The 114,976-nt window shown below is 49.8% G+C and overlaps 3 protein-coding genes and 3 non-coding genes across 9 annotated transcripts; all 6 read right to left on the minus strand.

The window, feature by feature from the left end:
• Positions 1 to 20,425: 20,425 nt before the first annotated feature.
• Positions 20,426 to 78,010, minus strand: Plxdc1 (plexin domain containing 1). The gene is made up of 17 exons (XM_035448150.1): positions 77,932 to 78,010; positions 77,678 to 77,888; positions 77,246 to 77,357; positions 76,841 to 77,108; positions 65,968 to 66,146; positions 50,855 to 50,998; positions 50,514 to 50,583; positions 49,823 to 49,945; positions 49,179 to 49,297; positions 47,958 to 48,057; positions 39,167 to 39,262; positions 36,952 to 37,033; positions 32,584 to 32,644; positions 30,942 to 31,074; positions 26,257 to 26,292; positions 23,407 to 23,567; positions 20,426 to 21,669 (listed from the first exon to the last, which is right to left on the minus strand). Exons 1-17 carry the CDS (start codon positions 78,008 to 78,010, stop codon positions 21,550 to 21,552), a joined length of 2,094 nt encoding a protein of 697 aa, XP_035304041.1. The 3' UTR covers positions 20,426 to 21,549.
• Positions 67,044 to 67,256, minus strand: LOC113836575. Its single transcript, XR_003486920.1, has one exon. It is a non-coding gene; the product is annotated as a small nucleolar RNA U3 (small nucleolar RNA).
• Trnac-gca lies at positions 77,450 to 77,521 on the minus strand. The gene has a single exon. It is a non-coding gene; the product is annotated as a tRNA-Cys (tRNA).
• Positions 78,011 to 78,164: 154 nt separating the features above from the next.
• On the minus strand, positions 78,165 to 78,236 carry Trnac-gca. The gene has a single exon. It is a non-coding gene; the product is annotated as a tRNA-Cys (tRNA).
• A 1,417-nt stretch (positions 78,237 to 79,653) lies between these two features.
• Arl5c (ADP ribosylation factor like GTPase 5C) lies at positions 79,654 to 84,839 on the minus strand. The gene is made up of 6 exons (XM_027424080.2): positions 84,794 to 84,839; positions 84,022 to 84,082; positions 82,385 to 82,529; positions 81,772 to 81,855; positions 81,071 to 81,222; positions 79,654 to 79,699 (listed from the first exon to the last, which is right to left on the minus strand). Exons 1-6 carry the CDS (start codon positions 84,837 to 84,839, stop codon positions 79,654 to 79,656), a joined length of 534 nt encoding a protein of 177 aa, XP_027279881.1.
• Positions 84,840 to 92,140: 7,301 nt separating this feature from the next.
• On the minus strand, positions 92,141 to 113,429 carry Cacnb1 (calcium voltage-gated channel auxiliary subunit beta 1). 4 transcript variants are annotated; one of them, XM_027424056.2, is made up of 14 exons: positions 113,346 to 113,429; positions 110,748 to 110,834; positions 107,558 to 107,677; positions 103,635 to 103,757; positions 102,970 to 103,106; positions 102,716 to 102,792; positions 101,551 to 101,570; positions 101,217 to 101,297; positions 100,803 to 100,861; positions 100,544 to 100,653; positions 100,256 to 100,407; positions 95,143 to 95,238; positions 94,575 to 94,760; positions 92,141 to 92,911 (listed from the first exon to the last, which is right to left on the minus strand). In XM_027424056.2, exons 1-14 carry the CDS (start codon positions 113,427 to 113,429, stop codon positions 92,450 to 92,452), a joined length of 1,794 nt encoding a protein of 597 aa, XP_027279857.1. In that variant the 3' UTR covers positions 92,141 to 92,449. The 4 variants fall into 4 exon arrangements, with proteins under 4 accessions (XP_027279857.1, XP_027279858.1, XP_035303881.1 ...); XM_027424057.2 differs by lacking the exon at positions 101,551 to 101,570 and adding an exon at positions 102,215 to 102,369; XM_035447990.1 differs by lacking the exons at positions 92,141 to 92,911; positions 101,551 to 101,570 and having other exon boundaries at positions 94,431 to 94,760; positions 101,217 to 101,293.
• Between the last annotated feature and the right edge of the window lie 1,547 nt (positions 113,430 to 114,976).

Consider the following 114,976-nt stretch of genomic DNA (forward strand, 5'->3'; position numbering starts at 1 on the left):
CTCTCCGCTCAATACAAAAGCACACCTAGGGCCAAGCTCTAACAAGCCAAACTGCCTCCAGATATTGGCAGAAGTCCTTTGCCCCTGATTGAGACAACCAGCGGGTTGGTAATTTTCTGCCTTAGGTTTAAGAAATCCTCCTTTCCTCCAAGGTCATGAAAGTATTCTATTCTAAAATCCTTACAGGCTGGGGCGATGGCTCAGGGGTCCCAGTGCACACTTCTCTTCCAGAGGACCCAGGCTTGGTTCCTGGTGCTCACAACCACCTGTAACTTCAGGAGATCCAACACCTTCTTCTGGTCTCATTGGATGCCCACATACAGGTGACATACATACCACACATGGACCCCCACATACAGGTGACATACATACCACACATGGACCCCCACACACAGGTGGCATACACACCACACATGGACCCCCCCCACACAGATGACATACACACCACACATGGACACACACACATACCTATAAATAAAAGCGAATCTTTAAAATCCTTCTAGTTATTCCTTTCACCTTTGAGTCTCTTGGAACAGGATGGTGAAAAGCAGGGTACCAGTTTTATTTTCCTGTGCCCTATCTGCCCAGCTCATCTGCAAAATTCCTCAAGTGGGCTTGGAGCACTGTATGTAATTGCTCTGTTTTTCTGTCCTTGTTCCAGTGTCACACTGCTTTAAGCCCTGTAGTCTCTGAAAAGGCTGGATCTGGAAGGGAAGCCTTTTTAAAAATTTTATTTATTTATTTTTGGTCTTGGCCATTATATCTATTATGTTTTTGAATAAGCTACTCAAATTCTTTACAATTTTTTTTCTTTTACTGAGATAGCATTAATTGAGAGAAGTGGCATTTTTACAAACGTGAGTCTTGGTGTATGTAAACATTCCATAATCCTCTGTTAATTTTAGTATTCATAGGTTGGTTGGTTGGTTTGTTTTAATGTGCATTGGTGTTTTGCCTGCATGTATGTCTGTGTGAGGGTGTCAGATCCTCTGGAACAGGAGTTACAGACAGGAATGAGCAGCATGTGGGGTCTGGGAACTGAACCTGAGTCCTCTGGAAAAGCAGTCAGTGCTCTTAACTGCTGAGCCTTCTCTCCAGTCCCTTTGTAGTATTTTTTTTTAATAAAAAAAAAATGGGGTTTTTTGTTTTGTTTTGTTTGTTCGAGACAGGGTTTCCCTGTATTGTTTTGGAGCTTGTTCTGGAACTCACTCTGTAGACCAGGCTGGTCTTGAACTCACAGAGATCCACGTGCCTCTGCCTCCTGAGAGCTGTGGTTAAAGACGTGTACCACCAACATCAACACCCGCCCATCCCCCACTTTTTAAAAAGATTTTATTTATTTTTTATGTATACAACATTCTGCTTCCATGTCTATCTGCACACCAGAAGAGGGCACCAGATCTCATTACAGATGCCTGTGAGCCACCATGTGGTTGCTGGGAATTGAACTCAGGACCTCTGGAAGAACAGTCAGTGCTCTTAACCTCTGAGCCAGCCCCCCCCCCACACACACACACACTTTTTTTTAAAGACTGGGTTTCCCTGTGTAGCTCTGGTCCTCCTGGAACTCACAGAGATCCTCCTGCCTCTGCCTCCCGAGTGCTGGGAGTAAAGGTGTGCGCCACCATTGTTATGATAAAGCTAGAGGGGAATCTTGGCGGATTATATGGCTGGCAAGGGTGACAGAGGTGACAAACATGCCAGGCAGACAGAACTTAGTGAGAAATTTTATTAGAAAGTGGGAGGAGGGGAGAGAAAAGAGACACAGGGAGGACAGAAGAGAAGAGGGAGACAGAAGTCCTGTCTGCCCCCGGGGAACAGCGGGAAAGAGAGGGGGAAAGAGAATATAAGTGGGCAGGGGTCTGTCTTTTAAAGGGGTCCTTTGCATCTGCGTGCAGACTAGTAGGCATGGAACCCTGGGCTCACCAGGGCACTGCCTGAGTGCATCCTGCCAGGTGACAGGGGCAGGCCAGCAGAACGCCTGATCCTTATAACCATCACCTGGCTGTATTCTTTTTTTTTTTTTTTCCTTCAATATTCTGTCCCTTAAGTATGACACATACACTGTGAATTTTAGCATCTGACACTGATATCTGATGAAGAATTATGTAACGTCAGCTAGAGAAAAACCCTCAAGGGCAGCTGAGGTCTGCAATGTTCACTCAGTTAATTTTTTTTTTCTTTCTGTTCTTGTTTTCTCTTACGGTTTGAACTTCAATTTTGAAATTCTCCTAAATGGCCCTGTTGTTTATTTTCCTTGTGAACATTTCTGGTAAACAGAACAGTTTAATGATTATCAAAGGGACGTTTTTAAGGACAGCGTGATCATATTGGATGATCTCCATTTGTAGCCTGTCTAGTTTTGAAGTACACAATGGAAACATTTGGAACGTCTGACTCAAAGCCTTTGTTAAACACCAAGCTTTATTTTCTGTGAATTCACTGCCTATTGCAGACTGAGTCAAGCAAACAGGGCAGAGAGGAGACAAGGGAGGGGAAGAGAGGGGAGGAGAGGGAGGGGAGGGGAGGGGAGGGGAGAGAGACTCCATTATTCTTCCTCCATTCTTACCCATAAATGGCCTCCTTTCTCCCATTTCCTAGGAAAACTGTTCTTCCCACAGGAAGCAAGAGAGCGCCGGCTCCCCTCGTCTCGGTAGCACCTTTTCATGAGACTCTGAGTCTCTGTGTGGTTGATGGAGGACTTCCTTTTCTTTTTTCCCTCTCCCACCTGTCAGCTTCCCCTTCTCACATCTCTGCTCTTCCACCCACTCCAGAACTGCCACCACTGCTCAGAAGAGGGCGGGGCTTTGCTGTCTTCACCCTGCCCTCACCCTTCACTCCAGTCACCAGCTCGGGCAGCTCCGCCCCCCCCCCCGGGGGGTTCCAGACCCTCACATCCGCAGGCTTCTCAACCAAAAGCATCCCCAACTCCCCATCCTGTAGTATCCACTTCCCCATTCTGTTTCTGTTCAAGCCAGACATGGGAATCATGCTGTCTGTCAGTCTGTCTGTTTTGAAACAGGATCTCATTCTGCAGTCTGTTCTAGCCTTGAACTAGTGTAATCCGTTTGCTTCAGCTCAAAAGTGCTGAGCTGACAGGAGTAAACTGCCATCCGTATCAGCTTAGATGCCTCTGAGGCTATCAATACTTTCGTCATGTATGTATGCATGTACACGCATATACATATATACGTATATATGTGCACACATATGCACATATATGTACACATATATACTTCTCATATATATGTACACATATATGTGTGTTTATATAGGTGAGTATCTGTGCTCATTAGTTACTTTTCTTTTGCTGTGTTAAAACACCATAGCCAAGGCAAGGGTTTAGGCTTGCAGTTCTGGAGGCTAAGAGTGGGAACCCCGTGACTAAGCCAGGAAGCTGAGGGCTCACATCTTGAGCCCCAAACAGGAAGCAGAGTGAAATGGGAATGGCACAAGGATTTGAAACCTTAATCCTCTTCCTCCTCCTGCCCCTGTGACATCCTTCCTGCAGCAAGGCGACACCTTCTAAACCTACCCAAATAATGCCATCAATTGGGATCCAAGTAATTCAAATGCCTAAGAAACAATGGGGACATCTCATTCAAAACACCACACTGTGTATATGTGTACACACACATACTTACTGTGTGCGCACATAAACATATATGAATGTGTACACATACATATAAATCCACTCTCTATTTATTACAAATGCCATTGCCTCAGTCCACCCTTTCTTGCCTAGGCTACTGTACTGTCACTGGCTCCTCGACTTCCTGTAATTCTCCTCTCATCCATCCTCCATGTTGCCCCCAGGAGACCTGCAAGGCTGCTACCCTAGAATGCAAATCTGATACTTTCCCCTTGATCAGGGGAAAACTTTATTATTCTGCAGCACAGGGTGCCATTTTCCTCCACTCCTGTCTTGGCACACTGCTCTCCTGTACCTAGCCACACCTTCCCTGTGTTCAGGAACAGCGGGCTGGTCATAGTTCTCAGAGTCTCAGGCTTGTGCGTACGAGTTCTATTTGTTGGGAATGGTACTCACTTGTCAGCCAACTTTTTCCTTTTGGTCTTTTCAGACTCAGGGCAAACGTCATCTCCTCTTGGACTCCTGCTCTTACATCCTCTCCCTTTCTCTGGCTGAACTTGGGTATATCTCTGAGCAACTCTGTCTTGGAGCATATTTGTTAGTAGGGTGGAGTTCAGGCTACTGATAATGGCTGTGAGCCTGTGAGGGCAAGAGCCCACTTCCTGCTCTCTTTGAGTCTTCAGTACCTAACTAGACTCTCTCTTTTTCAGACAGGTCTTACGTAGCTCAGGCTAGGCTCTAACTCATTATGTAGCTAAGGATAACCTTGAATTTCTAATCCTCTTGCCTCTATCTCTCAAGTGTTGGGATTTTGAGCCACCATGCCCAGGTCATGCAGCGCTGGGGTTCGAACCCAGGGCTTCATGCTTGCTAGACCAGCACTCTACCAGAGGAACCATATCTCTCTAGCCTAAGGGCTTCTCTTAATTGATTCTTTGATAAGCTGTGTGATCTCAGGTGATCCTCTTTACTTGCTTGCGTTTTAGTAGAAACAATGTGCCCGTAATGAAGATGAAATGAAATACACGCAGCAATGCTCTGTAGCTTGCCTTCCACAGCTTCTCAAATATAAGGACTGAGTACGTTCACTATGAAGTATTCCCGTGGTCTACATGTTTTTACTCTACTATCGCAGTTCTGGGGATGAAACCCAGGTTCTGACACAAGGCAGGTGGCTGAGCTATCATAAGCCTGACTCTGCCCTCTCGTGCCTTTCAGATCCCTTGGGATCGTCTCTGCACCATCAGATGTCCCTCTCCTCCTTCCAGCTTGTCACCTCTCCCTCTTCTGCTTACAAACCCCTTCTTGTCTCTCCCGCTCTGGACACAGGCTTCCCCAGCCCCACCTCCATCTGAAGTGGGACTTTCTTGTCGTCTCTCCATCCTGCCAGCGCCCTTCCCTGAGTGCTCCTTGGCTCCTTCAGCCCTCACACCCACTCCTTTGTTAACAAGCACAATCTGGATCCTGCCCTCCCACAGCCTAATCACTGCGTCCTCTGAGAACTCTCTTGTTGCTGCTGGGTGGTAGGCCAGGTTTGCTCACTGGGGCATCCTGGGGTCATCTCCTGACCTAAACCACCCCTCCCTGTCTGCTCTGACTCTGCACTTGACAACTCTCCTTTTCTTTCCCCAACAGTGAGATGTTTGTTCTTTTCTCATCAGTGCTGGCTCAAGGCTCTACCCAGGGCTCTTGTCTTTTCTCTCCCTCCCTGCGTGGCCTCACCCTCTCCCAAAACTCTTTGCATAGGCCTCCTGCTCTGGTTTTAACTATCAACATGACAGAACCTTGACCCATCTCAGAATGAATCTTTTTTTAACTTTACTTATTTATATTTTATGTTTGAGTGCTCTGCATGTATACCTGAACACCAGAAGAGGGCATCATATCCGACTATAGATGGTTGTGAGCCACCATGTGATTGCTGGGAATTGAACTCAGAACCTCTGGAAGGGCAGCTAGTGCTCTTAACTGCTGAGCCATGTCTCCAGCCCCTAGAATGAACCTTTTTAAACATTTCTTTTTAAAGACATAGGTGCTGGGAACATAACTCAGCCTTCTGTAAGAGTAATACAGGCTCTTCACCAACAAGCCAGCTCTCCAGCCCCTCTGGAAAGAGATGATCTTATTGGAGGATTATCTAGATCAGATTGGCCTATAGGCCTGTCTGTGGAGGTTGCCTTGAGTAGTTGAGGTTGGAAGACCCAGCCCACTGTGGGAGACATCATTCCCTATGAAGGGGCCCTGATCTACATAAGACAGAATGAAGGTAGATGACAGCAAACTTACTCTTTCTTTGCTGACTATGGATGTGATACTTTAAGTTCCTGCCTTGATTTCCCTGAAATAATGGACTATAACCTGCAAATATAAGTAGAATAACCCTTTTCTTTCTTAAATTGATTGTTGTCAGAGCCTTTTATTACAACAGAAATGAAGCTAAGACCCCTCCCAGGCCATAAGGTTAGCAGAGCTAGAGTTCTGTGTGTCCAGCTGCTGGACAGATATTTTTAGTGGCCTTGTCCCAACCTAGAAGCATGATCTCACTGCTTTTTCCCACGCATCCAGCTTCTGTTACTTCATTAATGGCTCCATCATTCTTTTGCTAGCAGATGCTCTTGTTCTATTCAGTCTTTTGCCAAGTAGGTGGTCGCATTAAAGCACCCCAGGCTGCCCATTGTAACTTCCCAACGTTCTTCAGAGGGGCTTCATTCTCTAAACCACCTTCACAGCCCTCCATCAACAAACATGTATTGAGCACATACTCTGTGCCAAAGCTCTGGGAAATAAGAAACCAGTGTACTGCATGACTGTTCCCAGGATGCAGGGAACAGGAAGGGGCTTATGTAGAGACTCACTCTCCAACTACAATGCTCTAACAAGTACAGTAGAGGATACTCAGGGCCTCCTGCCTGCTCTCCCTGGCCCCCACTATTCCTCTGTCCTGATCCATGCTCTCTGCTGTGCTAGGGAGACATTCCTTAGATCCTGCTACAGTTCTGCTAGGCTCCTTCTTCAGAGCAAGCCCTCAGCATGCTTGTTCAAGTCTTCACACAGTGCCCTGGCCTGCTTCTGCAGAGCCCACACCTAGTCTCTCCCCTTCCTCCCCATCATAGCCTGCCCTCCACCGCAGCCCACCCAACCTTCACCACAGCCCACCCGCCACTACAGCCCACCTTCCAGAGCTCTGAAAACACCTTGTTCCTGTCCCTGCACCTTTCTTCTTAGAGCTCTGCAGCTGTTAACAGCCTAACTGTGGGTCTGTCCCTGGCAGATGTGACCCTTGTGTCCAACAGGACTCCCCTTATCTTCTCAACAACAGAAAACCCATGATGGGCAAACCCTCTGCTAGAGGCACAGAGAGCTGCAGCATGCCCCACCCCCCACATTTCTTCACTACCAACAAGAGCGCCACCCAATGAGACAGATGGCCCAGAGCACTTGTGAACACTCTAATAACCAGTGTGACAGTCAGGAACTGGATTGCAGTCCAGTGTGTGATATCAAGATCTGTGCATGCCTATGAGTAAATGCATAGTCCTGGGAAATACCCTGTGTCCCTTGCCACCCTCTCCAGTGTGCTCATAGTTCCTGCCTCCCACACCACCACTGTTGCTCATCCTCTTGCCCCCCTTGACTAGATAATCCACATTTGCCATGCCAGTTGTTACCCTATGCTTTGAAGACCTACTCTTTCCTACCTACCTTCCTTTTTTTTTTTTTTTTTTTTTTAGACAGGGTCTCTTGGTGTAGCCCTGGCTGGCCTAGAACTCATGTAGACCAGGCTAGCCTTCAACTCATAGAGATCTGCCTGCCTCTGCCTCCCTAGTGCTGGGATTAAAGGCTTGTGCCACCAATGCCCGGCTTCACATCCTTTTTTAAAAGCTTTTAATAAGAGATTTATTTGTATGTGAATGTTTTGCCTGCTTGCAGGTATGTACACCATGCGTGTGCCTGGTGCTGTTGGAGGCCAGAAGAGGGTGTCAGATCCCCTAGAACTGGAGTTAAGAATGGTTATGAGCTGCCATGTGGGTGTTGGGAATCGAACCCTGGTCTTCTAGAAGAGCTGTAAGTGCATTTAACCACTGAGCCATCTCTCCAACCACTCCATGATCAAACCAACTGCAATCATTAAAAGACATGTGCCTGCATTGAACATGCACGAACTTTTCTTTCTTGCCATAATTCCCTAAAAAGTATAAAACTAAAGGACATTTATGCTGTGTTGGGTGTTACAGAGTAAGCTAGCAACGGCAGGGTAGGCCTGGGCTGTACATGGCAGGGTTTGCCTGGGGTACTCTGCCGTTCTATACGAGAGATTTGTGTATGCTCAGACTTTGGCACTTGCTTGGGTCCTGTTGCCTGTGGATGAGATCTGCATGGAAGCCTGGAGATGGAAAGTGACTGTGAACTTGAATTTGGGATACTTTCTACCATGGTGAGGTAGGGAAATACAGGAACTGCATCCTAGACCTGATGGGATCTCTCTGTCCAGGATGACTCTCAGAGCGGTTAGAAGCATATAAATCTGCACCCACACTTTCTTTAACACTGACTGAGGGTTTTAGCCCCAAAGTGGTTTATTGCCTTCTGTGGCATTTCAATGTAGGATAAAATTCCTACTCCCATGGAAAATCAAACCACAGAAAAAATTCAATCAGCATTTAAATCCTAAGTGTTATGTTGCTGGCACATATGGAAATGCCTAGCTCAGTATCTGACACATAGTAGGTGTGTTCAGTCAACGACACTGTTATTCCATGTACATCTAAGATATTGTCACAGCCGTCAGTGTAAAAGATTCCCTCTGAGCTGGAACGAGCTGGATGACATCTGTTCTTCGATTTCCTGTGTGGGTGGGTCACTATTGCTTGGGGATAACGTGAAGAATACAGAGCTGTTGTTCATGGCTAGGTGGACAGGGCTGCAGGATGTGGGGCTGCCAGACGGCCGTTCCTGAACTTGGCAGACACTGACTGTGCCACCACATTGTGCTAACATGCCAACACTGAGCTGAGGAATTGCTTTACTCCCTAGTGGGACGACATAAATTGTGCAATCTTTCTGTTTCAGAGAACAATAGGACCTTTTCTTGGTGAACTTTCATGCCTGGTCATAATTCTGAGAGGTTGAAGAGTGTTCTTAGCCTTTGGCGATGAGCCCTGAGCTATTTACAGATGAAACAGCATGATGTCTAATACGTGTGCCAGCCTAGTAACAGAGGGTAGGTGGGTAGAGCGGCAACAGGAGCAGCCCCTGTTGATGGTTACTGCCCTTGGTGGTGGGTGTGTAATCATTCATGGCACCAGCTCGTGGGCCTTTGTGTGTGGTAGAAAATTAAATTTTAGAAAGTTAAAAATTTTTTTTGAAGCACAATTTTTTTTTTTTTTTAAGAGCAGGACAGAATTGGATTTAAATTCCATCTCTCAGGTCTGGGGGTGTGGTAAACTAGTCTCATACTCATACCCTGGGTTCAATCTCCAGGACCACAGAAAGGAAAATGAGGACCAGGAAGATGGCTTAGTCTGGAAAACATTTGCCTTGCAAGCATGAGGACCTGAGTTCAATTCACCAGAATGCACATAAAAGCTCTGTGTGTTTGTGATGGCAAGGATGGCAAGATGGGAGGTGGGAACAGCAGGCCCCAGGAAGCTTGCTGGCTGGCTAGTCTAGACTACTTGGCAAAATTCCAGGCCAGTCAAACATACATACACACACACACACACACACACACACACACACACACACACACACACACACACGAGGTGGGGAATAGACAGACAAAAGGAACAGAGAAGGAGGGATGAAAGGAATACAAATTCCTCCCGTTATTTTTGTCTGGGAGATCTTGTTATATAAGTTTTCTAAACCCACTTTTAATGGTAATAAGAATTTTGGTGCACGTATACACAGCACCTGCACAGGGCTGGCACACAGTTCTCAATCTGCAATGCTCCTGTGGCTATGTGTGAGCCTAACTCCTGTGGCTTTGTCTGAGCCTAAACACACTGGTTATCCTGACCTCAAGCTTATCTGCTATTGTAATTCCCAGCAAATGGCTACCTGTGTTCTGACTGGATACATGGCCTGCCACGCCTACTGTAGCTGAGGCAGAACAATGGACCAACTGGTAAGCTTTGGGCTCTCAGATAAAACTCCTAGAAAACATTCCTTTATGTGCTTGCTTTGTTTGGCTTTTTTGAGACAGCGTCTCATGTAGCCCAGGTTGGCCTCTCGATCATCATATAGCCGATGAAGCTAGCCTTGAATTCCTGATCCTTTTGCCTCCACTTGTCAATTTCTAAAATGCAGTGGAGAGCCAGAACGCCTAGCTTCCTTTCATTTCCTTTGATGGAGATGCAGAGGAGACATTGAGAGGAGGCAAGGGGCGACGGTAGGGTTGGTGCCGGCGCTGGCACTTGGGGGTGGACTGCAGCTGCAGCTGTTCTGGAGTCTACAGATTAATTGTCATGGTGAGGGACTGCAGAGGTGGAGGGGACAGCCCAGGAAAGCAGAACCCTGAAGTGAAATCTCTAGCAGGGTCCTGACGGTAGACACCTTTTTGTTTTCTGCCAGCAGATACTCCCAGGAGCAGGCAGTGGGGGTTCCGAGGCTGTCTTGGGACTCCTGGTTCTGTCTTTCAGGGCAGATTTTCAGGGTCCAGCTGGCAAGGCAGTCCTACCAATTTTTGCAGAGGAGAAAGTGCTAGAATAAGAGAGTGAGTCTTCTCCTCCCCCACAGCCATCTCAGCACTCTCCCCCTCCTAGAGTAGCTAAGGGGGATCTGTCAAAGGCGGGCCAGAAGCTTGCCTTTTCTGGTTGTTTTTTTCTCTTTCTTTCTAAAGACACAGCATTCAGCCCCTGCCAGATGGGAACCTGTCAGCTCAGCAGGCAGCTAATTACCCTTTCTGCTGTGGGAGGCCTTTCCATGAATGGAACTTCAGGTATTTGCTTCAGCTGTGGCCCCAATGCCACACCAGGCAGGCAAGAGTTCCCTAAACAGGTTTGCAGAACATGAGGAGGGAGGGTGACCATGAGGGTAGATTAGGCTCCCACCAGGGGAGTCTCTTCCTAGAAGATGGTGTGACCCAACTCATCCATCACCTTGCTCGGGAGTGCCCCACCCTCACCCCCGTTCTCCATGGGAACCCTGAGCTCCAAAGCATTTATTAGGATGAATAGATTTTCCTCATTTGATGGAGAAAAAAAACAATCTAATAACCAGTTGGACAACAGTGGGAAATGTTGCCCCAGAACATAATGAACCCCCATTGCTGGAGGGATCTAAGCAATGCACTGCCTTCCAGGGACACCGAAGAGAGAAGCTCTGACATGGCCAAGGTTTGCCTCCTATGTCTTTCAAAGACTACCTCAGTGAGTTTCCAGGGGTGAAGGCATGAACCTGAAGTCACCATAGGTCCAGGGTTCTAGTCCTGCCTTCCCAGGCAGCTAGCTAGATGTCGTTAGGCAAGAATGTCTCTTTTAGATCGTTATTACCATTTTACCTTTTGCTGTTACTATGTGTGTGTGAGTACACACGTGGAGGTCAGAGGACAACTTTGTAGAACTAGTTCTCTCCTTCCACCGTGTGAGTCCCAGAGATCAAAAGCAGGCCTTCAGGCCTCGCAACAAGAGCCTTTGTCTTTGAGCATCTCATTGGCCCTACTGTATTATATTGTTTTTGGAAAAGACTCACAATATAGTCCAGTGTGCTCTGGAATTCAAGGTATTCTTCCTGTCTCAACCACCTATGTGCTCAGACTACAGGCGTGCATCACTATGCCCTGCAATGTCTGTTGTTGTTTGAGACAGTCTTGGGTAGTCCACAATGAATTCAATATGTACTTGAGGCTGGCCTTTACCTCCTTAGTGCTTGGATGACAGGTACGTGCCTTTCTCTCTCTTTTCTTATAAAGATATCTCTCTCTCTCTCTCCCTCCCCTCCCCTCTCTGTGTGTGTGTATGCCACACATATGTGTGTGCCCACAGAGGTCAGAACCCGGCATTCGATGTTCTGGAGCTAGAGTTATGGGTTATGTCCTGCCCAATGAAGATTCTGTGAACTGAACTCAGGTCCTCTGGAAGAACAGCAAGTGTTCTTAACGGCTGAATCATCTCTCCAACTCCTGGCAATGTTTTTGTTTTATTTTATTTTTCATAAATTGTATAGCATATTCAAAGCCCTTGTTTGACTTCAGCGCTGCCCATCTTAAAAAGTAGGATGCTGGGGTTGGAGAGATGGCTCAGAGGTTAAGAGCACCGACTGCTCTTCCAGAGGTCCTGAGTTCAATTCCCAGTAACCACATGGTGGCTCACAACCATCTGTTATGAGATCTGGTGCCCTCTTCTGGTGTGCAGATGTACATGGGAGCAGAATGTTGTATACATAATAAATAAATAAATAAATAAATAAAAAGTAGGATGCTGGGCAGGCAAGGTGGCTCAGTGGGTAAAGGTGCCTGCTGCCAATCCTGAAGACTTACATTCATTCCCTGTGACCTACATGTAGAAGGCGATGGCTGACTCTGCAAGTTGTCCTTTGACTGCCACACATACTATGGCATATGTGCACTTATATGCGTACCCACAGGCACACAGAATAGGTAAGATGGAAAAAAAAGCAGATGCCAATCCCTACCCTGCCAACTTCAAAAGAGACCTGTGATGATCGGATGAGACACTGCGATAAGCAAGTGCTTTCAAAACGATGCCAACATAAAGTATGATTGTATTTGTGTTGGATTCTGTGGCATGCTTGGGTTCAAGCTGGAGAGGACCCGCAGTGAGGCTTCCCGGGGACCTCATCTGAGCATGCGCCCCGTGATCACACCTGAGCATGCGCTCCACTCCCACTCGCCCTGTCTTTCAGACGAGAATGTGTGGAAGTGTTTTGAGAGCTGTAAGTGCTACAAAGGAATCCTTTGATTAAGCGTGGGGGCAGAGGCAGGAGTGGGGGCACCGCCTTGCCAAACTGATGAGCTAGCTGCAAAGAGAGTGTGGAAAACAAGTGGCTGGAGAGACACACCTAATTGTTGGGTCTCTAGTTGTCACTCCTACCCAGCTGGGTGAAATGAAGACAAGATGGAAGTGACATGGGACAGGTCTTCCTTTAGCTGACAGAGATAAGCAAGAATGTGAGGAACCTTGGGGGACCTGCAGAGATCTCCTGCTTTTTCTTGTTGTTAAAGGTTTATTTATTATGTACACAGTGTTCCGCCTGCATTATTGCCTGCAGACCAGAAGAGGGCACCAGATCTCATTATAGATGGTTGTGAGCCACCATGTGGTTGCTGGGAATTGAACTCAGAACCTGTGGAACAGCCGGGGCTCTTAACCTCTGAACCATCTCTCCAGCCCCTCTCCAATTTTTTTGAGGCCAGACTCACAGGGCCTGCTTGGTAGCTGTCTTAGTCAGGCTTTTTATTGCTATGAAGAGACACCATGACCACAGCAACTCTTATAAGGAAAACAGTTAATTGCGGGGTGGCTCGCTTAGAGGTTCAGTTCATTGTCATTATGGTGGAGAGCATGACGGCATACAGGCAGACATGGTGCTGGCTACACCTTGATCAGAAGGCAACAGGGAGTGACTGTGACACTGAGGGACACTTAAGAAAGAGACCTCAAAGCCTGCCTCCACAGTGGCACACATCCTTCAACAAGGCCACACCTCCCAATAGTGTCACTCCTTATGAGCTTATGGGGGCCAATTACATTCAAGCCACCACAGTAGCCTTTGGGTGTCTGGTTCTCAGTGACAGGACAAGAACTCCTCCAGTTCCCTGTTCCTCTATGTCTGTATCGTAGCAGGTGATTTTCCCCAGAAACTGGGACCTGGATAGAAAGAAGGTTCTGGGAAGCGGTTTGTTCACCGCGGTGCTCTGCCTGTCTTGGTTTTTTGCCCATTCTCTGTGAAGCACACTGCCTATGAGTCATGTATTTGGGTGCTGAGGACTGAAACTCAGTTTTCTGTTCAAGAACAAGAAAACTGGCAGAGCCAGGCCTGTGGCCTCTGTATGTGGGAAGGGCCTCCATGGCCCGTGCTCCCTTGTCCCGCTGGGAGCTGCCAGGGTCATCGACTTCCTGTGCCCCTGAAGAATAGGAGGCAGGCAAGAGGAGAGGCGGGTCCTAGGCTTAGTTTCTACATCCACCTAAGAGTAAGCGGCTCCAGCGGCCAGGCCCCTTCAAACTCACTGCAGGTGAGCATCAACCGAGCTCACAGTGTCTCCTCCCATGACCTTGAAAGAGCACGAAGGCTTTCCAGCCTGTTTCTTCCCTTTATAATATCCATGGGGGTGGGTGGGGGTGGGGACTGCTCTGACAAGGAGAAGAGATGTCAGGCCCACATTCATTTACCATCCCTACTGAAGCATCTGCCATTGCAGAGTGTCGTTTAGGCACAGTGTTAGGTTCATATATTCTTTTTTTTTTTTTTTTTACTGGTATTTTTATTTAAGAGTCTTTTATTTAAGAGTCTCACAATACTAGGGAAGTCTCTACCACTGAGCCACACCTCAGTCCAAACTGTTTCTTTTTTGCAGGGGTGGTGGTTCAAAAACAGAGTTTCTCTGTGTAGCCATGGTTGTCCTGGAACTCATTCTGTAGATCAGGCTGGCCTCAAACTGGCCTTGAACTCAGAAATCCACCTGCCTCTGCCTCTTGAATGCTAGGGTTAAAAGCATGTGCCATTACTGATAGGGCCTGTCTAACCTGTTTCTGAAAAGAATTTATAATGGTTAATGTAATTAAAATTTAAAAGGAAAGAGAAAAATCAGCTCAGTGCCTCATCTGAGTTACAAAGAGGACATCCTGGGTTCTCAGGCCTCTCTCCTCCACATCTGAAGAAGGAGAAGGAGAGGGAGAGGGAGAGAGAGAGAGAGAGAGAGAGAGAGAGAGAGAGAGAGAGAGAGAGATTTATTTCAGATATAGAAGCTCACTATTGTCTCCGTGTGGCCCGGGTTTGCTTTGATCCTCATGTTTCAGCCTTCAAGGTGATTGGATTACAGATGTGGTTTGAAGATATCTATCTATCTATCTATCTATCTATCTACCTATCTATCAATCATCTGTCTGCCTATATATCTATCATCTATCTGTCTATCAATCATTTATCTATCACTATCTATTATCTATCTATCACTATCATCTATCAATCATCTATCATCTATCTATCTATCTATCATCTATCTGTCTATCATCTATCTCTCTATCTAGGAAGGCAAGAATCAGTGGTGACTAAATGCTTAAATGCCCTTCTCCCCAGAGTAGTGAGAGTAGAGAGCCATCCCTGGTAGGATGGAGTTGTCTTTCATAACCCTGCATTAGCAGGTGGTGTCTCAGAAAAAGATGTAGGCAGCCAGCCAAGCAGAACCCCTTCTTCTGGGAGAAGTAGCCAAAAGCACTAGAAAAATACCTTCTCCATCCTGGGTCAATGGATGAGTGTGGTCAGCCATTAACAAATAATAAAAACGTCAGCTAGTGCTTTTATGAGGGTGATGGGTACCAAACACTGGAGGGGTTGACCATCCCAGAAGCCTGGTGTAGCAGGTGCTGTCATCCTACCATTTCCATTAAACTGATGTGACAGTGAGACAGAGATACTGAGAGACCAGAAACGGGGTCAGGCCCTGTAGCTTTCGGAGGCCAGGTGCTCACTCTCCCATCACTCTGCTCTGGTGCCAGCCGTTGGCTTTCCCACATGCTCTGAGGTCCTGGACAAGTTGCTTCATCAAGCTTCCATTTCCCTTGTGTAAAACTGCAAGGTTGAAGGACTAGATAGGAAAGCCATCCTATAGCCTGGAAAATAACAGGTGCTGGTCTAAGCTATGTGTCCCAAATGACGGAGAGTTCTTTCCTGGAAGGCCAGAGCCTAGCCACGCAGGGGCACCCAGTAGTGGGGCCTCAAGACTCTTGGAGATGAGGCAGATTCCCTTTCCTGGATGGGAAGTTAAGCTTCTGTGGAAGACAGGCTCATGGAACCCTTGACTGAGGGAGAGTTGACAGTGACAGCATGAGAAAACTCATACTCTTTACCACCGAGCCATCTCTTCAGCCTCCAGAGTGAATAGTTTATTCATTTATGTTTTGGAATCTCCAGCTGGCTGTGATCCCATCAGTAGAACTGCTTCCTATGAACCCCTGAAGCTGCTCAAATGTATGTTCTGACTTGGTGTCTGGAGTGGGTGGGCTGTGTTTCCACGGTGTCTCTCACTGCTCACACTGCCTGAACTTATGTGGACCAGCAAACTCCTGACTACAGGCCCGAAGTGCTTGACTTTGTGTCTCCGGTGTGTGGGATTAAAGAGCCTCCTGGGAAGCAGAAGGTTCAGGACTGGAGCCAAGAGAGTCTGGATCAACTAGAACAATGTGGTCATCCTGTCAGGGTGATGGAAAAGAAAGGGATGCTTTGGCTGTGTGAACTGAAAATTAGTGAGGGCGAGCGCTGAGGCCTCTCCTTGAACCAACTGTACCAGCCCCTCCTATTTCAAACAAGTGGAAATAGGCCCAGAGAAGTTCAGTGATTTGGGTCATGTCACACAGCTACTCAGGGTACTGCGGAGGCCCCAGATTCCACCTTCTGACTCCATGCAACTCCCTACTTTCTTGAACAGCGGCCACAGCTTTTCCCAGCATGCTCCTCTTCGTTTGTCGATCAGGGCATGTTTATTTATAAATTGGCTTGCTTGGAGCCTAAAATTTGGCATCAGTAGTTTTGGCTGTGAGGAGTTTGAATTTTTTCCTGTTTGTTTGGTTTGTTAACCCATGTTTTGTGAGGGAAAATGGGGGGGATGATAAAAACATGAGGCTGCTGTAGTTGCTCGAATGTGAAGCATCGGGAAATGTGACAGTATCAACTGGCTTTCTAGACAGTAGATTAAAAATGCATGAAGTTGGCTCTCAAGGATTTACAGACTCAACACAAGTCCACTGCATGCTCCAGTTGCTCCTGGATGATTCTGTTGGTGGGCAGGAGAGTAGGAAGGGACACCTGCTGGGCCAGTGGCTGGAGGCTTTTTCTCCACAGCCAGGTTCAGAGCCTAAGCCATGAGATAAGAGAGGGGCAAGCTAATCTGACCAAGGGTGTGGCCTCAACATCCTGTATGTCATGCTTTGCACAAAACCAGGATTGTAAAAGATGGCTTCTTTTTACTCCCCTCACCCCGCAAGACAGGGTTTCTTTGTAGCTTTGGAGCCTGTCCTAGAACTTGCTCTGTAGACCAGGCTGGTCTTGAACTCACAGAAATTTACCTACCTCTACCCCACTGAGTGCTGGGATTAAAGGCATGCACCAACCACCACCCGGCTTCTTTTTACTCTTAACACTGGGAATTGATACAAGAAGCACAAATCTATTGTTTGTAGGATAACCAGAGTCCCTGGAACCCAGGTGATAAGTATTTTAAAATATCCCAGTGGTGAGTAACTCCACCGATGCAATAAGCCAAGTCAAACTGAATTAAAAGTCCAGATTTAATGAGCCAAGCATACCCGGGTGATCCCAGGGGAAGAAGAAAAAACCACATGGAAGGTCTGTGGGCCAGACCTTATTAAATACCCTGTAGGGTGGTCTTGAGGAGCTCTAGGGGAGGAACTGCTGCTTTGTGGGCTTTCTGAGGGCAGGGTTTGGAATGGGACTCAGCCAAACATCTAGGTGGGGTTTGGAATGGGGCCCAAGCTGGAGATTCCCAGCATCAGGTCCTTTTAGATATATTGAAATTCCAGTAACTTCTTGGAGAAAGACAGACTATTTTAATTAGTGACATCGATTCTTCTGCTGTGGGTTCTCATAGCCAAGGAATCTGGGCTGAGTCTCTGAGTGCTACTCCATGCCTACCTGTCCCCACAACCAGGAAAACTCAGTCATGCTCACAGACTGGGTCAGCTCACTCTCACTCTCAAGGGGTGGACACTCTGCTTCTGGAAGAGTGTCTGGCTAGCAGCTTTTGCCACCATCCCAACAAATAATGCTAACTGCTGAGGTAGCTCTAGCCTTGTCCAGCATATTGTTATTTGTTTTATTAGGATAGGAACTTATGTAGCCAAGGATGGCCTCAAACTCCTGATCCAACTATCATTACCTCCCAATGCTTTTAGCAATAAGTGTGTGTGGGGGTGGGGTGGGGTGGGGATGACACAGTGAGCCTGATGATAAAATGTACCAGTTTTAAAAACTGTTTTCATAGGTTCACCAAGAACCTTTCATGGTGACCAAAGGACACTTTGAACCTCAGGTTCCAGGCTTCCGGTAGCTTGAATGTAATTGGCCCCATAAGCCCAAAAGGAGTGGCACTATTAGGGGATGTGGCTTTTTTTGGAGTAGGTATGGCCTTGTTGGAAGAAGTGCGTCACTGTGGAGGTAGTCTCTGAGGTCTCTTATATGCTGAAGCCACTCCTAGTATCTCAGACCACTTCCTGTTGCCTGTGGGATCAAGATGTAGCTCCTTCTCCGTTATCAGCTCCAGTACCGTGTCTGCCTGCACGCTGCCATGTCCCACCGTGATAATAATGGACTAAACCTCTGAAACTGTGAGTCACCCAATTAAATGTTTTCTTTATAAGAGTTGCTGTGGTCATGGTGTCTCTTCATAGCAATAGAAACCCTAAGACAGGGCTAAAATGTAGCCCCCAGAGACCCAGGGTCCACTGGGCTGGGTGGGGGTCATGGCTAGAGAGTGATTTCCAGCTACACTTGGAAAGACTGTGGTACTGAATGGGAGTCTCCTGGGTGTTGGGGTTCACAGTAGGCTCATATGACTTGTGTTCTAGAATCAGAAACCCCAGGAGATAAGCTTACAAATCTAGGAGCGGCTGAATGAAGGAGGCAGCAATACCCCCTTGGACCCAGACTCTGCATTCTCCTCCTATCCCCATTTTCTTTGGCTAACCCTCTTTTAAGCTGTATTTATTGTTTGTATGTGTGTGCGCACACATGTTCTATGGTGTCTGTGTAGATGTCAGAGGGCAACTTGTGGGAGTCAGTTCTCTCTCGCCACTCTGTAGGTCCTGGGGATCCAACTCAGGTCTTCAGGTTTGGCAGCAAACACCTTTACCCACTGAGTCATCTTTCTGGCTCTTTGGCTGGCTTAAGGATACAAAATACAGCCCTCCTAGGACCTGCCGGGCTCTTTGAACTACAGGAAAAATCCCCCGGTCCAGTTTCACCGAGTGAAGCTTCCTGTTGCGTGATGGACTTCTACAGAGCCCCACACACTTTCCCTAGGATGCTCACAGCCACTGACTGTGGAGAAGGCACTGTCAGACACCTGAATGTGCCATGGGGTAGAAAGTCTGGTTGATGGTACACAGTACAGGAGGCAGGGCCTTGCCTTGCTAGACTCCGCCAGATGTGGAGGGGAGACCCTAAGACCTGCATCTCCATTTGTTTACTCGCTTGCAGTCACTATCCACCTTGACAGCTTGCTCTCATTTTGGGGTCAAATTCCCTGGAAGTAGAAATGCTTCTTTGGACAGGAAACAGGCATATGCAGTAAGAGCCATAGCTCTGGTAACTCTATGGGGTGCTTAGCCGTTCTTGGGAGCCTGGGCTTCAGTGTTTCTTTTTGAGGAATTCAAGGCTCTTCAGGTCCTTTTGGTGTCACCAAACAGGTCTGACTGTTTTCAAATGTCTCTAAGTCCCTCCAGAAGTGACACCCCTGGGCTCAGCCCAGGCCAACACCTCCTGACTTTGTTTCCCCATCTGCAGTGGGTAGTAGTAAGATGTCCCTGCCTCCCTCTCTGTTTCTCCATTTCAGGAACCCAGAATGGTTACCCAGGTTCCAAGTGGAGGAAGTGTGATGGAGTTTGGGTGCGGGCAGAGGGTGGCTGTCCCCTGCATAAACTTACGTCATGAGATTCCCCACTGGTTAGGTTTTTGTCAACTTGACACAAGCTAGAGTTTTCTGGGAAGAGGAACTACAGCTGAGAAAATGCCTCTATCAGATTGTATCGGCAGCTCTATGGGACATTTTCTTCATTAATGACTGATGTGGGAGGGCCCAGCTCACTGTGCATGGTAGCAGGGTACCACCCCTGGCTCTGGGTGGTACAATACAGTAGTCTGGCTGGGCTGGGCGGTGGGGGCGCATGCCTTTAATCTCAGCACCCAGGAGGCAGACTGGGCTGTTACACAAACAACAAGAGGGGGGGGAGGAGGGGGAGAGAGAGAGTGAGAGAGAAGTATCATGGGGAGCAAGTCACTAAGCAGCACTCCCCATGATCTCTGCATCAGCTCCTGCCTCCAGGTTCCTGCCCCGACTTCCCTTCATAATGGACTCTGAGCCTTTCCAAATTGCTTCTAGTCTTTGGTGCTTTTTTTTTTTTCTTTTTTTGAGACAGGGTTTCTCTATAGCTTTGGAACCTGCCCTGGAACTTGCTCTGTCCTTGAACTCACAGAGATCTGCCTGCCTCTGCATCCTGAGGGCTGGGATTAAAGGCATGTGCCACCAACCGCCTGGCCTGGTCCTGGTGTTTTTATCACAGCAACAGAAACCTAAGTACAACACCATTTCAGACCCAATGGTCCTTGGTGTTTTGCTGGTTGACAGCCACAGGGTTGGTTACCTAGGTCACAGACTTGGCTGTCTAGAGAAGTCTGCGAAGCACTCTATCCTGCTTGGGTGACATTTGTTCAGGTCCCTCCCACAGCCCCTGTCCCCATAGCCTTCTCTCCTTTGGATTATGAAGCAAAGCAGACATAAGCATATTTCCAGTTCTGCTTGTCACTGGTGTCCTTTCATGGGCCAGTTGTGGAGTGGCTGGGATTTTCCAGACCAGGTGTGTCCAGATATCTGCAGACACCCTTCCCTCCTCCCACTGACCCACAAAAGTCGTGACAGAGTGGGGGCTGTGACATATTTATTTGCTGATGTGATGGTACTTATTTGGAGGAGGGTGAGCTCTAGATTTCCTTTACCCTTCGGAAGCAGTCCTGCCCACCACAGGGACAGAAGTCCCTTAAAGCCAGGCTAAGTAGGGGAGCAGCAGCTCCCTGCCCCCAAAGCTCTTTGCAGAGCCAGAAAGATGGCAGCCGATCTCCAGGTCAAGGTCCCTCCCTCCCATGCCAGGTTTCTCTGCCCTACCTTCATGGCAGCTGTGTTTCAACAGGATCCAACTGGAGCTCCCTGCTGAGGCAGGGGTATCTCAAGGAAACCTCCAGCCACCTGTTTGTTTCTAATGGTTACAAAAACCTCACCCAGGTCAGCAAGGAAAAATATGAGCCAGGTGAGTTGTTCCTCTCTTTGAAGGAAACTACTGGCATCGACAACAGAACAGGCCAGCGAGTAAAGCGGCCACCAGCCACATGGTGGAGTAAGCACCCCACTCAGTACTGGCAGCCATGCAAGACCGGCTTGCAAGGTGGAGGCTGAGGGGCAGGGCAGGGTGCAGCCTGGCTGCAGCGTTCTGATGTCGGCTCCGGGTCTCTGCAGAAATGATGAAGCAAAGGACCAAGGCTAGAAAACACAAGTTCCCCAAGGTTCTCTCTCCTCTCATTTGGTTTGTCTCAAGGGATAAAAGCTCCCGGATGGAGGGGATCTCTTCTTCAGGCTTCCAGAGCCACAGAGTTTGGAGCCAGGTGCACTGACTCCATAGCTAGGAAGACCAGCCCTTGAGTCTATTTGCCCTAGAATGTAGTAGCCCCAGTAGGGGCTTCAGTGATCAGGCTGTCTCCAGTAGGGAGGGGCTCTTCAATAGCTACAGTGCAGACCATTGAGAGATCCCAAAAAGGGGCCTCCTCCCATCCAAACAGGGAACTCTGAGGTTAGTGTTCCTTTAAGAAACCCTCATGGTTGCATTACTGCACCCCTTTTTTCTGGGGTGTGAGGACCAAACTATGGTTTGGGCACCATAAGCTGTTGTCTTCCTGGCCCACACATGGCTAGCTCAGAGGAGGGCAGGAAAAAATCACTTCTCTTTGCTGTGACTTGCTTTCACACCATCCCCAAGGTCAGTGGCCTGGTGCTCTCAGCACTGCTCGGCCTCCATGAAGCCCTCCTTCTCATGGCCCGAGGGCTCGACCTCTGTGTAGGTAGAGTGGTTGGGGTGGTTGCGGAACTTCATGGCTGGCCAGTGGTGAGGTCTCCGCTGCAGAGACACAGAGGCAAAATCAGTGAATGCCACCTCCTCACGGGACCCCATCCCTGAGGGCTGGTGCAAGGCTTTCTCCTACAAGGGTTCTGAAGGAATGAGGGCTCACTGTGGAGAAACAGTTGGTGGTTGGGGCTACTCTCTCAGCAAGATTCCTCAAGTAAACCCTCAGCGACCAGAAAGCCAATATAGGCCTGGCTGGACCAGAACTCTCTATGTAGACCAGATGGCCTTGAACTTGCATCAATCCTTCTGCTTCTGCCTCCCAAGTATTGGGATTATAGGTACTACCCCACCTTACATTTTTAGAAGCCAGTTTGGAAGGAGCACATTTTATCCATCACTGTGTGGTTTGCAGAACTGATTTAGAATCTTCAACAGCAGACTGGAGACGTGAGACGGTAGGAGGTGATGAAGCAGGCCACATATGCCTAAATGAGCTAGGGGACTGGAAATAACAAGATAGCCCAAGACAGCACAGGTCCCTCAGCAGAGTCTGTGGGAAACTTACTGAAATGCAGATTCCTTATCCTCCCGGGACCCCTCTCATGGAAGTCCTTGTGGCCTGGGAACCAATAGTCCTTGGTGATACCCAGGTAGGCTAAGAATCCAGAACATGGGGCTCAGGTTAAGAGCACTGACTGCTCTTCCAGAGGTCTTGAGTTCAATTCCCAGCAGCCACATGGTGGCTCACAACCATCTGTAATGAGATCTTCTGGGCTGTAGGCATACATGCAGACAGAACACTGTATACATAATAAATAATCTTTAAGAGCTGGAGAGATGGCTCAGAGGTTAAAGTACTGACGGCTCTTCCAGAGGTCCTGAGTGCAATTCCCAGAAACCACACGGTAGCTAACAACCATCTATAATAATCTTTTAAAGAGGAATTCAGAACAACTGAAAAAACCCTGTTTCATTAAAAAAAAAAAAAAAAAAAAAGCGGGGAACACCTGGGCCTCTGAGAATAAGGTCAGTGGGCTTTCGACCCAGAGGTGCCCTCTGGAACCTTCCTTCTCAAATAGCCCTTCTTAATAAGAGCTTTAGGGAAGCTTGCTCCCATGTGCTACTGAAGCACCGTTGAGTTCACTGAGGGTACCATTTGCTTGTGACCTACTAGAGGGCAGGGCCGGTGTCTCATTGGTTTTCACGCCCTCAGAAACTATGGGGTGAGTACCACGTTTCTCTGGAAGCATCTTCAGCAGTGGGATAGGAGCCAGACGTCTCTGAGCTCTGTGGCTTGCTGAGCCTCACTTCCCATGATATACTACTCTTCCCTCTGCATTCTGGAACATGAAAACTGCAGCGTCCCCAGCTAAAGCTCCCTGAGAGCACAGCCCTTGTTAACATTTTGGCTTGTCAGCTGTCACCTAAAAAGCCCACAGCAGCAGTGAAATATGATGGCTCTTTCATGACTCGGAACAAGAAATCGCAAGCCATGAGGGGGCAGCCCCCTGCCACTAATATGGCATTTCTGACTGCCCTCCTCTGGGGGCCTTTTCCTGACCTCACAAGCAGGGAAAGCAGACAGACCATGTCCTAGGGAGGGAAAGCCTAGGTGCTGGGTCCTGGGGATGATGGACTTCAAGAGCACCAGCCACCGAAGTTGTGATGGCGTGGAGGAAAGTTTCTCAGGGAGGTGCGGGAGGGGTGGGAGGGGATGGGGCGAGGCAGGTTCTAAATGACCAGGGAAATCCTGGTGTGGAAGCAGATGCAGGTAGATCCCACACTGACCTCGATGAAGAAGAGCGCAGCATTGGAGTTAGGGTGGCCGCTGATGTAAATCCCAGCCAGGATGATGGCCGCTACCAGGAGCACAGCCAGCACAATGCCCACGATGGTGCCCAGGTGTACAGGAGGCCCCTTGGTCTTTGGGGTCAAGTTGTCTTGAAGTCCTATGGAGGACAGAGGAAAATTTCATGGAGCAAAGAAAAGCTGGGCCTCCCAGCCTTGTGTTCTGACAAGGTCCCAGAGATGAGCACCCACATTTTCCAACCCACAGAGGGGTGTGGCTGGAGTTGGCAGGATGATTATAACAACATGAATGTTCTGGCACCTTAAAGATGTTTTCTAGAATCATTTAGAAGTTGATCTTAAGCCGGGCGGTGGTGGCGCATGCCTTTAATCCCAGCACTGGGGAGGCAAAGGCAGGCGGATCTCTGTGAGTTCGAGACCAGCCTGGTCTACAAGAGCTAGTTCCAGGATAGCCTCCAAAGCCACACAGAAACCCTGTCTCGAAAAACAAAACAAACGAACAAACAAACATTCTGCTTCCATGTATATTTGCACACCAGAAGAGGGCACCAGATCTCATAAGGGGTGGTTGTGAGCTGGGAATTGAACTCAGTACCTCTCTGGAAAAGCAGTCGGTGCTCTTAACCTCTGAGCCATCTCTCCAGCCCTGAAGTTGATCTTAAGACGTTATAAGGAAGCTGTCTGAGACACCTGGGCCACATCAGCACTTCTGAGGAATCCCCAAAAGGCATGCGATAGTTAAGACTTTGGGGTCAGGAGCTAACAAGATGGCTCAGTGGGTAAAGGTGCTTGCTGCCAAGCCTTATAACTTAAGTTCGATCCCTGGGCACCACATGGTGGAAAGGACAGAGCCAACGACTGTGAATTGTCCCCTGACCTCTGCAGGAAGGGTAGCTGGTGTTCACAGATTCTACACACCCCAAATAAATGTAATTAAAAAAAAAAATTGGGATCTTAGATCTGAGTGTGCTCTCGAAGGCCTGTAATCTTAGCACTTGGGAGAAAGCAGGAGGGTCAAGAGTTCAAGGTCACATCCTCACCTACACAGTGAGTTTGAACCCAGCCTGCGTTACATGAGACCTTGCCTCAAAAAATCTAGGGGTGCCAGGTGTGGTGGCACACGCCTTTAATCCTAGCACTCAGGAGGCAGAGGCAGGTGGATCTCTGTGAGTTCTGAGTCAGTCAGGTCTACAGAGTGAGTGCCAGGACAGCCAGAGCTACACAGAGAAACCCTGTCTCAAAAAAACAAAACAAAAACAAAAAATAGCAAAACAAAAAACCTCGCAAATCAATACTCTGCCACTTATTAGCTGTGTGATTTTGGGCAAATCAGCCTCTGTGAGCCTCTGTTATAACCTTTGAAGGACAAGGACAATAGCTATCTAGCTGGGGTTATGGTGCTAATGGACAAATGGCAGAGCTCATGCCAAGCCCTGAGAACCTCGCCCAGCATCTTGGAAGTCCTGAGCTAGTATTAAGTGTTCTGATAGCAAACAACCACAGTTATCCTTGTTTCTGTCTCTTGCCAGATTGAGACCTGCTGGATGGCAGGGTTACTCTCTAGCTCTTAAAGACAATGGGGTCTACTGTGAATTGGGGTCCCATTTCACCTGCATTCAGTGGGATGAACTAGATCCTCTGGAGGCACCTACAAACCACTGTGAGAGAACATCCCAGGGATCTGAAATACATCCCAAGGATAAGAGGGCTCATCCAAGCCCACCCTTTCTTTATGACTAAGGTAATGGAAACACTAAGGTAATGGAGACGTTGCGACATTTGCCTAAGGACACACAGTGTCAGCTGCTAAGAAGCCAGGTTCCCTAACATTACCTGGGTGGGTATTTGCTGCTTCCCCTACCTAACGTGCAGGAATGAGCTAAAAAGACAGATGTGGGTGTCAGCCATGGAAACGCCTAGTCCTTCTCACATGGCTCTTGGGTGGGAAGGGAGGCAGTGGAGTGTGAGGACGTCAAAAGGATGTTGACTGCATCGGGATTCTTGCTGTCCCCATTTGTCGCTGCTGGGCATTGCGTACACAGAAGAAACCCAGGACAGAAACCATCCAGGCCATCTCATGTATGCTAGGGCCTCTAATTGCCATGAAGTGGGAACAATGAAAGAACACACCTCAAGCTAGCCTCTGCTGATTTGGTGGTTGGTCATTAGCCTCTAGCTTGCTGTGATCTGGGTTGTGGCTCCTCCCCCACCACACACCCAGTCTCTCAAACTCATGGAGGGGAACAATGGTGTCATCTCTGAGATAGGGAGGTTTGTCAGACTGCTCGACTCCCAAGGACTACCCCCAGCCTGGAGCTGCAAAGGCATTCCCACATTCATCCATCCTTGCAGTGGCTGCAGCAACTGTGGGAGGGCTTCCCACCACCAGAGAACATTTTCCCTGAGGCTGGTAGTAGTCCACCTTCTGGTACCCCTACAGGCCAGGCAGGCAGTGGACACGCCTGCATGCTCTTCACATGCGAGGCAAATTGGATGCTGGAGAAACTGCTCTCCCCATACAGCTGAGGCCTAAAGGGAAGCAGGTCCCCCTGTCACAAGTCCCCCTGCCAAGTGGCACTGGTTCAGCCACTTCCTCGAATACTTTTCAGGGAAGTAGACACAGGAGGCTCCTAGCTTGAGACAGAAGTGTCTAGAATAGACATGTTTCATCAGCCTAGGGTCTGCGGCCTCAGCCCTCAGCCCTCCCATTTAGCCACAGGCTTGGGACCCCGGTTACTTTGCTCTTTTCCCTCCCCCACCATTAGGACTCCTCGTGGTGAACCCACAGCCATTCGTCTGGTAAAGAGGGACAGGCAGCTCCGTACTCACCATCTCCTCCTGCGTAGGGATTCAATTTGGTGTCATCTTCAAAGAGGACAGAAGGAGCAAAATTAGTGGAATCATTCAGACTTCTGCCACCCCAGGTCTGGATGGAACTTGAAGGAGGTGTCCTTTCCAAACTTTCCATTTAGACATCCTACTGTCATGTCATTCATTATACGAGTTACTATGGGCTGAGCACTGGGGGCAGGGTTGGGTAGACTACAGATAATGGATGGACTTGGTCCCCACCTACATTGGGTAGGGAATGGAGAGGCAATTAAATACCCACAATGCCAGGCTGTAGCTCAGTCATTGAGCACATGCCAAGCATGGGACTTGAGGGACGCTCTGGATTTAGCTCTAACATACACACACACACACACACACACACACACACACACACACAAATAAACAAGCAACCCCCCCAAAAAAAACTATAAATAGACCTCACAAGATGAAGCTGTCTCTGCAGGCCTCACTCAGATCATGGGAATCAACAAAAGTTTCCCAGAGGGAGGAAGTGAGTTCTAAGCTGGAAGTGGAGAAGACATGCTAGCCCAGAGTCAAAGAATTAGCCAGCTGTGTATACTAACAGATGGAGAGATGGACCGGGCCAGGCAGCTCTCTGGAATGCTGTATGGAACTCTTGCACAGCCTTCTAAGGGGCAGCCGGATGCTGTGGAAGGCTGCAAACCCCTGGTTTGTTTGCAGACTCCAGGGTCTGCAGCAGGTTCAATGCCCTCTCTACACCTCCATGTATACAGCAGTGGCTTTCTCAGTCTGTTCTGAGGTCGACATCCTTCCTGGGGTTTTGCCCCACGAGGCAAAGGAAGCCAGGAGTCCAGTGTCTGGAAGCCCTATAGCACTACAGGCTGTTGTTCTAATCACTTCAACTTGAAACAGTCTTAGCTGCCCCACGATTTACAGCATTCTGTTCATCCTCCCTGCTGGACCCCTAACATCCTGGCTGCTAGAGACTCTTAGTGGGTCCCATGTTTGTTCTCAGGGCTTTGAGACCCTAGTAATCTCTTAAGTGTCACAGCTCCACACTGCGGGGGAAGCTGCTGGAAAGAAAGAAGCTGAAGACACTGCTCAAGGTCCTCCAGATGCCCTAGCCTTCCACACATCTGAGCTGCAGAGGAGTGTATTGTCACCCTCCATGCCCTCCTTCCCCAATCCTCCCCACTTCTTCCTCCAGTGTCTCCCCACCGAAAACTCTGCAGAGCTGACCTGGGAGTCCCATCCTCTGCTGAAAACTGGTATTTGGTACATCATGGGATTTTTAGATTAATTTTGATCTTTATAAACACCACATTGAACTATTATCACTTTTGGGTTTTTTGGAACCTCCTTTAAATTCTCATGCAGGTTGAATGTCCTACTTGCCTCTCACTAGTCCTGGTACTGCCACCTCTCAGGGGACAGTTTGCCGTGTTCTTGGCACCTGCTTGTCTGCAGCACTGGGATCCCCAAGGCTTCCCCATCTACTCTGTCTGCTCTCTCAGGGTCTTGAAGTATCAAAATGTAGGTAATGGAAGAAAACTATAATAAAAAATTTAAGTTGGGAGCTGGAGAGAAGGCTCAGCAGTTGAGTGCTTGCTGTTCTTCCAGAGGACCCGAGTTCAGTTCCCAGCACCCACATGGCAGCTCACAGTTCCAGAGGATCTGACACCCTCTTCTGGCCAACTTCACATGAGCTCCAGGAATCAAACTCGGGTCCTTAGACTTGTGTAGCAATCACCTCTACCACTGAGCCATCTCACTGACCCATGGGATGGGCTTCTTAGATTTATAATCATTTAATTTATAATCATTTAATAATTGAAGGATAATTGTTAGGATTTCAAAATAAAATCTACAGAATCAGATATATTCAACAAATTTTTGTTTCTTGTTCTCTCCCTTCTCATAAAAATCAACTATAGCCCAGCCCACACCTATCCTGGCAGACAAATGGACATGAGTGCCTGTTCTGACTGGAACAGAGCCACAGAAGGTGAGCTGCAAAATAGCCTCTCCTGCTCAACGGGACTGGGTCCCAGAGGCCATCTTGCCAGGGCTCTGTGAAGTATAAGGTGGTTTTTTAATCAATGGAAAGAGGATGCAGCAGCTATTAAACTGCTAAGCACAGATACCACCACCTGCCTCTGCCACCCTAGTGCTGGGATTAAAGGCGCACACGACCACTGCCCGGCCTCAAAGTCCATTTCTTATGGATGCAACTTGACAATGTCGCCATGTCCTCTGTGACAGATCTTGTGTCTTGGGGACCATGCAGTTGAACTTCCAGTCCCAGGTCTTCTGCTCTACCACACAGCTGCCCTCTGAAGTGTGTGTGTGTGTGGGGCTTGCTCCAAGCCCAGTACAGAAGCAGACACGACCCTACACATAGGTCAAGCTGAGGGCAGCTCATTAGGTTCACTGTAAACATCACCTAGAGGACTAGAGAGCAACAGCAGACCTTGGCCTTGACTGGAGGAGAATGAGCCATTGATGAAGAGACCTGACACCTTTGGGGGGACTGACTATGGGGGAGGATGTAGAGCCATGCATTAATGACACCCCATTCCTATGATCCTGGATGCTGATATTGGAAGGTAAATGGAGGTCACCCTGCCCTTGGATACTAACTCCCCGAGAACAAGTTCCTTTCGTGCTCTATCTCCACTGAGTCCCATCGAATTCTGAGGCAGCAATATGTGCTCTGCTTTAATGTCACAGTCCGGCTGCCTTGTCATTCCTGGCTATAACAGTAAGGCCAGCTTTCAGAATTGTGTCCACCCTTTGCTATTTTCCCACTTTCATTTCTCATAGCACAGAGGAGGGCTGGGGAGCCTAGAATTCTTGGAGTCCGATGAGACCTGTCTCCATGGCTTCCTGTCTGTGTGACCCTGGGCAAGTCATTCACCTCTCTGAGTTGTAGTGTCTTTTCTACAAAACGGGGGTGGGGTAGGGGGATGCAATAATATAACATCCAGGACTGTGGGGACAGGGTGTTAATGCATGACTGTGCATTCTCCCCGAACATGGCCCCCATGGCGTCAGGTCTGAGGTTGGCTGTCTCTCTAGTCTTCTAGGTGATCTTTAGAAAGACAGGAGGCTCTCATTGCCCTGAGTGACCCATTTGGCCTCTTATAAGCCTCTTACTCTCAAGCAAGGCTGCATTGTATTTTTGGATACTAGTTTTTCCTTCTCTCCTTCCCTCCTCTCCAGGGACGCTATTAACCTCTCACAAGCCCTTCAGCCCTCCCAAGGGAAAAAGGCTCAGGTCAAGGACTGAATCCTAAAAGGGTCTGAGGAACAGGAAATACTCAAAGCCCTTAGGACCGGAGGCCACAGGGGCTGCCAGAGACACTCACACTGTGTGTGTCCCAGGGATCCTGATCTCTGGCAACATCAGTCAAGATCCCTAGGCTTTGAGGCAGCAAAGAAGCCCTGTGGACAGTCAGTCAGGCCTCAGTAGGCAGTGGATGGGTACCAACCCAAGGAGGAAGCTGAGTCAGAAGTAAAAGTGGGATGGGCATTGTGGCAAATGTCTTTAATCCCGGCACTCGGGAGGCAGAGGCAGGCAGATTTCTGTGAGTTCCAGGCCAGCCTGGTCTACATAGTGAGTTCCAGAACATATAGAGAGATGCTGTCTTACTGCCCTGCCCCCCCCCCAAGAAATCCCAGCACTTGAGAGATTAAGGCAGGAAGATCATGAGTTCAATGTCACAGTGAGTTCCAGGCCAGCCTGAGCTACATGGGACCTTTGTCTCAAAAAAAGCTAAAACAGTGGCTCACATCTGTGATTCCAGAACTTGGAAGGTTGAGACAGGAAGATTGCTTATAAGTTCAAGACCAGGTTGGGAGAGTGAGACCCTGTGTGGTGATTTGGATGAGAGCACCCCCACGACTCCCCCCACCTGCCATTAGGCTGGTATGTTTGAATACTTGTCCCTACTTTGGGAAGAAATAGGAGGTGTGGCTTTGTTGGAGGAGGTGTGGCACTGAGGGCAGCCTTTGAGGTTTCAAAAGACCTTTGCCATTCCCATCGTGCTCTCTGCCTCTGGATTGTGGGTAGATGTGAGCACTCAACTGTTCCTGCCACCATGCCTTTGCTCTGCTGTCATGGACTCTCACCCTCTGAAACCAGAAGCCCAATTAAAGGCTTTCTTTTAAAAGTTGCCTTGGTCATGGTGTTTCATCACAGCAATAGAAAAGTAACTAATATACCTTCTCTCAGTAAACAAGAGGGCTGGGCATGTAGTATAGTGGCAGGTTGTTTGCTTAGCATCACACAAGGCCCTGGGCTCAATCTCAGTATAGGAAGGAGGAAAAAAATAAAGGTAGGTTCTAGAAAAAAAAATCAGACAATCGTCTCTCACCACTGACTGCACGGGCAGTTATCATTCTACAGTCCAAGTAGCCTCACAGGCTCTGACAGGTTAATATTAAGGGTGCTCTATCAACCGTTTCCCCTTCTCTGAAGGGATCTCCATCTCATGGTCCCACAGTCAGGCTTCCCCGTGGTCAGAGCTTCTCCTGTATCGGCTTCTGCTTCTCACAGCAAGATAACTAAGTTTCCTGAATCTCAGTTCATGGTCAGTGAAAGACCAGGGCAACCCCTGTCCTGTGAGGCAGCTCCTGTCCTGTCAGGAAAGGGCAGGCTCTTCCCGAGGCGTCTCTCTGCCCCAGGACTCATGTCTTACCTTCTGTGGTGAGGTTGTCGATGAAGAGGGAAGAAGACGTGGTTTGGTCACCATCAAAGGGGCCGAAGGAGCTGTCAGGGGAGGCTGAGTAGTGGCCCTCATCCTGGAAGTCCTCACATGTCCTGCCCTCTGCCTGCAAGAGACCCCAGTGCTGCTTCCGGACACAGCCAGCCCTGAATGCACCCACATTTTGTACTTATGCTCAACTACTTGGGAGGTGGAGCATGGGGGTAGGGTGGGGGGATTGATTGAGTTCAGGAGTTCAAGACCACCCTGGTCATCAGAGTGAGACCCTGTTTCACAAAATAACTAAGATGGAATCTTCCACTTTATCTTGAACGTGTCTTATCTTACAGGGTAATTTATCTGTCAGCAGCTTCAAATCATTCCCTAAGGAGGGGGCTGAGATGTCAATCTTAAATAGATAGATAAAATCCTAACAGTCACTGGCTGGGTGCTCTCCTTTAATACCAGCACTCAGAGGCAGAGGCAAGGAATCTCTGTGAGGTTTGGGGCATCCTGGTATAAATGGTGAGTTCCAGTACAGCCAGGACTACATAGACCTTATCTCAAAACCAAAACAAAATAAATTAATTATAATAGCATAACAGTCACTAATAGCCAGGGTCAGATGTGGCTACCCCCCCCCCCCGCCGTTTATCTATTTGGCGTATGTGTGTATCTATTTAAAGTGTGTGACCACTACAGCAAGCACACGGGAGTCAGAGAACCAACTGCAGCAGTCAGCTCTTACCTTCCATCATGTGGGTTCCAGGAATCAAACTCAAGCTGTGAGGCATGGCAGCAGGCACCTTAACTCACTGAGCCATTTTGCTGCCCCAGTTATTTTTTTCTTAAGACCAGAGAAAGATGAGAGCATGGCAGGAAGCCTGGAGGATTCATGTTTAAACACCGAGCCTGGCATCTTGTGGTGGTGAATGTCAGGCCAACTCTTTAAACTTCTCTGTGCCTCAGTTTCCTCTCTGGTCAGGGAGGGCCCTGGTCCCCAGGTTTTTGGGTCATGTTAAATGAGAGGAAGTATAAAGCAGTGAAGTGTGCCTGGCTTGCAAGAAGACATAGAGACCACGAAGCTGTGTGAGTTCGAGGCTAGCCTAGACTACAAACGGAGGCCCCATGTGAGAGGGAGTGGGAAGGGAATGGCGCCTGGATGAAATCACCCGTTCTTGCCCATGTGAGAAGACGTTTCAAGAGAGTCTAAAGCAGCCGTTCTCAACCCGTGGGTCGAAACCTCTTTTATAGACCTCTAGCTCCAAAAATACTTACACTATGACCCATAATGGTAGCAAAATTACAGTTATGAAGTAGCAACGAAATAATGGGGGTCACTACAACATGAGGGACTATATGAAAGGGTCGCAGCATTAGGAAGGTTGAGAGCCACTGTTCTAGAGTGTTCTGGAGATGGCACCTGGATGGGATTCTAAGTAGGAGGTGCCCGGAACAACCCCCCTCACTCCCAGACCGATCCAGAGGAATAGGGCTTCATTAACATCATAAAGAGTACAGGGGCCCAGAGGAGTCAGCTGTGGCTAAGGCCACCTTGAGCAGTGTTATCAGGGGCAGTCCTCTGGCAGCACCCTTCTCCAAGAGGGGACTACAGCAGATCACTCACAAGTCTTACCTCCTGGGCACAGCCGTAGGCCAGCCACTCCTGGCGGTAGCGGTCAAAGCCGCTGGAACATCTGTAGGGGACCAAATATGGCAGATATGAGAGGGGCTCGGCAGAGAACAAATTGCTCCCTCTCATTTACCCCTCTACTCAGTAACAGCCCTGTGAGGGGAGGGCAGGGGGGGCTCAGCTCTAGGCGGCAGAGAGGCCCCTGCACAGGTGCCCCGGCAGGAGGTGATTATGGGATTTGCAGTCAGACCCTCATGTCCTCTACTTTATCCCAGCTGCCCAGGTCAAGGCTTTCTCTGCCCAGCAGTGTCTGTGTGTGTGCAGGACCCTGGAAACTCTCAGGGTCCCTTCGACTCTCTACCAAGGCGTTGCTGGGAATCTGGGATGTCCTGCCTATGATGTTTTCCTTCGGAAAAAGACTTGCTCAGTCAGGGCTCTCCATCACTATTGAGGGGTCTCCCTTTGGCAGCAGAGGCTGGGCAGAGGGTGGCATCAGGTGATGTAATGTAGTCAACTCCCTCTGTGTAATCACAAGGGGACAGCAATAAGAATGGTGTCAGAGACTGGCATGGGTCTCTGGAGAGGACCGAAGACATCAAGGGCTTTCCTAGGGAGAGGGCAGGGCACAAGCATGAACTGGAGAGTGTTCTTTCCAGCATCCTGCTTAAATTTCCATTCTTCCTTTTTGGTGCCAGAGGAAGTCACTAAGCTCTACGCCACCCAAGCATGTCGCAATGGAAGAATAACATCCCAAGCCACTAGCACAGAGAAAGAATTCTCAGCAAGTTAACTCAGCCCCAGCAGTGGCCATGTGCCCACACCCAGTGAGATCAAGGCAAAGTTTCCCAAGGGCTGTCTGGTGAGGCCTCCAGGGGCTGAGCGGGGCCAGCCATGGTTCTTTTCTCGCTTCTTAGGGGATGGAGGACAAAGAGTAGTTTGGAGGTTGGAACTCAGGCTTCTTTGATAATACTGCTAGATTCTTTTAAGACTAGGTTGAGCCCAGTGGTGGTGGTGGCACACACCTTTGATCACATCTCTCCGGAGGCAGAGGTAGGCAGATCTCTGAGTTCAAGAGCAGCCTGGTCTACAGAATAAGTTCTAGGACAGCCAGGACTATACAGAGAAACCTTGTCTCAGAAAACAAAAGGACAAAACACAAAGGACTGAATCTTCAGTATGAATGCCAAAGAAGCAGTTCAAGGCCAGCCTAGTCTACATAGCAAGTTTCAGACAAGAGGACCCAGGGTCCATCCCCAGTAACCACATGGAGGCCCACAACCGTCTGTAACTCCACATCCAGGGAATCCAATACCCTCTTCTGGCCTCCAAGGGCTCCAGGCATGAACATGGTTCACAGACATACATTCAGGGAAAATACCCATATACATATACATAAACAAAGCAAAACAAATAAAACAAAAATCAAGAAGCATCACAACCCTGAGTCTTCAGTTTGGGTTTAGTCTCAAGCTAGCCAACATTGACTCAGAGAAGAATATGAGAATTGGCCATTTACTGAGTATCTCTTGACTGTCTGGTGTAGTCACAATGACATGGTAAGGTGAGACTTATGACCATTATTTCCTGGGCAATTCCAAGACTGAGGCTGCCCATGGACTCAAGGGGACAAATGGTAGGACCAGTGTAGAATGTTTCCCCCTTTGGAGAAACTGTTCTTTATAGTGCATAAAGGGGGCCCTGAGTGGCTACAAAGGGCAGAGTTCGTGGGAGAGGGGAGAAGAGACCCATCGGTGTCCCCAGGGCACTGGCCCTGGCCCTCTGGCTTTTCAGGGAACTGGGATCAATGCTTATTTGGAATTGAGGCTCCAGAGAGCTGGCTGGTGGAAGCATGGGCTGGAGTGAGCCCAGTGCCGTGGGTGTCTGGCTGTAGAAGCATGGGCTGGAGGGAGCCCAGTGATCTGGGTGTCTGGTTGGGGTAGGTGGTTTCAGCTCCCTTGTACCCTCTGCTGGGGCATCCCTGTTTTGTTGTAGAGGTAGAGCCCACCAGCAGAGTCCCTACATTTCCCATCCTGGCCAGCATCTTCACATTCAGGGACTCCAGCTTTCATTCCACTGTCTTGTCTCTAAGTTTGGGTGTGGCTGCTAACTGGGGGTGGTGGTGAAGGGAAGGTTTGCTTTGTTTGACCCATTTTCCTATGGCTCAGCACGGGTTGGATCCTGAGTCATGCTTGGCAGCAGCCCCCAGATCCCAGGGATCATGTGAGGTCATCTCACGTACCACCCCAAGGCTCAGAAAATGCTGCTCGGCTTTGAAAATGCATGAGATGAAGCACTCCAAAATTCAGGCTCTGAGATCTTGGACCCTGGGGACCACATTTTTTTAGATTGCTAGTCTCACACTCACTACATAACTGGAGATGACCTTGAACTCCTGATGTTCCCACCTCAATCTCTCAAGTGTTGGGATTATAGACATGTGCCACCATACCCAGATGGCTTTTTTAAAGATGTGTTTTATTTTTATTTTACATACATGGGTGTTTTGCCTATGTGTATGTCTGTGTAGCACATGTGTGCAGTGCCTACAGAGGTCAGAAGAGGGCATCAGAACCCGGGAACTGAAATTGTAGATAGTTGTAAACTACTGAGTACTGAGATTTAAATCCTGGGTCCCTTTGGAAGAGCAGCTAGTGCTCTTAACAGCTGAGTTATCTCTCCAGCCCTGGGATTGCTTTTTTTGGTTTTGGTTTTGAGACAGGGTCTTAATATGTAGCCTTGTCTGTCCTAGAATTCACTATGTAGACCAGGATGGCCTTAAATATCACCTACCTCTGTCTTTTTTTTTTTTTTTTAAGACAGGGTTTCTGGGTTTCTCTGTATAACAGCCCTAGCTGTCCTGGAATTCACCCTATAGACCAGTTTGACTTCAAATTCACAGAGACCCGTCTGCCTCTGCCTTCTAAGTGCTGGGATTAATGTGTGCACTACCACATGCAGCCTGGCTGCTTTTGCCAAGCCTTCAGGGTGGTTCTCACAGTCCACAGGCAGGAAAGCTTCACTCCCAGAATACAAGGGTCTATGTCACCAACTTCCCCTGGGGCTCTGTGCCTCGCCTGCCAAGGGTCCCGGATGCATTTGGTAACATGCTATCTAGCATTACAAGAGCAGCGGTAACGGTGTGTGCCCCGCCCATGTCTCTCTGAGTCACATCCTCTAGGCCACTTCATAGGGTAAAGGAACCAAGGTCCCCCCAAAGAGAAGAAGGACAGAGCTGAGGGGAGAACACCCCAGAGGCTGTGGCCCCTGGGCATCCCATCGCAGCTGCTCTCTGATGGGTGGCTCAGGGTCCCGTGTGCCAGGCTGGCAGTCTGTAGGATGCAGAGCTTCTATTTCTGCTCGGAGACGTGGGAGAGGAGCAAAGGAAATGCTGACCGCTGCACAACAGCTGCACACAGCAGCTTAGAGACTGTAATTTTGCAATTTTCAAGATGGCCTTAAAGGCTCTTGGAATTTGTAGGGCTTCCCATTCTCAGGAGAGCCAGCATCCTCAAAGGAGTCCTTTCCCCCATCTGTCATTTATTTATCTTGGCTAGAAGAACCAAGGTTGAATTACAAGTCTAATTGGTGAGGAGATGATTCTAGAACAAGGACTGGAAGATGCATTGGGTTGAAGAACTTCATCCCCAAAACTGCATCTCATCCAGAATGTCCTGAGCTTCCAGTAACTGCAACATCCATGCCTGGTTCTCAGGAAACCTGTTGCAGCCCAAGAGGACCTGGGGCAGTTTGGGGGGGGGCATGGAACTCACCCAGCAGTGACAAGTCTTTGTGTTACAGTCTGTCACTTGCTTATAAATGAGGTGCCATGTTAAGACGCAGGCCAACCTTTAATCCCAGCACTTGGGAGGCAGAGGTAGGTGGATCTCTGTGAGTTCCAGGTCAGTCTGTTCTACAGAGTGAGTTCTGGGACAGCCAGAGCTGTTACACAGAGAAACTCAGTCTCAAAAATCGAAACAAACAAACAAAAAGATGCAGACCTGGGGTATCCCTGGAAATCATAACAGAAGGGGCAGTGATTCTGGAGTGACCACAGAATGGCCTACTCTTTGTGAAGCTCTGGCCTAGAATGAGCCAGCTTTCCTGGGAGATCTACAGTCTCCGGAGTCTCCAGATGATCTTCCCGAAGCCTGGCCACACCAGGCCTTACTCTGCCACACACCCGCCTTGCTCAGGTACAAGCCTTGAGAGAAACTTACTTGCCACACTCTTGTCTTAAGAGCCAGAGTGGCACTGGACAGAGACCCTAATGCTCTCAAGCAGTAGGCAGTGAGGCCTGAGGCTGTCAGTGGGTCCTGGCTACCCCCACCCAGCCTCACCCTCACCTCTGTGGTTGGTCACCTGGACACAAACCTCTGCAGGACATGGCACCAGCTACAGTTGAACGTCAGGTTTGAGGACATGCAGGTGTCGCAGCTCCGATGCTGGAGGCAGGCTGCAAGAGAGGAGGCTGCGGCTGTCAGCATTGTGTCACTGATTCTCAGGACAAAGCTCCTGAATGCTGGGTCCTTCCTGAACTGTGGTCTCTGACTTTGGGGACAATTTAAGGCCATTATTGCCGCTCTCACTTTTGTTGTGTTTTGAGACAGTGTCTCTCTATGTAGTTCTGACTGTCCTGGAACTTGTTATGCAGACCAGCCTGCCCTCAAACTCACAGAAATCCTCCTGCCTCTGCCTCCTAGGTGTGCTGGGATTCTTTTGTTTGTTTGTTTATCGAGACAGGGTTTCTCTGTGGCTTTGGAGGCTGTCCTGGAACTCGCTCTGTAGACCAGGCTGGCCTTGAGCCCAAGGCATCTGCCTGCCTCTGCCTCCCGAGTGCTGAGATTAAAGGCATGCACCACCACTGCCGACTACTTTATTTTTAAATTATTTATTTATTTTTATTTTATGTGTGTTGGTGCTTTGCTTATATGTATGTCTATGTGTGAGGTTGCTGGGTTCCCTGTAACTGGGGTTGTAGACAGTTGGGCACTGCCATATGGATTCTGGGAATTGAACCTGGGTCCTCTGGAAGAGCAGCCAGTGTTCTTAACCACTGAGCCATCTCTCCAGTCCCCACCCTTCCTTTTTTTAAAAGATTTTATTTATTTATTATGTATACAACATTCTGCTTCCATGTATATCTGCACACCAGAAGAGGGCACAAGATCTCATAATGGATGGTTGTGAGCCACCATGTGGTTGCTGGGACCTCTGGAAGAGTAGCCAGAGCTCTTAACCTCTGAGCCATCTCTCCAGCACCCCCCCTTCCTTTCTTAAGTTTGTTTGTCATATCAGCAGAAAAATAACCAATACAGGCCATTCATATGTCCTGGGAGTCTAGAATATATGGAAACCACGGGTACCCTATTCCACAGTGGGGAGCTGAGGTTTGGCGGGTCTTGGAGCTAAGGATGGCAGGTCTGGGTTTGAATCAGGGCCTGTCTGAGCCTGGAGTCAGAATGTTCAGTCTTGATGTTCCACTGCGGATGCCCCTGTCTGCTCCCAGCAGCCCTCCAGGCTTAGACATACACTCCCAGGACGGCTCAGTACTGCTGAGCCTGGATATTCTTGCTCCTGATTTCCAGGACTCAAGGTTTGGTTCCCCCCAGAGACAGAATCTCCCTATATAGCCCAAGCCAGCCTTGAACTCAGTGTCCTCCTGCCTTAACATCTCAAAGGGAATTACAGGTCTGCATCCCTGTGAGCCCAAGATCTACTCTTACAGTGGCCTTTGGGAAACCCCTACTTACCAGGCCTTTGGGCTTCTTGCCTCAGTGGTGGGTGACTGTGACCTGGGCTGTGTCCTTAGCTTCTGGTTGCCTCAGGATCTGGGGCCTTTTCCAGTCTGGGGTCCAGGACTCATGACAAAACTTTCTTTTTCTTTCTCTGCTATCTATTCCCAGAACTTCCAGGGTGTGTGTGTGTGTGTGTGTGTGTGTGTGTGTGTGTGTGTGTGTGTGTGTAGGGGGGAGATTGTATGAGACACAAGAGATGTCACAGCTGTAGCCAGGAAATGGCTACAGCTTTCTCAGTTGGCAGCAGGGAGACCCTGAGACAAGAGAAGGAACAAGACCCTCTGGAGAAATACTATTCTGAACCTGGTGCAATAGCACATGCCTATAGTCTCAGCTCGTGGGAGGCAGAGGCAGGAGGATCACTGCAAAGGAGAAATCAGCTTTGTCTACATAGCAAGCTCCATCTCAACCAAGGCTGCCCAGTGAGGCAGCTCCAGGGACACCTTCTCTAGGGGAAAGATGGTGAGTGACCAAAGACCAGAACTATTTTTGGATCCCTGTCCAAGCAGTCTCCAGGCTCAGCTCTCTGGGGTTTCAGATAAGTATTTCTAGCAGTAGATGACAACGATTAGACACAAACCACATCCCAGGCCTGGGGTGAGCTGGTCCATTTCTGTACTCAACTTGGCCTATATGGTTCCAGCTCTGACCACAACTTTGCAGGGCGGTGACATTAGGCCCAGAGAAGTTAGGTGACTGTGTTCCCACGGATCAGAGGTTGGACCTGAGATCAGAACCCAGAATTTTTGAGTCTAAAGAATGTTCTAGAACAGCAGACTGCCCCTACTCACTTGGCAATGGGGTGAACTCCACGGCCGATGTGTTGGTGATCTTGCCGGAGTCCAGTTCCACACGGTGGTATTCGAAAATGGTCCGCCTCCGAGACTCTGAGAAAGAAGTGGAGTTTGTCACCTCAAAGCACTCCCAGGCCTGTGCCCAGGACCCCAACAGAGGTTAGTATGCAGCCAGTGAAGGAGGAAGTGAGCCTGGGGGCCTGGGATAGTAATGCTGAAGCTACAGGGAGACTAAATGGGAGTGGCTTGGGAGGAGAGCCTTATGTAAAAAGCAGGCTGAACCTGGCGGCCTGTATGCTCCTGGAGTCAGGACCTAAGGCATCCTCCTCAGGCCCGGGGAATGTCACAGCTGTTCCTTACAAACCCACAGCATTTGTCCATGCTGTCTCTTTGTGTCTAGCTCAGCAATGCAGATGCAAGACTGCTTCCCTGGACAGCACTCTTAGGCTGTGCTGTTCCACTCAGGCCGAGGGCCTTCCCCCTAACAGAGAGGCTACCCTGTCTGACCACGCCCCGGCTCTCCCCTCTTGGTAGAGGCTTAGCAAAGTTCAGAACCCAGAACCAAGCCTACATCCAACAGCAGCTGCCGTGGCCCCCAAACATTGGAAATCACAGAACCTGAACATCATTCCTGCCTTTGTACTCCTAGCCTCTGCCATCCCCACCGCTGCCTGGCACTCTGTTGGTCCCCCACCAGAAAGCAAGGCAACAGAAAACACGGGGCTGTCAGAGCTCAGGTGGCAAGTGGGTCTTGGGGTTTAGGCAAATACTCTCTAAGGACAGTTGAGAGAGCACTGATCTCAGATCTCCCTCCCCACCACACTTGTCCCAAGCTTAGACATTCTACCGGCCTTCTGAGGCTGTTGGGAGACCTTGACCTTCCATTCCTGCCAGGGGAGATGACCACCCCAGGCCTGAGGTGCCTGCCTTCCGTGGGGACTCCTGCTTTGGAGGCAGATGGCTTGTAATGAGATCAAGGCTCTGCTTCTTCCTTCCTTCCCTCCATCCCAGGTGGATCCTCAGATAAACACTGGGTGGGAGGAAGGGTCCAGAGCTCCAGGGCATTACTGCCCAGTGTAGGTTCTGTCAGAAGTGACACTCAGATGCCTCAAGCTGAGCTGCGAAGGAGCCAAGACATATTGTCTCGCCATGCATTTCACAGTGGGGAAACTGAGGTGCAGACAGGCTAATCTATAGGCAAATGCGTTTTTGTGACACATTACCAACCAAGCCTATCCACAGCTTTAAATAGAAAACACCTTCTGCAGTTGAAAGGGAAAATTGCACAAGAGCACAGCACCACTGGGAATGTCTTCAGTCAACTCATTCAGTACGTAGGTGTGGGCACCTGCTAAATCCTGAGCCCCCAGCATTTGACAGCCATCCCAGAGCCAGCTGTAGCCAGCTCATGTCAGAGCTCCCAGATCTGACCATCTCATTTACCCTGGCATCTTTCTGGAGTTCACGGACAGATGTCACTGCCCGCTGCATCTTAAGGAAGAATGTATCATTTGCTCAAAGCCATGTAGCCTTTTTTTTTTTTTTTAATCCAAAGGCCAGACCTAAAACTCAGGTTTCAGCTAGACATCCCGACACATGCCTGTAATCAAAGCACTCAGGGAGCTATGCCAGGAGGACTGCTATGAATTGGAGGGAGCCTAGACTACATCATGAATACTAGACCAGCAAGGGCTACATAGCAAGACCTTGTCTCAAAAAAATGCACAAATAGCACCAAGTCCTCACAGTAGGATCCTGGAGGCAGGAACTGATGCAGAGGCCATGGAGGAGAGCTGCTTACTGGCTTGCTTTCCCTGACTTCTTCAACCTGCTCTCTTATAGAACCCAGGACCACCTGCCCGGAGTGGCTCTACATACATCAATCACTAATTAAGAAAATGCAGCCAGGTATGCCTTTAATCTCAGCATTCAGGAAGCAGAGGCAGGCGGATCTCTGTGAGTTCAAGACCAGGCTGGTCTACAGAGTTCCAGGACAGCCAGGGCTACACAGTGAGACACCACCTCAGAAAAAAAAGAGAAAGGACAGAAGGAAGGAAGGAGGGTAGGAAGGAAGGAAGGGGAAAAGAAGGAAGGAGAGACAAAGGATGGGAGAGAGAGAGAGAGAGAGAGAGAGAGAGAGAGAGAGAGAGAGAGAGAAAGAGAGAGAAAGAAAGAAAGAAAGAAAGAAAGAAAGAAAGAAAGAAAGAGTGAGCCAGAGTTGCCTGCAGGCTTGCTTTCCCAATTAAGAGTCCCTCTTCCCAGATATGTCTGTCTAGGTTTGAATCAAGTTGACAAGAACTAACCAGCACATCTACTAAACAGCCTTCAGTCTGAGAGGAGAGGCTGTGGAGACAAGCTTCAGGAGTGACAGGCAGTAGAATGAGGTATGGTGTCAAATGACTGCAATATCAGCAGTCAGGAGGCTGAAGCTGGGGGATACTGACTTTGAGGCTAGACTAGGTTACAAAAAAGACCCTATTCCAATGAAGAAAAAGTCACTTAGCAACAGCCAAGTGTCTACATGGTCCTAAGAGGCTGTGTCCTATCAGGGACTGGGAGTGGGCTAGAGAACTAGCCCAGCAGCTAAGAGGACTTGTTGTTCTCACAGGGGACCCAAGTTCAATTCCCAGCACCCACACGAAGGCTAGTGACTATCTGCAACTCCACTCCCAGGGAATCTGATGCCCTCTTCTGGCCTTTGAGAGCACCAGGCACTTACGTGATACACACACACACATTCATACAAAACACTCAAACACATAAGATAATAAAAATTTCAAAATCCAATTTTTCAAAGAACTATGGGAATGAGTCTGGTGTGATGGTGCATATCTTTACTCCCAGAACTTGGGAAACAAAGGGCAGGTGGATCTCTGTGAGTCTGAGGCCAGCCTGGTCTACATAGTAAGTTCCAGGAGAGCCAGGGCTATGTAGAGAGATCTTGTCTCTCAAAAACAAAACAAACAACAACAAAATCAAACCATAGGAATAAGACCTTGCACATGGGAATGAACCTCTCACCCCCTACCAGCCCACAGTGTACACACTTATGCACACACATACACAGGCATGCAAATAGCCACCTCCATAGACAAATACATATGCACATAAATACATGCACACAGAATTTTGTTTTAGTGAAGGGGATTGAACCGAGGCTCCATTCATACTAGGTAAGCACTCTACCCCTGGGCTACATCCCCAAACCCACTCAGACTAAAGTTTGTTTGAGGCAGTGTCTCACATTATACCTGGCTGCCCTTGAACTCGGGATTCTGAGTGATGAGCTTATAGGCCTATATCATCATGCTCAACTTTCCCCATACACACTTTTTTTGATAGAAGACCCCTAGCCATGGGAAAATGAGATGTTATGGGCAATAAGGTGAAGAAGGGCAACTTTCTTGTCATTCATGTACCCAGAGTGACACTGAGGCCCAGAAGGTGGCCTGGGGGCCTGGGAACTTTTAAGTAGAGGATGGAAAATTCTAATGAGGCTTTGAAAGCTCCATCCCTGTCCATTCTTTCCAGAAACCATCCTAAAGCCACCCTTGGAATTAGGAGGCCTCAAGTCTAATGCCAACCTCCCTCTCCTCTTCTGACCCCACCCTCGGGGCACAGCTGATTGGTTCCCTCTCTCAAGCTGAATCATTGGTGCCATCTCACCTGGCACACATCTCAGTCAACATCTAGATTCCTGTCTTACCAGCCCCTGCCCCTAGACTTCAAGATCCCTGAGGACAGCATTAGCCTGGCATTTGTCTTTGCCAGTCCCCTGCCAAAGGGCTTCTACATAACAGGGTTTAGGAAATGGGTGTGAAGAAATGAACATATTACAGATGGCCCTGAAAAACCTCATCTACCTATTATAGTCAGCCACAGCCCATAGAAAAACCCTTTCTGTCTGCTCACCATAGATAGGGGTGGAAAGCTTCAGAAAAGGAGTCTTCAGATGGCCACAGTCAGACAGATCCAGGCTGGAGCTCAAAGAAGGCACAAGGATGAATTTGAGGAACTCCCTACCTACAAAGGTGTAGGCCAGAGCTCAAACACACAGTCAGAAGGAAGGTGACATGGGACCCAGGCACAGATGGAGACAGGCACTTACAAAGGAAACCAAATCCAAGGACAGAGACATCCAATCCATAGCCATGAAAAAGCAGAACACTGCAAGGCCCCCACCAGACTGACAGAGGTAGAACTGACCCCTGGACTTGGATACGCCCAGGGGAAGGTGAGATGTCTTTGGGAAGCAAGTACAGCCATACCAGTGGGCAGGCAGATGAATGGCAGTGTGGAGGAGGGTGTGGGTTGATGTTCAAAATCTCTCTTAAGTGACAAAGACTGGCCATTTTGGCTGCCACCTTGTACCCATTTGAGTATACGATTGACTTAGGTACATCTTTATTTTTATAAACAGAATCCTGAATCTCCATACTGGAGTCATTTGCCTTTGGATTATTACACCAACATGTGGGCTCACGCAGTGACAATGGCATCCATCTGCATGGCCATCTTTCTGGAGCCAAAATGGGGGCAGTCTCCAAGCCACATTTCTGGCAGTTTGAGATGCTCTGTTTTGTCTGCTTCATCTTTCCAAGATACAGAAACACTGAGGTCCACAGGAAGCTTGTTGCCCCATCCAGACCTGACAATGGCTCAGAGGAGAGGGTCACATGACCCGTTTTGTCCTCCTCACACTGGCCACCAGCAGGCCAGCATTGCTCTGGTTAAGAGTCCATGGTAGTGCACACCTGTAATTCTAGGACTGGGGAAGTGGAGGCAGGAGGGTCAAGAGCTCAGGGTCACCTTCCTGGGCTGCATATGATTCTGTCTCAGAAGGACAAAAAGGAAGAGGAGTGGGCAGTAGAGAGAGGGGGAGAGAGAAATTGGGAAGAGGGAAAAGGAAGACGAGGAGATGGACCGTCACTAGTAGATACTGAAAGGTCCATCCACAAAAGACCCCAGAATGTTGTAGCTACTGTTTGGAAATGTGCAATGGTGGGTCTCCATCCATCCATCCCTCTACCTACCCATCCATCATCCATTCCTCTGTCTATCCATTCCTCTATCCATCCATTCATCCATCTATCATCCATCTTTCTATCCACCCATCTCTCTATCCATCCATCCCTCTCTCTACCCATCCATCATCCATTCATCTATCTATCCATCCCTCTATCCATCCATTCACCCATCCGTTCCTTTGCTCATTTGGTTATTTAGTCAGTAATAAAGATTAGAACCCTGGCAGAAAACCCTGAGGAACTCTCATCTCAGGGCAGGAAGCAAATCAGGTCTTCATCATTGAAGCAAAGAAAGGGCAGAAAATGAAAAAAACAAGACTCCAGAGCCAAGTGCTGGGAACGCAAAATAAAAGTGGAAGAGTGGACAAAGGGGCCTCAGTGGAGAAAACTCTCCAAGGAAGAGCACTATAAAATTCTTTAAATAAACTTTAAATGTGGTGGCACTTGCCTTTAATCCCAGCACTCAGGAGGCAGAGGCAGGTGGATCGCTGTGAGTTCCAGGCTAGCTTGGTCTACAGAGTGAGCTCCAAGACAGCCAGGGCTGTTACCCTGTCTCAAAAAACAAAACAACAAAAATAGACATTTTTCTCTATCTTCCTCATCCTCCTTTTTGAGACAGAAGCTCACATACCCCAGAGGGGCCTCGGACTCACAGTGGATCTGAGGATGACCCTAAACTAATCATCCTCCTGCCTCTACCTCCTGAGTGCTGGGACTACAGGAGCATAGCATCACATAAGGCTTTCTCTATGAGGAATCCTTTATCAGGAGAGTAAGAAGTCAGAACGGGCCAGATTTGGTGGCCAGCCCTCCTCCCACATCCTCTTTGGCTGGTTCCTCTCCCTCCTACAGCCAGCTCTGGGGCCTCCACTTTCTTCACAGCTGCCTGGTGCAGAGATATGACACTGTTTCTGATACACATCTGGCCTCAAGTCAGCTTTAGAAAGGAAATTCTAGGAGAGGAGGACCAGTGCTCTTAGGGCCATCTGAGGCCAGTCAGGTGCCATCCAGAGTTCACATTACAATCTGGAGCCCTTGATAATCTGGCCTTGAGTAACTGATTCCACTAATTTGTAATCTATCAGTTTTGACAGTTACATAAAATACTGTTTTGTTTTGTTTTCCAAGACAGGGTTTCTCTGTGTAGCCCTGGCTGTCCTGGAACTTGCTCTGTAGACCAGGCTGGCCTCAAACTCAAGAGATCCTCCTGCCTCTGCCTCCTGAGTTCTAGGATTAAAGGTGTGCTCCACCACTGCCTGGCAAAATAAAGTTTCTTAAGACAAATGAAGGGGCCAGGTGTGGAGGCAACACTGAGGAGGCAGAGGCAGGAAGATCTCTGACTTTAAGGCCAGCCTGGTCTACAGAGCAAGCTCTAGGACATCAAGAGCTGTTGCACAGAGAAACCCTGTCTTGGAAAAACAAACAAAAACAGCAAAAACAAAAGACAAGTGAAGGGAATGAGTTTTGGTGCTTTCTCCAGCCAAATGGAGAGCACCGAGGCCACCATGGAGGATTTGAGCTGCAAGCAGATGCTGCTGACAGACACAGCTGTCCTCTGCATCACAGTGCTCTGTGGGCTCCGATCACAGTGTGAGCAAGAGTTTACATAAGGGAGTAATGGTAAGAAACCTGACTGTGTTCAGCAAATCTCCCCTGGTCCCTCCTAAGACCTCGCCCATCCTACTTGGCAGGGCAAAAAGGCGATTGATTCCCTGAGATAGGACTCAGGGGCTGGCACCTCCTTATCCTGTTTGCTTTGCTTTATTATAATCCATTTGTAGGGATAGGGTTGGGGGAGGTGCATGTCTTTATGTGGATGAGTAGGCCAGAGGTCGATGCCAGCATCTTCCTCTATTGCTCTCCATCTCGTTTTTTTTTTTTAATTTTTCAAAAAGAGTTATTTATTTATTATGCATACAGTATTCTGCCTGTAGGACAGAAGAGGGAACCAGCTCTCATTATAGATGCCTGTGAGCCACCATGTGGTTGCTGGGAATTGACCTCTGGGAGAGCAGCCACTGCTCTTAACCTCTGAACCACTTCTTCAGTCCCCTCTGCCCCATTTTTTGAGACAGTTTCTCGATGAACCAGGAGCTCAATGATTGGGCAAGACCAGACGTCCATTAAGTTCAAAGGGGTCTGCCTCCTCAGTGGTACAATTACAGGCATGTGCCATCATGAGGGGGTGGAGGCTGCGGGGATGGGAGTGGGGGGGGATGTAGGCATCGGAAGGCAGATTCTTATGCTAGTTATTAGGAAAACATTTTACCTACTGAGTCATCACCCTAGACTACTTGGTTTTGTTTGTTTGCTTGCTTGCTTGTTTTGATTTGTTTTTTTATAGATAGCATCTCCTGTAACACAGCCTGGCTTTGAACTCCTGCCTCCACTGCCAGGTTGCTGACATCGCAGACATATGTCATGGCACCCAGATGGCTGTGGAATCTTCACGATCAGGAAAACTGAATTCTACTCTATCAGTCCCAGGCAGCAAAGGGCTGAACATGCGCACAGGACAGAAGAGGCCTCCCATTCTGGGCTCGGACAGTGGGATATTCATGGAAACAACACTCTGTAGGCCAGAAGCATTTCAACCAGTCATCTTGGGGTCACTGCTACTCAAGGCTCAACCTAATCCATGCGAATTCCCTGCTTGCAAAATGAATTTAAAGGATCCTAACACTTTAAAGAGCTGTCACTCCTGAACGCAGGGGCTGTGATATTATTTATTTATTTTTGTGGTACAAGAGAGTGAGCCCAAGGCCTTGCACATGTTATGTAGCCCACTTTAAAACTCAGTGAAGAGTGCTGGGCAGTGGTGGCATACACCTTTGATCCCAGCACTTGGGAGGCAGAGGCAGGCGGATCTCTGTGAGTTTGAGGCAAGCCCGGTCTCCAGAGTGAGTTCCAGGGCAGCCAGGATTGTTACACTGAGAAACCCTGTCCTGAAAAATCAAAACCTTAGTGAAGGCTAGAATACTGTCTGAGAAAAATGCACCAATGCCTCTCGCTGTTGCACTGACAGTGGATGGAACCTGGGGCTCTGCACGTGCTATGCAAGGGCTCTGCCACCGAGCCACATGCCAAGTCCCCTTCCAATTGCTCCAACAACAGACACACTATAGTGAGTTGCACTCACTGGACACCAGTCCTGAATCTAGTATTTAGAATTAGAGTTGGGACTTAAATGACAATGGGATCTGAACAGAGCCACACAGCATGGAGCAAGGGGAGCCACAAACTTGAGTTTTTAGGATGCTCCCTACACATTCAGCCAAGACAAGAGACAGTCTGTCCTCCATGAAAAATACAAAGATCCTAGGATATTATAACTTGATTAAGGGACAGGGGCTTGGAAGTGAGTGCTTTTGAGCAGCCCAGGGACACTGGGAACTCTAAAGTGTCCTAGGACCAATCGCCCATGGATGCTGAAGGCATGGTGGTTAGTCTCCGTCATCAACCTAATTAGATTCAGGATCACCCGGGACACATCTTCAAAAGGGTTTTCCAGAGAGGTTCAGCCGAGGAAGGGAGGGTGGCCTGGGATACCGGTGGTGTTATCATGGGCTAGGCACCAGGACCGAATGCCAGCATCCGCCTCTCTGCTTCCTGACTCCTGACCAGCACCTCACACTCACTGACTCTCCTTCTCGACCATGTGAGCCAGAACAAACTCACATTCCTCAAATGGTCTTTGTGAGGCATTTTGTCATAGGAAAGAGAAAAGTGGCTACTACAGAGGTCTCTGTATGCGGACTCACCTGGCACCTCTGGGGATGAATTGAGGATCATGAAGGCATCTGACAGGCCAGCCTTGACAGGGTGCTGGGCAGAGCTGATTTCCGGGACAGCCATGGGGATCTGCAGCAGGGAAAAGGGGGGCACCTGCCATCCACCCAGAACCTCCATGGCCACGAAGTCCCCACTCAGATCTCCGTACCCAGCTGTCTGCTCAGGACTTAAACACCCAGAACCATGTTCTAGGAAAGCCGCAATTCCTCACACATAGACCCTCTAGCTCCACACAGGCTGGAAGCCGCCCTCAGACTCTCCCCTTCTCTTCTCTCCTCTCTCTCTCTTCTCACCCATCTACAAATACTGAGTTAACGCAGTGGTTCTTATGTCTGTTTGGTTCTCTCATCTTCCTTCTCCCAACATTCCCTTAGTCTCCAATAGTCTGTTCCCCACTCTGGAGTCAGAGTGGCTTTTTCCAAAGGTACAGCTGGTTGTTCCCTGTCCCATCCTGTCTGCCCACTCTCCACTTCTTCTAGTGCGTTGTATAAGCCATGCTCTGTCCTGCCACAGGACCTCTGTGCATGCCACTCTCTGCCCTCGATGCACTTGTGTGGTTTGAAAGAAAATGGCCCCCAAAGAGGTGTGGCCTTGTTGGAGTAGGTGTGGTCCTGTTGGAGAAAGTGTGTCACTGTGGAGGTAGGCTTTGAGGTCATATATGCTCAAGCCATGCTCAGTAAGGCAGACCATTTCCTGTTGCCTGTGAGTCAAGATATAAGAACTCCTAGGTACCTCTCCAGCACCATGTCTGCCTGCACACTGTCACGTCATGACATGATGATAATGGACTGAACCTCTGAACTGCAAGCCACCCCAATTAAATGTTTTCCTTTATATGAGTTGTTATGGTCATGGTGTCTCTAAGAGAGCCTTTCTTCTTTTCCTTATTTCCTTCACTCCTGTTCATCCTGCCATTTTCAATGCTTTTCCTCAGGGAAGCTTCCCCTGGCTCTGACAATGTGAAGATCCCCACAGCAGGCTTTTAGCCCTGGAAGCCTTTATGTAGGTGCACTAGTCCTAGTGGCATTTCCATACTGGTCTCTGCAATCATCTCTCCCGATGAGATCTGCAGCTGTGTAAGCACCAAGTGCCAGTCCAGAGCTGTCCTGACAACAAGCCCCATGCCCAGCACACTGCAGTTTACCTATACAGACTTTCTGGATAAACAAGGGGCTCTAGAGCTCGCTCACCTCTTTGTAGCCAAAGACAATGCGGCCATCTTGGTGAAGGGCTGCCTGGAAGGTGAAGCTGCCCCTGTCCTCCCGGCCCTGGAGGTAAACATGGTCCCACTGAACCACAAAGACCGTCCCTGGGGAGAAGAACAGAGACCTAGCTGAACAGGGAGATAGTGCAGTGGGACCCAGCAGACATGATAGTCAGATTTGGGGGCTATTTGTGAATCTGAGAAGCAGGACTTGGCGACCCACACCACCAGCCTGGCTTCTGAGCTACAGAGGCCCCCAAAGATCCTGTCTATGTTCCAGAACCCCAAGTTGCTCATTTCTTACTCTGTGTGTGTGTGTGTACCCCTTCTTTCTTATCCATCCTGACCCCTGGAGACAAAAGGAAACATGAGAATGTCTGTCTCCTGGGGGGTGGGGGCAGATAAGAATGAGAAGGAATGGAAGTTCCTGAGAAAGCTCTCATGTCTTCACTGGCTCAGCAATGCTAGGCAACGGTGCTTCAGTGCCCTTCTTACAGGTGAGAAAACACCGTAGGGTAGGATGGAAAGGCAGCTGTCTGTCTCTGTAACTGTGGGTCTAGGGCTCTCATGAAGGGGTTAGGCCAGGACCTCCCAGTGCTAGGTGAACCGTACTCTGGGATCAGACCTCACCATTGTCAAAGTAAGCAACTGTGGAGTTGTCAGAGTAGCCAGGGTTGAAGTTGGCCATCAGGGGTGCCACGTACTGAGTAGCCGTGAGCATCCGGTGGAGCACATCACCCACAAAGATGAAGCCTAAGGAAGGAAGAGAGGCTTGGAGGTATCACTAGAAATGGCTCAAGGGGCTGCCTCTAAGGTCCCACACACACAAACTGGCAGGGGCTAGAAGTGAGCCTTGTAGCCTCATCCCCCACCCTACCCAGTGGGCTCTGGACTTGGTGAAACAGAAAAATGGCCCAGACTAGAGAATTCTTGTCCCTGTCTCCACGTAGGAAAAGGAAGAGGAAGTAACTCCCATCTCCCCCAGTTTCAGGGGAATCAGGAAACAGAATGAAAGTGACAGGAATCAAAGAGATGCCTCATATCAACAGGGACCCTAGTCCTTGCTTCCTTGGGCTCAGACTCAGAAATGGAGAGCCCAGAGCTGTGCTCACTGACTGTGTTGGTCCAGCAGGATGGATGTATGCACACACATGCAGGTAAACACACAGAGGTCACCTGATTTGAGCGGAACATTCAAGACATTCCCTGGCTGCCTCCCTAGCCCACCCATCTTCCTGTCTCTATGAGTCCCTCAACAGCCTTCCTGAGTCATGCTGAGACCTCCAAGTCCCCCCCCCCAACCTCACTGGTTTTTCCTTACCTCCAGTTGCTATGGTGATCTGCCGCAGAGGATGCCCATAGAAAGGGAAATCAAAGGACAAGACCACTCTCTGCAGGGACAGGAGAGAGTCCCCATGGGTAGAGCTGCCAGCCAAACTCTGGTCACCCTCCCTGACCCAGACTTGCCTGAACAATGTGGGCACAGCACATCCAGGGTAGGCCCCCTAGCACTACAGGTAGGTCCTGCACTTTGCATCCTCTGTCTGTACCTACCCCTGGATCACAAACCTCAGGCCAGAACCATGTCCACTTCCAGGCAGCCACTGTGGCCTAGCCCCCAGCCTCCCAGCGCAGGCTGTCCTGCGAGGCCTAGGCACTCACTGAAGCCTGTCGGTGAGAGCTTGAGAGGATCCTGTGGACTTTCACATGGCTCCGGTTGGCCATGGCCATGTCCACCCACAGATCCCGGCTGCGACGCTCACCAGGGCCATAGATTCGGGACACATAGTAGTTGTGGTTGTCCTCCTGCAGGGACAGAGATAGAACCCGTACGAGGTGTGATGAGCAAGGTAAGCTGGGCACCAGCTCTGTCCTTCCCTACCTAGACTTCCCCAGATCCTCCTGGCCCAGAGCACTGGACCCACTGGGAGCTCCTGGAACACCCCTGAAGAGCACGGTCCTGTGCCATTCCTCAACAGGTCTGGCCCTAGCCAAATCCACACTAGCTCTATTTGGGTTCAGCTCTGTCCTGCCCAGACAAGCAATTCCTGTAACCCTGAATGTTTCAGAGCATAACAAAGGCCAAGTTCAGCACTGGGGACATGATGGAGAAACCCCAGATAAAGCCTTTGTCTAAAAGGAGTGTGCCTGGACCACAGGGGACACACAATCTCTGACCTGCACTAAGAAAAAAGTGAAAAGAAAAAAAAAAAATCTACAACTATGTCTTAGACATTTAAAGGAGAAGGCGGTTGCTGATCTTGGGGAGTTGCTAGTCTGTTGGAGGAGACAGGACACAGGCAATGGAACACTCTGATGTGGTCACCAGATGGATTGAAAGAAGAGAGAAGCAAGGAGTTCCTCAAAGGATAATTTTGCATCTCCCTATGTGGCTGGTGGGGATACCACAGTGGCCTGGGTTCATTCCACGGTCTCCCTCTGGGGCCAGGGCTTGTAGGAGGCCAGGGAAGTGGCTGGCAGAAAGAATGGGAAAACCATCGAGCTGGGCTGTGTCTCAACGCTTCCTGGAGCTGGACCAAGAACACCTCATAGAAGGCTAGTGCAGCAGCAGGGAGGTCAGAGGCTCCCAAGGCTGCCTCGGGTACTGTGATGCCCTGCATCCTGGATCATTAATCAGTCTGCAGACACAGCAGAGCAAACCATGTTCTTCCTGTAGAACTGCCAACTACCCAGCCAGCCCCTGGCCTGAGCCCAGTGGAAGCAGGGAGCTGGGGCCCTGGCCACCCCCCTGTCTGCAGAGCAGCAGACCTGACAAGCCACACCCTCTGAACACATTTTGGAGACTCAGGGTTGGGATGGTCTTGGAGAGATAAGTAAAGGAATATGGGGGGGGGTCTGCTGGGACCACCCGATATTGCAAGTCTGTAGCTTGTCTCTACATTCCTGTTTCAAACAAAATAGCAGTTTAATAAAAGCCAGCTTTGGGTTGGAGTGACGGCTCACTCTTAACTAGGGGGCTTGCTGCTCCTGCAGAAGACCCGAGTTCCCTTCCCAACACCCACACTGCAGGGCTCACAACTGCCTATCACTCCAGCTCCAGGGGATCTGGTCTCTGAAAAAAAGGAAATGAAGTTTAGATGCAAGTCTTGCTGTGTATGTGAGGACCACGCCCAGCTGCATATGTGTTTTAGGGTTCCCAGACCCCATCCAAGAACATCTGCTTCATCTCAGGCCACACCTGCCATGTTCTCCAACTTGGTGCTTCCTCAACCAGACTGGCTGGAATGGGTGACTGAAGGCAGGTTTAAAGAAGTCCACAAAACCCAGATAAATGATTAACAGTATTTATTAGGGGAGCACTCACACAATGGCGGGAAATAACTGCATCTGACTCCTGAAGATGCAATCTCTGCCCTTCTGGATGCTCCACCACGACCCAAGAGATCAAGCCAGCCCCTCTTCTTCCTTATTTTTTTTTTTAAAGATTTTATTTATTTATTAAGTATACAGTCTTCTGCCAGCATGCCAGCAGAGGGCACCGGATCTCATTCAAGGTGGTTGTGAGCCACCATGTGGTTGCCCGGAATTGAACTCAGGACCTCTGGAAGAACAGTTAGTGCTCTTAACTGCTGAGCCATCTCTCTAGCCCCCTCCTCTTCCTTATAAGGGGTCATGTCTGCACACCTAGGATACAGCCACCACCCCAAGTCCACTGGCAGAACAAGATGCCACAACAGGTGGTCACATGATTCAACACACCCACAGGTGCACACACACACACACACACACACACACACACACACACACACACAGACACACACACACACACAGACACACACACTCTGTGCAATGGAAGCTCATCATTTTCATCTATCGCTCTACAGTCTAAGCTAACCTCATCCTTCCAGAGGGAGAGTAAAATTGAATAGGTGAGAGGCTAGTGGCTGAAGAGCTGAGCTAAAACTGCTACCTTGCCTTGTCCACAGGAGACACTGGTCCCCAGACAGGAGAAGGAATAGCTCCTGGCTTCTTGCTCCAACTATGAAGAATGGAATCAGGCAGGAAGAGGTGTGCCTGGAGAGACAGGCTAAGCAGCTCTGATTCCCATAGTTGTCTAGGGTCCTCAGAGTCTAGACCTTATCTGTGACACTGCTAAGATGGTTGCTGGAAATTGAAGGGACCTTACATGGAACAGTCTTCTCTATGGGGTGGCTGGAAGTCCAGGAAGACCCCAGGCAGCTCTTCATTAAACAGCACAAATCTGAACAGCAAGAGAGAAGCAGAAAACCAAGTTTCTGGACAGCTGTTTCCTGGCCACCATATTTGTTTGTTTGTTTCTTACACAAAGTCAACCACAGCTGGTTTCTTGACTGAACACTACAGCAGAGTCCTATAGCTTGGAATAAACCTTGAGGACACTTCCTGGTGTCACTATAGGCCCCCAGTCATGTTGCCACCTGCCCTAGTAGTCCTGGTGGAGGATATCCACTATGGCAGAGAGAGATAATGGCCTGGAAGTAACCACTGTCCCCATCTTCCTGCAGCAGCAGACCCTCCACTTTATCTGGGCAGGGGCCACCTAACTTGACTGGATCTCCCCAGTCCTCCCAGCCACATGGCTGTGTATGACCAATGGGACATTAGCAGAATTATGTGCCCTCCCCTCCTCTCACCCTGAGCCAAAATGGGATGCAGGTGTGACGGCTAGAACAGAAACAGCCATTTTAGATTACAAACATGGAAGGCACGTTTGCACAGTGCAGAGCAACAGGACAGAGGGAAACTTCCTACATCACGGAGACTCTTTAACAGCCCTTGTTCATACTATTCCCTGTGAGAAAAGAGATTTATTGTGTATCTTAAGGCCCAGTCACAGAGGTATTTACTACAAGGGCTGAAAGTGCATTCTAATTAATACATAAGCAGGGCATAGTGATGTATGTTTGAGGTCCCAGTGCTTGGGAGGTAAAGGCTGGAGGATCAGGAGCTCAAGACCAGAGTTGGCTACATTGCAAGTCTGAGGCCAGCCTAGGCTGTATGAGACTCTATCTCAAATAAATAGATAAATAAAAACAAAGAAAGGGGGTGTGTGGGGAAGCAAGCCCTAGTTGATCTCTCCAGCCAGTTAACACTGTACAATGTACAGTTAATACATGTACAAGGTATCAATATTGTGTGTGTCTTGTTCAGGATGTACAGGCCGAGGAACTCACCATCCACAGACCATCACTGCATACAACCTGCTGCTTATCACCCCAGAGGATGGCCCCTAGGTGCTGGGGCAGTGCTGGCTTGACATTTCAAAGAGGGTCAGGAAGTCTAGTGAAGGAGGCAGTATCCGTGAAATGTCACAAAGCCCTGGTCAATAATTTCCCTGTTTCACAGGCAATGGGGTGAGCTCAGACCTTTTTTCTTTCTTCCTCGGCAGCTCAGCAGCTACATCACATTACAGCCAAGCCACTCTGTACCTTCTGGAGCCTTCTCCATCACCCTCCATCCCATAGCAGCCCGTGGGGCATCTCCAGGAACTCTTAGGATTCCATGGGGCATCATTTGAAAAACCACAGCTTCAGGATCAAGTGTGCGGGCTTTGATGTCAGCCTGATCCGAGTTCAAAACCCAGACATGATGATGTTGATGATGGTCTCTTCTCTGCAGTCTTGAAAGGATTCCCTTGTACAGGACAACCAAAAGCTCTTGGCCCGGTGCCCACAGCAGGTATCCTGTAAGTGCTAGCTCTCAGATGATTCTGTTGGGCCTTTCCATGAAATGTCTTGACAGCACAGGCTACCTCCTCAAACACTCCATCCTAGTTCACATAGCAAGGGCTCTTCTCTCTCCATTACTCACGCTGCCCTGAGACCCTCCAGGCACTCCACTCTGACGGTGACACTGTATTTACTTTGGCTGAGCTGAAGATGTTTCTGGAAAGGAACTCCAGCTAAGCTGTCACAATTATCCCATCACCTGCCAGCCGGCTGGCTGTTCCGGATGCTGGGCAAGCCACCAAGGGCACTGCAGGGCTGGCAGGAGAACTTGGCTAGCCAGGCTTGTCAGGATAGCACCGAGGCAGCTGGAGCCAAGCAAGGAAGTACTACTGAGAAGGGGGCTTTGCCGTCAGCCCAGTCCATTAGGGTTTACAAAGCCACCCACCCAGAAAGTGTTCTAGATCCCAGCTACTCAAAATAACCTGAGGTCAGCAACAACAGAGCCCCTTAGGAGCCCGTCAGAAATGCAGAGTTCTGGGCCAGTTGTAGCAGTCATACCTTCACTCCCCACACGTGGGAAGCTGAGACAGGAGGACCTCTGGGAGTTCGAGATCAGCCTGGTCTACATAGTTAGTTCCAGGACTCAAAAAGAAAGAAAGGCAGAAAAAAGAAAGAAAGAAAGAAAGAAAGAAAGAAAGAAAGAAAGAAAGAAAGAAAGAAAGAAAGAAAAGGAAAGGAAAGAAAAAGCCAGATGTGGGGACTCATTGAGTAATCTTAGTACTTGGAAAACTGAGGCAGAGGTATTGCTACCAGTTAAAGGCCAGCCTAAGCTACAGAGTGAGTTCCAGGCCAGACAGAGCTAAAAGGGGTTAAAAACTCTTAAATAAACAAGAAAGGAAGGAAGGAAAGGAGGGAGAGAGGGAAGAGGAGGAGAGGGAAGGGAGGGGAAGAGAGGGCACTGTTCCTGGCCAACCCCAAACCTGCAGATCAGAGCTGACATCTGCATAAGGAAAATTTAAAAATTTGCAGAGAAAAAATTTAAAAATTAAAAATGCAAATTTAAAAACATAAAAAGGTTTTCCCTACACCATTCCTCCTAAAGGAGATGGCGGCTAAGATCTAGATTGTGAACAGAACTGGCTCTGCCACTCATTGGATGTGTGACCATGGGCAGGTGACTTCAGCCATCCCTTCGGGATCAAGAGAAAATAGAGCATCCGAAACACCTGTCCTGAGCTGGGAGGGCCCAGTGGGTAAGGTAGCCCAGTGGATAGGACAGCTCAGTGGGTAGGGTGGCTGAGTGGGTAGGATTGCCCAATGGCCACTGGCCCAGGCCGGAGTCATTTGGCACTTCCTGTAAAGTTACTGTATATATTAAGGTTGGTTGTTTGGAAAACTTAGGCTGTTCCTCTCTAACCTTAAAATGCAATGTTTTATGCAGGGTGGAGTCAGCAGGCCCCACCCTGCTGACTAGGTTTTTCTTTCCTCTCTCCTGGTAGGCTGTCCTGGGACATCCTTCTTGGGCTACTGCCAAAGTAGGTAGCTGCCATCAGCCTCACTCCTTCATCGTCATCCTTGGCAGATTTGGTGAGAAAACAGGGAATTCTTAAAGGAAGGAATTAGTTAAAAGAGAGAGTATTTTCCCCACATTAAAAATGGGAAACACTATCACAATGGAGAGAGTTAAATCTCTCTATGATTATGCAATGCATGATTTAAAAATGGAACAATTAAATAAAGGGATAATCAACCAGGATTGACATAACTTTTAAATATCATTTTGATAATCCTTGTTGTCATTTTGATAATTATTAGTTTATCTCTAAAAAAGTTGGTTGATATGAATGCCAAGATGCAGGGCTTACAAAAACTTATTAAAGTAGATCATTGAGATTTTCAAACCCAGACAGAGGAATTTAATGGAGAACCAAGTTAAACATTGCATTTTAAGGTTAGAGAGGAACAGCCTAAGTTTTCCAAACAACCAACCTTAATATATCCAGTAACTTTACAGGAAGTGCCAAATGAAAAAGGTTCTGTAAGAGTTACTTGGAAGCCTGTGCCAATGCTAGATTTAAGGAGACTCAAGGAAGCCATAGTCTCATGTATCATCCATTCATCATTTGTGAAGCAGATGTTAACTCGTCATCAGCTTGCAGTAGAATTATCCCTATAGACTGGAGAGACTTGGTTAAAGCCATTTTAGAGCCTGGTCCTCAATTACAATGGAGGACCTGGTTCAAAGAAGGGGCTAAGACTATTGAACAAAGGTGCGGATGTAGCGGTATGGAAACCTCCCAAGATCAACTTCTTGGAGAGGAGATTATGCCACTTTAGAAAGGCAATGTCCGTATGATGACCACCTCTTGGGTTTATGCTGTACAGCAACTTTGAACACTTGGAATAGAATTAAAGAAGTAGGAAAGAAAACTGAATCATTTACAAAAGTTATATAAGGAAGCCTTCACGGATTTCTTACAAAGACTGTCATTAGCAGTAAATAGAATACCACCAAATTTCAAAAGCTAGACAAATAATAATTGAATCGCTGGCTTTTAAAAATGCTAATTCTCAATGCGAAAGGATGATTAGGCCTTCAAAGCACCCTTGGAGGAAAGGATCCCAGATATAATCAATATTAAAGTTCATGACCATGGTGATGCATGGCTAGAACAGGTGATTTCCAGACGTTTGAAGAAAAATCAAAATGTCAAGTGTTTCAATTGTGGCAAACAAGGTCACTTTAAATGAGATTGTAAACAGGGCATTCATAGGAACAATGTTTTTCCTAAACACAATCCAAACAGAACATCCCTCCCTTCTGGATAACGCAGAAGGCGTGGCAAGGACAGGCATTGGACTAATGAATGTAGATCAACAAAGGACATTCAAGGTAACCCTGTGTCATCAGGAAACTTCTTGAGGGGCCTCTCACAGGCCCTCATGCCAAATTTGCTTTAGTCATTTCTGTCATTGTAGAGGAAGCCCCTTCCCAGAGCAATTAAAGAACCTAATGCCTATATAAGAAATCATACCTCTGGAAGATAGAACAACTATAGAAGAGAGAACAAAAAATTCAGGAAAAACCATAAGGTGAGTATTTTTGCAAACCTCCATAAATGAACAAAGACCAAAACTAAAACTATGAATAAATAATGCTGTCAATGAAGGTCTGGTTAACACAGGTGTGGATGTAACAATAATTTCACCAGAACCTTGGCATCCAAATTGGCCCTTTCAGGAGGTAAATGTTCAACTTTTAGGGGCTGGAACTTTATCTCAGGTAAAACAGAGTGTGAGTCAAATGTGTAGGGCCAGAAGGACAGAGGGGAAAATTAAAGCCATATGTTGCTAATATTGCAATAAATTTGTGAGGATGTGATTTGTTACAGCAATGGAATACTCAGATTAGCATTTCCCCAATCTTAGAAACAAATGGAGAATGGTAACAGATCTAAGAGCTATTAATAAGGTGATTCAGCCAATGGGTTCTCTACAGTCTGGAATTCCCTGGCCTTCTCCATTGCCTAAAGGATGGCCTCTTATAGTTATTGATTTAAAAGATGGTTTCTTCACGAACCCTTTGCAAGAAAAAGATAGAGAAAACTTGGCCTTCACAGTACCTACTTATAACAATTCTTAGCCTGCTAACAGATATCAGTGGAAGGTTCTCCCACAGGGAATGTTAAACAGCCCCACCCTGTGCCAATATTTTGTAGTTCAGCCGTTGGGAATGATAGGTAAGCAATTTCCTCAATCTATAGTCTACCATTACATGGGTGACATCTTAATGCAGAGGGAAGATATAATCTTAGAATGGATGTTTTTTTAAAGGTTTTATTTATCATGTATACAGTCTTCTGCCTGCAGGCCAGCAGAGGGTACCAGATCTCATTCAAGGTGGTTGTGAGCCACCATGTGGTTGCCGGGAATTGAACTCAGGACCTCTGGAAGTGCTGGTCAGTGCTCTTAACCACTGAGCCATCTCTCCAGCCCCGAATGGATCTTTTTACCACATAAACTGAGTAAAAAAAAAATTTAAAACTTATGTGGAAAAGGTCTCTGAGTGAATTCTTTTTTCTTTAAATTTATTTATTATATATGCAGTGTTCTGCCTACATGTACACCTGCAGGCCAGAAGAGGGCACCAGATCTCATTACAGAGGGTTGTGAGCCACCATGTGGTTGCTGGGAATTGAACTCAGGACCTCTGGAAGAGCAGCCAGTGCTCTTAACCTCTGAGCCATCTCTCCAGCCCTTGAGTTAATTCGAAAAAGAAATTGAGATTTTGTCAAATAGCAGGAATAGACCCAGCAGAAATTAAATTATAGTACCTTTTAATAATGATGAAATTGATAAATTATGGGCAGAAAGTGAACTTTGGCAAAGAACTTGCAGTAATGTTTTGGGGAGAGATTAACAACAAATATCCAAAAAGCAAGAGAATTCAACTTATAAAGAGAACTAACTGGAACCTTCCTTGCTTTGTATGGAAAATACCATGGAAAACACCAATATCTGGAGTCCCTACTTTCTCTCTCTCTCTCTCTCTCTCTCTCTCTCTCTCTTTCTCTCTCTCCCTCCCTCCCCCTCTTTCTTTCTTCCTTTCTTTCTTTCTTCCTTTCTCTTTCTTTCTTTCTTTCTTTCTTTCTTTCTTTCTTTCTTTCTTTTCAGTTCTTTGAGACAGGGTTTCTCTGTGTAACAGCCCTTGCTGTCCTGGAACTTGCTCTGTAGACCAGGCTGGCCTTGAACTCACAGAGATCCACCTGCCTCCCCCCACAGTGCCAAGATTAAAGGCATGTGTTGCCATCACCCAGCAAGTCTCAGGAAAAGACCATCTCAGGAAAACCAGTCTGGCTGGCCACTGTGGACCACAGACCATTTCACACCCAGTACACACCCTCTGCAGCCCGGTTAGGGTCAGCCTTCGTGGACCAGGGTACACCCTCTGCAACCCTGTCAGGTCAGCCTTCGTGGACCTGACTGAATCCTCTTTGCAGTCACACTGAGCCAACATCATCCGCAGCACAATGAAAACATGGGCTTGAGGGCTCAAGGATTTTCCCAAGACAAAAACAGACAACCTGATTTAAAAACTGAGTGAAGTTGTCAGTAGACTCTCCTCCAAGGAAGATACACAAATAGCCAATAAAAACACAGAAAAACTTTTAGTGTCGTTAGTCATCGGGGAAATTCAAATCAAAACTGCAATGTGAGTTGGGTGTCCAGATACCTGTAATCGAGGCACTCAGGAGACTCATGCAGGAGGACAACAAATTTCACTGTAGGTTACACAGTAAGTTCCAGCCTTGGCTACAGGATGAGACTCTAAGCAAGCAGACACGGGGCTGGGGAGATGGCCCGTGGGAAAGAGTGCTTGCTATGAAAGCAAGAGGACCTGAGTTCGAGTCCCTAGCAACCATGGAAAAGCAGGGCATGGCCATGCATGCTCGTGTCAGTGCTGAAGAGATGGGTGGATCCTGACCCTGAAGCGCAATGAGAAGCTCCAGGGTTAGTGAGAGACCTTGCCTCACAGGCAGGCAGTCAGCAGCCCTAGTTGAAACCTGCTTAGGGCAGAGCCGAGTGTGAAATGGACACAGACTCCCTAATGACCCTGGCAACCCCTTCCTCACAAAGTGCTGTGAGTGAGCACCAGGTACATGGAACAGAGGGCCTTGGAGGACCCTGGGTCCACTCTCTCTAACACCATTGGAGACTCTAGCCCCTCCTTCCTTTGCTCCCTCAGAGGAGGAGTACCTGCCGCGGACAGGCACTGATCACAAAAGACGAGACAGCCTGGTTCTAAGGTGCCAGAGGGAGGCATACAATACAAACACACACAGGTTCTGCGGTGCGGGTGCCAAGCAACATGAGGCAAAAATAAGACCGTTCTTCTGCTCCCCAGCTCCCCGGCTGTCGAACACAGCCCCAGCTAGAGCTTTCTCTGCACCAGGAAGCACCCTAAGGGTCTCCCCCTCCACGCCTCCAGGGATCAGGACTCAAGTCTCTTCACTGTACTGTCTACGGTCTCCTGGACTCCTCTGTGTTCTAGAGGACCACCTGAAAAGGACGCAAGCCAGAAGACAGCCTGCAAGATCCCCAGAGCCCTGGCTCTGGTCCCTGGCTGTCATGGGTTTCCTTTAGCACAGCTGCTTGCCCGCCTCCGTCCTTGGCAGAGGCCCCCTGTGCCTGACTCAACCCAGCCCACAGCAGGCCCACAGTGCTGAGAAACCATTTCCTAAGCCATTTCCGCGGGGCTCGCAGCTGAATCGCTGATTCACTGCAGCCTTGAGACCCGGGATCTACATTTGTCCCGGCAGCTGCACCTGGCCTGAGGCAGGTCCCACTCCCGCCCACTAAGGATGAGAGGACTCTTTTCCTGATGTGGCCTCTGAACCCTCTTCCAGATAGCGGCCATCCTAAGCCTTCACCTCCTGTTTCTTAGACAGAGCTGGGGACAACCAGATAGAGGTGTCTTCTCTCAGGTGGCCTTGTTCTTCAGTGTGGCCACTTTTTTAAAAAAATTAATTCGTTTGTTTTTTGAGACAGTTTCTTTGTGTAGCCCTGGCTGTCATGGAACTCACTCTGTAGACCAGCCTGGCCTCAATCTACCTACTTCTGCCTTCCTAGTGCTGGGACTAAAGGTGTGTGCCACCATGCCTAGCTGCAGTGTGGCCTCTTGGTGAGTGGTTGTCAAGGGGTCATGAACCCTCTTGATGTTAGAAGTCATGTGCTCAAGTATTGATACGAGGTACATCTGAAAAGCCTGGTGTCCTTGCTGTCAGGTTGGCCACTACTACTGACTTATTTCTTTCAGGAACTTTGAGACAAGATCCTATTCTTTGTTCTAGAAGTGACTAAGTACTTCTAGACTGTCTTTGAACTAGTGGTAATCCTCCTGCCACACCTCACTTTTTTTTTTTTTTTTTTTTTAGTATTAAGTACTGGACTTTGGGCCTCGAACCCTAGGCAAATGCTAGGCCACCTGGCTCTCTTTTTACCATTTTATTTTATTTTTTGAGACAGAGTCTCTCTACACAGCCCTGGTTGCCCTGGAACTCACTATATAGATCAGGCTAGCCTCGAATTGATAGAGATCCTCCTGCCTCTGTCTTCGGAGTTCTGGGATCAAAGGCATGCCCCACCACACCTGTCCTGTTCATTTTATTTTTGAAACAGGTTTTCACTAAGTTGCCCAAGCTAGCCTTGAAATCACTCTGTAACCCATGTAGGCCTTGAATTTGTGACCTTCCTATCTCAGCCTTCCTGGCCTGCTCTGGCCACCATTATAAAACTGGCTGGAGGGACTGGAGAGAAATGCACATAGAATTCTTCCAGAGGACCCAAGTGGGGCTCCTACATTCACTGACTCATAACTTCCTGTAATCCCAGCTCCAGGGGATGTGACACTCTCTTCTGGCCTTTGGGGGTACTGCACACTCGGGCCATACACTCTCACAGACACACTCACATACACATAAATACAAAGTAAATTAAAACAAATCTCCTTTAAAAACCTCAAAATCACCTGGGCATCTTAGATCCCAGAAGCTCTTACTTGAAGATGTCCAGCAGAACCATGTCCATGCAGAGTTTTGTTATTTATTTCCTTTTTCACAGGAGCAAGGATGGAACCCTGGGCCTCACACTTGCTAGGCAAATGCTCCATTGAGCTACACCCCTGCCCCAAGTAGGGATTTATTTATTTATTTATTTATTTATTTATTATGTATGCAGTGTTCTGTCTGCATGTATCCCTATATGCCAGAAGAGAGCACCAGATCTCACTATAGATGGTTGTGAGCCACCATGTGGTTGCTGGGAATTGAACTCAGGACCTCTGGAAGAGCAGTCAGTGCTCTTAGCCTCTAGCCATCTCTCCAGACCTTTTATTTTTGAAATCACTTTATTCTAATGTATTTCATGTGTACAGATATTCTGCCTGCACATATGTGTGTGCCACATGTGTGCCTGGTGAGCAAGGAGACCAGAAGAGTGTCCAATCCCCTGAAACTGGAGTTACAGATAGTTGTGACAGGTAGATGCTTGGAAGAGCAGCCAGGCCCTCTGAAAAAGCAGCTGGTACTCTTAATCCCTGAGCCATCTCTCCAGCCCCATGTGAGGATACTGTGAAGAAATGAATCCCAGGCTTCAAGGCTACTGAACTAATCTGTCCAGAGCGTAGCCCAAGACTGTGTGGTTTTTTATTTGTTTGTTTTTTTAGCCCCAGTGTTATTGAGTCCCCCTGGGTTCACGGAATGCACTGCTCCTACTAAACACCCACAGACAATTGCTTCCAGGAGTCCTCTTTGTGCAGACTGGGACATGGCCCTTCTGACCATCGTGTCCGGCCCCTGAGCAGGTATCAGTTATTTAACCCAGAGTCTGAGAAAGCGTCGAGGAATGGGTAAGCCAACAGGAGCCCCTTTCTTAGGGACATCTCATGGTCTGACTGTCCACTCTTCCCTTCTTCCAAACCTACCCTACTCCTCAGTTCTGAATGTTCCAGAAGGCAAGACAGAATGGGAAGTGAGTGGGCTTTGTCCTTTGAGAGGTCACCTTGGGGCTGGGATGAGAGTCTGTTGAGGGAGTCATTTGCCTCAGGCACACTGATAAGGGAACCAAAAGAGTTCAGGAGTTGAGAAGAGCATCTTAATACGGCATTTTATGAATCAACATTTGAGCCAGACAGTTGTGGTTCACGCCTTTAATCCCAGCACTCTGGAGGAAGAGGCAGACAGATCTCTGTGAGGCCAGCCTGGTCTACAGATCAACTACCAGGATTCCCAGGACTACACAGAGAAACCCTGTCAAAAAAACAAAACAATCAAAAGCAACACTAGTGCCAAACACTAGTGATATTTTGATGAATGAAATCTCAAAATGTTAAATAATGACAGAATCAGTCATGGTGCCAAACTACTCCAGAGACTGAGGTAAGCATAGTATCACAAACGATACAGAGGATACAAAAAACAAAAAACAAAAAAAAACACTCAAAGCTTATGAAATACCCTTAGAGAGAAAAGATGTTTCATCCATAACATAGGAACAAGAAAGAGGATTTTCAAAAAACATGCAATAAAGAAGTCTTGGAAATGCAGAGCATGGCCAGGTGTGTGTAACAGGGTCCAAGGCCTTAGCACTACTGACTCCATGATGGAAGTACCATTCAGGCCAACTCATCACATAAATAGTACCACTTGTCAAAGTGAAAACAAAGACTTGATTCACAAAGTCTGTAGTGCTGGGAAAGTCTCTAAATGAACTAATCTTGGTTTTTGGCTTCTGTAGTTCTGCTTCTGGATAACTCTTCTTGTTACCTGAAGTATGTCAGCACAGAACATGGTTTCTTGTACTTCAAAGCTCACTCTGAGAAAGGCTCGGTGCTACACTGGGATCCCAAACACCTAGCGTAGTCCCTCCATGGCTAATAGACTTTCTACATACTTAAATCCATGTCCAGTCAGTCTTCCCTGGTGGGTACCCAACAACAGTGTGGTGGCTCCTGTTGGAGGCTAGCCTGACCTACATAGCAAATCTCAGGCCAGCCTGGACAGTCAGCTATGACTTCAGGACGCTGGACTGACAGTGAACAGAAAGAAGTGTATGACCAGGTCAGGAATAAAAGTGACACTAAACATCAATTTTCCTTTTTGAGACAGGACTTGCTGTGTAGGCTGAGCAATCCTGTCTCAGCCTCCCAAGTACTAGGATTACAGGCGTGAGACACTATGCCCTAGGTTACACCAAATCTCCTTGGACTGGGAAGCAGGGGTAGATATACATGTGCTGAAATAGAGATTTCATAAGGTACCCCAGGCTAGTCTTGAATTCTTAGCTATCTTCCTGCCTCAGCCTCCCAAGTGCCGGGATTATAAGTATGAGTCACCGTGCTCCTGGTTATAGCAGATCCCTTCACGGTGACATTAGGAGAAAATGGTGAAATGCCTTCGAGCTTTTGTTTAGCTATAAGAAGCACATCAGCCCCCCTCCTCCTTCTCCAAACCCTGACTCTGACCTCAGAAAGCCCACCCTCCCCTGGAGCTACTCAAAGACCACGCCTACAGGGTACTTAAGCCCCCCCCCCACCCTCCCCACAAACACACCAAAGAAACAAAGCTCACTCATTAAGAGAGCCTAAGAAGCAGACTAATGGGAAAACAGTAGCCTAGAGACACCCTGCTGTGGAAACTTGTGGACTGTGAGAGGCAGTCTGGGTTTTCTGTGTTTATTCTTCTTTGCTTCTAGGATGATTTTTGGCCTGCACTACCCAGGCTGGCCCTGAACTCCAGTCATTCCCTGGCTTCCGCTTTACACTCAGCTGGGCTCACAGGCATGCATGACCACATCCCACTCCCTCTAGCACTGCCTGACGTCTGGAAGTTTCTGGAAGTTCTTCAGACACAGAAAATGAAGACATTGTGAAGCACATCCTCATTGCTGCTGCTTCTGTAGTTTTCCTGCATCCTGGGCCTCCACCCTTCCCTTCCCACCACAGACTCACTCACACTCATCCCAGACGCAAGCTGCCCGCAGCGGCAAACTATGGGCGCCTGGACACAATAGGCAAGATTCCTCAGCCACAGGTGCAGACCGCCTCCAGTTTACACTCTCATAAGGATGAAGAGACCCTTCAGCTTTCAGAGTTATCTCCTCCCACAGAGTGCTCCCCGCCCCCAAGCCCAGAAACTTCTGCCTCGATGACACCTGAACTTCTTCCTCCTCTGCTCCAACTACCTCAGAGTGCCTCTTGCTGTGGGCCCCTTTCTTAACCTTTAGGGTCCCACAGTCTAAAGATGATGCAGAAGTGTGGAGCTTAAATGGAAAGCTGGCTGTACCTGTGTCATCTTTAGCTTTTTCTCCTCTAAGTCCTGGCAGAGCTCAGTGCCTGCACTGTGCATCCTGGAGCAGGTTACTCGGTCACTCAGGGTCCTAGTAGAGGAGGCCAGCAGCCTACAAAACTATAAGATGCTTTCATCCTATGACCCAGTCTGGAGTCAGCTTGCCTCTTCTTCCCTGGGTTCCCCATCCAGTCCAGTCTCCATACCAGACACTTAGGTGGGCCCCAGCTCTGCTCTCCTACAATGTTGGTTCACCACTTACCACCACCCTGGTCCTGTTGTCCGGTAGTGTGTCGATGGCCAGTGAGGCCCCGCCTAGGTCCTGGCTTAGCTGAGTCCTGCCTGGCTTCAACACCTGCCCAGGACTCTCTCGGGCTCTCCGACTCCAGCCTTGCCTGGTCCTCTTGGCATTCCATTCCAAGCCCTGGCCTTCATCATGACCTAGGAGAAGGGACAGAACACTGAGTGGTGGTGGCCCTGAGGAAGGATGCGAGAAGGGGTCCAGACCTCCTATCTTGCAGAAGCCTCAACACTGCAGCCTTATTGGTTCTGGGGACACTTGATGACCAGGACTGAAGGTTCACAACACACAATGAGAACCATGTGCCTCATACCATGCCCAGAAACATGAGCATGCAATGCTAAAACTCCTCAACCCTCCACAGCAGACACGGTTTGTGTGGCAAACCAGGATCTGGCTCAGAGGTTAAAGGTGCTGGGGACAGAACTCAGAGCCTCACACCTGCCAGGCTCTGCCACTGACCTGCATGCCCAACTATGTTCTACTTTCTTCTTCTTCTTCTTCTTCTTCTTCTTCTTCTTCTTCTTCTTCTTCTTCTTCTTCTTCTTCTTCTTCTTCTTCTTCTTTTTCTTTTCAAGACAGGGTTTCTCTGTGCATCCCTGGCTGTCCTGGAACTCTCTGTAGACCAGGCTGGCCTCAAACTCATAGATATCTGCCTGCCTCTGTCTCCCAAGGGCTGGGATTTAAGGTGTGTGCCACCACACGGGGCTGTCCTACTTTTCTCTTTGTTTTTTGAATACTCCATATGTCTCATATAAGTGTAACCATACAATACATTTCTCTCTCTCTCTCTCTCTCTCTCTCTCTCTCTCTCTCTCTCTTTTTCCGAGACAGAGTTTCTCTGTGGCTGTCCTAGCACTCGCTCTTGTAGACCAGGATGGTCTCGAACTCACAGAGACCCACCTGCCTCTGCCTCCCGTGTGCTGGAATTAAAGGTGAGTGCCACCACTACTTGGCACAAGTGATTGGCTTATTTCACTTTGCATAATGTCTTCCAGGTGCAGCTGTGGTTTTTTTTTTTTTTTTTTTTTTTTTTTCACTCAGACTGTGTTCCCTCCCTCTCACCCTTCCATAAGGAAGAGAAGAGTGATCATCAATGGCAAGAGACAGCCACAGAAAAGCAGCACCTAGAGCCGGCTTCACTCTCAGGAGGGAACACTACGTCTCGTCCTCGTGGTTTCGGGTGCTCTACACAGTCAGAGAAATTTCTCTAGTAACAAACTATAGAAATGATCCCTGAGCTGGGTGTTGGTGGCGCACGCCTAATCCCAGCACTTGGGAGGCAGAGGCAGACAGATCTCTGTTAGTCTGGTCTCCAGAGCGAGTGCCAGGACAGCCATAGAGAAACCCTGTCTCGAAAAACCAAAAAGAAAAAAAGAAAAAAGAAAAAAGAAATGATCCCTGAAAATACAGTCTTCAGCCTTGTTCATTTTGAAGACTGGATGTTATTCATGCTATACCACATTTTGCTTATCTGATCTTTTGACGGTAGAAACTTGGGTTGTGTTCATGAGTTGGAGATCATGAATGATTCTAAGAGAAATAAAGGGTGCCAGCATCTCTTTGGGGACCTGTCTTCAATTCTTTGGGTTATGTGCCCAGAAATGGAATTGTTGGTTCCTATAGTAATTCCATTTCCTTCCACACTGTTTTCCATGTGAAATGGCTATGATAGTTCATTTGTTTGTATGGTTTTAAATTATTTTTATTTCATTATATTTTATGTATATTGGTGTTTCGTTTGCATTTAGTGCCTGTGGAGGACAAAAGAGGGCATTGGATCTCCTAGAACTGTAGTTACAGACAGTTGTGAGCTGCCATGTGGGTGCTGAGAACCAGATGCAGGTCCTCTGGAAGAGCAGCCTGTGCTCTCACTGAGCCATCTCTCCAGACTCATAGGCCAGTTTCTCTTCTCAATAATGTCTGAGGTTTCCAATTTCTTCACAGCATCCTTATATTTTGTTATTCCCTGGGGTCTTGGTAGTAACCATTCTAATCAATGGACAGGAAGTGATACATACTTGTGGTTTTGGTTTACATTTCTTTAACTAGTGAGAATGAGCATCGTTTAGTGTGATAGTGGCTGTTTATATGCTTTCTTTGGGAGCGTGTTTAAGTCCTTGGCCCATTTTTAAGTCTGGTGGCTTGTTGGCCTGGATCATAGTTTTGTAAGCCATTCAATAGCATCTTTCCTCTCTACCCGCTGGACCCTGTCTCCTCTCCCTCTCTCCCCTCCCCCACTGGCTTTGATTGTTGAAAAGACTTAACCAGAAACTCCCTGGAAACAGTGCTTCTCCCTTGTCCCCTTGATTTGGTTTGTTTGTTTTGAAACAGGACCTCAATCCTTAGCCCTGGCTGGAATTGGCTATGTAAATGAGGATGGCCTTAAATCACAGAGATCGGACTCTAGGGTGCTAGGACCAAAGGTGTGTGTTACTATACCTGGCTCCCTTGTCCTACCGAGGGGCATAGTTGTAATTTTAAAAAGCTTTGTGGACAGAGCTTAGGTGGAGGGTTTTTTTAATTGGGGGAAAGTGAATAGGAAAGGGTGGAGGGGGAGGGGAGACCAGCCTCTGGGGACAGGAGTGGAGGAAGAGAAGAGAGGTGGGGGGGAGGAGAGAGGGAGGGATAGAGGGAGGGGGAGGGAGGGAGGGGCAGGAGAATGGGAGAGGGAGAGAGAGGAGGTGGGCAGGGCCCTTTTATAAAGGAATGTAGTGAATGTGCGCTGAGAGCATATCCTGTCAGAACCCCAAGGACAGGCCAGAACAGATGCCTAAATACTAACAATAGTTTTAGCTCCATCACTACTTTCAAGCTTTGACCTCAGGCAAATCGCTTTCCTGTGTAACAAGGGGCTGAGAAACCAACTGGCATGGCAAAAGAGGTTTCATCTCAAATGCCATCTCCCATTAATTAGTGACAGCCAGAAGCATTCTCAATAGGAATCCCAAGACTTTATTTGTGTTTAGTAGCAGAGTGTCATGATCGCTGAGTAGCCTCCGTCATGAACACAGGATTGGCAAGTGGCCATCCAGGTGCAGTTGTTCCAAGACTCCAGCCAGCTTGGGGCTGTTACACTGATTGGAAATGATACTGGAAAGCATCCCTTTTGTTTTAGAGAGTTAGGTTCCCAAAGCTGGGCCCTATGTTGTCGTTCTAATTGTCACACCTGGCCTGGATAGATAAAGGACCCAGATCGCCCCACCTGTGGCCTTCATCAGTTTTGGGTCCTCGATCAAAGACACCTCTGTCCTCTTCACCTCTGACTCCACCCACCTTGCTCACCAAAGCTCCTGCCCTAGATTCCCTCTCCGAGGTAACTTTGTGCCCTCTCCCTGGGAGATTTGTGCTCCTCAGGCCTCTTTCCACTCTCCTCAGAGTCTGGCATACAGTAAGTGCTCAATCATTGCATAATTGAGGACACTCTACTAGGTGATAGCTCTAGGGTAGCAGCCAGGATGGAGGTTGAAACAAGGCTTGGCTGGGCCAGGCCTGGGGCCTGGCCAGGGTACTGCTGTGGAGCTCTTATTTGTCGTTAGACATTTTATCCAATTAAGTCACTCTTGGCTGCTGGTGCCTGCTGGACTCTTGCAGGGCCCCTCTTTAGTCTTTGCCCCTAATCATAACCAGATGCTCCTGGAGAATGTGGGCAGAGGGGCAGTTCTAACCTCTTCCACAAGATACCTACCAAATAGCTGGAAGCCCAGCATTCGGCCCCACGCAAGCTGCCTGGCCTCAGCAGCGAGGCCATGGCTGTTTGTGCTGAGTTGGGTTGCCTTCTCCCCAAGTCCTCCTGCAAGTGGCTCCAAGGGGAGGGCAGGAGCCAGAAGTGGAAAGGCCACATGCAGGCCAAGTGGAAGGGATGATGCGTGGACTGGCAGAAAGCACCAACCCTGGACTATGGAGAGGGATGTCAGACGGGGAGATGTTCCAGCCCACCACCCTCAAGCTGGGACCTGGCAGTTTGACTTTGTAACCTTCAGCTTCCCTGTGTGACGAGCATGCCAATAACAGGCTGCTCTGAGTATTGAGTAAAAACAGAAGTGAGGTTCCAACCAGCCAGGAGCAGGGGCACAGCAGGTTCTCTTCAGGATGATAGAGGAAGGGCAGAGGATGCTACAAAGAGCTGGGAATCCCCAGAAGTGTCTCTTCAGCTTCAGCATGTCAGGATTTCTCGCCCCTCCTCGTTGGATGAGCCAGATCACCTCTTAGCCCATGGCGGGAGCCAGTGTAGCTGGCTGGTCACACAGCCTTGAAGCCTAATGGTTCACATAGGTGGCATGCCTAGATACCCTAGGACAACCCTGCCCCTGTTGCTGCCTCTCAGTAGCCATTCCATCATTTGCTTCCAGAACAGAGGCTAGATTCAGTCACTCAGCTCTAAGTACTACATCATCTAATGGATGATGATTTCCTGTCAGAGAGGCCACCATCTTAGCTGCACTAAGCACACACACACACACACACACACACACACTTCCATCCCTCATGTCAATCAACGCCAGGAGATCCATTTTATAAATGGGGGAAACAAGGCCTGAAGATGCTAAACAACCGTCCTCAAGGTCACCCAATCAGTCCATGGCAGGATTTGAACTCAGGCAGGCTGGCTCCTGTCTGGTCAGAACCACAGAACACAGTGCAAACGTAGTAAGTAACACATGCCCTTAATCCCAGCATTTAGGAGGCAGAGGTGTGCAGATCTCTGTGATTTCAACGTCAGTCTGGTCAACATATCAATTTTTGGGTAAGCCAGGACTGCATAACGAGACCCTATCTCAAAAATACATAAATATATAAATAAACACTATAGGAAGCTGACAGGATGAAACACCCTGTAATCCCATCATTTCAGAGGCTGAGGTGGGAGAACCTTTTGTTAAAGCCAGCCTGGGCTACAAAAGAAATGACTAGAAACTCTCAGGCTGTCTCTCTCTTTTTTTTAATAAGCTTATTATTATTATTATTATTATTATTATTATTATTATTATTATTGGTTTTTCGAGACAGGGTTTCCCTGTGTAGCTTTGGAGCCTATCCTGGCACTCACTCTGGAGACCAGGCTGGCCTCGAACTCACAGAGATCCACCTGCCTCTGCCTCCTGAGTGCTGGGATTAAAGGCTTGCGCCACCAACGCCCAGCGCTTATTTTTTTTTTAAAGATTTATTTATTATGTATACAATATTCTGCCTGCATTTATGCCTACATGCCAGAAGAGGGCACCAGGTCTCATTACAGATGGTTGTGAGCCACCATATGGTTGCTGGGAATTGAACTCAGAACCTCTGGAAGAGCAGTCAGTGCTCTTAACCTCTGAGCCATCTCTTCAGCCCCTCAGGCTGTCTCTTAAGGTATAGGGGCAGCCCCAGGCCTGGGTTCCTGGAGGGTACCCTGGGTACCACTGGCCTGAACATGAGAGCTGCCTTGGGAGACTGGTGACCTGATGAGGTGTGTGGGTGCACAAAGGTCATACTCCCTTTCCCTGACCTGACACAGCCCTGCTGTGGTGCGTTAAGGCTGCGGAAGGAGCCACGTTATACCACCAGGACCTGATCCTACCCACAATCCCATTTGCCACTCAAGTTAGTCCTTCCAGCCATACTACCACCATCCTGTTCAGGCCACTGAGATTCTCTCTGGATATTCATTTCAGCATCCACTCTGTACACCCTAAAGCCAGTTGTCCGTGCAGCGCTAGCTAGGGCAAGCCGACTAGGAGACACACCTGATTCCATCTCTCACGCATCCTCCTGAGGGCACTTTCGGCCAGCCCCTGTTTTTCCTCACATCCCTTGAGGTCCTCTAGGACCCAGCCCCGCTATCCAGCCACCAGAGACTTACAGTTTCCTCAGCCAAGACTACTCTGCTGCTAAACAATCCTTTTCATCTGATGAAAAAGTCCTTTCCCGGGCTGGAGAGATGGCTCAGAGGTTAAGAGCACTGACTGCTCTTCCAGAGGGCCTGAGTTCAATTCCCAGCACCCACATGGTGGCTCACAACCATCTGTTATGAGATCTGGTGCCCTCTTCTGGTGTGCTGATATACATGGAAGCAGAATGTATCATTAAAAAAAAAAGAAAGAAAAAAGAAAAAGTCCTTTCCTCAAGTGTGACAAGATGTCATTCCTTCCAGAGCCTCCCTGACACTTCCCTCCCCCTTGCCCAGATGCCAGGTGCACCACCCAAGCTGGCCCCCTGGCCCACCATGCCCTTCACTGCCTGTGCATCTAGAATTCTGGTTACTGACTGCAAGGACCAGTGAGTGAAGGAGGGGGAGGCTGGCAGCGAGGAAGGAAGCCAGCACCAAGTCTTACAGGACAGAGGAGACCCTTCCTTGGGCACAGCCCGGCTGGAGACCTATCATAGCAGTGGAAGAGCACAGGTTTGTCACCCTGTTTAAGGTTGGAGGCCCAACCTTAAACCACGACACCACAGTTTACAAACTCTCTGGAAGCTTCCATCTCTAATATAAGATGGGGCGGGAACAGCTCGAACACTTGCCAGGTTGAATCTTTAACCAAATTGTACACAGAGCAGCCAGCGAAACTGACCTCCTCTGAGTCTTTTCTCAGTTGGTAGAATGCTTACCCAGCATTCGGGAAGCTCTGGGTTCGAGTCTCCAGGGCCACATAAACATGACCGAATGGCATTGTGCCTGTGATCCCAGTATTGTGGGATGGAGGCATGAAGACCAGAAGTTAAAGGTCACCTTTAGTTACACGGTGAGTTTGGAGCCAGCCTGGGCTACATGACACCACATCTCAAAGTCCTGGTTCTTTGCTTCACCCACAAGGTCCTCCCAGGCTTCACTAATCCCACCTCCTACTTATAAAGCCCCTGCTGCAGAGACCCCGCCCCTCTCCTAGGAGATTAGAAATGTAGAAAGGAGGACAAGGAAGGACACCAGGCAGCAGGAGGAGGGGGCACAATGATGATGACACGGTGGGGGGGTGGGGGGGCGGGGCTGCTTTCTGAAGATTACCCCAGAAAGGCACTAGTCAGAAGCACCTGTGCACTCACTGTTCAATGACTTTGTTTTTGTTTTGCTTTTTGGTCTTTTGAGACAGGGTTTCTCTGTGTAGCTTTGGAGCCTATCCTGGCACTCACTCTAGAGACCAGGCTGCCTCTGCCTCCAGAGTGCTGGGATTAAAGGCGTGTTCCACCAATGCCGGACCAACGGCTTTGTTTTAAACTGGGTTTCATGCAGCCCAGGCAGGCCTCAAACCCCTTAAGTAGCTGAGGATGACCTTGAACTCTGATCGTTCTTCCTCCCAGTGGCCTTGCTCTCTGTGTGGCCCACCATGCCCAGCTTTCCCAAGCACATTTATCAAGCAGGTTTCCATACAAGCTGTGGGGAGGGGGTGAGGAGTTCTCTGTGACAGGCAGGCATGATCCTGAGCCCAAACATTCTAACTTCTTCCCATAGACGCAGCACAGTGAATCAGGCGGGAGAGTAAGGTTGCTGTCTGGCCCTGACGGTGGGGTAGGTCTCTATGAAGATGGGGTCCTGGAACTGCTGGGAAGCAGTAACTATGTCAGCAGCCATTGTGAGGGGTCTGAAGGTTAGTCACAGTATATTAGCTTATTAGGAAGCCCCTGGTGGGCCAAGGAGGAAGCTGGAAGCAGATTACGGTTGGACGGGTTATGAGACTTCTGTTCAGTTCCCTCTCTAGAGACAGGCAGCCTTGGCTCAGAGAGTGGGGCCCCTAGTGGGTTGGAAATGGCTGCCTGCAAGATTCTCCCTTCGGTGTCCTGGGTGTCTCTGGGTCCTCTGAGACCAGACTTTCAGGGTCCATTCCCTGGGCTCTGAAGTCATCTTCCTGTCTGCCACTGTTTTTCTGCCTGCCTGCCTGTCTGCTTGCTTCTTCTGGTCTCCTTGTCACTAGACTCCTACTTCAGGTCATTGGTGTCTCCTGTCCCCATTCTAAGGACGGATGTGGGGACAAGGCTCTAGGGATTGGGGGGAGCTTGTTGCTGCCAGGCCTGCCAAACCTAATGGGGACACCATTGCCTCTGCTGGGTCTCGGCCTGCTTGGGCCTCCTCTATATTGCACTCACTGGCCACAGAGGCTCTACCATACGGAGCAAGCAGCCAGCCTCCCTGAAGGGACCCCTCCCAGCCTTCCCCACTTGCACACATCCTCTGATCAGCTCTACAACCCCCCACCACCAAGCCCAGCTGAACCTGGGAAGAGTCAGCAGTTGCCCTGATGGCTTTTTACAGCCTCTTTGGGTCTAACCTCAACCTTACTTGCTGCAGTAATCCATGTCCCCCAGATGAATCCCAACGCAGAGAAAGCAGAGCAGTCAATACTTACACAGGTGAGACATGTCTCTGGGCCCCTGATGCAGCCAACTCCCCTTCCTCAACCCTCTCCATGGCCCAAACCGCTCATCAACCCAGCCATATCTGAGCTCAGAAAACACACCAGGCTAAGGCTGACAAGAACTCAGGAATAGCCCTCCCGGTAACTTCCTATTTGCAATTTTAAGACAAATTATTAATTGCCTGTGCATGTTTGAGAAGGGAAGAATACCATGAGAAGGGGGAAAGACCTTTCATAATCCCACTTCCAAACACCAAAGATTTTGCCAATAACCTCATTTTACAAATCAAGAAACAGGCCCAGAGAAGGCAAGTAACTGGCCCAAGGTCACATAGCAAGTGAGACAGCAGAACTAGAAGCCAAGTGTCCAGCCACCTTCTGTAGCGCCTCCCTGGACACGGATGGCTCCATACCAGTCTCTAGACATGCGACTTCTCTGCCCTCTGCCCCCACTGTCATCACCAGCACCCCGACCCAAACCATCTCATCCCAACACAGGTTCATTTAAACTCCACACTGTGACCGTTAAAGTCCAGAACACGGTTAGGGCCAACGCTGCCTCAAGAGTCAGCAGCAGCGCCCCATGAACTACCTTTTCCCTGATCCCAAATGAGGTGCACCCAATTCTCCCTCTGAAGAAGCTTGAAGAGCATCCTTATTCCCAGTCCCAGAGAAAGTCTGTGCGCAGAACCTAAATCATATATTGAAAATGCCCTTTCTTGATAAGATGAGGGATTCAAGCTAGATCTCCGAAAGCATCTCCAAGTGGAAGGAATGGTTTAAGAAACCAGGGGAAAGAGGAGTGTGCAGAATGGAAGCTCCTCCCCCACTGCCCCCCCTCCCCCAGCCTCCACCTCCACCCCCAGCACAGTCGGGGCAACAGACAGCCAAGCAGAACCAAACAGGAGCGAGAGGGGACCCTTGACTCTGGCAGATGCGGAGCAGCAAGCTGCTTTTTCCTGGGGCCCTTGCTTCTCCACCAGTACGCTATAGGTAGGGGAAACAAGTTAGACGGCCACGCTAGTGCCCAGAGGGAAAGGCTTGGCTAGGGTGTCCCCATCCTCCGGCGGCTCCCACGCAGTCTTCAAGCCCGACTGGGACTCAGCCTAGAGCAGCAGAGGGTGGCAACAGGGAAGATCATGGAAAGGCAAACGCCTCCCTGGCATGATCGCGGTCCCTAGGACTCTCCTGGAGACCCCTGGCTGGGTCCCTCCACGTCGTTCCCACAGAAGCAGGGGGTGCGCGCCCTCCGTGAGCACACAGGGAAAGTGGGGTTCCCCTGGTCCCCTGTCCCCGGCCAATACCTCGCGTCCGGCTGGCGGGTCTGCACCTGCCCTGACAGCGCTTCCTACCTGCGGGTGTTGCGGGGCGGAGCGCGCGCGCGACCCCGCGGAGCAGCAGCAGCTGCAGCAGCCAGAGCTGAGCCTGCATGGTGGGCGCGGACCGCTTCAGGGTCCCCGCGGCGGCGGCTGGAGAGGGAGCTGCCCCGAGCGGGCACGGCGAGCCAAGCGCGGCGTTGCGGCCTCGGGGAGCGCGGGCGGGAGGACCCGGAGGGCGGGGCGCGACGCCGGGGTCCCCGCCTCCCGGAGCTCCGCGCCGCGCCCCGCGGGACCGGAGAAGAGCAGGGGCAAGGCCGCGGTGGAGGACCCCAGGAAGCGCCCCTGCCTGGGCGGTTGGCTGCTGCCGGTGTCCCCAGGGCGTGTGACTTTCTGAGCTGGTCCTTGCACGTGTGCAGAAGTGCACTCAGCGACCCCCGCGGCCGGCCACCCCCGCGGCGGAGCCCCCCAGCCTCTGCCGAGCTGCATCCCCCGGTCCCCTGCTTCACACCCCACCCCAGCGCCGGCCCCTGGGGCCCCGGCCCAGCAGACTCTAGGGGCAGGGGTCGGGCACAGTCCCACCCTGAAGCAGCTCGGACCCCCTCCCCAAGAAGGTCAGACCCAGAGTCTGCAAGCGGTGCCCACGGCCACCGCCTCTGCGGGCTCTGGGAATAGGACACTTTCCCCCTTCCCTTCCAGCAGAGAATAAAAATACCCGCGATTTAGGAGGTTTAATAGACGGCACGGAACCAGGTCAAGGCGCGAAGGTGCCCGTGTCCTACTTCGTGTGAGGACGAAGAACTGGGGCCCGGAGAGTGGGGCGGGCTGCGGGCCCCGGCTCGCTCCGAGCTGGAGACCCGAGGAGCGCGGGGAGAACGGGTGCGCAGGCGGCTTCGTGGGGCCCGGAGAAGTCGGCTGTGGCCTTGAGCAGGTGGGTGGCCCGACACTGCGAGGAAGGAAATGGAAACTAAGTTCTCTCTCATCTCTCAGGACCCTAATTCTTCCACTCTCCTCCGGGCCGAAGAGCACACAGATCGCCTCCCCCAGACCTCAACCCTTTAAGGAATACTATGGGCCAGGGAAAGCCGCGCAACAGAAGTTTTTTGTTGGTAGTTTTTGTTTGTTTGTTTGTTTTCCAGACAGGCAGGTCCATTTTAGACGAGGGTGGCCTCGAACTCACGAGAACCCTACCTGTTTCTGCCGGCGCGAGCCCACCAAGAGAGGCACTGAATTCCTGATGCCTAAGCCGAATTCGGCCTTCACCGCGGGAGGGGCAGAGGGAGGATTCGAATCGGCTCTTCGCTAACCGCGTCCTCCTATCGCCGCCCAGTGGACGAGCGAGGAAGCTCCGCGTTTGCTTTGGGCGGCTCTCCGGGCTCGGCCGGTCCGCGCAGGCGCCGTGGAGAGCCAGCCTCGGCTTCGTGCACCGCCAGCCCGGGTGCCCGCGTTTTTGTGAGGCCTTTTATTAGGGTACAGACAAAAGCAGCAACTCGGGAGAGTCAGAGGCAAACGATGCTTGTAAGTTTCTAAACGCAAGCCTCCAGAACTCGGGCGTTTACCCGGGGCTGCCCTCAGAAAACACATTTCTAGCCCCACCCCAGGCCATTTCACTGGGTCAGAGATGAGAACGGGAATCTTCATTTCCAGCATGAGAGGCGCAGCTCTAGAAATCCCCAGATCCTTGCCGCCGTAGTCACTTCCCGACTCTCTAGAAGTTGGCCAAGGAAATGCTTACCCGTAAAAACACGGAACACGATAAGAAAGCCATGTAAACAAAAATAATGCGTCTAGAAAAAAAATAGGGGGCACCCGGATTTGAACCGGGGACCTCTTGATCTGCAGTCAAATGCTCTACCACTGAGCTATACCCCCTCTGCTGGTAGCTGGGCGCCAGTAACGGTTAAGTGTGATTCTGACGCAGGCGCACTAGCGTGTCTATGAAGGAGCTGATTTAGCTTCGAACTTTTCAAGAAATGTAAGGAACTGACATTTCGATTGCTCGTTTGGAAACAAAAAGTGTTTCCTGACGCCCTGAGAGTCCTTTTGACAGAACACGTAAACGTGGCCAGAACGACGGAGGCGATCAACCCTTGGCGGCCCGGGCGCGCCCCGGGGCGGGCTCCCACTCTGCAGCTCCGCCGCTGCTCCTCCGCGCTCTCCCTCCCTCCTACACGTTCTCGCGGCTTCTCCCGACCTTTTGCCCCCAGCCTCAGCGCCGACCCTAGACACTCAGCTCTCGCTAAGGGACAGCCACTCACCCGCACCTGAGTGCATCCACCCACCCACCCCGCTCGCCCTGCGGTTCACGAGCGAGCGGTTGCCTCGAGGGATCGGTTGGCCGAGAGGCTCGGCTCCGGCCATATTCCGGCTAAGGACGTACACTGGACTGCAGCAACAGCAGGACAGCACACGTCAGCAAAATAAGGTGGCCTCGGGGAGCCCCTCCTTTCTAAGGTCTCAAGCTACCCGACGGTCGGCTAGGTGAGCAAAAGAGTAGGCACGGCTAGGAGCCGCGAGGGGGCACCCGGATTTGAACCGGGGACCTCTTGATCTGCAGTCAAATGCTCTACCACTGAGCTATACCCCCGCCACGCTGACAGGGCTCATCAGAATGAATTTCAATGGAATAGATTTCTATAGTGCTGATATTTTTACATTTTTTGTTATGTCAAAAATAACCTAATGGAAATATAAAGTATGACCGAAATGTCTAGAATTCACAAGCTTTTCCTTCATAATTACATCTCAGGGAAGCTATAAAATTAAAGATACTGGGTCCTCTGTTTCTCTGCCCAGGTTCCCCTACAGGTCCACTGCCTGATTGGAAAGGGGAGATGCTATCCTGTTTAGGTCTCTGAATGTAGACGGGCAGCACGGGCCTCCAATCCATCTTTAGCATCACCTCTAGAGGACACTGGGGCTTTTTCTCCCTCTGGGGTCCCCTTCTCTGTGGATCACTACAAGCCTCTTATCACCGCTAGATCTAGAGCCAAGAGCCCCGGTTCTGGTTAGCTGGTACCAAAGCTCTTCAACCTGGCCAACCCTAGCCAACTTCTCTAGCCAAATGGAGCATTGAGGCAGTCCCCGCTTCCCCACCCCGTTTCCAAGGTGACAAAAGACAGTTTTAGGAAGAGACAGAAATAAGAGGCAAGACGTTTCAGTGGTACTTACTATATACCTATACTTTTTTGTTTGTTTGTTTGTTTGTTTGTTTGTTTTTCGAGACAGGGTTTCTCTGTGTAGCTTTGGAGCCTATCCTGGCATTCGCTCTGGAGACCAGGCTGGCCTGAACTCACAGAGATCCACCTACCTCTGCCTCCCAAGTGCTGGGATTAAAGGCCTGCACCACCAACGCCCGGCTACTTTTTAAATCTTAATGCGATTTTTTTTTAAATCATGACACAAAGAGGAAATAAGTAGGTCCTATAGAACCTTTGACATTTGAGAAGAGTAGGACTCACACCGGAAGGACACTAAGAAGGAAGGAGATTCCACGTGGTAACCTAGACCCCAAAAGCTGTGGTCAGAGTCAGCATCCAAGAGGGAGCAAAAAAACAAGGGGGATGGGAGGGCATCACCTCTGGCGGTGTGATGTTTGGAATGTTCTGTTCTCCAACTCTCTACCTCTCCGTCCCACCCCAACCCCCAACTTTTGGCCAGTTACTGTTGCCTCCTTGATCGGGATCTCCTTTATCCAATGGACATGGCACACTGTCAAAGATCTCTTGCTCTCCGGGCAGACAGAACATGAAGGCTGGAAGAGGTGCCCCAATACATCCAGCAGTTTCCCTGTGTCTCCTCACACCTGCAGGGATGGAGTGAGGGACAGTTTCATCTGGGGCCCTGTCTGCACCAACTTGAAGTCTTTGATTCAGCCCCTCAGTGACAACTGAGAGGACAGTGGCAGTCTCTCTGTCCATAGCCACCCTGTTTCCACCAACAAATGGCTGGGGTTTCTCACCGGTGCTAACCATGTGATTTCTGGTTGGCCTCAGGCTGGAACATCAGTTGGTGGCCTGAGATTGCATCCACCGAAGCCCAGCTGGCAACCTGCAGGGAGGGAGGAATGGGACAATGGACCATGAGCATTTCCCATAAGATGATGGCTGGAAAGCTCCAAGCCTCTGCCTGGGACAGACGGAGAGGGTAGCCAAGGTTATATTCAATTACTTAATGGTAGAAGGGCAGTGAGTTGAGTTCCAGAATGCATCAGCACCCACTGTGCTGGGGGCTGGAGCTCCTGGGGAGAAGCAATCTAGCAGAGAGGAACGGAGACTCACCTTCCTGGGCTCCTGCGCTGTGTCTCCGGACAAGCCTTCTCTGTCCCGTTTTTGTTACTAGGAGTAGTAGCAGGGTGACCTCAAAGGCTTGGGAGGAGACAAGCTCCTCATGAGGAAAAAAACACCTCCAGAGCAAAAGTGGAAACTTGGCCATGTGTGTCATCATCCAGCTTAGCCCAGGGAGTACACTGAATTGTACTATAGAATGAAGAAGACCAGAGTCCCTAATGATGACAAACATATTTCCAGAAATCTGTGGTCCTTCAGACTCTTTTATTTAATGTTTTCTTGTCTTCAAAAAAAGTATCCAGACAGGGGAGATGAAAGAAAATTTCCAGATCCCATAGAAGGCCCTTTTGGAGAAATGCAGCCCTTCACACTCTGAGGTATCTGATCCAAGCACTAAAATCCCTAATAATCCACACAATGGGCATGTACGCATGTGGACATACACAGTTTCCCCCCAACTATTCCCAAGCTTTCTTTCCTTTCTCCACCCTCCTGTGTATCACTTTGTGTCTTTTTTTTGGGGGCGGGGCTTGAGGTGTGCAATAGTTCAGGGTTTCAGACATGTGGGGCTGGACTGCCAGCCCCGAGGCAGGAATTTTTGTCTGGTTTGTTCACCACCATTTTTCCCAATTCCCAGAACAGTACTTGGCACAAAGTAGGTATTCAAAAACACCTAATGAAGAAATCATGCCAGTCACTCTCTGGAGAACTGGGGGGAGATGGAAGTACAATCCCCTCCTTTTACAAGTAAGAAACTCAGAGAAACAGCGACTTCTGCCTTGAAGGCCCATCACCCAAAGTCTTTCCACAGCTTCTTCCTCCTCACTGGGAGGATCTCAGCTACCCGACCATGGAGAGAAAATCAGAGTAACCCTTGTCTTTCTGCCACTTTATCCATTGCACTTTCTCCAAAGAGTTTCTCAGTCCCTAAGACCCCTGTTGTCTGGGGGAGTTTTAACCCTTGGAGCACAGAGGCTCTGCAGGCTCATAAGACCTTAGTTATGGCCCTTTGTCCATCTTACTGGGCCCAGAGCCAACTGTGGGCAGATTCTGACTGGAAAGAGACAGGAAAGGGGTTCCTGTAACCTTCAGCCCATTGGCTGGGCTGGGTAGGGGAGAGGTGGGAGCTGACCCTTCTCCAGTGAGAGCACAGTAGCCCTGGATATGCCAGGGGTGGTCTTTGATGGCAGTGAGTGTGAGGAATTTGGAGATATCTGCTGTGGTCATGGAGTCTTTCACATCCTGCTTGTTGGCAAAGATCAGGACTGAGGCATCTTGAAGTGCCTGTGGGCAGAAGAGCCCAGTCAGCCAGCCAGCAACCCTCCCACAGCCTCAAGAGTCCTCTGGGATCCCTGCCCAACTATCCTAGCAAGAGAGGCCCATGGCCTGGTGGGACGGAGGTGGAGACCCAATCCAACATTAGCAAACCCATCAAATGGTGTTACAGCTCATGGGAAATCTCTCTACTGCACACAGGATGGTAACAATAACCTCAGACATTGTTTTGTTGTTGTTTGTTTTTCCAAAACAAACTCTTACTCTGTAGCCCAGGCTGGCCTGGAACTCTTTATGGAGCCCAGGCTGGCTTCAACCTCACGGCAATCAGTCTCAGCTTTCAAGATCACATGTAAGAGCTGCCATTCCCATTGTGAGGTAGAATCTAACAACCCTCCTTATTAGAAGTGAAGCAGCTTGCTCAAGGTCTCACAGGGAGTGAGCTCAGTCCTTGAACCAGCAACTTTAGCTTCTATGCTCAGTTGTGCTGAGGACAATGACCCTTCATCTACAGTAAACTAGCATGTGACCAGCCTGAGAGCACATAGCCAGTCCCACTTTCAGGGCCAGCATCTTATACAGCTCTTCCCAGGTGGTCAGCAGCCGATTCCGGTCAGTACTGTCGATCACAAGGATGACAAACTGTCCAGCGGGAGTGAGATATGAGCTGCAAGCTTTGTCTTTGGTGAACATCTTTCCTACCAATAGTTAGCACTCTGCCCTGAACAAGTGCCAACCCCACAGGAAAGGAACTGAGCAGCCTGCCATTCGCACCAGGATGGACCCATTTTTAATCACCGTATATTCTATTCTTTGGAGACAAAAATCTTGGTATGCAACCCAAGGCTGGTCTGAGACTTATGATTTTCCTGTCTCCATCCCCCAAGTGTTGGGATTATAGGCATGGACCACCGCACTCATTTTAGGATTCGAAAATCTCTTTTTATTTGTATTTATATATTTTATTTTTTATTTTTTGGTTTTTAGGATTCAAAAATCTTCACAGGTGCTACACAATGTTAAATATTTGACACATTGTTACTATTTCCTTCTTGGGGCAGCTTGAGTGCCCATTACTCAGTCACATCCCAGGTAACAGAAGCTAGGCTCAGAGAGTGTGGTAAGTGGCACAGCCATTTCTGTGGCCTCCCAGACCTGGCTCCCTCCTCACCTCAGTATTGGAGTAGTGTGTGTCCCAGATGGAGAGCAGAGCCTCCTGGCCCCCTAAGTCCCTCATGAAGAAGTGGATCTTCTGAAGAGCTACTTCTTCCACGTTGCTACCAATGGTGAAACACGTGTGAACCTCATTGGTCAGGCTAGGGAGGCAAGAGAAGGCTCTGACCATTAATTACCCTTGTACCCCCAGGGCAGCTGAGTCCAGTTCAGAACAGCTCAGCCCTGGGTGACCAAGCAATCACCAAGGCCGATGGCCTGAGATTGATGTGGGGAAAGAAAGGTATGAGCTAGTCCAAGTGTGGCCTAGGCTGGGACCCCAGAGAGGAGTGCTCCTTAGAACAATCTCAGAGGCCCAAAGGCTTGCAATGCGCTAAATTCCTACATGGTGTTGTCGCTTCTGGTCTGTACACCACACTGGAATTGTGGGAGCTGTGAAGAACCAGGCAGGTCCAAGTGAGGACCATCAGACACTTCCCTGGTTTAAAAAAACTTTTTTGTTTTGTTTTGCTCCCCCCCCCATTGTTTTTCTTTCTTTCTTTCTTTTTTTTTTTTTTTTTTTTTTTTTTTTCGGGGAGATAGGGTTTATCTGTGGCTTTGGAGGAGGCATTCCAAACATGCTCGTACTGAAATGCAGTCGGGACTGGTTGCGGGAGGCTGTGAGACTGGGGGTCACTCACAGCTTGCATGATTCAAGTCCAAGCATACAGTCACTAAACCAGGAAGGCTACACCAGCGTGTAGCCTGGAACTAGGTCATGCAGACCACACTGGTTTCGAACTCACAGAGATCTGCCTGCCTCTGCCATCCAAGTGCTGGGATTAAATGTGTGTGCCACCACTGCCTGGCAAAACACTCATCCTTCTAGCCGGATCTTTCTTTTTTTAATGGTCATGTCTCATTGTATGACCTCAAATATGAGATGCTCCTGTCTTAACCTCCAGAGTCCTGTGATTATAGGCAAAGACTGCTATGCCCCATTTACTCCTGTTTTCTGAAAGCTTACCAAGAAATTACAAGGAGGAAGATTGGGAGTAAGGACTTAGTTTGCATTTTTCTTTTCTCACTTTTCTTTTCTCATTTAACAGTGTCAGAAATCTAGAGTCTCAAGAATTCTAGGCAAGCAATCCATCACTGACCTACACCGCCAGACCTTTCTTTTCTAATATTAATTAATTAATACTTTACATTTATTTCTCAGAGAAGCACTTTTCCTAAATAAATAGGTACTTTGGAGTCTCCAAATCAGGAAAGACTTCATTCTGAGCGAAACACCTGGAAAAGCACGGGTGGCTGTTTGAACTTCAGAACTTTGCAAGGGTGAGGAGGGCCTTGTCGCCAGGGGGTGTCCAGAGCAGCCAGGCGAGAAAACAACTGGCATTCCGAACATACGGCATCCTGAAATGCGGTCGGGACTGGTTGCGAGAGGCAGTGAGACTGGGGGTCACTCACAGCTTGCAGGATTCAAGTCCAAGCGTACAGCCACTAAACCAGGAGGAAGGCTACACCAGCGTCCTCCCATCACTCCTCTTGTCTAGAGCTGCCGGCGAACCTTAGGGAAGGGCTCTGGTGGGTGGGTGGTCCAAATGACTGGAGTGAGGCCCAGGCTTCTCTGTCCCCCAAGTAGTTTCTTACAACTGGTAGAGAATGGTGGTCTTTCCTGCATTGTCCAGTTCCACGATGATGACTTTGTGCTCTGCAGGCATCCAGGGGAAGGACAAGGTCAGAGCCAACCCCGAAAACCATGGGTTTGGGTGTCCCCAGTAAGAATCTTGCCCTGGCCTCTTCCTCACCCTCGGCTCCCGCCTGGGTGCCCTCTCCTCTCTCGGCCCCACCCGTCTCCCGGCAGTCTCCGAACCCAACCACACTGATGCAGAGCTCAGTATCTCAGTTTTCTGTGTGGTGTGGGTCAACCGTCGGCTCCCCGCGGGCCCCGCCACCAATCCCTGGGGTGCGCTGGGAAACGGTCCCAGCGGGCTGGGGACTACACCACTTCACTTGCCATCGGACCGGACCCCAGCAGCTCTCCAGGAATGTGGAAGAGACAGCTGACCCCATCCCATCTCCCTCCGCATTTCTAAAACGGGGTTGTCTGAGGGTCCGAAGCACAGTGAGTGTGGCCTCTAAGTCACCACCGCAGGAAACTGATTTACCCGGGTTGCGCTTAGCCCAGCTGGGTGGTGGGGGAGGGGCCGGAGGCTTCCCCACCCCTGAGCACATCGAAGCGCAGGGGCTGGAGAGGTGCGGAAGGGAGAGAGGAGGGGAGCCGTGGAGCATACGGAGTGCACACAACGGACTCTAGAAGCCCAAGGTTCCCAGTGGGTCTTCTCCGAAGACCCCCAATCCCAAAAGCCCCAGAAGACAGCGGAATCAAAGAGGTCATTGGGCTGTCCGGTGCGCCCCTTACCCTGGCTCCCAAAGATTCGCATCAGTTTGGCTATCCGCTGTCCCATATCTCTCCTGGACCTGGCAGTCTGAGGATTTGGGGGGCTTGGTGGCCTTCCAGTGTTCAAAGCCCCGCCTGGGGAACCTGCTGCTCCTATCAGCTGGGGACACCCCAAGCGTCATTCTGGGAATCCCACAGGACGCGGGCACCTCACCGGTGCTAAGGGTCTAAGGGACATCACCGTGAAGACCAGGGCCCTGAAAGTGCAAGGAAAAATCCCAGAGTCCTCTTCACCCCGAGGACACTGAAGAATTTGGACCATCTGCTCCAGAGCGGCAAGTAAAGAGTCAGCAATGTGCAAAGCGAACTCCTGCTCTTCCTCCCACAACAGCTACCGCTAGGGCAAAACCCTCCAAGGGAGGTCCAACTTTCTGACATTGCGACACAGTCTTTTCGTCTACAAAGTTCCACACTGGAGAGCCCTGCAACTGAGTTACAAAACAAACCAACAACAACAACAACAAACCCCTCAGAATGTTTTTTGCCAATCCAATCTCATAATTTTTCAAAGATTTTGGTTTTTTTGTTTGTTTGTTTGTTTTCGAGACAGGGTTTAATGCTTGTGCCATTAATCCTGGTTCCTTAAGATGTATTTTTATGTCTGGGCGTTGGTGGCGAGTGCCAGGATAGACTCCAAAGCTACACAGAGAAACCCTGTCTCGAAAAACCAAAAAAAAAAAAAAAAGTATTTTTATTTATGGGTGTGTGTGTATGCCACATATGTGAGTCCATGTATACCTTTGGAAGCCAACTTGGATACTGGGAACCCAACTCAGGTCCTCTGTAAGAACAGCAAGTGCTTTTAGTTGCTGAACTATCTCTGTAGCCCCTAATTTCATATTATTAAGTTTCTCATTTTGTGTTAGGTTGCATCCACAGTCATTCTTAGCTACATGAATTGTATGCAGTTTCTATCCTGCCCGGTCCTGCAGCCATTTATTCCCAAATAAACACACTGTTTGGCAGATGGTGCAGGCTTCTTCTTATTGGCTAGCTCTCTCTTAATTATTAACCTATTTCTATTAAGCTATGTATCGCTATGAGTATAATTAATATAAGCCTCTGTGTTTTTATCTGGGACTAAACGACTCTGGGACCAGGCAGGACAGAAACCTCTGTCTTCAGTTGGACATGCCTAAAATCACAACAATAATGGCTAAAGACATGGCTTTGTGGTTAAGGGCATTGCTGCACTTTCAGAGGATCCAAATTCTGTTCCTAGGATCCACATCAGACAAATCACAACTTTCTGTTGACTCCAGGTCAGGGGATTTGGTGCCTCTGGCCTCTGCTGACACCCGCACTCATGTACACATACCCACATGAAGACACACACACACACACACACACACACACACACACACACACACCTCACACACCTATGTATGATTAAAAATAATATAAATAAAAATTTTAAATCAGCTGGGCGTTGGTGGCGCACGCCTTTAATCCCAGCACTCAGGAGGCAGAGGCAGGCGGATCTCTGTGAGTACAAGGCCAGCCTGGTCTCCAGAGCGAGTGCCAGGACAGCCTCCAAAGCTACACAGAGAAACCCTGTCTCCAAAAACAAAACAAAAAAAATTTAAAATCACTCTGACCAAGTATGACAGTGCACACCTTTAATCCCAGCACTCAGGGGGCAGAAGCAGGTGGATCTCTAAGTTTGAGACCAGCCTGATCTACAGATCAAGTTCTAGGACAGCTAGGGCTACACAGAAAAGCAAAACTAAAATAGATTTATAATTACCTCAGGCAGGCTCACAGATCACATCCCAGCTATCAGCCTGTCTGCAGCTGATTTTTTTAGTGGGGGGTTTTCTGGGTCCAATCAAAGTGAGCTCCCCTAGAGAAGAACAGGGGTGTCCTTTCCTCCTGTGGGCACCTCTAGTCAGTTTCATCCCTCCATCTCTCAGCAGAGGAGAAACGGTCTTTTTATTTGTTGATCTTTTTCTGTATGTTTTTCACAAGTCCTCAATGTGTAATATGTCACCTGGGCTGGCTTCAAACTCCTGGATCCAGCAATCCTCCTGCCTCAACCTTCTGAGTGCTTGGCCCACAGACTCCAGCAGCAGGTAGACCCAACAGAGGGTGACATGGGTCACAAAGGAAACAGCAAGTCCCGCAGGAAGCAGGAGAAAAAAAAATGTGTGCTTTGTGAACTTCACAACCTGGGGAAAACCCGGAAAACCAAAAGAGAAATGGAAAAGGTAAGTTGAGCTAAGGCTGAGAAATTGAGTCCCAGACTCCATAGTTTTTCTCTGGCCCTGAAAAAACTGGAGATCTTTGATAGTCTTCTCCTGCACTGTAAGTCAAGGCAGACTCCAAGAAAACAGCTCCAGCCATCACCCCGCAACACTCATTGAGAGTGGCCTCCTACAGCCCCTTATGCCTGGCTGCCCTCTACTAAGGCAGCGACCCTTTAGCTGTCTTTCTGCCTCCACCTCCTTTGCTGTGATTGGGGCCTCCTTTTCCTCCTCCTTGTCCCCATCAGCCTTTCTTAAGCACATCTCATGGTTACTGACTCCCCACTCCATAAGCTCTCAATGACTCTCTGCTGCCCACTGGGTTTAGAGCAGCCACAAGTGACTTTCAAGCGCCTCCATCAACAGCCCCTGCTTGCCTTTGCAGCCTGCCCCAACAGTTTCTGCATAAGCTGGTCCTCACTCAGATAGGCCCAGATCTTTTCCAGACCTTCTCAAATGTGTCTGTGCTTCATGGCCTCCTCTACCTTGAATGCTTTGAAAGGAAAACCCTCGAAAGCCTTTAACTGCATGGTTACCATCGCCACCTATTCCCCAAGCTCTGGCTTGGTTCTACTGCTACATAGTCCTCTCTCTCTTTGGGGTCTGTAGATTGGAAGCCTGTTTCCTAGAGTGTGGGGCTTGAATCCTGTTCACTGGCACATACCCGCCTTGTCCAATGCTTGGCATAAGATTCAGGAAGAGAAGTTATTGGGTTGTATTAGAATGACTTAAGCGACAGCCTGGGGATTGCCAGTTAGAGTATTCAAAATGTAACATGATCTGAGTGGTGGTGGTGGTGGCACTTGGTAGGTTGAGGCAGGCAGATCTCTGTGAGTTTGAGGCCAGCCTGGTCTACAGAACAAGCTCCAGGACAGCCAGGGCTGTTACATAGAAAAGCCCTGTGTTGAAAAATAAAAACAAAACAAAACGAAAAAAAAAGGAACATGGATACCAGTGTAAGAGGCCTAGGGAAAGCCTGGACATTTGTAGTGAGCAAAGAAAAACAGAAGCAAGCCCTGGAAAGTTGGTCACTGACCTCCACAGGCTCATCCAGGCACATATAACAGAAGACATCCATCCCACTCTACTTGGTGAGGAGAGTTTAAACAATACAGAATTGACCACCATGGTCCACACAGTCCATCTGGGCCGATTCCATTAAGTCACAGGAAAGGGTTGGTGTTCAGGCTGTGAGACTTGATGCGGGCACAGAGAGTATCTAGGGGGTCACCAGGGTTTTAATCATTGCTGCCATCTGGGGGAGAAAGGCATCCTGCTTTGTCACCCAATTGCAGAATTGAAAGTGACACTCTGCAAGCACATTAAGTAAACAAATAAGAAGAACTGCCTCAGGGGCTAGAGACATGGTTCAGTGAGGGGTTAAACATGGCTTGCTCTTCCAGAGGAACAGTTTGGTTCCTAGCATCCACGTAGGTCAGAGACTCCAACCTCCTCTTCTGGCTGCCATAGCATTGCAGACACAGCTCTCTGAGAAGGTTTGATTGAGAAGGGAGCCTAGACAGACTTCACCAAGAAAGCCATCACTGGAGCTAAATTAAATCAGGATATTAGCCTGAAACCATGGTCCCATCCTAGGCCAAAGTGGCCTCAGCTCAACCCAATTATTTTCAGGATAGTGAAGCTTGGGGCAAATCTAGGGTCTGTGGTTTATCCTAGTGTAGCTCACTGGGACAGCGTCCACCAGAGATGAAAGCAGCCAGTCAGAGAAGCAGTGAAGAGAAGGTACCAGTTAGGAGAGTTCCCCCTGCCTCTGCTTCTGAGGCCTGGAAGTGGTGGCGGTAGCCAGGCTGGCTGATGTCATGGCTGTTAAAATCCTCACATGCTGACAGCCACCAGCTTGCTGACTGAGCAGCCCGAGTGGGTAGAGGGCTGCGGTTGCCTAGAAACCAGGCTTTCTCCTCATCTCTATTATCTACGCCAGCTATAAGTGCCCACCTCTAAGTTCTGAGCAAATGCAACTGTAGGCAGAAGGTGTACAGGAGACAGAGCATGTTCAGACACCTGCTTCCTCCTCCTCAACCCCCCAACCCCCACTCTTTCTAAAGTCTGTGCTCCCTGGAGCAGAAGAATTAGTTGAACTCGGGGGTCACATGCACCACAAAATTTAATATCTGTGGGAGCTGGTGAAGTCACCCCTGGTGACTCCCAATTTTCTCACCTGCCACCTCCAACTTACTCCCTTCTGAGAGCTTCAGATCCTGGAGGGTTCTTCTAGCGGTCGGTGCCTGCCTTCCACTGTGGCCTGGGTAGCCACTGCTACCTGGAGTAGCAGTACTATCTGCAGGGACGGCTACAGGCGCCACACTGCGCCCCTATCTTGCCATCGCCACTTCTTCAATTCCTGCACCAGTTTCAGAACCAAACTCAAGACTCCTTAGCTTAACGTAAGGCCTACTGTGACCTGCTCAAGTCAAGCCCCCTGTGGCCACTAGCTGTCACCACCCTTTGTTAGTCAGGTGCCAATGGTGTGTCATGCACGCTGCTCCTTCTTCTCTGCATTAGGAATTTCCTCCCACTTGCCTGTCTAGATTAACCAGACCATGTTCCCAGATTTCAAACCTTCTCTGACCTCCCCAGCTAAGAGAATGGTGCTCCCAGTACCACATGCTCCCCATAGCAAGAAACTCCAAGTGCTATCTGTGGTAGCCTGTTTGACTTGAGCCTACCATATGGGAGATCTTTAATAAATGCTGGTTCCATAGCTACACACAGAAGAGAACAATTGATGCCCTTCAATTGAAAGGTAGTGAGAAGGCTGGGGGTGAGGGTGGCGCAGAGCAAGGTTCTCAACGATTCTATCAATTCCCCAAGGGACTCTGGCATTGGCCCGCCCAATTCCCTGTCCCTGTGATCTTCCAGCTCCTCATCTGGGGGCATCAGGGGTCTGCTGTCATTGTCACACTTAAACATGCGCTTTGGGCAGAAGCACTCAGGCGGAGGACCCACACACTCAAGTCGTCTAAAGTCATCCCCTCAGAAACAAGACCCAGCAGGGTGGGGAAGCTTGCAGGTGCTGTGTGAGGCAGGATATGGGTGACAGCCCACATCCTGTCAGCTGGTGATGGAGGAGGGGACCGCCGCCACCTGTCTTCCTCACTTGTCTCAGGGAGCTGGCTGATCTCTACCACCTTTTCATAGAAGTGGATAACTTCCTCAGCCCCAAAGCTGATTCTCAGGGCCCAGCTGGTGGCACACGTGTAACCCTGTGATCCCAGTACTCAGAAGGCTGCAGCAGGAGAATTGGTATGGGTTTGAGTCCCAGGTCAGTCAGGGGTTACATTGCAAGCTCTTTTCCAAAAACAAAAAAAAAAACAAAAAAACAAAAAAAATCTGCCACGGTAGCTCACACACACCTGTGATCCTAGCATCTGGGGAAGCCGAAGTAATTCCAGGCCAGCTGGAGATACATGGAAAACTCCAGGTGAGCCTTGTCTACAGTGTGAGTACCCGTCTTGGGGGAGGGGGATACAAAACCTAAACTGGTTGCTGGGGGCATGGTGGTGTATGCCTTTAAACTCAGCACTCAGAAGATTAGGCAGACAAACCTCTGGGAGTTCCAGCATGGGGAAAAAAAAATCCCAGAGCCACTGAAGGTCACCCCTCCCTGGTGAGGTGGGCTACTACAGCACTGGGAGGTCAAAGCAGAAAGGAAAAAACAAAACAGAAGTGCATGTGTCATTAAGATGTGAACCGGTGGGTCTGGAGCCCACCCGGTAAGCAACACCAGGATTAGTATCACCCCCACACAACTCTGCAGGGAAGGAACAGAAAAGTAAGATGTGAGCTTGTGACTGAATGAGGAATGCTTGCAGACAATTCAGAACCGGCTAAAGAAAAGTACTAGCTCTCCTTTGCCCCAAGAGCCGGGACACAGCTTTTTTCCTGCACTCCTGCTTTGCTCCGGCACAGGTCCCAGGTCCCACTACTGAGAGCCAGTGAGGCTGCTTGGCTGACTGCGTGGGGTGGCAACAAAGAAACAGGCTCAGGAGGTGGCCGCAAAGGACAGGACTGCGGTTTTATATGTGGCAAAATATCTCTCCTAGAGGAGTACAGACAAATAGACAGACAGATGGGCACAGGACAAGACAGGGAGCGAAAGGTTGGGCAGTGGTATCTTCTAACCTGTAAGTGGAAGCTGCACCCCGCCCCCAGGTGAGGGTTGGGACAACATTGGCACAGGTGGCGAGACAGGCGTGAGGTGCCCATCCCTGAGGTGGGCAGCTGGGCAGGGCCCAGTCCTCGTTGGCACAATCGGCTCTCTCTGGACCAGCTGTGATGCTGGGGAGGGGGAGGGCTGTTGGACTACAGGGATGCTGAGGCTAATGGTACCCCAAGGGAGAGGGGATACCAAGGCCTCTGGGGGAAAGTGGACACTGGGAAAGGACAGAACCACAAGAGGCAAATACAGAGAAGCAGCAGCAACCAAGACCCCTAGGGGAGACCCAAGGTTCTCCCTGGATGATGTCACCTCTTGGGCACCAACCCACAGAGCTTCTCCCCTGGGGCCTCAGGGTGAAGGTGAAGGAGCAGTTTTTTTGGTTTAGAATGAGGTGGACCAAATATTCATGGTCTCCACACCCAGGTGGCACGGAGATGTGGGGCTCAGATGCAGAGGGCCCCTCTCTTCCGATGGCAGCAGGCAGGGGACGCTGTAGACAGAGCTCATTCCTGGGGGAGGCAAGGGCTGGGGTGTGGGGGGAGGGGCAGCATCTTGATTTGCTCACTCCTCTAGGTTCTGGGCCCTGGGCTCTTGTCATGACCATGGAGGGCGGAGTGCACAACTGATTCCTGTCAGTTTCCACCCGGCCCTTCTCCCAGGGCAAGCTCCACATGGGTTTCCAAGCTGTGGCTTTCACCCACCAGAGAATGCTGCTAGCAAACTAGGTTACGGGATGGACATGGTAAGGGACCTGGGCCTGGAATTTGGGGAAGATTCAGCGGCTTCTCTCTTCAGGAAAAGCACCCAACCTTTCCCAAATACCCCTATGTTGGTAAAAGAAGTCCCACCCCCACCCGTTAGGACCTTCACTTACAGCCCCGAGCGGAAAGAGTTAAGGAAGTGCACCTTTTCTCTGGGAGGGAGAGAGCCCCCTAAGATGGGGAAAAGGGGCACTTTAGAAAGTAGGTATTCCCCCATCCACCCACAGCAGTTACGGAAGAACCTACAGCTGGGGGTTTCGGGCCTCCCAGGAGTTGGAATGATAACCACCAAAGAAACCCGTCTTTGAGCAAAGGCATCTGAAAATGAGGGACACAGCGCCCCTAGAGGCAAGAAACCACTCGGGTGGTGCGCCCCACTTCTCTCCCTTCCCCAGGCTCAGAGCCTTTCCTCTCCCAATGCTGCCCCTGCCTGTCAGCGGATGTAGACACCTTGTCCCCAGCCCTCCAGCTCATTCTTATTGCGCCCCAGAACCGGCCCACCACCCTCTGCACAGTAGCGGCCCTTATTCCGGCCCTTGTTCCGGTTGTCGGTCATCTCCTCCTCATAGTCTTCCTCGTCTTCCCAGGAACCCTGCCGGGCTGGTGGTGTGCCTCCCCCTGCAGGGTCTCCAGGCCCTGGGCCCTCTGAGGGGTCTGTCTCCATGTCCACACACGAGTCTCCCGGCTCCGTGTAAGCAGAGTTTCGGCTGCCGGGGGTGTCAGCATCAAACGTGTCTTGGCGGGACAGTGCCCGCAAGGTGCCTGCCCGGCCAGGTGGGTGGTTGCTGGGGTAAAGGCCCGGGGGCTGGCCCAGCTCCCCGGGGTACTCGTGCACGCTGGCGTGCTCCCCAGTGGCCCGGTCCAGCGGCTGGTCCCCGGAAGCAAGGTAGGGTCCCTGGTTAGCAGACAGACGGCACGCACCATGCAGATCAGGCAGGGGTGAGAAAAACACAACAAAGCAAGGCAGGTTAGTGATGGTACCAAGACACCAGCCTGGCTCCTGGAGGGCGCTGGCTCTAGGGGAGGGGCACCCAGGACCAGGGCGATTGGCTCTTAGAGCTCAGCCTGAGGGCAGGCCACAGGCCATTTGCTTGGGCTATCTGCTCCTCTAGCAGCCCGAGGGCACCAAACTTCCTCTGGTTTGACCTCTCCTGGTAACCATGGTAAGGAGCCCTGAATCACCGGTTCCTCAGTGCATGCTATTAACGCTTTCCTGGGTTAATCATCGTTATCAGCTCATTAGTATTGCCACTCATTAGTCAATCCTCCAGTTTTCCAAATATACTGAGATTTCAGCTCCAACTCACTGACCCCAGCTTCCTCTGCCCACACTAGACCTCAGTTACAGGCTCCCAGAATCCCACACTTCTCCCATGCCTTACACAAATGAGTCTCCAAGGCTGACAGGATTCCTCTCCTGCCCCCTTAAAGAACTCGGAACAGCCTATTTGAAGATGGCCAGTGATTCCATGTCTCCCCCACACACACCTCCCCACCCACTGGAGAGCTGACCAGTGGCTGACAGCTCCTGCCATCTCGAGGCAAATGTACCCTCTCTGCGACACCATATTTCCTGGTTAGAGTGTGGTGGGAAATAGACTACAGCACCAGTTTCCAAACTGCTTCCTGGAGCTGCTCTATGGCAGAGTGGGGAAAGCAAAGAAGTGCTTCTGAGGTCCCCCAGGCAGGACAGGGGAGGCCAGGCCCCCAGCTCCCCATGAGGAGATCCAGGATGGCTCAGCTTCTCTGAACAAGTGAGATCTGTTGCTGAAAACACACTTGAGATGCAGCAGTCTAGAATGACTTCATGGTGTTCTGGCTCTAACCCAGACCATAGACTTAATGGTGTGGGCTGAGAGATGGGCTCCGTGGGAGGAGAGCCTTTCCTGGACTGTTTCCCTGGGAGACGGTGGAAGGCACAGCTTAGTACATAGATGCTGCAGCTGGGGTCCCTCAAGGATTGCCAGGGAAGGGCAAGTTCTCTGGATTCGATGGCCCCCACTCCGTTAGATATAAAATGGGTGTGGAGCTGAGAGCTGTACTGCTAGCTTGTAATTCCAGTATCCAGGAGGCTGAAGCAGGAGGATTGCCTCCAGTTTGCGGCCAGTCTGGAACACTGGGAATTCCTGGCCAGCTATTGCCAGAACGAAACTGTGTTTCCAAAAACCAACAACAACAAAAGAGAAAAGGGCGTAGAGTCCAAGGAACAAGCCTATTGATCTTCCTCAGATTTTCTGCCTAGTTCCTGGACTTACAAGGGCTCCCATCAGGCATCAGATCCAATGGGCAACAGTCCCAGGGAGGCAGCACCAGCCAGCCCCCAGTCCCACCAAAAACAACAGACACCAGACGCTGCCGCTCACCACGTTTTTTTACAAAATAAAGCTCTTCCCTTCCTTCCCCATGTTCTCTGCACTCCAGGGTGGGAGGGAAGACCGGAGAGACACCTGCTACATGGCGTGCTCCTGTGGCTGGGCCACCGCGTCGCCTCCCTGCGGTGAAGCCTCCAGCCCTCCCCAGAAGCTGAGATTTCTCCTGAGCGAGGTGAGCACCTGTACCTGGAGGTTGGAGACGGGGGCAGGGCTGGCAGCCAGAGCTGCAGTAGCCATGGTGCGGTTCAGCAGCGGATTGGGTGGCGTGCTGCTGGGCGGGTGTGTGGCCTTCCAGTAAGCTTCCAAGTACTCTGCCAGGTGCTCGCAGGCATCTTCCAATTGGTTCTCGTCCAGTATTATGTCAAACATTTCCTGTGGAGGTGGGGTTAGGGGCGGGGCTGGGATGAGCGGGGGCGTGACCAAGGGTTGAAGGTGTGGCCTGGGTGCAGTGGGTGGAGTCAAGGGGTTGAAGGACATGGTTAAAAGGCCTCTGGATGTGGAGCAAGGAAAGGACACTCAGACCTACAAAGGACAGACTGCAGGACTCAGCCCAACTCCCTCAAATTCTAGGAATAAGGAAACGAGGGTTTGGCTCCACACTAAGGAGTGTTTTGGTCATCTGCCCACCAGCCAACCCTCTTTATCCAAGGACCAGTCTGTAACCCAGGTGCTGTCTTCCATGAAGGCTGAAGGAAACAGGAGAACCCAAATGCACACCCTCCCTTCCTTCCCTCTCCCGGTTCTGAGCACTCACGGGGGGACACTGGGCCAGCTTCTCCGAGGCTGCTATTTGGACATTGAGGTGTTTGGATTGAGACTTCCCTCGGGATTTGATGAGCCTCTGCAGTACCTGGTTGGGGGAAAGAGGGAGCTAGAAGGACACAGGCAATGAACCAAGTCTAAAAGGCAGATTCTGGTAGGAGCCAGTGGGAAATCAGAGTCAGATCGGTGGAATGTTCCATGATTCTCTGCCCTGAGCACCTCTGCCAGAATGATTTCACAAGCTCTATGTCCTCTACACAAGGCTCAGGCTCACGGCTACAAGCAAGTTACACATACACACTCACACACATACACATATACTCACATATACACACATTCACACAATACACACTCACACATACGCTCACACACATACATACACACACTCAATAAACACTCATACACACACATACACACACTCACAATACACACTCAAACACACATACACAATACACACACACATACACACATAATACACACTCGCATACACTCACACACTCACACACACACACACACACACACACACACACACACACACACCTTGTCTACAGGTCTTATTCTCCTCCTCCAGTCTCATTCCCACTAGTCCATGTGACCAGCAACACTCGTCCTTCATGGAAGAACTCCTTGCTGGTGACAAGCACTGCTCTGAGTATGTGTTTGAGATGAGGGCTTGCTATGCCACCCAGGCTGACATCCCACAGGTCCTGGGGACCTGTGATCTGCTGCCTCTTGCCTAGTCTCCTGAGTAGCTGGCACATGCCAGCTACCTGGTTGTTCTGTGCTTCTTTACAGGATCAATTTAGTCCTCCCGATACTAACTCCAGCCATGGAGGAACACCAACTCAAACTGAGAGAAAACCCACACCATGGTTGGCCTATACTATTACAAAATGTCATTGTCATAAAAATCTAAAGAAAGCCAAAAAGCTACTCTACATTAAAAAGATTACCTGTGGCAGGTGGTGGTGGGGCACGCATTTAATTCCAGCACTCAAGAGATCTCTGAGTTCAAGTCCAGCCTGGTCTACAGAGCAAGTTCCTGGACAGCCAGAGCTACACAGAAAAACTCTGTCTAGAAAAAAAAAATACTACATGCAGTGTGATCCTGGGTGGCCTCCTAGGTTATGGAAAATTGCTGTGTAATAATGCTTCTTTACACTGTGAATATGTATTACTCTCATTGGTTAAATAAAGAAGCTGGATGGCCTATAGCATGGCAGGTTAAAGTTAGGAGGGACAATCAAACTGAGGATACTGGGATGAGGAAGGGCAGAGTCCGGGGAGTCACCAGCCAGATGCAGAGGGAGCAGGAGATGGACATGCCATTCTAATAAGGTACCACCATGTGACAGGGGGTAAATAAGGCGTATGGGTTAACTTAAAATGTAAGAGCTAATTAGTAATAAGCATGAGCAATTGGCTGGGCATTTACATTGATATAAGCCTCTGTGTGGTAATTTGGGAATGGCTCCCAGGATGGGAAAAGTCCACCTACAGAGAATGGTTTCATAAGGGGGAATAGCATGACAATTGAAGAAAGCTGAATTTGGGCCACAGACCTGGAACTCAATATGAAGACCAGTTGGCCTTGAACTCACAGAGACCCACCCACTTCTGCCTCCTGAGTGCTGGAATTAAAGGTGTGCACCACATTTTTAGATAACATATGGTATACAGGGGCATTGAGACAAGTCCAGGCTGGCCTTGAACTCAGAACATAGTTGTGGCTGACCTTAACTTCTGATCTTCCTGCTTCACCCTCCTAAGAAACACATGCTGAAGTAAATAGGGGGAAGGCATAAGATTTTTTGTTAAGTGTGTGCTGAGAACTGAATCCAGAGGCTCATACATATCAAGCTTATAAACTATTAAAAAAATAAAATTGATGGGCTGGAGAGATGGCTCAGAGGTTAAGAGCACCTACTGCTCTTCCAGAGGTCCTGAGTTCAATTCCCAGCAACCACATGGTGGCTCACAACCATCCGTTATAAGATCTGGAGCCCTCTTCTGGTGTGCAGATATACATGGAAGCAAAATGTTGTATACATAATAAATAAATAATATCTTTAAAAAATAAATAAATAAAATAAAATTGAAAGGCCAGGGTAGAGGTGAATGCCTTTAGTCCCTCAGCACTCAAGAGGCAGAGGCAAAGGCAAGGGGATCTCTGTAGTTCAAAGCCAACCTAGCCTACATAGTGAATTCCAGGCCAGCCAGTGCTACATAGTGTGAAACTCTGTCTCAAATAAAATAAAAACAAGAATAAACTGAAATTGGAGCTGGGCAGATGGCACAGGCCTCTTATCCGCTACTCAGGAATCAGACACAGGAGGGTCTGGGAATTGAGGCCAGACTTGGCTACATAATGAAAACGAGAACAAAAATTAATTAAATAATTTAAATAAAATAAAATTGGACTAGAGGTAGAGACTGGTGGCATAACCCTTGCTTGGCACTTACAAGATCCCTAATAGTGTTTGATCCTTAACAGTGAAATAATTAAATGAAATGAAATTACAAGAGGTGGTATCAGGCAGATCAAAAGTTCAAGGTCAGGCTGGTAGCTCAGTTGGCAAAGTACCTGCCTCCCCAGACTGAAGACCTGAGTTCGATCCCCAGAACTAACATAAAAAGTTGGGCATTGTGGTGTGGACTTAAAATTCTAGTGCTGGGGAACTAGATCCATGATGGATCCCTGGGGCCAGTCAACCTACCAACCACACCAGTGATAGGCCCTGTCTCAAAAAATGTGGATGGCACCTGAGGAATGACACTGGAGGTTTTCCTCTGGCCCTCCATAGCTGCACACACACACACACACACACACACACACACTCACACACACACACACACACACACACACACACACACACACACACGGCTGCACACACACACAGCTACACATACACACAGCTACACACACACACCTGCACATACACACACACACACACACACACACACACACCTACACCTGCACATACACAAGAAGTTCAATGTCTTCAATGTCACCCTTTGATACACAGTGAGTTCAAGGCTAGCCTGGGATACTGGAGACCCCCATTTCAAAACAAACAAACAAAACAAAACAAAACAAAAAGCCAGAGCATGGTGACACATGCCAGCATGTGGCTGAAATCCTAAGCGCTCGGGAAACAGAGTCAAGAGGATGAGTGAATTTGAGGCCAGAAAGGACTACATGAGATCCTATCTCAAAAACTGAAAACAAAGCTAACAGAAAGAATATGGTACCTTCATGGGCACCAGGCTTTATTGCATAATTAATCCACTTACTGAGTTTTCACAATAATCACTGAAGCGTGACTAGGTAGAAGATGGGAAAACTAGGGCACAGAGAGGTTGGAAGATGGGCCAGGAGAACACAGAAATGCTAAGTAGGCACTTGGAGCCCACGCCCATAACCTCAAAGGAGGAAATGGAATCTCTGTTACATTCTAGGCCACAGGATGTTTTGCATCCATTACCTCATTTGATCTTTTCAACCTCTCCACCCTCAAGTATGTAAATTCCACCATGCCAGTTACATCATTAGGAACTAAGGACTCAGAAAGGTCAGGAAAATGGCACAGGGTTCTTAGCTCACAGGACACACACTCCCATGGACAGACAGTCTCTACTGCAGCTGCCACCATCAACTGGATTGTACACTGGACCTCTAAATCCCTGAGCTTCAGAGAGCCAGGTGTGGTGGCCTAGCCCTGTAACACATCCCTAAAGAGGCTGAGGCAGGAGCATTGTTAAATTCAAGGCCAGTCTAGGCTACATATGACCCTGCCTCAAAATTAATTGTTAAAAATTAAGAATAAGCTGGGCAGTGGTAGCAAATGCCTTTAATCCCAGCACTCAGGAGGCAGAGACAGGAATGAGCTGGAGACCAGCATGATCTACAGACAGCCAGGACAGCCAGAGCTTCACAGATCAAAACAAAACAAAACCGTCACCTAAATTCTTCTTCCATGTTTCTCAAGTCCCCACTAACATCTAGAAGGGGAAGCTGATAGAGCCAGGTGTGATTTCACATGTCTGAGTCCCAGTACTTGGTAGGCTAAGGCAGAGGAAGCAAGTTCAAGATACACAGGAAGACACTGTCTTGAAACAGAAAAAGAGCCAGGCGGTGGTGGCGCACGCCTTTAATCCCAACACTTGGGAGGGAGAGGCAGGTGGATCTCTGTGAGTTTGAGACCAGCGTGGTCTACAAAGAGTTCCAGGACAGCCAGAGCTAAACAGTAAAACGCTGTCTCAAAATAAAAATAAAAAAAAAATAAAAAGAAGAAGAAGAAGAAGAAAAGAAAAGAAAAAAAAAGAAGAAAAAAAAGATTGGAAAAAGATTGGAGAGATGACTCCATGGTTAACAATAGTACTGCACCAGGTGGTAGTGCTTTTGATCCCAGGCAGGTGTATTCCTGTGAGTTCAAGGCCAGCCTGGTTTACAGAGCTAGTTCCAGAACAGCCAAGGCTATTCAGAGAAACCTTCTTGAAAAATAAAAATTAAAAAAAGATCATGCACCACTCTTGCAGAGGACTCAAGTTTGATTCCTGGCATCCGTCTCCAGCTGCAGAGATAGCCCAAGCCTCTAGGACGACTGTACACACATGCATGTACCCACACGTAGATACACGATTAAAAAGAAAAAAAAAATTCACAGGAGGAAGGAAAGGAGAAAGTTCACGGAGTCACAACATAATAAAAATGAAACCATCCTCCCTGCCAATATCCTCTGTATCAAGTCCACATGAAGACAGTACAACAAAATAAAGCCTGATATTAGAAGATTTAAAACTTTCCAACAGCCACATAGCTGAGCGACACTGGAACAAACCATACCAGATCCTTTCATTTTTCTGACCCAGTGATGGACAAAAGAGTAGAGAGGAGACAGACCTGTATAACCCTAATAAAATTTATAAACATTGACTACACAGAAGATACAGGCCACTTCTCATATCCACACGGTCTTACAGAGAAGGGAACTAAGGCTGGGGGCCGTCGGATAAGGCAGCCTGTCAGAAGTAATGCCACGAACCAAGCAGCCCTGCTCCATGACATTCCTTGTCTACCATGAGAACCAGTCTCCTGCACCCACCTTGGGAGATGTGATCTTGATGTAAACAATGATGGGGGCCAGCGACGTTTTCGAGAGCTGGGCTGGGTGGTTGATGGTGTCAGCATCCAGGGCAACCAGCTGCAAGGTCCGGGCCAGCTCGAAGATCCGTTCAATCTCACTCTGTACCTCAGCTGGGGCATGGAGTCAGGGGAGGGGATCGTAAGGCACCCCAGGAGGCAGTGGAGAGAGGGAATGCTTCTGGAGAATTCCCAGCACATCCCACCCACACTGACAGGCTGGGAGGGGGAGAGTAGGTGGGCAGCTCACCCAGGCTGGAGCGTGTGTTGGAGCGCTCGATGATAATGTGTTTGCTGGGGTTGTTGAGGACGGAGCGCTTAGCCAGGGAAATGTCAGCGGTTACCCGAGTGATGGAGATCCTGAAGCACCAGGCAGGGAGGAAATCAGGGGTTCGGTGGGCAAGAACACACTGTACACAGACAGGGCTCAGGCCTGCCACCCGAGTGGCCCCTGCAGACATCTTGCTCATCCCCAAGTGGAAGGTGGGAGCCAGCTCTCAGGGTCTCACCTGCCATCAAACCGATGCTTCAGGAAGTCAAACAGTGCTTTCTGCATCATGTCTGTCACCTGTCATTGTGGGGGGCAGGGGAGAGGGAGAAGTAAGGCTCTGAAACCTCCCAGGAGGTCAGCCTGCTGGGTATCTTGAGCCCCCCTTTCTACCTTCTTTCAAAATTCTTGAGATGAAAGGGCCTCCAACACACCCTGAGCCCCCCTGGTCCTTATGTGGAATCTCAAAGAGGGCTCTTAAGAACTTTCCTTAGGAGACTAGGCCCTCCTGAGTGGGCTTCCCATGGGTCAGGCCCCTCTGGGGGTTTTCTCTGAAGGGTGTGGGCTTTGGGGAGACAGGATCTTTGGGAGATCTTTCCACGCACACTTTGGAGGTCTGGGCCCATCTGGGTGCACAGCCTTTTAGAGTTCCTACCTCATAGCCCTTGAGCGATGGTCCCACCAGGATGATGGGCCTCATGGAAGGCACCACGTCATAGGGGGGCACATGCTCTGTCTGGGAGGGAAGCAGGGAAGGGAAACCCCAGAGTAGAGATGGCATCAGCCCCTCTCCCCAAGTCTCCAGGCTCCCACATGCAGCCTTTCCCCCCTTTGACCTCCAAGCCCAGATGTTGGTGTCACAGGAGGGAGGAGGGGTGGCTGGGAAGGACCAGGAAGGGAGGGGAAAGGGGAAAGATATGGGAATGGGTGTTAGAAGGTCCCCCAGCTCATCCCAGCATGGGACAGACACAGAAAGCTGTTATACTCACCGACTTCTGCTTCTGTTTGGCTGGGTCCAGAGATTGCCAGGAGGGGGAAGGGAAGGAGAGAGGGGAAGGCACCAGGCAGGGGTAGAAGGCCAGGAAGGAGCCAGGACAGGAAGAGGGGCAAGAGAGTGGGTAGACGAGGAAAAATAACAGGCATGCGTGTTAGTGACAGACAGAGCCAGAGAGGGGATAGGACCCCGGGCCGAGGGGAGCCAAAGGTGGCCTAGGAGGCTGGAGGCAGGACTGACAACCACGTGGACGTGAGAATAGTGGGACATGCCTCCTGCCCTTCTAATCTAGCTCTGGAATGAGCTAGAGAAGTTGGAAGCCCCTAATTCAGAGCCCACCCTCTGCTCCGTTGGATACCTTCCAGTATATTTTAAGGGTTCCCCTGAGGACCTGCTTTGCATCCAGTAGACCCCTCATACATCCACTCAGAGTAGGAAAGGGGCTAAAGAATGCCATTCCATCCTTTATAATCCTGGGAGTGGGGTTTTATAAAGCGAGGGATGGTCCCATCCCATCCTGTCCCACCCCCCTTACATCCAGCCAGGCAGAAAGCCCCAAGACTTGAAGCAAAGACTGGGCCACATCTGAACCACACCAGCCCCTTTCTTTACCAAGAGCTGGGTCCTGACTCCCCTCACAAGAAATGAGACAGAATTACCTTCTTAAAGAAGGGGATGCGCTTGCCGTGGGGTGGCGGCGTGGTGACACTGCTCACACTAGTCTTGGCAGAGCCGCTCTGCTCCCCTAGCTCTGCCTCCTCATCCTCTAACTCTAGGGGGTCTAGCTCAAAGGCTAAGTTAGTCATTTCGTTACCTGGACCAGTCAGGAAGGAGGTCAAGGGAGAAGAGTGAGATGGGCGTGAAGACACAGTGCAGAACACAAGGAGGGGATGGGGGAAAAAGAAAGAAGAGGTGAATGGAACAGGGCGAGGAGAATGGATGGGGGAAGGCAGAGAGATGGAGCTACCACAGAGAGGGGACAGGAGAGACGCAACAGGCTCAGCTTGTCGGCTATCCTATCCTTGATGGAGAGGTACCACTGTATGTGTATGGGGGACTCAGATTTCGGGTACCTCCTATTGCTGGGAGGAGGGGCCACCCCCATGGAGAGACCACCCCACCTAGGAAAAACCCTCCCCTGGGCTGCAGGCAGCTCTTACCACTGGCAGGGGGTGTGGGGCGGCGAGTGCCAGTCACCACGTCTCCCAGACTGGAACTGGAGTTGTCACCTGACTTGCTGTGTGGGCGGGGAAGCAAAGGAACTGATGAGCACAGGTGGGCGTGGGCTGCAGGACTTGAGTTCTGACATGGGTGCACGCCCCCTCCCCCGTAAGGCCGTGGCAGTCCCTTGCCCTGAGGACTCCTTGCTGCTGGCCTCTCCAAAGATAGCGCAGCCCCACCCCCAGGCAGACACCTGGAGCTGAGGCGGTTCTGACGCAGGGCCTGTTCCTGCAGCAGGCGAAGGCTGTCCAGTTTGACAGGGCTGGGGATGAAGCCAACCTCGCAGCCTTCCTTCACCAGCCGCCCGATCCACCAGTCGTTATTGTATTTCTGTGAACAAGAGACCAAGAGGGAGACTGGTGGGAAGCATAGCTACCGGCCAGCCCTGCCGGTAGATGGCGCCCTCAAACTAGCCCCCCCCCCTGCACCCCCAGCTTCAACCTCTGACGAAAGCCTCCTAATTTCCAAGACAATGCCAAGGCTGGGACCCTCTCTAACCATGGACCACCCTCTGCTAGAGAGGAGGGAAGAACACTCCTGCCTCCCTGAGACCCACACTGCAGGAGATCAGCTGTCACGTGAAAGCGGACACCCACAGGAACCAGATACACTGTCGCTATTGCAGGACTCAACATCACTGTGACCTAGGCATTGCCATCCATTAACCAATGAAACCTCAGGGGCTCAGAAAGGTAAAGAGATTCGCCTGAGGTTGCACAGCAGACTCAGCCCAGCGCTGTTCGACTCAGCAGCTTTTCCCCCACTAGTCTTCCAGACACCTCTGGCACCTCTACCCACACAGCCCTCATTTCCCACCCCCACTCCCACCTCCCTCCAGGTGCCACGTGTTCAGCCCACCTCCTTGATGTGCAGGAAGTCCTTGGGCTCAAAGGTGATGGCCACTCCCTGCACAGGCACCTCATCCCCTGGAGACGGATTGTAGCCAACATTTGTCCGGACAGCAAAAGCCACTGGTTTGGTCTAGAGGAGATAAATGAGGTGGATGAAAGTGGGGGGCTGAAGCCAAGTAGCACCTTGCTTGACTGGGATAGTGACTATGTGGTTGTTTGCCTTGTAAATTATTCATTAAAATGTATACTGAGATGGATTGTGTGGTTTTCTGTAACGTTTACAATAAAAAGTCGGGGAGGGGGGTGCTGGGGAGATGGCTCATCAGATAATGACATTTATTGCACAAGCTTGGCAATCTGAGTTTGAGCCCCAGAACGTAAGTAGAGGCACACAGAACTGACTTTATAAAGGTGATTTCTGTGTGCTAAAACATGCATGTCCACACACATACAACATCATGCCCAAACACACACAAGAGCGCACACATACTGATTAGCTAAAAAGAAACAAAATAGGGGCTGGAGAGATGGCTCAGTGGTTAAGAGCACTGACTGCTCTTCCAGAGGACCCACGTTCAATTCCCAGCAACCACACACAGACATACATGCAGGTAAAACATCAATCAATGTACATCAAATAAAAATAAATTATTTAAAAAAAAGAAAAAGAAACAAAAACTGGAATTCAAGGCTGGAGAGTTGGTTCAGTAGGTAAAGGTACCCACCACCGAGTTTGATAGATGACCTGAGTTCGATCCCCAAGACTAACATGGTGGAAGGAGAGACCCAACTCCCATAGTTGTCCCTGACCTCCGCACCACAACATGCGACATGACATACAAAAACGAGATCAATTTTAAAATATTTAAAAATGGAATCTAGCCCTGTTACGGTGGAGGGAGCCTTGGGGAACGGCACCCGGAGGAGAGGACAACAGGAATGGCAAAGCCGATGCTCACTGTGGCCAGACAGTGTAACCAGTCTCACCTGTGGCACCTCACTTATTCACAAAATCCTATGGTTTTGTTAGAATTGTTATTATCCCCACTTTGTTTTATTTATTTATTTGGAGATGCCAGGACTCATGGCTGCCATCAAGCACTCAGGAGGCTGAAGCAGGGGGATGTTTCTGAGTTCAGGTTGATCTATAGGCTCTATAATGACTTCCAGGCCAGTCTGGATTACAGGGAAAGCCTAAGCCTCAAAAAACAAGTTTTGAAATACACGCCTTTTGGTGCATGCCTTTAATCCCAGCACTCGGGAGGCAGAGGCAGGTGAATTTCTGTGAGCTCCAGGCCAACCTGGTCTACAAAGCTACACAGAGAAACACTGTCTCAAAAGACAAAAAAAGAAAGAAAGAAAGAAAGAAAGAAAGAAAGAAAGGAAGGAAGGAAGAAAAAGATGTCCATTATTATTTCTGTTTCACAGGACTGGGGATGGAAGCGAAGCTTTGTATACAAGGTGAGCGCTCTACCACTGAGCCCATTACATCCTCACCACGGTTGATGTTTATTTCTAGTTGTTGTTTTACTTTTGATTGGTTTAATTTTTTAAAAATGTGTGTTAGAGAGGGAGCAGGAGGGGGATGAGCATGAGTGTGCCATGCCATAGCACCTATGTGTTCAGGAATCAATTCTCTCCTTTCACTGTTGGTCCCAGGAATCTAGCCCAGGGGGTCAGGCTTGCCCCACAAGTGCTTTTACTGACAGCAAGCTTACCAGCTCCTCACCCCCTTTTTTCTTTCTTTCTCTTTTTTTTTTTTTTTTTTTTTGAGACAAGGTCTGGGATTACAGACATGTGCCATCAAGTCTGATTTATGTGATGCTAGGGGGAGCACTGTACCAACTGAACTACAACCCCAGCCCAGGCTGTCATTCTTCTGGAGCTTTGAGCTTCCAGTCAAGCCTAAGATGATCCCCTTATCCAGTTTAACTGGCCTGTGACGTTCATAAGGTTTCTCAGTAATGATCCCTGATTTCAGATGCACTAATATAACTACCTTCGCCACCACAGACACAGATGAGGACAGATAGCCCAAGAACATGGCCTTTAGGAGCTGGAGAGATGGCTCAGTGGTGAAAAGGACCTGGGTTTGTTTACCAGCACCTACATCAGGTGGCTCACAATTGACTGTAATTCCAGCTCCAAGGGTCTGATGCCTTTGTCTGGCCTTTGTGGGTATCTGCACGTGCTTAGCATACAGACATACACATAACTGAAAATAAGTAAGTAAATGTTAAAGCCCAGTGTGGTGGTATACATCTTAAATCCCAGCACTTGAGTGGCAGAGGAATCTCTATGAGTTTGAGGCCAGCCTGGTCTACAGAGTGACTTCTGGGTCAGCCAAAGCTATATAATGAGACTCTGCCTCAAAACAAAGAAATCTTATAAAATAACCTAGAATTTGATATTTAACATTGTTGGTGCTTCCAAGAGCATCAGGTACGTTGTTTTGTGCACATTAAGGTGTCAAGGAAAGGTGGCAAAAAAAGTTATCACCATGGCTGTGAGATGGCTCAGTAGGTAAAGTGCTTGTGTCGTGGGGGGGGGGGGGCTAAGATGACTTCTGGCTAGCATCCTCTCCTGGGGTGGCAGTGTCCCACTACTAGATAAACATCCTAGCACCCATGTAAAGGCCAGGAACATCAGTTTACATCTGGAACCCCAGCACTGTGGTTTCAGGAACAGAGTAGGTGAATGCCAGGAAGGCTCACTGGCTAGTCTAGTCAAAATGGCAAGCTCCAGGTTCAGTGAGGAAGAACTGAGGAAGCTCTCTGACATTGACCTCTGGCCTCCCCTACAGCATACATGAGTGAGTGCACCTGTACATAGTAGCGCACACACCGCAAACACATGTACACATATATCTGTGAACACACACACACAGCTACCATCAGCCATATGTGGTGGCTCAGTCTGTAATTCCAACTCTTGGGAGGCTGAGGAAGGAGAATTGCTGTAAATTCTGGGACATCCTGGGCTACAGAATAAGACCCTGTTTCAAACATCAGAGAGGAGAGCCAGTGAGATGGCTCAGATTGCCAACAAGCCTGACACCTGAACTGGGTCCCTTGGTAGAAGTAGATACCTGCCCCAAGTTGTCCTTGGACTCCTATACGTTCAGTACAGCATGGTGCCCCCCCCAAAGGGTGATTTTAAAAATGTAAAAACTCTCCATAAGAAAAGGTTTGGGATATAGCTCAGTGGCAGAGAACTCACCTGGCATGAATAAGGCTGTAGGTTCAATCGTGTGTGGGGGGGGGAGGGGGTATGAGTGTGAAGGTGTTTGTGTAGGTATTAGTGTGTAGGTGTGTGTGTGGGTAATTAGTGTGTAGGTGCATGTGTGTGTGTGTGTGTGTGTGTGTGTGTAGGTATTAGTGTGTAGGTGTGTGGGGGTAATTATTGTGTAGGTGTGTGTAGGGGTGTGTGTGTGTGTGTAGGGGTGTGTGTGTGTATGTGTGTGTAGGGGTATGGATCAGAACAAGAAGCTAGGTGTATTCTGAAGACTGAAACAGAACCACTGGAAGTTCAAGGCAAGTATGAGCTGCCCAGGAGACTCTGCCTCCAGAACAAACAACCAAGGCTGGAATTCCAATCCAGGACGTTTGATTCTAGAAAGTAGTTTTGTTTTCCTGGTAGTGCTGAGGATTTAACCCAGGACCTTGTGCAAGCTAAATGAGCAATCTACCGTTGAGCTACATCCCTAGCCCAGGAAGAAAGTTTCATCACTTATCAAGCAAAAGCATCACTTTGCTGTCTGAGGAGGAAGATATCACAGCCCATATTTTCTTCACAGGGGAAAGACACCATGAGGTCTGAGACAGACCTCTGCAAGTAACTGGCACTGAGTCTGCCCAGGATCTCTCAGGATGGGGTGGGGGAGAAGGTGAGAATAATGCCCACAAGTTCCCTTCCCCTCATCCATCTCACCTTGGCTTTCTCCAGCTGAGCTAAGGCCTGGCGCTCTGCCTCCTTCCTTAAGGCTTCCCGGTCTTCCTCCAGAGACACATCGGAGTCTGATGGGCGGCTTGTGTAGGACTCTGCTGAGCCCTGAAAGCAGAGGGGGCCAGGTCAGGGCAGCGCCACTTCTTAGGGCTCCTGGGAAGGCATGGAGGAGCTACCCATCTTAAAGACCTAAAGTCCCATCAGTCCAGCACAATGCCACATGGCCTAGAAAGAGGTATTCTTAGGAAGAGGAGTCCAGGGATCAAGGTTTGCAAGCCTGTAGGATGAGTGTGACCCTAGAAAAGGTGACAACAGCAAGCTAGGGGGTTAAGACAGGTCTAATGACAGCTGCTTGGGCTTGGGAGAGGGTGGGAACCTGATAGGGGCACAGCCCAAGGGAGGAGTGCCAGGGGATGAATCTAACTCCTGGCTCCTCCTTCCCTGCCCTGCCCCCTGAATGGCTGAGTGAGAAGTCACAGCAGAAGCTCAACACCATCCTTTCCAGGGACAGTAGCCACCTTCTTAGGCCTGAATCCTCACTGTTGCCCATGGGTGGCCTGTTGGAATGACAGGGCCACCAAAAACATTGCTTGAGGATCAGGGGAGCAAGATACCTACTTCCCAAACCCCTCTAGCTGGGAATTTCTGATTAGAGGCACTCCAGGCTCTCCTATGATTTTCAGGGAAGTGCAGACAAGAGATGCAAGTGAAAGGCAGAACATGGAGCAGCCTTTGCCCCATACCAGGCTGCTAGAATGCCAAGGTAAAGTCAGGTTGAGAAGACTGGAAGCCAACTTGGACCACAGTCACCATCCCAGAGTTCAAAGAACTCTAGTAGAGACATATCCATATGTACAAGACACATGGAACCTGTACAGATATCATGGCACTGGTGGTGAACGTACAGACGTGTGTGTGTGTGTGTGTGTGTGTGTGTGTGTGTGTGTGTGTGTGTATTTGGAAATATAAAAAGTGTGCTTGAAAAAACTGTACTAAAAAAAAAAAAAGGAAAAACAACAATTTGAGGCCGGCCTGGTCTACAGAGTGAGTTCCAGGACAGGCTCCAAAGCTACACAGAGAAACCCTATCTCAAAAAAAAAAAAAAAAAAAAAAAAAAAAAAAAAAAAAAAATATATATATATATATATATATATATATATATATATATATATATGCTGTACTCCATAATATGTCATAATATGTGCTAGGTGTGAACAATTGAGTCACCTAGGGCAGCCAGAGGTCTTCGTCCCGACCCTGACGGTGGAAACAAAGGGCAGGATGTGGGGACTTGCTGTGACTTCTGGGGTGGTAGCAGACAAGTCTGGGAGGGAATACGGGGAAGAGAGGGATCTCTCCTGAGGGCAGCAAAGAGCCACTTGGCTGGGATTATCCATTGGTTTGGCATGGAGAGAGGAGGCCAGGACCTATCTCTCCCCAAACACCCTGGCCATCAACTGGTACAGGCATTACCTTCCTAGGGAAAACCTGAGAATGGGGAGGGGTGTTCACTGCAGAAGGGTTGGGCTAGGACTTGGATCACTAATTAAAGCTGGAAAAGAGACACAAAGCCAGGGAAGGGAGAAGTAAAAGACCCCATTCTCCCCTGTTGCACAGTCCCCCATAACAAGAATCAGATGGCTAGACAGACAGAGAGACAAGCAGAGGTGGATAGGCAGAGGCACCCACTGACCCCAACAGACTCGCATATGCACACTCACATACACACAATCATAAACGGAGACGGCAAAGTCAGGAAGCAAGGAGAAGGGCTGCAGAAAGGCCCTCCACAGCCATCTGAGGCGTTGTTTCACTCCCCCAACCACCTGCCCCATCCCCAGCTCACCACCACCAGGGTCCGACTGGGCGCCTCCATCCCGGCACCCTCAGTGCCCAGCCCTGCTGGCCTAGGGTGGCCCACACAACCCGTTCCCCCAGGGGCTCAGGTTACAAGCAGAGTTGCTACATGTGCAAACTGCTAGAGTATATTTAGCTCAGAGATGTGGCAAGGTCTGCCCCCCACTCCTGCCACCTACTGGGGGTAGGACTTGAGGAGCTAAGAGGAGGAAGACGGGAGGCTGTGGGGTCTGACCCCCTTGGCTGGCAAGGGGAAACTGAAGGCTCTTCCCGCCATGAGTAAGAACAAAAGCACATCTTCATTCTTTCTAGACCTGGCCTTGGCCCAGTTCTGGAACAGAAGGGCTGAAGGAACCGTTAAAGAAAAGACTTCTGGACTGTTTGTGTATTTCAGACACACTCAGATCAAGGCCTTCCTTCAGTTTCTGGAGCTAGGCCTGGGCTCACATGTGCAAAATCTAGAGAAAAGAAAGTACTCACTCCAGAAAGCGATGGCTCAGCCTGCTACTACCTTCTCTGGGACATAGTGGGGCTCACCCCAGGGGGTTCCTCCTGTCTAGTGTCCTCTCCCTCATGCTCTGCCTGTTATCTCCTTACCACACTCCTTTCCTTGTCTGATCCCAAGCCCCTCTTGCCTTTTTTGGGTACCAGACTTTGTTGAGATGCTCAGTAGTCATAGCAACCACATGCCTCCTCACTGCCTCTCCCCAGCCTAAGATGGCCTGGGGTTGAGGGAAGAGAGGAAAGTGGCAGTTTTCCCAGCTCAGCATGAGGGCCCAGGGAGCTACTGTCAGCACCCACTTCAGCTTGGGACTCAGGCTAGAGCTCTCCAAAGTGAAATACCTCCCCTCCCATATCTTCTTCTCTCTGCATACTGAAGAGTCCTTTTGGAAGTGGGGAGCACGTGTGCCTGACCCACACCTAACCAGAGCCCAGTGTCTCAGCTTATTTCCAAGCACCTGCCTCAGCCCCACCCTGTCACAGATTCTGGGGGAGGACATGGAAGCAGACAGCCGGCAGGGGGAGTGGGTGACAGCCCGAAGCAAGCCAGGAGGAGGCAGGCCAGGCTGTCCCTGAATGAGATGACGCAGGCAGGCAGCAGGGGCTGGTAGCTGGTGCTGGAGGAGGGGCTGGCGGGGGCGGGGGCTGAGGCAGTGGGTGCAGCTGACAGCACATCCAGGAGAGGTCACGGGGTGTCAGAGTGTTGTGGTGGTTCCAGGCAGGTGACAAACGATATGAGATGGGGTGCCTGGAGTAAGTCGCAGGCCAGCCTGCACCAACCAGCTGCATCTCCTCCCAAGCCATCATCCCCAGTTACCTGGCGGACAAAACTGTTGGATGTTGTATCCGAGGATGTACTCCCATCAGATCTTTTGAACCGCCCTTTTCTCTTGCTGTATTTGCCCTGGAGAGGTGGGGAAGGAACAAGAGTGAAATCAGAAAGACCCTTTCCCAGTTCTCCTCCTACAGGGGCTTGTGCTAAGGGCCTAGCCCCGGGACACTCTGCTCTGCCTCACCCCTCTCCTCTCCTTCTAGAGGTGGCCAGCCTGAAAGGAAAAAGGGTCTTCCACCTCACTGACACCAGACAACAGCCACCGGGAAGAACCGTGCAAGAGAGCCTGGGCGGCACACACAGGGATCCCCAAATCAAGCCGAAGGCTGGGAAGCAAAGGGCCTGAGAAATGGGAGGTTCATTAGACAGCAAAGCTAATTAAGATGCTGGGCAGGCTGCAGCAGCCTCGGGGGAAGGGAGAGGCTGCCTGCAGTGCTGGGGGTGGAGGAAGAGAGGGGGATGTCCTCTCCCCTGCATCTGGAGCTGAGGGGGCAGAGCACGCTGTGCCCCCAGAGAGAGGAGGGAAGGCAACCCAGGGCCAGGCTCAGTTCCTCCCCTGAGTCCAACTCTTGTGCTTTCTGCTTTCCAGAGTAGGGAGGGTAAGACACTCTCAGCTCGTGAGGACCCAAAGCCACATTTCTGGGGAAGGAAGAGGAAGGAGGCTCAGAAAGTAAACATCAACCTGTGGCCTGGTGCCTGGGGAGTAGGTTCTGCTTCTCACTCTCACCTCCAGCCTACCAGGACCTTCCTCAGCCTCCCTCCTCCTCATCAGGGTTTATATTCCTCCCCAAGGTAGGATCCACCCTACTTCCACCCCAGCTGCTTCGGCCCATGCCCCCTCCCCACAGTACTAACCCTGCCCATCAATCAAAAGGCCACTTTGGCCCCACCCCAAGCTGAGACTGGAACATAGTCCTGCCAGTCCCAGGTAAGATGGCTAATCAATCAATCTTACTGGACTCTTACTGGGGTGGGGGGTTCCTGCCTGACCTCTCAGAGGCCAAAGGTATGGACCAAGGCTTCACGAATCTCTATGCTTCCTACAAGTGAGCTGCTTCTTTGCTCTCTCTCACTCCCCCCCCACACACACACACTTGGCCCTTGCCCAGTACGAATGGGCAGAATGTCCATCCAAGAGCCCCTGCCCCCAGACTTTCTTTGACCAAAGACCCTAGAGGAGCCTCAACCACACTGCAGCTCTGGCTCCTGAGACCTGGTAACAAGGAGGCTGGATAGCCAGGCATAGTAATCCCCACACTGTAATCTCCACACTTCCAAGGTAGAGGCAGGAGGATCAGTAGGTTCAAAGCCAACCTAGAGTACATAAGATCCTAACACACACACACACACACACACACACACACACACACACACACACACACACACACGCTCTTCCATGATCCTCTCTCCTTCTTCTTTCAAAGTGGACTTACGGCCAACCTAGTTTTGGGTCGCCCTACAAACCTAAGAGGATCCCCTAGTGAACCTCATATTCTTACACACCACTACCCTAACCCAGCTGAGCAAAGGGAGTGGCCTTCAGAGGGACAGGGGACAGCTGAAAGGAAGGCATCAGTCAGCTGCTTCCCAGGCTGCAAGGGGCCTGGGGTGGAGGAATGAGGTATTTTTAGGTCTGACCTGACTCCCCCCAAACACACCCTTCAATCACATCCTGGTGCTTACAGTTGCTCCACTCTGGCCACAGCAATGCAAGAGTTAATGCTATCCTTGGAGAAGGACAAGTCTGAGAAAAATCCCCTGGCATGGCCACCACATACCCTCCTGGTCATTCTTTGGGGACTTTCTATGTACAAGAATGCCCCTACCTGGGGGTAACCCAGGGACCATAGAAAAAGTGAGAGGGGGGAAAAGGCAGAGCCCCTCCCCCAGGTAAAACAGCTTCCTCCCCTCCAAGACAGTGAGTTGGCACCCATCCAACTTTCCAAACTTCGGAGGCTCCCACCCCTTGGGGCAGGGGGAGGGGTAAGCCAATGTGGGTGTTGGGGGGAGGGAAACATCCAAGGGAGGGATGGAGGCCAGGTGACTAGGCAAGGGCCTCCCAGGGCTGATGCCTTCTCCACCTTCGAAAGCCAGTGTCTGAGCCTTCGAAGGCCTGTTGTCAACGCCCTCTGACCATCGTTTCTGCCGTCTCCCAGTACTACCCCCACCCCACCCACACCCGCTAGCGCCCCCAAACGTGCTCTGCGTCGCCCCCCTCGCCTGATTCGCTCTCCAGCTTCCCTCCAACTCCTCTTCTCAAGGCCTGGATTTCCCCCACCCCCCCATCACCAACCCCGTGTCAGCCTGCCGGAGCCTGTACCCCAGCAGCAGGGACCTGGACGCCGGAGAGACCTGGAGGCGAGGCTGACAGGCATCCGACCCACCCCCTCTCCGCTCCGCAGGACCGCAGCCCAACTCCGACCAATAGTCAATCGATCATTAACCCTTGAGAATAGGGGGTCGCGCAGATACCCCTCTCCCACCCACCGGGGCATATAACCCTTTCCTTCCCGGAGCTTCTCGAGCCAATCCCAAGGTCCGCAGGAGCGGTCCCTTTCCCTCGAGCCCGGCACCTCCCCTCACCTGTGGGCTGGGGTCGAAGACCTCCATAGGGATCTCCTGGGAAGGTGGGTAAGGGCCCCGGGACATTCCGCTCTTCTGGACCATGGAGAGGATCCTCCCGTCCGGCCGCCCGCCCGGCCCAGCCGGGCGCTCTCAGCGCATAGGAGAGGCCGTCTGAGCTGAGAGCAGCGCGGCGTCGCGCAGCCAGCACCGGGTGCAGTCGCCCAGCCCGACCTCGAGCTGCACGCTCGCCGCCTTGCCGCCCTCCCGGCTCGCGCTCTGGTCTCTGCGGCCGTCTCCGCCGCTGCCTCCGCCCCTGAAGGCTCAGCATCTCCCCCCGCCCCTCCCTCGCTCCCGCCCCGCGCCGCGGCCCCGCCCCTCGAGCCCCTCCACGGGTTGCGCGCAGACAATGGCCGGGTGGCGGAGCCCAGCTAGCCTCCTGATCCCAGAGGGGCTTGACCACTGTCATCCGATTAGCCTAGGTTGATGGCAGCCTGTAGGGGACCAAGGGGAAACCGGCCTTGAGGCTGGGGTGGAGGTGGGGGCGTTTACCAATGAGTACCAAACGCTGAAGCGCAGGTTGGCCCGGCTGGCACTACCTCCCTTTCTGTCCCAAACTACTCTCCCAGCGGGTCTCCCTGACTGACTCCTGCTTGGGCCACCGGAACTTCCCGGTCCCGGTGATCCTGGGACCTAGCTTTAACTCCTTTCTCCCCAGTGTGAGAACAAGGCCGCCATGAAACCAGCAGAGTAGACCTCCCTCTCCAGCCTGGCTCTAGTGCTGTTGGCTTGGGGCTGAGGATGGTTTGAGTGTCCAAAGGGAGAGGCCAGTAGGGACAATAGGAATGCTGTCCAGGGACCCAAGAGTGCTTCTGCCTCATCAGTTACTAAGGTCCCCCTGTTGCTTAGAACAGAGAGGAAACAGAAGGAAGTATGAAGATGAGAGAAGGAGAAAGACTATTCAAAATCAGATGCCGTGAACGTTGACCTAGGATTGTCCTTCCTTTACCCTTGACTGAGGAACAAATGTCCCAGGTCTGTGGCGAGGAATAGGATCCTAGCAACTCGACATTAATTGGGCTCAGGCTCTTTCTGGTTGTGGGGTATAGCCTGCCTTTAATCCCAGCACAGGGAAGGCAGAGGCAGGAGGATTTCTGTGAGTTTGAGGCCAGCCTGGTCTCCATAACAAGCTCCAGGACAGCCAGGACTACACAGAGAGACCCTGTCTCGAACAAACAAGTCATTCTCCGTGCTTCAGTTTCCTTTCCTATAAATGGTGTTGCTGGCACTTTGGTGCTTTTGCCTACTGGAATTATTGGCAAAGATGAGAGAACTATAAGAAGTCTGGAAGCTGTGTGTAATGGTGTACAGTAGCAATTCCAGCATGAGGCAGGATGATGGGGCTGGAGGCCAGCTTTAAACACACAGTGTGTTATCAGCTACATAGAGAGAACCGATTACAAAACATCAATGAATAAACAAAAATGCCCAACAACAACAACAAAAATGCTAAGGTTCTGGAGGCACTGTGAGGAGCAGTGTAGGGGTCCTTGTGGCAAGAGGACTATCTCCCCCCGCCCCTTCTCCACCACAGAGAGCAGAGCGTTGAAAGGCCAAATGGGCCAAATGAAGCCTTGTCAAGGTCAAGCACT

Source organism: Cricetulus griseus, chromosome 7 (genome assembly GCF_003668045.3).
Source record: "Cricetulus griseus strain 17A/GY chromosome 7, alternate assembly CriGri-PICRH-1.0, whole genome shotgun sequence".
Classification (NCBI taxonomy): Eukaryota; Metazoa; Chordata; class Mammalia; order Rodentia; family Cricetidae; genus Cricetulus; species Cricetulus griseus.

Coding starts and splice junctions, on each gene's coding strand:
- Arl5c (XM_027424080.2), bottom strand. CDS start 84,839: ATGGGACAGCGGATAGCCAAACTGATGCGAATCTTTGGGAGCCAGG. Junction 82,530..84,021: donor ACCACCATTCTCTACCAGTT/GTAAGAAACTAC, acceptor TTGCCTCCCTAG/CCTGACCAATGAGGTTCACA. Junction 81,856..82,384: donor CACACTACTCCAATACTGAG/GTGAGGAGGGAG, acceptor CCCGCTGGACAG/TTTGTCATCCTTGTGATCGA.
- Cacnb1 (XM_027424057.2), bottom strand. CDS start 113,429: ATGGTCCAGAAGAGCGGAATGTCCCGGGGCCCTTACCCACCTTCCCAG. Junction 110,835..113,345: donor TCTTCGACCCCAGCCCACAG/GTGAGGGGAGGT, acceptor CCACCTCTCCAG/GGCAAATACAGCAAGAGAAA. Junction 101,298..102,214: donor GCATCCCCTTCTTTAAGAAG/GTAATTCTGTCT, acceptor CTTCCCTCCCAG/ACAGAGCATGTGCCCCCCTA.
- Plxdc1 (XM_035448150.1), bottom strand. CDS start 78,010: ATGGCCGGAGCCGAGCCTCTCGGCCAACCGATCCCTCGAGGCAACCGC. Junction 77,109..77,245: donor ACCCAGTGAAATGGCCTGGG/GTGGGGCTAGAA, acceptor CCCTAATAAAAG/GCCTCACAAAAACGCGGGCA. Junction 66,147..76,840: donor GCTCGCGCCGGCAGAAACAG/GTAGGGTTCTCG, acceptor CCCTTCTCCTAG/GTCATGATGAAGGCCAGGGC.